This window comes from Cupressus sempervirens, chromosome 11, assembly GCF_028749045.1.
Source record: "Cupressus sempervirens isolate cs-2001-9-10 chromosome 11, ASM2874904v1, whole genome shotgun sequence".
Lineage (NCBI taxonomy): Eukaryota > Viridiplantae > Streptophyta > Pinopsida > Cupressales > Cupressaceae > Cupressus > Cupressus sempervirens.
In genome coordinates, this window is record NC_143128.1 from 628674616 (window position 1) to 628818794 (window position 144179).

The following is a 144179-nucleotide window of genomic DNA, read 5'->3' on the forward strand; positions in this document are numbered from 1 at the left end:
TTGCATGAACAACAATTATTGAAGAAATGATTCTCCTGAATCATGCAAGTGTCACAACCTGAGTTGAATCCAACTCAGATTGAGAAATCCATGTAGCATCTTCAATTAGTCTATTCTTCCACTTCATCAAATATTCATAGTAATCTTTTCCACTTATTCTCTTTCCAATTCTATGATATAAAATCTATTCAACTTCTTCAATCTGCTTCTTAGGGTAATCATCAGGTACAATAACCTCATCATCTAACTCATGCTACTTATATTAATTAGCAATATTAAATATAGGAGATATATCCATGTCATTAGGTAACTCAACTTCATAAGCATTACCACTATCAAACTTCTTTAGGATCTTACAAGGTCCAAACTTCTTCATTTTTAGCTTATTGTATGTTCCAACAAAAAATCTTCCTTTCTTTAAATGAACCATTACCTCATCACCAACTTTAAAAATATGATGTCTTCTGGATTTATCAGCATTCTTCTTATACTTCTGATTACTTGTTCCAACCTCAACTTCACTTCCTTATACTAAGACTCCATAAAATCAACAAATTTTTCTCTTGTAGCACTTTTCTTTTCTTCACTAGCAACGTCTCTCAAATCTGATATACCTCTAGGATGCATTCTAGTAACAATCTCAAAAGGTGTTTTCCTTGTACTCCTATTCATAGAGTTATTATATGCAAATTTAGCTTATGCCAATACCTTCTCCAAATTACTTGACTTATTCCCTACTAAACATCTTAGCAAATTGCCTAAGTTTCTATTCACAACCTCTGTCTATCCATCTGTTTGTGGATGGAATATAGAACTAAACTTTAGCTTAGTACCCATCTTCTTCCACAAAGTCTTCCAAAAATAACCAACAAACCTAATATCTTTATTATAAATAATACTTCTTGGTAATCCATGCAATCTCACAATCTCTTTAAAGAAAAGTTCAACAACATGCTCAACATCTGATGTCTTCTTACATGGTATGAAATGAGCCATCTTAAAAATTTATCCACTACAAAAAATATGGAATCATACCCTTTCACTATCTTAGACAATCCAAGAATAAAATCCATACTGATGTCAGTCCAAGGTTTCTCAGGAATAGTAATAGGTGTATACAAACTAGTATTTTTACTCATTCCTTTTGTGACTTGACAAACTCCACAACTCTTTACAAATTTCTAAACATCCTTATACATTTGTGACCAATAATACTTCTCTTTTAGCAAACTCAATGTCTTATCAATTCTAAAATGTCCAACCAATTCACCAGTATGCTTTTCTTTAATCAGATTTAACCTCATAGAGCTTCTAGGAATATACAACTGAATACCTTTGAACAACATACCTTCATGAATGAAATACTCATCATACTTATGTGATCTATCAGATTTGGTGCTATGCACTCTTTCCATGCCTCATAAAAATTAGGACCAGCATTATAGAATTCTTTCATTTCATCAAAACAAAGAACTTCAACCTTCACTTCAATCAACAAAGAAAATCTTCTACTCAATGCATTAGCAACTTTGTTAGTAACTCCACTCTTTTGCTTGATCACAAATGTAAAACTTTACAAGTACTCAACCCACTTCATATATCTCTAATTCAATTTATGTTGACTTCCCAAATATTGTAAAGCTTTATTATCAATATACAACACAAACTCCTTAGGAATCAAATAATGTCTCCACTTCTTCAATGCTTGAACAATGGCATAATTTTTTTGATCATACATAGAATACTTCCTTTTAGCATCATTCAACTTTTCACTAAAGAAAGCAACATGCTTACCTTCTTAACTTAATACAACTCCTATTGCATTATCACTTGCATCACATTCAACTTGAAATACTTTTTTAAAATTAGGCAAAGCCAATATAGGTAATTCAAAAACCTTTTGTTTCAAAGTCTCAAAACTTTTATCAACTCTAAGTGTCCACTTGAATTCCTTTTTATCTCCACTCATTGTCTCAGTGATAGCATTACAAATAGAACTAAAATTGTTTATAAACTTTCTATAAAAACTAGCCAAACCATGAAATGATCTTACTTCACCCACATTCTTAGGTGTAGGCCATTCCAAAATTGCTTTATCCTTCTCAGGATCCATCTTCAAGCCATCAACTAAAATCACAAATCTTAAATACACAATCTCCTCTTGCATAAAAGAACACTGTTTTAGATTAATCAACAACTTTTCCTTTTTCAACCTTTAATATGCTTAAGATGTTCTTCCTTAGTCTTATTGAGTATCAAAATATCATCCAAATAAATAATCACAAACTTACCCAAAAATCTTTTTAGAACTTCATTCATCAACCTCATGAAAGTATTGGGTGCATTAGTCAAACCAAAAGGCATAACCAACCACTCATAAAAACAATTTTATTTCTTGAAAGTAGTCTTCTGCTCATCACTTTCTTTAATTCTAATATGATGGTAGCCACTCTTTAAATCAATCTTGGTAAAATACTTTGCTCCACTTAAAAAATCCATTATGTCATTCATCCTTGACATAGGAAACCTATATTTCACTATTATCTTGTTAATTGCTCTTGAATAAGTACACATTCTCCATTCTCCATTCCTTTTAGGTGCTAGTATAGTAGGTACAACACATGGACTCAAGCTTTCTTTGATCAAACCTTTCAGCAACAACTCATGCACTTGTCTATTAATTTTTTCATTCTTTGTAGGTGTCAATCTATATGGTGCTTTGTTTGGCAAACTAGCTCCAAGAATCAGATCCATAGAATGACTTATACTTCTCACTGGAGGTAAACCATTAGGAATATCATCAGTAATAATCTCCTTATATTCATTCAACAATTCAGCAATTTCTACTATCACTCGGTCATTACTAGCTTCTACTGCTCGGTCATTACTACCAACACTCGATCCTCTAGGAACTTTGGCAAAACAAACTTGATTCTTGTTTATTTCCTGTTCAAATTATTTCCCATTAACTATGCAAAGTTTATTGTAGTACAATTGACCTCATCTAGACTTTAAATCAAAGGTAATAATATTTGTTTCTTCCCATTTGCCCAAAGGGTATATTGATTCAATCTTCCATCATGTACAACATATCTATCATATTGCCAAGCTTTACCCAACAAAATATGACAACAATCCATGGGCATAATATCACACAAAATTTCATCAAAGTAATGTCTAATCTTAGACTTTACAAGGCATTTCTCACTTACCAATATCTTATGCTCATCTTTGATCCATGAAACATGATAAGGTTTGGGATGTTTCAGCCTCTGCAACTACAACTTGGTAATCAGCTCTTTTGATGCTATATTTGTAGAATTCCACTGTCAATAATCACTTTGCAGCATTTTCTAGCCATCTTACACCTTGTCTTGAAAAGACTTTTCAAAACAGGTTCCTCATCACTTCCCTTATTACGTAAGGTTCTTCTCAACATCAAATTTTCTCTAGCCCAAGGTTCACTTGGTGAACCCTCATCATCTCCTTAAATTACAACATTCATGTTACCTTGCTTACTTTCAGAGGATATACATTCAAAAGATCTATGTCCCTCATTACCACATCTGAAATCATTACCACGAAATCCAACTCTAGAACAAGAATTACCTCTTCTTCAATAAGAATTAGTACCTCCTTAGTAAGAATTACTACTTTTCCATTTGGTCTTGCCTTTGTCATCATTTTTCCATTCAGATTTTCCTTTATCCTATAAAAAACTTTTAGATCTGCCACCTTCACTATAAGATCTACCTCTGCCTCTCTGGAATCTACCACCTCTACCCCTTTGTCTTTGCTCATGCTTCTTTGTCAAGATCTCCTCACCTTTCAAGGCATATTGATATGCTTCTTCTATACTTTCCAACTTGTCAAAACTCATTTCATCTTGTATTCCAGATCTCAATCCATTAATGTATCTTACAATTTTCTCAACATCATCATCCACCTGTCCAGATCTGATGTGTAATCTATAGAATTCCTCGGTATATTCTTTCACAGTCATGTACTTTTGTTTCAAATTTTGCATCTTTCTCAACAAGCTAACTTGTTAATCAATAAGGAGGAATTTGTTCTTTATCTTGTTGACCATCTTTGGCCAAGTTTTGATCTTCTCCTTTCCTCTCCTTTGTCTATCAGTTTGCAAGTGCTCCCACCATAGTGATGCATGACCTTTCAATGTAGTGATTGTAATCTTCACCTTTCTATTATTAGGAGTGTTTTCATAGCATGTATGTGCAAGATCATAGTCAACCAAACTATGCCCTTAAGTGGCAATAAAAAATTAGAAAATCAAGGTTGTGCCAACTTGATGTGGAATTTTCTACTTGTTATTAACTTTATATCAAAAATTTGAGAGAAACAAATCTCTAGAAAATTGAATCTAGTTTCTAAACTACTAGGACTTATCTTAGAAAAATAAAAATTGATTGGTCAAAATTTTGAATTTTAATGCAATATTACAAAAATTTCAGAACAAAAATAAGTAGACATATGTCTGACCACCTTAATCAAAATCAAATGATAATATTCTTTTAATAATATTCTAGATATAAGTAGTGGACTCATGCCTGGATATGACACATATTTTTGGGTATTTTTATTCTAAATAAATAATAATTAATTAATTTTTGACTTTACTATTTTTGGAATAAAAAAGATCTTGTGTCTGACTAACTTAACTAATTCAAAACTTCGTAAAATTCAATTTTTCAATTGTTTTCCTTATAGTAGAAGAAAAATAGAATGTGATGCATCTTTTGGACTTAAAAAACATTGTATCATTTGAAAGTTATAGTTGTTTTTCAAGTAGTGTGTTAGTCAGCACTTTATACATAACTCCATTAGAAAAAAAGTAATAATTACTTACTAAACTCATACTAGAAAGATAAGAACATTCCTAAGAAACCCTTTTCATTTCATCAAATTTTTGTAAAAAAAATTCATCAGCTACATGTTTGAAGTAAAACTCACATAAAAATAGGCCAAAAGCATATTTTTAAGATTTTTTAAAGTTGACCATATAGGTTTGGTATCAAAAAATATAGTAGACATTATAAAGATATTAATTGTTTTCATTTAGTATCAGGTTGGGTAGGAAAAAAGTTGGAATAGATTTTAAAACGGTTTGAGATATTTCAGAACTACAAATTTTTCTAATCACCACTTTTTGGCACACCATGATCTTGCACATGCCCTACTCAAAGAAATTCTCCATATCAGAGATCCAATCCAACACAACATTGGTATCCAATTTTCCATCATAAGGAACAACTTCTACAATAGGCTTTGAATTTTCCCTACACAACACTGGCAATAATCTTTCCTCATCTTGATCTTCTTCAGGTTCTAGATTATAGTTTGGTTCTACTACTTCATCATCAATTACATCATCAAGATGTGTTCCTCTCCTCTGGGTTGTCTCCACAACATCTAATCTAGATGCAATTTCTCTCAACTCATCTAATATAACATCATAAGCATTTCTTCTACCACGAACCATCTTTACAAATTAGGTTCCTACAAGATGGTAACCCTCTGCAAGTTATAGGTCAAATCCATAGATTGGCCAGCCTACAACCAAATCCAAATTAGGGTTCTACATAATCCAATCTCCATAAGGATGAACCTTAAAATCTGATACCAATTGATGCAGGAAAAGGATAAATAACTAGGGCCAAAGGCTCACCCAGCTATCCAAACCACCCTGCAAGAGTTAACACAATGAAAGAAAACACAAGAAACAACAACCAAATGAGGAAGAAGAGAGAAATACTTTTATTGATTCATCAAAACATCTTAATACATGCCTAGTTGTAAGGCCTTCTGGGTTACAACCAATTACAAATACATTCACATTCAAAGATCCAACTGTGAATTGGCTCTTTTAGTTCTACTCTACAATCTATTCCCCCAAATACTCACCTAACTCTAAGCATAAACACTCTATATATACTTTCCAAAATGGCTTATAGATTATTCTAGAACATTAAGTAAGAGGAAGGCCAAACCAACAATGCTCTAGACACATCCCAAGAAAAGATCTTAACATAAATGTCATGATCAAAAATAAATCCTACAAGTCAGCTCATAGAAATCACATCCAAATGCTGACACTTAGCATACACTAGGTAACTTGGCACATAAAGGAAAACTAGCATTTGGTAGCAACTATAAATTAGCACCTCGACATCAACTGGAAACTAGCAACTTGGCACCAACTGGAAACTGGCAACTCAACATCAATTGGAAACTGGCAACTCAACATCAATTGGAAACTAGCAACGCAACACCATCTAGAAATTGGCAACTTGACATCAACTGGAAACTAGCAACTCGACACCAACTAGAAACTAGCAACTTGGCATCAACTAAAAATTGGAAACTTGACAATAACTGAAAATTGGCAACTCGGCATCAATTAGAAACTGGCACTCGACATCAACTAGAAGAATTAACAAAAGTGTAGGATTACAAGGAAATCCAAGATGCTCCTACATCATTTTCATATTAAATAAATGGTTAATGTGAAATACCTTATTTGAAGTGGAGGGCTTTTCATACAAGTTTTCTAGGGTTTCCATCAACTCTTCCATCACATTTTCTTTTTTAATATTAAATGCTACTGATGGTGCCAAGCATAATCAAATTCTTCCAAATGCCTTTCTGTCTAAAAGATCCCTGTTGTCATTTGTCATAGATCCTTGATTCTTGGTTTTTCCTTCCAACAACTTCCATAAATCTTTTTGATAAAGATAGTCTTCCATTTGCATCGTCCATCATTAAAAGTTCTACCCATTCAAACTTTTCAACCATTAGCTCACCCTTGTCTTCCATCACTCCCACTCAACCATGAGACTCCCACTCAACTGTAAGACTTTCCTATAGAGGACAACTGAAAAACAACATCACTCTAATAAAACTTGTTAGGATAAAACCATAGAAAATAATAATAATTACATGAAAATATAAATAATAATAGAAAATAATAGATTCAACAGAAGAGAAAACAAGACACCAAGATTTAAGGAGGTTCACCCAATCCTTGGGCTACATCCACCAAACAACAAGTCCAGTATTATTATGATCCAGTGATTACAACCTCATTACAATCCATAATCCCTTGTAGCTCAATACCACTATAAGAAGCAATTTTTGCATCACCCACAATGAAACAATGCCTAACCCTAAGCCCTTTTATACAAGTTTTTTTTTCTTCTATACGGTTAAAAATTAGTTACAACATGTCAACCATAAAATGTTGATATAGCAGCCCCAAAAAAAATTTCAGATAAGGAATTAGGGAGTATGTATAGTACTTCCCTGATCAGTCACTGCAATCTAACAACTAGAATAAGAATAGGATATTCTTATTCCACATTTTTTAAGGAATTCTGCTATGCTCATTTTGGGACTAAATTAGAATAGAAAAATTTGAATTCTAATTTTGTATTTTGCAAACAAATGTCAGATTGGTGAATGCAAGAATTTAGATTTTCCTATTCCATCCTAATTTTTAGAACCAAACAAGGCCTAAAAGACTTGTTGAAAATGTTTGGTTTGGAAAGTTGCAAACCTGTTGGTATCCCTATGATAATTGGTCACAAGTTATCCAAACAAAATGAAACACCTGCAATAGAGAAAAAGAAGTATAGATCAATGATTGGAGTTTTGCAGTATCTGAGTCACATGAGACCAGATATAGAAAATGTAGTTGGAATCATAGCAAGATTTTAAGCTAATCACAAGGATTGTCATTTTGTAGAAGTTAAGAGAATATTCATATATCTGAAAGGTACTTCTGATTATGGAATTTGGTATGACAGATCAAATGATTTCACTTTTTGTGCATTTACTAACTTAGAATGGGTAGGCAGTATAGATGATAGAAAGAGCACTAGTGGTGGATCATTCTTTCTTGGAGGAAGATTAGTTTCTTGGCTGAGAAAGAAGAAAAATTGTATCTCATAGAGTATAGAAGAGAAAGAGTATGTTGTAGAAAAAAATAACTATAACCAAGTTATGTGGATGATTTTTTTTTAAAGGATATCAAAATTGAGATTGAAGAACCTATTATTGTTTACTATGATAACACAAGTATAATGAATATGTCTAAGAATCATATATTGCATTCAAAGACAAAGCATATATCAATGAAGTATCATGTTTTGAGAGAGAAAGTAGTAGAAAAGGAGATCAAATCTGAGTGAGTACTAAAGATTAGATTGTAGATATCTTCACAATGCCTTTTCCTAAAGATAATTTTCAGTAATTAAGAGGTATGCTTGGGGTTATTCCCTTGCCTACTTCTAAGTAGATGATGTAGAGAGTGCATTAGTCTAGTGGTATATAGCACTATTATTTGACTAGACTGAATGTTGACACTTCCTATATGGGGGAGTATCTAGTAAGGACTCTTGGTATTTGGTATTAAATAGTGTCTTTGGACACTCAAGCTAGTTGATGACTTGGAGTAGTTGATGTAACATTTGGTATGTAACAACCGGTTGTAATATTAAGACCAAGATTGAGAGCTTTGACATTGATGTCAATGGAGGAGAGTATATGGATGAACAACATCTCCTAAGGCATAGGGGAGAGTATGGATGAGAAGAACTCCTAAGTTATGGGTGAGTGATATTTCTTTAGAGAGATTTAGAAAGATTCATGTAAGAAAGTAGGAAGCTGGTCAGTAGTAATAGAAAAACATTGTTTGATATTTTTGGAACTTGGATGTTTTTCATATATGTTGTCATCAATGCCAAAGGGGGAAATTCTTAGCATGAATGCTAATGATACTACTTTGGGGGAGTATCCTAAGAATTGGAGAGTATTGATATGTTGAATCCATGACTATATTTGTCATTGATGTCAACATAGCTTTGTTTTTGTAAAGACTAGAAAAGTAGCAGACATAGATCATGATAGTATGGATAATGGTCTGATTGTCTAGCTATGTTCAATTATGGACATATACAACATAGTGTCCTGATGATGTGGTTAAGTGCCCACAAGCTAAGTTAAAGATGTGCTGAAGTTATACTTGATTTATAGAGAGTAGTTTAGAGAAAAAGTATTGGGAAAGCAATTCTTGATTTTTTTGTATATCCTTGATAGGAGATAAAATGAAAAGATGCATAGTCAAGCAGTGATGAAGGATAGTCTATTAGTGATGTTAGTGAGTACACAAGCTTTGGTATCACATGTGTGAAGTTTTGTATATAATGTGAGCTGATAGTGCTATTGTAATCGTAATTAATTCAATTATCTTATTTTAATTAGTTAAGAAAAGCCTCAAGGCTAACTCAAGGAATTATTATAATGATATGGTATAAAGGAAAGATGTTTTACTTGGTTTTTTATATGTATGGAAGTGTTGTGATCATGGAAAAAAGTGTGTTGTATGAAAAGGAGTAGAGTATTTTCTTTTTGCATGTAAGCAATCCAAGGGATTATTGCATGTGTAGTTCATGTTCTACTTACAAGATTTGAAGGAGTAGAGATTTGGTTGACATGATAGAGGAAGAGGAACAAAAAATATAGTACTAATTCTATTATTTAGCAATGAATAAGATAGAGATCATTTGAACAATGGGTTCATTGGTCTTTCCCTTGAAGTTGTATGGGTAGTAGGTCTAGTTGTCTTTCACAACTCCTAAAAGATTGACACAACTCCTTACAAATTTGGAATCTCCTAACAAGGATTCAAAGTCTCTTAACAGGGACTCATATGTATTGAATTTATTCATAGACTCCTAACAAGGTCCATCCTCTAACAAGGAATATTTATATTAGTACATCATCTTGTGGGTACCATACCCACCAGAGTTTTCCCTCTGATCAAGGGTTTCCCTAGTTAACATATCTACTTTTATTCTGTATGAGTATCTTATTATGGCTTTAGTTGATATTTATCTTATGGTTAAGATTGTTTAAGGTTGATAATTGTGTTATTAGTTGGATAACTAATTGACCACTCCCCTCTAACTTATATCAGTGGACTATATATTCTAATAGTTCATGCTCTTTTGAGGTGAAAAAAATTCGTTTTAGGTCACCATTTTGAGGCATTTCATAATCCCCACAATATTTAGAGAATGTTGAATTAGCCCAACCTTAATGTCATAAAGAAATATTTGTAAGAATTTTCCTCTTATGTATGTATTTGATCTTCAGTTGATTCAGGAAAAATAGAATCCAATTGATGATCATTTTAGTAGAATAAAGGGTGATATTTTGTACGTACTCACATTTTTTCATTTTACGATTGAGACACTATAGGGAATTTCATTAGATACTTGATACCTAAAGGTCAAATATAGTATATATTCGAGGAGATCTTCATAGGATAGATTTTCTATTTATTCCTTAGAGATGAATGGTCTATTATGAGATCAAAGTTGTATATATATGCCTTCTTAAAATAACCTTCATATTTTAATTTTTATAAGGCTCATTCTCTACCTTAAAAATAACATATAGGCATTGAGAAGATGCATTCAAATCTTAATCACATATATCATTCTAGGATAATGTTCTATATCATAAAAAATGTATCAAGAATCTTGGATTGTTATAGGTTCAAGGGAGAACATCAACATCTAGGAAAATTTCCCCATCTATATTTCACTCTAGATTACAAATGTGATATAATTAAAGGGAATTTTATTGCAATTTTTCCTATCACTTTTTAGCAACATGATGCTATCATGACAATCATAAATATTTAGAAAAATATAGGACATGTTCCTCCCACCAAATCTTCCTACATAACATCTTGAGTACACGGATATTTTTTTATTGTATAATATCACATGCATGGTATTCCTTGTACCATTTCTAAATGTGACCTAGTATCCACTTTTGTATTATTAAAGTTTCTACATTATGCTATGAGGGTTTGGTTGAAATTTAATTTATGTTAAGACTCGACTAAGAGAGTGAACCATGTTTTGAAGTATATTATATCTATGTATTTCGTGCATGGTTGGAATAAATAGGATAATTATTTGTATTTGGTATATTTTTCCTATACTAGTTGATATCAAACTTATGTTGAAATAATTCCCTTTAGGGATATGTATGTACATACTTTCTATACTCCTTTGAGTTGGGATTGATTGAAGTACAAAAGGTATTGGATATTGTTCATGATATGGAGTAGTAGGAAGATTAAATATGATATCATCTAGTGGGTACACATCATCAATAAAAGAAATATGTAGATTCCTTTGCGGTGAAACGATAATCAGCTATTAGAGATTAAGTGCTTTTAAGAGCGCATCCATGAAAGTTTTTGATTTTATCTATGGAAATAGATATAAGTTTGAATGTTAATTAGTTGACAAAATTGAGAACTTTGAGAGATACACTTATTTTATTATCACTCTACTTTACCACCCACCCTAACTTGAATTCCTAATTTTTAGTGCATTTCAGTACATAGATGATATATTATAGATGTGACACACATTCTTTATTAGAATTCATTATAGGTAGAAGATGGAAAATTTTCTTTACAACCCATATGACATAAGAATGAGTAGATTCAAGAGGATTGAGTCCAACTTAAACCTATGAATATCCCCTAATTAGAGTTACACATAGAAGAAACATTCAAATTAAATCAAGAAAAGAGAACTAGAGACTAGATTCTACACAACCATACTGATGTAATAATTTAACTTTCATAAAATAAGTCTAAACATACCAGACTATGAGGCCTTCTGGGTTGCAACCATATTAGAATTATAAAATCAGTGTCCAAGGTCGCATCTTATTTTATTCTATAGAATATTCTAATGATCTATATTTCTAATGATGTGGAATTTTTTTTTTGTACATCAACCTAAGCTCCTTATATAGCTAGCTAAGCCACAAGTCCACAAGACAAGAAATCAATTACATTATAGGTCCAACCTTGGAAGAGCAAACCAAAACTATAGAAAATTTGAACAAAAATTGATGCTATGTTATATTTAGGTCCACACATGACCCAAAAACATGTACCTAACTTAGAAAGATCCCATTTCATCATACTAAACCACACAAGATGAACAACTCCATGTTTTACACAAAACTAGCTGAAAATTGATACCCAAGGAAAACAACAATATATCCCAATTCTAGATGAATTAAGATTTAGTCTCTTACATATAGGTAGTATTTAGGTCCTCTTCTGCGGATGTAGCTGATCTGTCTTCTGGTGTCTTGGGGGCAGCCACCTCTATTCCTCCATCTATGGTTGTTGTTCCTTCTCTTGTTCCTACTGCAAACTCCACTTGTGTTATTTTTCCCTTGGCTTTAGGGGTTTCTGGGTCTCATTATAGCTTAGCCAATTCTTAGTGCCAACTAGCTACTAATTTGGTGGGGGTTGGAAGGTCCTCAATTAAAGTGCCCTCCATTTTTGTTTCATCTAGATCGGCCTTTCCTATGTCCTCTTCCTTGGATGCAGACTTTCCTATTGCAGCCTCTTCCCTAGTCTCAAGGATTTTTGGTGGCTCTGATGTTGCTAATTTTTGGTGGCAGAAGGTTGTGGGTTTGGTGGAGGAGTGTAGTAAAAGGTTAAAAGATCAAGCCATCCACAACATCTTTTGACATGGCATTATGTTCTCACAAGAAGGGATCTAAAGGCAAGGCATGATTTTGGTCTGTTGTTCTTTTTTTGTCCCCTGGATTTTGGAATATCATTCTTTGTAGTGCATAATGGTTGGGGATTTCTTCCCCTCTTATCTTTGGGTTTCAGGAGCCTAGTCAAAACCTATGTTGGTGACTTTTTTTCTGCCACTTTGGTTACCTTTTGTTTGGTGATCTATTGTACTGGCCTTTTGTTTGGCCTTTGTCCTTTGGCTGGGCTTTATCTGCTTATTTTCAGCCATTTGTTCTGTTTCAACTTGGGTTTCAAGATCCCTGTAAAACTTGTTTATCTAATCAAAAACTATGAGAAGAATGATTCATTAAGGATCAATTTATATAGGATGCACAAATAGAACATGGAAAAATACTTATGCGCTCATAGGAGAAGGTTGAAAAATATGTCTCAAACACATCCTTAACCTTTCAAACTATAAATCATGGAATATTTTATTATTATTTTCTTTGATTCAATATTTCTTAAAGCCTCAAGATGCTCCTACATTAGATGCCCAAAGTTAATAAGAATTGATGTCCTAATCAAGAATTTCTATTGACCCCAGTGGGATCAAACATGTACACTTTAGTTTGTGTTATCCATGAACTATCCTCAAATGGTTTATGCTTCCAATGAACAAGATATTCCAAATATTATTTCCTTCTAGTGCTTTTACTGATCCTATTATCCAAAATTCTTTCAATTTCTTTAGTTTGTTTCTTAGGATAATCTATTTTATTGAATGTTTCATAATCTAATTTATTGTACTTATATATGTTTGAAATGTTGAACATAGGTGAAATATTCATATCATGTGTTAATTTAATCACAAAAGCACTAGCATTTTCAAACTTATTCAAAATTTTACAAGGCTCAAACTTCTTCATTTTTAGCTTGCTGTAAGTTCCAACAGGAAATCTATTCTTCCTAAAGTAAACGATTACTTCATCACCAACTTTAAAATATTTATGTATTCTATTCTGATCCATTCATTCCTTATATACTAGATTACTATTTTTGAAGTTATCTTTGACTTCCTAATGTAATTTCTTCATGAAATCAACAAATTCTTCAGCCCCAACACTCTTGTTTGTTTGCATGCTCAAGTCTATCAATTCTATAGTTCCCTTATTATAAAATCTAGTAACAATCCCAAATGGTGTTTTCTTAGTACTTATATTCACAAAATTATTATATGAAAAATCTACTTGTGATAATACTAAATTCCAATTAGCAGGCTTATCTCCATTCAAACATCTCAATAAGTTACCTAAACTTTTGTTCAAAAATTTAGTTTATCCTTCTATTTGAGGGTAAAATGTAGAACTAAAGATCAAATCAATATTCAAATTCTTCAAAAATGTCTTCCAAAAACAACCCATAAATTTAGTATCTTTGTTTGAAACAATAGTTTTAGGCAAGCCATGCAATCTTACTACTTCCTTGAAGAATAAATTAGCTACATGTAATGCATCATATATTTTCCTACAAGGTATGAAATGAGCCATCTTTAAAACTCTATCAACCAAAAAAAAGATAGAATCATTACCCCTTTGAGTTCTAGGTAAATCAAGAACAAAGTCCACGCTAATATCTTCCCAAAGTTTATTCGAAACTAGTAAAGGTGATTACAAACATTAATTTTGACTAGTTCCTTTTGTTGTTTGACAAATTTTGCAACTTCTAACAATTTCCTGCACACCCTTATAAATCTATGCACAAAAGTATCTATTTGAAATAAATTTTATTGTCTTCTCAATCCCAAAATCTCTAGCAAATCCACCACTATCTTTCTCCTTCATTATGTTTTCTCTCATAGATCCTTGAGGTATGCATAACTAGATTCCCTTAAATAACATGTCTTCTTGAATGAAATACTCACTCATTTTGCTGAGAAAGAAGATTGTTGAAGTATAGAAATGAAGGATATTGATTAAATCTATCATGGAACAATTATTATTTTGTCATTGATGTCAAACCTATTACTTGCTAGTGAGACAATTGCTAATTTGGTCTGAAATCTTTGAGTTGGATGATTAATGAAGATAATTTGAAAGAAAGGACAACAAGAGTACCTAGAGAAAGGTTGAGTTATATGGTGTATACAAGGATCACTAAGACCAAGTAAGACATTGATTATATAGTTTATTGTTTATCTACTTGAGGCTGTAATGGAGGGATACCTAAAAAAACACAAGAAGAAGACTAAGTAAAGAAATGTGTTTGCCAAGCCTAAATGAGTAAATTCATTAGGTGTCAAGAAAACTAAATTAGTAGTGAATGAGTAAAATATAGTATGTGCTAAGCATCAAAGAATGACAATAGTGATCAAGAAAAGAATTAGTTAATGTTGAGCAACCTTTTGTTGACTGAGCATCAAAAGATAGTGTTTTCTAAGCAAACAATATGTAATTGTCAAGTGATAGTAAAATGAGTTTGATCGAAGATTTGATGAATTTGAGCTGACATAATTTATTTTTTGAATTATGTGAAGCATGTTGAATATGAGTATGATGAGTTGGTGTCATATAATTTAAGAAATAACATTTTGAGGTGAATTCAAAGAGGATTGTACGAGAAGTTACTAGAGGGAACTAAATGAAAAAGTGGGTAGATTCAATTAATCTTACCTAAACCTAAGAGATAATAGGCCAGAAACCATGAGGTCAAGAGTGTGAACTAGAGAAAAATAAGGAGTTTGCAGGTATTTTTATTAGAAACAATAGTCCACCAAGATAACTGGGTGGGGGGGGGGGGGGGGGGGGGGGTAAATTAGTTATCAAATCAGTTATCCAACAATTAAAATATATATCTTCTTTAACCAAACTTAACCATTCAACCAAAGTAAACAAAAAACATAATAAGATGCACGTAGATAATTACACTAGATATGTTAACTAGGGAAACCCTTGATCAAAGAGAAAACCCTAGTGAGAATGATGCCCACAAGATGATGTACTAATATAAATATTCCTTGTTAGATGATGGACCCTATTAGGAGTCTATTACAACATTTAGTACAATGAGTCCCTATTAGGATAATTTGAATCCTTGTTAAAAGATGATAACCTTGTTAGAATTTGTGCAAACCTGTTAGGAGTTGTAGTAAATTGTATGCAAGAAGAGCTCACTACCCAAGGATGCAATTTCAACTGCAAGAAGAGCTCACCGCTCAATCATGCAATCTACTGTTATGTTCTTCTTTCATTTGTTCTATCAACCAAACCAATCACTATCAGACCATTTAGATTAGGTCACAAACCTTAGATCACTCAAAAAGACTTCGGCAATGAATTTTCCTTCACTTCTGCTCTGCTCTGCTCAACTTTGCATTATGCTCTCTTTGTTGCTTACAATTACTTCTTCACTGCATCCATTCATATATTATGATAAAGGAAAATTTCCTTCCTTTATATCAAGTCCATAATAAAATTCCCTATGTCAATTGTTAGACCTTCTCAATTACTTATTATAGGACGAAATTAAGAACAAGTTACGCTTAGCGATAACATTAATCTTCTGCCTTGCAACTTGAATAACTTTTTGTACACATGATATCTTGACAAGGGAGCTTACCCTGCATCATCAACATGTCTTTTACATATCCTAAACCTTTATTCTTAGAATAAAAAATCTTCTAAGAGATATAACAAGTTTACCAGAACATGCCTCTAGAAACTCTATCTCATAATAGACATCACCAAAACTTACATAACTTCTTCCAAACTTATCATTTATTCTTCCAACATTAATTTCATATACTAGATACTCAAATGTAACTCCCATAACCTTGGTTAGTTAGAATACTTAACTAGACGTCCATACCAACTTGATCTTTTTGCAGTTCTTCTGTCAGATACTATAGAAAACTGCTATGTTGACATCAATGACAAACTTAGTCATGAATGTAACATATCATCATAGTAACATATCTACAATACTCCCCCATAAGAACATCATTAGCATTCATGCTTCCAACCAATCTTCTAACAATCTCCCTCTTTGGCATTGATGGAAACATAGATGAAAAACATTTAGTTCCAAGAATACCAACAAAAGACTATCAATCTTTCTTTTCACATCCTCCTCATCAATCATTCTCCCAATTGATATATACTCTCCCTAATCAATATACTTAAATTTGATTTTTATCAAACTATCATTCCATGTTGAACATCTCCCTCATTATGTTTTTCATGCAATACTTCTCCCCCATTGACATCAATGTCAAGGGTTTCATCAACTAACATCTTTGCATCAAAATTTCTAACAACTCATTCTTACTAGCTCAAGAATCCAAAAAAACTAATCAAAAAAACATCAACAAGAGTTCTAGATGGCTCTTTCCATCACAGATACTCTCACATATAGGAAGCATTGGCATTTAGTCCAAACAGTAATGGTGCTTTGTTACACTATACTGATGCACTCTTCCATCTTCTACTTTAAAATAGGGAGGGGCCTAACCCTAAGCATACCTCACAAATACTCAAAAGTCTCTTTAATAGAAATTTACTTAGTCTTCAAATGCAACATTGGATTCTTAGACATATTTACCATGCTTGTGTTATAACAATGTATGACAATGGGCTCACTAATTTCTATCCTTATATCCTTTAGTATCTACTTCATTCAAATAACTTGATTGCAATTTTTTGCTACTATAAATATTTTTCTTCTCCTATACTTTGTGATGTACAATCCTACTTCTTGCTAAACCAAGAAACCATTCTTCCTCCAAGAAAGAAGGCTCCACCACTGGTGCTCTTTCTATCATCCATATTGCCTGTCTAATTAGAATTAGTATAAGCACTTAGAGTAAAATCATTAGATCTATCGTACCACAATATGAGCTCTGATGTTCCCTTCATATATCTAAATATCATTTTTACTATTACATAATGTGCTTCTCTGGGATCAACTAGGAATCATGCAACAATTCAACCTACATTAGCTATATCTTTCATTATGTGAGTCAAATATTACAAGCCTACAACCACAGATTTGTACTTCTTTTACTCAATAATAGGTGTCTCATCCTTTGTAGGTGTCCAGTTACCATAGGTGTTTCAATGGGTTTACAATTTTCCAAACCAAACCTTTTTAGTAAATCCTTTAGGAACTTAATCTAAAAATAAAAATTCCTTCTTTATTTTGCACAATCTACAATCCTAGAAAATATTCCATTTCTCCTATCACACTCATCTCAAATTATTTCTTCATTTCTTCTACAAACTTCTCACTTTCTTCATCATTTCCTCCAAATATGATGTCATCAACAAATATTACCAAAACCATCAAATCATCATCAATTTCTTTCCAATATAGATTACTATCTACCATACCATTGTTATATTCAAGCTTTGTCAAATGCTTTTCCAACCTTGCATACCAGGCTCTGGGTGCTTTCTTCAAGCCATATAGTGCTTTCTTCAGTTTACATACGATGTCTTTGTCATCTATCAAAGGACATCCTTTAGGCTATTCAATGTATACATTTTCTTCAAGTTCTTCATTCATAAATGTTGACTTGACATCCATCTAATATAATTTGAATTTCTTCTATGCTGCATAGGCTAAGAATAATCTTATTGCTTCTATTATGGCCATTAGAGCATACGTCTAATCATAGTCTATTCCTTCTTGCTGTGAGTAACCTTTACATGTACCAATCTTGCTTTGTTCCTTACAACTTCTCCTTGTTCATTCATCTTGTTCATAAATACCTATTTTGTTCCTATCACATTCTTGTCTACTTTTCTAGGGACAAATTCCCATGTCTCATTTTCTACTATCAGATCCAATTCCTCTTTCATAGCATGTTTCCAATAATAATCTTTACATGCTTCATTTGCATTCTTTGGTTCAACTTGAGATATCAAAAATATTTCTTCATTGAGTCTTCTTCTTGACATCACACCTTTATCCTTGCTTCTAATGATCTACTCAGATGGGTTAATCTTTATCATATTCTTTCTTGAAGTAGGAGTTGCTATCTCAACTCTTGGCTCTAATGAAGGTTCCAAGCTTTGTTCCTACTTTGTCTCTCCTTAATTCTAAAAATCATTATTAGTCTCAAGAAATACTTCATCATTCCTTGGCTTAGAAACAACATCATCATCTGAATTGTAATCAACTATTCTCTCATGTATCCTAAATTTCTTATCAATTCTCACATTTTTACTTTCCATAATAGTCACTAAAGCTATCTCTTCTTTTACTTCTTCTTTATTAACCAATCTAGGCTCATTATCATAGTTATTCAATACTCTTTCCATACTTGCTTTAAATTCTTCAACTTGATCAAAAATCAAACTCTTTCTAGTTTTCCTTATTCTCTTAAGACATTTGCATGAAAAATGACCAAACTATTCACATGTCAAACAAACAAAAATCTTCATACCTTCTAGTTTTCTCTTTGTACGTAGATGAATACCTTCCTCTATCTTCATGTCTTCTTTGGATTTAGATCTATCTTTACTTGAACTTCTTTTCTTCTATATACAAAGAAAAGATACTAGATCTGAAGACTCAATACTATGCTCTTTACATAAATCTAATAATTCACCAAAAATTTCCACCATTCGGGTGTTGAAATTTCCTTTGCCAGACTTAGGACTATCTTTCCTAAACATGCTTTCCATGGACCTCCCAAATTTGTTAAACTTTATCTTGAAGAACCTGATGCTCTGATACCAATTGTTAGAAACAATGGTCCACCAAGATAACTGAGAGGGAGGGGGGGTGAATTAGTTATCAAATCAATTATCCAACAATTAAAATATATATCTTCTTTGACCAAACATAACCATTCAACCAAAGTAAACAACCATAAATAGATGTACATAGACAATTACACTATATATGTTAACTAGGGAAACCCTTGATCAGAGAGAAAACCATAGTGGGAATGATGCCCACAAGATGATGTACTAATATAAATATTCCTTGTTAGATGGTGGACCCTATTAGGAGTATATTACAAAATTTAGTACAATGAGTCCCTGTTACAAGATTCCAACTGTATTAGGAGTTGTAGTACAACATATGCAAGAAAAGCCCACTACCCAAACATGCAATTTCAACTACAAGAAGAGCTCACTTCTCAATCATGCAATTTAATGTTTTGTTCTTTTTTCCTTTGCTCTATCAATTGAACCAATCACTACTAGACCTTCTAGACTAACTCACGAACCTTAGATCCAAATATCAAACCTCAAATCACTCAAAAAAACCTTAGTAATGAAGTTTCCTTAACCTCCGCTCTACTCTATTGAACTTTGCATTTTGCTCTCTCTGCTACTTACAATTACTTCTTTAATTTATCCACTCATGTATTATGATAAAGGAAAATTTCCTTCATTTTTATTGAGTCCATGATAAAATTCCTTGAGTCATCTATCAAACCTTCTCAATTACTTATTATAGGACCACATTAAGAACATGTTACACGTAGGGGTAACATTAATCTTCCTCCTTACAACTTGAATAACTTTTCATACACATAATATTCTAACAAGTGAGCTTACCCATGTCATCATCAACATATCTTCTTCACATCCTCAACCTTGATTCTCAAAATAATAACTCTACTAAGAGATATAAAAAATTTACCAAAACATACCTTTATAAACTCTATCTCACAACAAACATCACCAAAAATTACATAAATTCTTCCAAACTTATCATTTCTTCTTTTGATGTTAACTTCATATACTACATACTCAAATATAACTTCCATAACCTCAGCTAGTTAGAATACTCAACTAGTCATGCATACCATTTTTTTTTATTTTTTTGTTCTTCTATTAGATACCACAAGAAAATTGCTATGTTGACATCAATGACAAACTCAGTCATGAATGTAACATATCATCATAGTAACATATCTACAATACTCCTCAATAGGAATATTATCAGAATTCATGCTTCCAACCAATCTTCTAATAGTTTCTTCATATGATGGCTAAAGGAATGGATCTAAAGTTGACATACTAAGCAAGAAGGCTTAAGAAGCTCGAGGCTTGAAGAGTGAACAATCTTTTAGAGTCAAAGGTGATAAATGCCAAGTAGAATGGAGGACTAAATATGAGATCTATAATCTACAAGTGAGTTGTTTTATTATCAGATCAAGTCCTATTGTTACTTTCTAACAACTCCTATTGTTACTAGATAAATCCTTTGGATTAATGTTTACCTAGCAGTCATGAGTAAATCCTTTAACCAAGTGACATTTTAATGGAATGTTCTAAAGTCATCTAACAAGGCTTACTCCTAATAAAGTGATTAAAATCCTTTAACTAGGTCACATTTAATAGTGTGTATTATAACCTTTAGCATGGTTGGCTCCTCATAGTGCTCACTTTAGAAGAGTGAAAATTGGTAGCATAATACTAGTGTTTTTTCACAAATTGGGTTTCCACATTAAATCCTTGTGTCAAATTATGTGAATGATTTTGTGTTTACTTATGTTTACAATTCTGTAAAATTATTTTGACCTAGGACAATAATATGCAAAAGTTTAAGATACGGGATGATCTAATGAATGTATGCAAAGATATATGCTAAGTATTGAAAAGTCTTATTTGCACATTTGGAACTTGGATAACTGATTCACCCATCTCTCAATTATTCTAAATATTCTAATACACTTTATGTTCTTTACATGCTTTCCAATGTTCTAAAAAATTAAGAAAAAATTAAGATCAGTCTCATATAAATGCTTCTAATCATCAAAACCAAGTACCTCAACTCTCATCTCTATCAACAAATTTCTTCTTTTGCTCAAGGAATCAACAATTTTATTAAACTTTCCACTTTTATGCTTTAATGAAAAGTCTTATTTGTGAATTTGGAAATTTGATAAATGATTCACCGACCTCTCAATTATTCTAAATATTCCAATAGACTTTTTGTTTTTTACAAGCCTTCCAATGTTCTACAAAATTAAGACAAAATTAAGATAAGTCTCATATAAATGCTTCTAATCATCAAAACCAAGTACCTCAACTCTCATCTCTATTAACAAATTTCTTCCTCTGCTCAAGGTATCAACAATTTTGTTCAACTTTCCACTTTTATACTTTAACGAAAAGGATAAATTATACAAAAAACTCAACCAATTTCATATGTCTCTGATTCAACTTATGTTGACTTCTCAAATATTACAAAGATTTATGGTCAGTATACAACACAAAATCATTAGGCATCAAATAATGTCTCCATTCACTAGTACAAAAACAACAATATATTACTAAATAAATTACTAAAATTTTTAGATATGTGACTAATTTTGATCACGTGACCAATGGTAGTTTATTGTCAAGCATTTATCTCCCAACCAAATTTATGGCCAAACTATTTTAATCATTGATTAGGTCATTGATTTAGTCATTTATTGTTGTTACTTGGTAGTTTATAGGGTAGTTTATTTGGTAATTTTGGTAGTTTATCTAGTAGTTTATTTGGTAATATATTTGGTAGTTTTTTGGGTAGTATATATGGTAGTATATTTGGTAATTGATTTGGTAGTATATTTAGTAGTATTTTGGGTAGTATATATGGTAGTATATTTGGTAGTTTATTTAATCTTTAATTTAGTCATATTAGGGCACGATGGAATTGAACCGTCATCCTCCTACTTATAAAGTAGGTGCTCTTCCATTGAGCTAGTACCCTTTAAAGAATAACATAAAAAATTAATAAAGTTGTTTTCCTAACATTAGATCTACCATGATCATGGTCACTATAACATGATATACTCTTCTTAAAGAATACAAATTTTAGTTATTATGAAAAACAACAATCTAAATCTATATCAATGATAATTCAACAATTTTAAATTCTTTTGTTCAAACATTTTAAAATTATATTTCATGTCAATCACACTTCTCTAAAATCTTGTAGTGGTAGACTCCTCTAAAATATAATTTGGAGCACTTTGGCCACACACAAGTATTGTTTCTTGTGCTACATTCTTAGATAAAGATACAAATGATTATGCAATTTATGTCAAGCAAATAGACCTTTGCATTAAATAAAAACATCAAACCCCATTAAAAAATCACATCTATTAAAATCTACGAAACAAAATCAATTGAAAAACTCACTCTTTAACATATGGAGGTGCCAAAGGATCATATATTTCCTCTTCCTTATGCTCAGGTGGGTGCTAGAAGTGTTCGTTACACCTGATATTGACATTTATTGAACCTTAGTCTACAAAAACCATAAAAATAGGAATTTGATAAAAATAAGGCACATGATTTTTTTTATCAATGATCTATTATTAGGTTATTCAAAGTAATAGGGAAAGTGGTAATTCATAAATATAACAATGAACTAAATAATATATTTATGAAAAATTTCTTTAAAAGCCTATAACCAAATAAAATAATGAACTAGTAAAGTTTGGTAGGCAATGCATATGCTTCACCTACTGTTAACTCCAATTATATGATAAGCCTCAGAACCATACATTGATGGATCTTAAGATGGAAGATCATAACCATAAACTTCATCTCCTTGACCATAATGTAATGTCCTATTTTTAGAGCTAGATTTGAATGATAATAGAGCTTAAATACAAAGTTAAACTAACTAACTAATTTTATATATATATATATATATATATATATATATATATATATATATATATATATATATATATATATATATATATATATATATATATATAATCATAACGGGGGTGCAAGTGCCAAATTTCCTACCTCTAGTGTTGTGGGGACTTGTAATGGAATAACAAATGTCCATATTTATATTTGATTCTTCCCAATGAACGTAGCTTTTGGAGGGTTGCATGCTCAAGCTTGAAAATTAAAAAGGTTAAGAAAATGTCTAAAAATGAACCATGAGAGCAATACATGTAAATTCTAGTCACAACAACCAAATGTATAATAGTTTAAGTGGCTGTGTAGGTCTTGAAATTTTGATAGTCAACAATTTTTAAAAGTTAATTAATGAATGAATTGTTTTTACTATTCAAAATGAGTAAAAGATAAAATGAACAAAGTTCTAGTTTTCAGTACATCTGACCATTTCATCTAAAGATCCTCCCCTCCGTGGTTCAAAGTTTTTATATAGCATAATAATAGTGTACTCTATAATCATCATGGTTTCAACACACCCACATAAAAAGTGAGAGACAAATAAACATATAAGAAAAATATGTCATTGTCCTCTGGATGAGCATTTACTTATAAATCGTGACAAATTTTTATAGCGAAAGCTATGTAAGAAATCACTTCCTACAAGTAAAACTAAATAACTAGTAATCACATATTGTGATATGTTAACAACATCTTAACATCAAAATAAATATGGCCCCCCTCAATCTTCATCTCCTCCTTCCTCATCCACATTAGTTTTGTAGAGATTACTACCTTGTGTTTTGACTACCATAGATGTTTTTACTAATTTTACTTATAAACCATGACAAGTTTTTATAGCAAAAGCTATGTAAGAAATCACTTCCTACAAGTAAAACTAAATAGCTAGTAATCACATATAGTGATACGTTAACAACAACTTAACATCAAAAGAAATATGGCCCCCCTCAATCTTCATCTCCTCCTTCCTCATCCACATTAGGTTTGTAGAGATTACTACCTTGTGTTTTGACTACCATGGATGTTTTCACTACTTAGCTAAGAGTTTGGACAACCACTTCTTCATAGATAGATTCTTCAATATTCTTCTGTTTCCTTTGGCAAGGCTTTGATAGGCATAGATTTAGAGTGTGTATAAGAACAACTTCCTAGTGAAGATCGACTCTTCCTCTAAAAAGTTTCATAACTGAGAAAAAGGGATGCTATATCCAAAGTTGGATAGCATCTAAAATTATAGAGATGGGGAAGATAAGCTTTTTATCAATGGAGAAAACCCCAATGAAAAAGTAATAGATCCCCATTCTATGTAATGTAATGGCATGTTTTATGCTTTTACAACTATTTCAATAGAAATAGCTCATTTTGGGCATGCAATATTTTAAAACCCAACATCACCTTCCCAAATCTCAAGAAAGGCTTCTTTTAGGTTGTGAATGCTTTCAAGTGCATTGTCTGCTCCCTCTATGAGGTTTGAAGCTCCAACCTATTAAAATTTTACAGCCAAAGTAGAGCTTATGTTAGATCAATCAATCAATGATGATATCACAATTAGGCTCAAAAAGGTATTCAATTGCATTCAATTATAAACAACAAATATATTGTAGCATCGAAATGGTGTTCAATCATAAATAAGGAACCATCTATAGTGCAACTTATATGAATCTTTTTGCAATGAGAATATAATAGTCTTAGACTATTAACACTACATACAAGTGCATAGAAGTTGTCTACATTGCAGTTAAAGAAGTGGTGTCCAATCATCAACAACATATACATTGTTGCCAATGAAATGGTGTCTAATCATGAACCACTAGTATATAATCAATACAAAAATTGTTTATAAGATTGCAATGAATCAATCGGTGATGAAACTACACTTCAGGTCAAATAGTGTTCGATCGTAAACAAGTATTCACCCATTAAATGATGTCCAGTTATAAAAGACTAGTATATTGTAGCCATCAAAATGGTCTCAAATTATAGACAACCAGTATATTGTAGCCAACAAAATGGTGTCCAATTATGAACCGTCAATTGATTGTAATATTATATTCATGCTTTTGGGTAAGATTGTGTGTGATTTTATCAACATCAATGTTTTGAATCATATTTAATTATCCATCATCAAAGTTTCAAAACATTCCTGGCTCTCTCATCCTAATGATAGTTCATTCAATTTATTATACAAAATGTAGACAGTAATAAACTCACACACAATATTACCCAGAAAAATGAATGCAATATCCCAAATTGTGAAAATCTATTATTGTCAATGAAATGGTTTCTAGTTATAAATAACCATCGTGTAACAACCAATGCAAGAGTTTTATGAGTAAAAAACCCAATCCCAAATAAATGATTTATGCACCCACTACAATGCACCAGTTGTTAAAGCCCTTCCCACATGGTCTTACCAATATAGTATCCAGTCTTGTACACTTCCCTGGTGCTATATTCCTAGTACTGTCATCAAAAAATATCAGCAGAGGAAACAATTCACGTTCAGAAAATAATAGAGCATGTAAAAAATGTAATAATATGAATTGAAAGAAAAATTAGTCCTTTTAGATTTCTATGATTCATTTGAAATGTAAATTATTGTTTTGGGATTTGATTCTATATAGTTTTCTATCATCAATATATCAAATCACACCTTGTGATCCATCGTCAGAATGATAGGATGCAAGAATGGGAAAGTAAAATATGATGATAGATCACAAAGTGTGATTGGAAACATTGATTCTAAAAATACACAATCAAATCCTGAAAAAATAATTTACATGAATGAAAATAGTAATAAAAAAAGTTATTGGATTAATATAGTTCTCTGTGGATCAGCATTTGCAACTTGAATAGCACACTCCATAGCATTTATTAATGGCTTGCAAATAATAGGTATTTTTGGGATAAAAGCAATAGGTGCATCCCAGCTATTGTTCTTTTCTACAACTTTTGGGTGAGAATTAAGAGTCTCAAAACATATGAAACCTTCAAAACAATCTTCTAACTCGAGTCTACTGAGCACCTTGGTATCATGAATTTTGTCACCGTTTGTGAAAATCAGTTTCATTTGAATAGTTATAGTACATTTTTAACACCATTTTTGACAATTTCAAGATACATTTGCAAGAAATAAGATAATATTTTTTTCTAGTATTATAATCAAATTGACAATATGTATAAACAGTTAATATTACTCATAGTTCCAAAAAAGAATAATTTTTAGTTAAACACAAGAACTTACAATTTTCCTCTAGGCATGCTTAACAACAAGCTCTTCAGTATTAGATCTAGCTTAAGATTATCATATGGCAATCTTCCATGGACAAAACTATGAAAAGAGAAAGGAAAAAATCTTGTTAAACATTTTGAACCAAAAGTGGTTTTGGGAAAGGTAAAAACCTATAGCACAACAGTAACTTGTTAGACTTTCATGTGGGAGGTCTTTAATTTGGGTCTATTCTAGATTAACATATAAAAAATAATTAATTTGAAAAAATAATAATAATTAATCGAAGCTTCAGTCCATTACCTACCAAGACAACATTAAACAACATGAAACCACAACATGAGAGTTACCAGGCACAACATTTTAGAGCATACCTGTGATATTCATCATAGTCAAATTCATTGACCACAACCTGCAAGGATTCAACAACAAGAGGAAGAAAAGTTATTTATGACACCCATTGACAAATTTATCACAATTAAACATTGCAGAGATGTATTAAACAAAAAATTGTAAGGAAAACTAACCCTGAGTCCAGCCATAGTTGTGCCATAGTTATACATTTCTCTATAAAACTTTGTGACTTTGTTCTCATCAACTCCAAGTTTTTGAACAACATAATCTATTGCACCATTAGTCATATCTCAGATAAAGAAAAACTTAAGAGAACTCAAAATTGTGCATACATATAACCCCTAAACTTGAGAAAATCAAGGTGAACAAAAGAAATAAAAAGTTCAAAGACCATATTTTGAATTACCTCCAATATTCTTGGTGCATGCAGCTGCAAGTCCTGAACTTACAGGGTATAATGTGTCATCAAGATCTGGAAGTTTGTTTCCTTTTTATAGTTTCTTCTTTGTTTTCTGTGAGTTTAACTATTGGGTCATAGCTTTCAAGATATTTGCAATTTTTGATGTTTTCCTTATATGCATTAAATGATTGATATTGGAAACTATGCTTCTAAAATTTTTTTATTAGAGGAGAAATAAAAACTTGTTTTGTTAAATTCAGTACATGAATATATTTTTGGGAAAAAACAAAGAATTATTTGTACTTGTGAGACAATATTGTTCTGAGGACTCCTTAGCAAAATTCTGCAAAGTCTTAGAGTGTTGCAAAGTCCACACATGTAAATTTGGGGCAGCGAATGAATTAGTTTCAGAAAATGTCACACAATGACTTCTTTTTACTTTAAAAAATTTGGGAAAAAAGATAATGCAATAAAATCTAGTTCGTAGGTTGTAATCTATGTTCTAGTTAAATGTTGAAGACTATTTTTTTAAAATGGGATATATGTAAAATTATGTAGAACTAGTTGAAGGGAATTTGTAAGTTGCCAAATATACGCCTACGTTTCCAATGATGATGCTCTGAATTTTCTATCACCCTCACAAGACATTGAAATATCTAGACACTGACACAAAAAGCATGTTAGTTTTTCAATTTAAAAATGATATAGATTATAATATAATGACATACAATACTTATTAGTTGTAGATATTATAGATTAGATTAAATTTATGAATCAAAATAGTAAATGAAATATGACTATTGAATTGATATTATAAAGATCCATATATATATATATATATATATATATATATATATATAGAGAGAGAGAGAGAGAACCTAAAATTTGAAAGAAAAAAATACAAACATTTTTCTTGCACTTTTAAGTTATCAAATCACTACCAATTGCTAAATTTAACTGCTTCATCTTATGTGGTTAAAGGCTTCTCCAACTCTCTAAATAGACAAGGAAAAAGAAATAGAGAGTACCTCAAAAAAACAATGCAATAAGGAAAAACTATAATTGTCATTATAATCTTAATTATATTTACTTATATTAAATCACAACATAAACACAATCTATAGTATGTTTGAAACCAGAAGATGCTAAACTCACATACCCACACAAAACCTAACATAAGGCTTAAGGAGAAATTAAAACAAGAACAAGAAGCGAATTGTCTTCATTTTTAATAAACATGAAAATACCAAAAAAGACCAGTGATAAGATGTGTTAAGTTTGATAAACACATCATTTCCTTCATAGTTGACATCGAGTGAATGGTTTTTTCTGCCAAAACAATGGTATCTCATCTCTGGTGCTTTCTCATGTGTCATTTAATAATTCTATCAATTTTATGGCAGTGCATAGGGGAATGTTTTGTGCTTGAATATAATGCTTCCAATTGGAGTTGTTTACATTGTATGTATTCTATTCTTTCTCTGTGAAAATCTTTAGCTCTTTCATTGTCCTTGGAGGATTGTACTCTTAAACTCAAAAAATTTTGATTACAACAATCAGAGCATGTCTAAAATGTCATATGAGGTATGATTTTTTTTCTATATATAAGTTTATAACTTTAAAGGACTTGGACACATGTTGATTTCTACATTTCAAAATGTTTTTTTTATATACCACTTGATTGAGCAAAAAGTTGTTAGTCATAACTTAGAAAATATGCACTTATCAGGGACAAAAAAGTAATCATAAGCCCAAAAGAACTACAATGTAGTGCTTACTATGAATCTGCATTGGTGTATAGTTTTTAGTAGTAATCACTTTAGTGAAAATAAATGAACAAAAAACATAATATGACTAGATCAGATGGCCTGTAAACTATGTATGAATTTTTCTTAGATCAGTGATCTTTAATTGAAAGTGAACAACTAATTTAGTACTTTTAGTTTTAATTGTCCCAATTGGAAGATGATAGAAAATATGAAGAGAATTTTAGAACACTTAGTTATGACAAGAGCACTAAGAAAGCCTAATAGAGCGATGAAATACTAATGAAAAATATTGAACATCAAAGACAACCTTAATCAGCTAATAGTTGCATGGTATTCAATGAACTCATTTTCTTACTTAGACAGGTAGCTATGTACAAAAATTTCATAGCCAGGTAGGCAATCCCTCAACTTAAACAACTAGAATTGTTGTGGACTTCATTGTCACCAAGAGTTATACTTTTGGTTGATATAGATGTTGTAGTCATATTAAATATGGGTGTTGTTTAAATGGTGCTATGTTCTATTCCTTTTTTTAGTTGCTCATCAAAGTGGCATTTGAGTTCTAGCAACAGATGGTTTCCTTGTCTGGGCAACATTTAGAACTCAGGAAATCAATTAACCTTGTTGCTTAAAGCACTTTAGAAGGTTAACAAGTAAGGAAATCCATATATACATACTGACCTATGAAATCTTGATGGAAATGGTCTGGAATCACAACATCATTAACATAATTTATTTTCTTTGTTACTACTAGTTAATTCAATATCTTTGACAAACTATGCTTAAACATATTATGGGACATCTTGTATTTGGATTTGGCCTAGTTTACTTTTTGATTTGATAGCCCAGCTAGAAAACATCCATGGCATTGAGAATACTATATTTTCTCCAATAATGTACTTCCAAAATAATAAAATATTAAAAAACAATTTTGTACAGACAAATTGAAACATCTCAAAGACTTCTAAATAAGCATATGCTCTTTTATAGGTAGCTAACAAGTCCACATACAGAATACACATTCAGCTCCACTATTATGTCATCCTAGCCAATGGGTTAGAATGACAACTATTAATTTTATTTCTGTAGGTAGTGAGATTTTACAGCTAGTTAACTCTTATGTTTACCCTTTCACTAGTTCTTCTTTTTCTTCATAGAAAGCCAACATCATTGACTTCAGAGATTGAGTAATTTTCATGTCTAAAATTTGCAATGTCAAGAAAGCTTTTTCATGAAGTCCTAGAGAAAGTCAATAATAAATTCAGAGTGCTTAGAGGTTTTAGAGAAAGGCAACCACCAGAGAAAAGTTAAGCAACTTTCAGCTTCTCGGAAGCTTGTTGAACCTAGTTTAAACTCAAATAATGCTTTTTTTTCTAATAAAAAAATACTTGAAAAAATTTCATCTATTTTGTCTGTAACAGTTGATCAAACTGTGGTCAAAAGCTTGTTAATTAATAAGTCATATCTACATCCAAACATTAAATCCTTTGTTCAAAATATAAGTTTATCTAAGCCAGAAAATCTTTCCAGTACAATGCAGCCTCGAGAAAATACTTCAGAGTTGGAAAATCATGAGAAGCTTCAAGCTTCTTCTCTAAGAATGCCTTTGAATTCTATGATAGGTAATGGTTCTAACCATAGTCCATCTTATGAAGGTGTCCCAATTTATGTGTACCCTCTTATTGAAAAGAAAAATGGGAGTGAAATTTAAATCTAATGTCTTCAATAGGATCATCCTTTAATGAAGAGATAAACAAGAATGTTGTAGGTTCGCAAGGTGCAATTTTTATTATGATGACAAATTTTTCTGGAGCACAAGTTGTTGGTTTTGTTGTTTCCTTACAGTGGACTTTGGGTGCTGGTCACTCATCAATGCCCACAATAGAGATAATACAAAGATTTGTTAGTATGGGAGGTTCTTTTCCTCCCAAATTTGTTAGTGGTTTTATTTTGAGTGGTAGCTTTTCTCTAAAATATTGTGTGTTTTGATCAAAATGGGTGTTGAAGGGAATTGAGCTTTGGAAAGAAAAGCATTTAGCTTGGACCTCTGAAAGGACCATTCATAAACTTAGTTTGTCCACTATAGTACAAAAAAAGAGTAAAATATGAGAAAGAAAAGAATAGTGCCAGGTATAACCATAGTTCTCCTTGATTACCACAGGCCCATAGCAAATTCTTAGTTAATGAATTCCCCTGTTCTGCATTAATTTCCCCTATTGTGCTTGAAATTTTACTCTCTAGTCTGCTTTCAATTTTCTACTATGCCGAAAATCTCATATGGAAATTATGAACTCTAACTTTCGCATCCTGATTTTGTTAGCAATTGTGTTATGTGATAAAAAATTGTAGAGGTAATGGTGCAAAACACATTTGACTGCCTTCTTACTATATTCTTAGAAAAATCATTGTAGGATCTTGTAAAATGAGTTGCAATTAGTAGACTCCATAGATTTCATTATCCCAAGAAAAAGTGTGGATCTTAATATGGAGTTCATTAATTCTGACTAAAGTAATCTTAATATGGAGTCTAAAATGGGGAGAATAATTTACTTGATAAGCGAAAATCTTGCTCCAACATTCTATGATGCCCTGTGTAGATTTGTTTGAGCTACACCAATGCACTAGAATCTGTAGCTCTTCACAGCCATTTGAAATGTGTTTTAGATATTTGGAATGAATAACCAAGCTATGGTGTCCTGACTCATAAGGGAAGAAGAATAATTTCCTTTCATACAATTTAGACTCGGATGATTTTTTCCTAGTCTTCTTTTGTTAATACTTTGAGATCGGGGCTTTCCAGTTGAAGATTGATGCAGAAATGGGGAGACTATGTCCTAGCCCGTGCCCTAACATATTTGTTTTAACTTTCTCTGTGAACCCTCACTTATGCCTGTGCCCTAGAATATTTGTTTTAACTCTCTATAAGCCCTCACTTCTGTTAATGTTGTATGTACCAATGGTATTTTTTTATCCCTATAGCATGTTTTGGGATTAGTGAGTGAACTACGACAACTAATGTATAGGCGAGGAACATCTAAGGGAATATTTGAAATCGAGAATTAATGTTGGTTCCAATTCTTTACTTCACAAAGGGGATCCGAGAAGAACAATTACGAAGCATGCACTTGCAACTAAAAACCCTGGAGCATGCAGTGTCAAGCACTTTGTTTTAGCCTAAAATTCATCTGGTGTCTTCCGTCCTTATTGCCTTACATGAAATAGGGTATAGAATACTCTTAATTATCATATCATGTTCTTTTTATTTTATCTTTTGGTTTTTGGTTTTTTATATTAGTAGGTGAATGAAGAGCTTTTAAATGTAAGGTTTTGATTTTTGGACATGTCACTTCAAAACACTTCTCATATCTATTATGTTTATGCACCAATATTCCCTCATTCAAAAATTATCATACTTGTGGTTCATTTCTACTAGTACATGCGTTTTCAATTTTTAAAGCTAGTAGAAATTTTTATTTAAAGAGATATCTATGACAAAACTATTAATGGACCCCTATCTTTTATATATATATATATATATATATATATATATATATATATATAATAGGTATTTGCATTTATATGTGTCTTTTCATATACTCAAAAAATGACAAGTAACTAAGAAATTTCCTCATGGCGATTTATGCAAACTAGAAAAATAAATATACCTTAATCTAGATAGAAATGTTCACATAATTCATATTCAATTGCAATGATATAACAAAACTGCAATGGTCAACTTAAATATAGTATGGAAACTGTATCAACTAATATTTTAGACAACTCAAGAGGGAATATAAAAAGTTGTATGTGTTTTCAAAAGAGATATTTAATTCTCATAAAAGAAATCTTAGTTCAACCTCTATAGCATTGAGTAAGCTTTACAAGGTCCATGCTCATGTTCCCATGGCTTTTTGAAGTTTTGGAGAGACTCCATTATGGACTTTACTTGAGCAGTTAGCTAAAATAGTCTATGTTTTTCATTAAGGAAAATAATTGGGTATGGAGAGGGCCAGGGAAGTAACGATTAAAACTGTTGGAAACAATTACATCACTAAATTTTTATTGTAGAGGGAGATGTGCATGTTTATATGTGATTATAGGTTTTTCTTATAAGGTGAGGTTCTTTATTAAGTACTTGTTTTGTGAAATTTCATATTCTAATATTAGAGTCGTAATCTTTTATAATAAAAATATCCTATACAAATAGATCTATTATTCACAATACTATAATTAAAATTTAATAAATTCTTCTAATTTCTTTCCTATGCACAATTAACTATAAAAATATTTACAAAATTCACTCTCATGAAATCTCTTATGTGCATCCATTTGCATTCACTTAATGCTTGATATAGTCATGTGATATCATTTTCATATAAGGAGAAAATTATGTCATGAACTTATTTTTGAATGCTAAACTCAATTTTAAATGTGTATTCATACTGAAATAGTTATATAGTTAATTATTCTTTAATTTGTATATTCGGTAAGACTAGAAAAGTACTCCTTTTCCAAAGGGTTGACCTAAGATAATGTTTTCCTTAGATACCTATCAATCTTCTAAGGCATTTGTATGTATCATTATCCTTTGGAGTAGTGAAAAGTGTTGGTTCAGCAAATTTGAATAATAAGAAATTAAAATCAATTGGTGATCTAAAGGCACAAGCTTTTGTGGATAAAGGGAAAAGTTTTTTTACCAAACTCTAGAATAAAAAAACCCATGAGATCAATGGCATTCAAAAAGTAAAGAAATCCAAATCTTCATAAATATCAAGGTAAATACCATTTTCTCTTACATTTGATTTCCATAATTAACATTCAATATTTTGTTGATTACATCATATTCATGCTCCTCACAACCTATTTATCTAAATTATAAATAAATATTCTATTAATCATTTTTAAATGATAGTATATATTTTTAGAATATAAATTAGCTAAAAATGTAATTTAGATAAAATGTTTGAAGCAAATATTTTCATAATATAATGAATGTTTACAAAAATAAGTCCATTCTAAGAATTTAAGAGGCGACTAAAATATCTGTTTATCAAATTTTAAATAAGTATTTCAACATTATAATCATTATCCTTTATAATTATTAATAGACTTCCACATTTATAAAATTAATCAAAGTAAAATTATTGTTTTTTTTAATAAATTCGTAGATTTTTTTTAATGAATTCTCATAGGTTTTACATGTAATATGAATATTGTAAGTATTTAAATTATGTTTATTAAACTTTTCTCTTATATTATTAATAAATTTAAATTAAATCATTAATATTTATTATTTTTAATATTAAACTATTTTATTTTAATGCTTATAATTTATTAACTAATGATCCTCACTATTTACCAAATACTAAAATATTTTAATGATAATAATATAATGTTATTTTTATAAAGAGGGTCGATTATTACAAAACGTTAATGTAATTATAAGCAATTATATGTTAAGATTATAAAATACTTAATTGACAATTTATTTTTTTGATAAGCAAAGATAGACTTCGAGTTTTCTTTTGAGTGTGTGGAAGGTTTTTATTATCTTTATAAGAACATAGATATATTTCAAGAAGTTTGAGTGTGGATTGGCATAATTTTGGGTTCACTTTTAGTTCAATATCAGTTGAGAGCACATTTAAGGAAGTTAAATGTATTGATAGGATCAAAACTTAAAACTTTATTGGTGAATAATAAAAGTTCTAAAAAAGTTAAAGAATGTATTAACATGATAAATAATTTATTGATCATTCATTTACTCTTTCGTTTGAGTGATTAATTATTAGTGACCAATTATTTAGTCATTTATCTAATCATTTCTTTAGTCACTTATCACTTTCTAACCTTGTGATTTTATCTGATGATCAAGTTAGTCATTCATTTAGTCACTTATACATATAAATTGTAAGCCATATCTAGAATTTGATTACTTTTAGTCATGTGACTAAATTTTTTAGTCTTGTGACTAAATGTTTTAGTCATGTAGTCATTTATTTGCAAAAATTCTACTAGTGATTTCTTTAAAGCCTAAAGAATAGTATAGAATTCTTGATCATAAAATAAATATTTTCTCTTAGCATTGTTCAACTTATCACTAAAGAAAGCTATAGGTCTCCCTTCTTGACTCAAACCAACTCCTATGTCACTTCCACTAGCATAACATTCAACTTGAAAAACTTAACTAAATTTAGACGAGGCAAGTATAGGAAATTTTGCAATCTTTTGTTTCTAGTTTCAAAACTTCTTTGTGCTCTAGCTATTCATTTGAAATCTTGTTTTATCTCCTATCATATCTTTAGTCATTGCATTACAAATAGAACTAAAAATTCTAATAAACTTCCTATAAAAAGTTGCCAATCCATGAAATGATCTTACATCTCCAACATTCTCTAGTGTAGGCCAATCAACAATAAATCTCACCTTTTCAAGTTCCATCTTTAGTCCATTAGCAAAAATTAAAAAACCAAGGTATACAATTTGTTCGTTCATGAAGGAAAATTTCTTAAAATTAATGAACTTCTCTTCCTTCAATTTTTGCAATAGTTGTTTAATATGTTGAAGATGATCTTTCTTACTCTTACTAAATATCAAAATTTCATCAAGATATACAATCACAAATTTACCTAAAAATTTCTTCAAAACTTCATTCATCAACCTCATGAAAGTATTAGGTGCATTAGTTAAGAAAAGGGCATAACCAACTCATCATACTAACCTTCATTATCCTTAAAAATAGTTTACCATTCATCTCCTTCTTTAATTCTAATATGATGATAACCACTTTTCAAATCAATCTTTTTTAAATACTTTTCTCTACTCAAACTATCCATTATGTCATCCATCCTAGGCAATGAAAATATGTACTTCACAATTATCTTGTTTATAGTTCTTGTATCAATGAATATTCTCTATTCTCCATTCTTTTTAAGTGCTGACACATAATATACTCCACAAGGACTCAAACTTTATCTAATTTAGCATTTCTCAAGAAACTCTTGCACTTGTCTATTTAGCTCAATCTTTCCATTAGATGTCAATCTATGTGGTGCTTTATTATGCAAACTAGCTCTAGGTATCAAATCCATACAATGACTTATACTTCTCGTAGGAGGAAAACCATCAGGTACACTATTTAAAATGATGTCATGAAATTAAATCAATGAAGATTTAATCACAAGTGCATGTTTCAATTCATCTTTTTTCTCAGTGCTTCTTGGCATCAAAGCATAACAAACATTTTGTTCTTTTATTTCCTTTGTAAACTTATTAGCCTCTACCAAACATACTCTGACTATAGTACAGTGACTTTTATCAAACTTTTCTACCAAAGGCAACAATATTTGTTTCCTACCATTAGAAAAAATAATATATTGATTCAATTTACCATCATCCAAAGCTTGTCTATCATACTACCAAGGTTTATCCAAGAGAATATGACAACAATCCATAGGAATAATATTGCACAAGACTTCATCATGACAATTTCCAATTTTGAATTTGACAAGGCATTGTTCACTTACAAGTAATTAATGGTCCTTCTAGATTCAAGTAACATGGTAAGGCTTAGGATATTTGAATCTTTGCAAATATAAGTTATTAACCATCTCTTTGGATACCAAATTATATGAATTTCCACTATCAATGATTACTTTGCAATATTTTCTAGTGATCTTAAATATGGTTTTGAACAAACTTCTCCTCAAAATAGGTTCCTCATCAGCTTCTTCATTCCACAAGATCCTTCTTATCACCAAGTTCTCATGATTTTTAGGTTCCTTAGGTGTTTCAACAACTTCTTCATAGGCTAAAGTATTTCTACTATTACCTCCAATTTTCTTTCCAGAGTTAGTACTTTCAAACGCCTTATGTCCTTCTTCATCACATTTGTCACAAGTACCTCTAAAAAAAAAAATTCTTCTCTTTTTTCTACTATTATTATTCCTAGATTAACTAGTATAGCTACCTCTAGAGTAAAGACCTCTTTTATCAGGTTCATCTTTCCATCCTTTATCTTGCATTGTACTGCCAAATCTACTTCTTTGAAATATGCCACCTCTTCCTCTCTTCCTTTGACCATGTCTATTTGAAAACCTTTCTTCATGCTCCAAAGAAAATTGATATGCCTCTTCCACACTATCCATATTAACATATTATCTCATCTTGAATTGATGCTCTTAGACCATTTAGGTATCTAGCCACTTTCTCATCTTCATCATCAACATGTCTAGATCTGATATATAGCTTGTGGAACTCCTCAATATAATCCTTTAGAGTCATGTCCTTTTGTCACAAATTTTGTATTTTTCTTAGTAAACTAACCTAGTAGTCTACTAGGAGGAACTTCTTCATCTTTCTAAGCATCTTCATCCATGTTTTGATCTTTTTTTCCCTCTCATTTGTCTATCAATTTTCAAATGATCCCACCAAAGAGATGGATGACCTTTCAACTTTGTGAATGAAATATTAACCTATTATTATCTTGAGTACCTTCATACTCAAAATATTTATCCATCCCAGAGATCCAATCCAAGAATGAATTAGTCTCATGTCTTTCACCATAGGGAGAAACTTCTACAATAGATCTAGAATTAGGTTTAGACAAAACTCTCAAAAGTCTTTCCTCATCTTGTTTAGCTTTAGGTATATGTTAAAGCTTAGGTTCTACCACTTTTTCATTACTAAAGTCTTCAAGATCTACACCTCTTCTCTGGGATGTCTCTATAGCTTCAAGAATGGTTACAATCTACCACAACATGTCCATAATAACAATATCAAAATTTCCTCTACCATGTACCATCTTGACAGTAGTTCTCACAAGACCATAATCTTCTACATTTTATAGGTCACATTTATGATATACCACCCTATAATGAATCCAATAAGGTTCTCCATGATCCAATCTACAAGAAAAAAGTCTACTTTGGTTCCACTTGATGTAGAGATGGGAAGATTCAAGAGGGCTAAGTCCAACTTAAACCTATGAACATCCCCTTAATAGAGTTACACACAAAACAAACATAAAAGTTAAATTAATAAAAGAGAACTAGATAAAATATTCTACCAAACAATATTGATATAATCAATTAATTTTCATAAAAGAAATCCAAACATGTATGACTACAAGGTCTTCTAGGTTGGGGCAATATATATTGAGTTATGGAATTAGAGTCCAAGCTCACATCTTATCTTATTCTATCGGATCCTATGATGATATATATTTCTAATGATGTGGAATTATTTTTTGTAGATTAACCTAAGCTCCTTATATAGCTAGCTAAGTCACAAGCCAGCTAGTCAAGCAATTGATTACATTATAGGTCCAACCTTGGAAGAGTAAATAAAAACTATAGAAAATATGAACAAAACTAATTTATAAGTTATATTTATGTCCACACATGACCCAGGAACATTTCCTTAACTTATCAAGATCCAATTTCATCATATAAAACCACACAAGATAAAAGCTCCATGTTTTATGCAAAACTAGCTGAAAATTGATACCTAAGGAAAATGGTGATAACTCGCAACTCTAGGTGAATTAATAATTGTGATCTTAGAAGAAGGTATTATTTTAGGTCCTCTTTAATGCCATAACTTATAAAAGTCTTATTAATTAAGGATCAATGACATAGAATGCACAAATAGCACGTGGAAAAATAAATTTACAACTCCAATAGCAAGGTAAAATGACTCTAACTTCAACATGATCCATCCAATACTTATGCACTCATAGGAGAAGGTTAATAAACATGTCTCAATCAAATTACTAATTTCACAAACCATAATTTTCATGAAATAATTTATTATTATTATTATTTTTCTATAATGTATTTTTTCTTAAATCCCCAAGATACTCCTACATCACCATATATACTATAGTATCAAATATTGATTCTTGTGTTAATACTAAGAAACATTTGAGAGTGGTGGGGGTTAGGTAGAGCTGGGGGACGAATTAGTGTTGTTAATTTTTTAAAATAGTTTCACTAGAAGTCTACTTAGTATAAACTATGCAAATAAAATAACTATATAGTAAAAAATTAATTATATCAAACATCAACAAATCAAATAATTTGATGTAAATGATTTTCACATGGAAAGCTCTTGGTTATTGTGAAATACCATAGCAGTGATTGTGACCCATAAATATTCACTACCATAGTAATACAATTGCCATGTTAGGATATGTTTACATCCACACGGTCAGGGTTTTACCTAGTTGATAGTGTTAAGCTAGCTTGTTAGAGTCTTTATGATGAATATCAATTATATCTAGCTATTTATTGGGTTTAGAGCTCCTAAGAATCACTTGCTTGAAGGATTTCCTTCTTCAAAACTAATACAATACTATGCATCCCTATTAAGAGTGACCTAGTTAAATTAGTTTTCTTCCCAACCTATTTAAAGCAATATGTGTAGTTTGATATAATTATTAAACTTATTTCATGATATATCCTTTATGTTCCTAATCAATTCTCTACTCTAGACACAATTAAATATAATTACATTTCATAAAGTTCACATCATAACTCTTTGTCACATATTTTCTCTTGTTGGGTATTAATTTATTATTAGTTTTATAATGTTCTTTAAGGCTTGGTAATAGTCCTAAATATATTTTCAATGGTTAGACTCAAACTAAATTCAAATCATAAGAGGGAGAAGCAATACATTGAATTTGTTTTTCCTTCATGTTAGACTCTTTACACTTTCCAACTCACTTTACCTAACTCAAATACAAACAATTCCAATTTATTCAATCTTTATAGTCAGTCAACTATTCTTCATTTTGTAACCTATAATAGTTATGAAATGTTGACTTTTATAAATACCTGGCACATATTTCATAAAAAAAATCTTTCAACATATCTTACCAACATATCCTAGAATGTTAGAAGAGAGGTGATGTAGTACAGGGAAGAAGAGTCCCTAATGGAGATATCCTGACACCCATCAAATAACCATACAATAAAATATAAAAATAACATAGAGATTCAGATCCAAAATAAGACCAATTCTCATAATAGAACCATTAGATTTACATACACCATGCTTGTCTATAAGACTTTCTAGCTTACAACCAAATACAATAGTAATTACAATAACAAGTCTGCAAGAACTTGTAAAATTCAAGCACTAGATAGTCCAAACTCACAATCTTCTAGAAAAACCCAAGAAGAACCTTAACTTGTTCTTGCAAGCCACTAGGAAACCTTCTTGATTTCCCAAGCCCATAGTTCCTACTAGATATACTAAATTCTCTTCTCTCAGCTACTCCATGTTGAACTCCATCAAGAATGAATGATCTTCTACCATCCTAAGACAAGAAAAGAACTTCCAATAATAATAAAACAAGCCACGAGTCAACCTAAGAAGTTACATAAAATAAAAACTCATATTAAATACACCCTCAATCACAAGTTGGCATGGAACTAACATTAAATACATGAAATAACTAAATACTTAGGAGAAGCCCCAAGTTATAATGTATAACTAACTCATAAGATAAAATAAGTGTATGCACTCTTAGACACAAGTCCATGTTCCATCTAATGATCTAAATTCAAGAGTGAACATGCCAACTTCCTTAGATCAAAGCTCACAAGTACAATCTCCAAAGGTCTACCAATAAATCAAGAAGATGTTTCTAGCAGCCACCAAAAAGGCTCTAACTCCAACATGGTTACTCAAATCATTATGTGCACTAATGACAAGGATTTCCAATGTATCTAGAACACATCTCCAACTACCCAAACCATAAGTCCAAAAATCTGATCTCAAAGCCCTTGCATATAGGATTATCGATCTCTTTAGGATGCTCCTACATCAAACAACCTAGGTGTAAAGAAAAGATGTTCTAAATATCTAGAAGAAAATCATTTAGGGTTCAATACATAAAAAAATGAACTAGTATTTCACATACATATCCTCCATCACATCAACTTGTACACTCTTTCCTTTGTTCCACTTATTCAAATCTTTTCCTGCAACTCTCCTCTTTACATCTATCTTTGGTGTACCATAGGTCTATTTTCCATGTTTATCTCTAACCCTTTGAGAATACTTTAACTCAACTCAACCATCAAAACTCAAGTTCCCACTGCCAAATTTTTCATTCTATAAAAGAATCAAGAAATGCTTCATTCCACCCTTCTCAACAATATAATTATTCTCAACACAATCATGCACTAGTCTACAATCATATTGCCAATGTATACTAAGTATCATGTGACAACTACTCATGTCTACAGTATCACACAATACTTGATCAACCTATTGTCCAACCTAAAAATCAACAAGAGATTGTTCCCTTACTTCCAAAGAATGCCCACCTTGTAAGAAACCAATCTCGTAAGGATAAGAATATCTCACTCTCTTCAAACCCAATTTTTGAACCATCTCCTGAGGAACTAGGTTATCAGTACTACCACCATCTATAATCACATTCTAGAATTTACTTTGTGACTTGCAATGAGTCCTAAAAAATTTCTTCCTTTCATAAGGTTCCTTTGAACAATGTTTTATGCCCGTCATTGTATTTATGAAATGGTCTTATATTCTTCCACATGGTTAACCCATATTACCTTTGTATGTTAGGGAATTTAATCCTCTTTTAAATGCTTATGCTTTTTATTTTATCCCTTTCAATTTCTTTAATTAATTTTTTGATTCTATTGAATTTCTCTTTATATCTAAGTGTATTAATAAATCACTCATATAGAATTTATTACATACACAAATAATTAAATATATAACTATGTATCCATATATATTTATATAGGTATATAAATGTTCACCCATATGCATATATAAATATACCAAATAAATAATATAAATAAAATGCATGAAAATATAAATATCTAGATCATGAATAAATAATTCTAAACACTAGCATCCATTGATCAAACCATCAAAAGAAATAATAAAAACATAACCCCTAGATTAGATGACTAACCTCCTATAAGATTTCTAAGGATATAAGTATTCTTATATGGATGATGGTTCCATATCCCTTTTATAAACAACTAGTTTATATGCCAAGTAGATTACACACACACACACACACACACACACACACACACACACACACATCCAATAGGAGTGATTACGACTACCTCCCCTCATCTAGAAGATATGCCAAGTAGATTACACACACCCACACATACATATACATAAATCACAATCGGTTAGTGGGCTTAGATAAAAACTAAATCATAAAAACAAATTAAAAGAAGCCATAAATATGTCCAACCAAGATAAGAAAGAATTTTATTGAATTATAATTCTAGGAAATCTATAAAGGATGATCTAAGGTAAAAATTAAATAATAAACCATATACTCAGTTTCCTAATAATAGTATATAAATCATGATCAAATATTTAATGCAAATCAAGTTGTAGACCTTTTGAGAAAGCTCTAAGTAGAGTTGCAAGGATGTTTATGATAAGGATAGAAATATTTATAAATATTTTATATCATAAGATTCTATTTGATTGTATTTCCCTTAGTAGTTTTCCTAGTGGATAGGCATCATTATTCTTGAATATCCTCATAGTGCTAGTTGAATTATAATTGGGAAAATAATAAACTTTTGAGAAATTCTATTGTAGATCTTCCATATTTAATACTTCACATTTGATCTTTTCACTTTTCTTTGGTTGTTCCATTAATCTTTGCCTAATTATTTTTATTCCACAAACAATATTTTGCTAAATGTATTATGGATTCTATATTAATATTTTCATACTCTTATTCAATTCTTAGTTTTAATAAAGAAAAAAATTATTTTTGTAGGAATTGTCAAATAAATTATTTAATGACATAATGAGATTGATCAAAGAAGGACAAGACATATTGATGTAAGTTGGATTGCTTACTAGTCCTTTCCTTCTCCAAGGACTCACTAGGCTCTCTTATAGCCTATTAGTGAACCCATTTGTCACCCTAAACCCAAGAAGATGTCTATCCTATCATCCCACACTTCACCATCTAGCTACACTAATGAAGTTACAACTTGCACTCATCTTAAGGACATTCCCACATATCCCTCAAGATCACAACTATACCGAAAATGGACCTTTTTCCTTCAACATGGAGTAAGGAATTCAATTTTATGGTCTTTAGCCTTCTCCAAACCTTTTCAACCCAAAATCAATAGGTCTTCTTATCGATTCCCTCAAACTTGACAAAACTGTCCTAATTAGACCTCATAGAATTAGGCCTCCAAAATAGGTTTTTGGGCCAAAAACCCATCCTTCTCTTAACAAGGTGTCAAAATAATCTCCATTGTTGACACCATTTTGGAAATCCTACAAGATTTTGTGGGTCTCAGGTACTCAACCTATCCATACAAGTCCTTCCTATATAGGTGCCCAAAAATAAGGCTTTTGAGTCTTTCTTAGACTAGTACATTTTGACTCATTTTTCGATGAAGATTGGCTAAATTTTTAACTCATGTTAGTCAAATTATCAACCAATTGCTTTGTTGCTATTTTCATCATCAAAAATTTTACCAAACCATGCAGGTGTCAGAAATGTGTTGATGGATTTGGTCAAAATTGGCCTCTCTTGATAGTAAGACCATTGGTCAAAATTTTGACCAAGTTTCATTGATATGTCAACCGAACCATCAACCAAGATTGATGCATTGGTCAAAATGTCAACAAATTTTTGGTGGAAATTTTGACCAACATTTTTTGTTTCAAAAAAAATTAAATATCACTATAGCATATAGCTATTGGATTCATCATTGTGTGGATAAGACTCATTATCATATGGTAATGAGAAATAGAATTGAATTATCACTATAACTTATAACGATATATGTCATCAGCGAGTGGAGGATATATCTCACTTGATGAAACTCATATGACACACGAAACTACTTATCACTCTAGAAATAGTGATAAACATATTACCCATCACTATATCATTTTCTACCTTTGTCATCCAGTGATGATCATTATACCCTATAGCGATAAGCCCTGGCATCACCCATCACTATTTCATTTTCTTTCTTGACCATTTGTTGATGATCACTATACCCTATAGCAATAAGCCCTGACATCACCCATCACAATATCATTTTCTACATTCACCCTCCATCAATGATCGCTATACCTTATAGTGATAAGTACATCGCCCATCGCTATATCATTTTTCACCTTTGCCATCCACCAATGATTGTTATACCCTATACTGATAAGCACATTTCCCATCACTATATCATTTTTTTCCTTCACCATCCATCGATGATCGCTATACCCTATAGCAATAAGTCTTCGCATCACCCATAACTATATCATTTTTTGTCTTCATCATCCACCAATGATTGTTGTACCCTATAGTGATAAGCCCTAACATCACCCATCACTATATCATTTTCTTTCTTTTTCGTCCACTAATAATCATTATACCTTATAGAGATAAGCACATCACCCATCACTATATCATTTTTTTCCTTTACCATCCATTAACGATCACTATACCCTATAGCAATAAGTACATTGCCCATTGCTATATCATTTTCTGCCTTCACCATTCATCAATGAGCACTATACCCTATAGCGATAAGTATATCGGCCATCACTATATCATTTTTTGTCTTCTACATGTAGTGATGACTGATATTATTGTAGCTTACAGCAATAGGGCAATTTCTTGCTTATTTTATAAAACTACCTACTGAGCCTATATGGGAACAAAACTACACCATGATCTTTGACCTACAAATGTCAAATGAGAAGAAATGTATTTATTTGATAGCAGACTCATTCGATATAGCTCATATGACTCAAAAAACTACATTGTGTTTTTGTGCACAAGAGGATGCCCAAAACTGTGGCAAAAAAAAGAAAAACTTATTCCATGAAAGATATCTTAGATCAAGTAGCTGGGATGGAATAAATGGTGACAAAAATTTCAACATGAGTCTAATGGGGAAATGTAGACTACTTAAATGTGGACACTAGTATGGGATTATAAGTTTATTGCTTCTTGTTACCTTACATTTAATGATCATCTTGTTCAACCTTTGTACACTTTGTTTGGACACTAATATTTTCCCTCAATTAGCCCTGATGTTAAAAGATTTTTAAGACCTTGGGACAATGAGTTTGGAGAGGAAATAAAACACAATTAGGGAGATGGTATGTATATGATTACTTCACTTTTATCAAAGTATTTGGGTTTTAAGGAAGGCCATATGGATTACCAGCATTAGTACTTGATAGAATTTCATATCTAGAAATTGTAAGGCATATGTCAAAACCTAGTAAACATTTCAGGGGTAAGCAAAGAAAGAAAACTTTCCTTACAACAACTTTATTTTTTGGAGACTTTACTATTTCTGTAACTAAGTCATATGACAAGATTGGAGAGAAATTACATAATGAATATCACATGTACACCATGGATTCCTAGAGTCATTATGATCTAGAAGGATACATTCATGCCTGTGGGAACTCATAGAAATTAGGTGATTATGTTCACCAAGGCATTGAATATGAGGAAGGTTTCAAGAATTTGGAGTGGGAAGAAGTACTAAAAAAGATTCACAAAAAAATAGGGAACTCGAAGAACAAATGGAAAAATTTAGAGAATAGTTGAAAGAGGACATTCAAAAGATTCTAGATTCCCTTGTTCCAATTTCAAGAAATATAGTCAAGCCAATACTTTATCCCTTAGTGTATGATGTGCAAATCCTTGACAAGATAAATGTCAGGAAGGATGAAATACTTTTGGAGTCAAGAAATTTGGTAAATGATGATTCTTTTATCAAACCAAGGAGTTTATGGTTGTTTTGTATAAATGTAGAGGCAAATTATTTAGATAGAAGATCCAAAATATCTCTCCTAAGAATGAACAAGAACTAATGACCAATTTGATGGAAAATATCAAAAGGAAAGTTGAGCATATGAATATAGAAAGATGAAGGCAACTGTGAATTAAGCAAGGGTGATGGTTTTGCCTAGTTGGGATCTGAGTGCATCATACATTTTTGATAGTTTAATTAAATCTAGTAAATAGGATATGAAAATTGATGTATAGGGAGTCAAATATGTCATAATTGGTTCAATATTTTTGGAGAATGATAATTCAGTGTTGTTGTGGGTCTTATTTCAACCATAGAAAAGGCCAAAAATTATTAATGTTGACCAGGATTTTGGTCATTTGATGACAATGAAAGTAGGGGTGATAGACCCTAACAAGGTTGTAGGTATGCAAGTCAACATCGCATTTTTTTTCTTATTTTAATTATAACTTTTAAAGGTTTGTTATGAGAAATAGCTAATTGGCTTGAAGTGTGATAAGTGTTTTCAACATGAGTATGCAAAATAGTTTTAATCCTTAACCAAAAAAATCTAGTGTTATAATCATTGGCCCCAGATGGCTCCTCTACAGTCATTGAGAAATAAAATGACCAATATGCTATATCATTTCCCTTAGACAACTTCCACAATAGAGGATGATGATCTTGTAAGCTCTATGGAGACAAGACAACTTGCTATTAGATAAGTTAATTTTATTAATGGAGTGTCAAGTTACTTGCCTAGTTTCTCTACAAGACCATATACATCTTCATTAAGCAACATGCACATACTACTATAACCTTTAATAAACAAATAAAATTTAGGAATTTACTGCATTGGACATTTTTGTCTTCTTTTGACATGCACCACCATTCGCTAGCTTGCAATCTTTTGCATCATTCTTCTCATTTGTACTCCCTCTTCTCTTGCAACCCCTACCAACACCTCTTACCTTAGGCTCAGGAAATTTTACATCATTGTTCTCATTTTAGCCTTTCTTGTTCATGATAGAATTAGAAGACTAGTATGTGACAACTATAAAAATTCTTCTAAAATAAGAAAAATAAAATAAAAAATGAAAAATCTTCACCTCATCTTCCAATATAGATATTGGTAAATCAATATCTTCTTCAACCTTGGTAGTGACAACATGAACCATTTTCAAAATTTTCACGACGAAATAGAAATTAAACCCAAAAAAATGAAAAGAAGGCAAAATTACACCCATCAAAATATTGGGTTTTTACTTTGGTTATGTAATAAACCAAAAAAATCAATGCACATGTAGCCTTTCAACTATGATTAATCATGAAATATTGGAAAAGTGGTATCACCTTTGAGGAAATATTAGCAATTCAACCTTATCAATTCGAAGAGATATATTGGTAATTCAACCTCTTCTATGTACCTTTCTAGCTCTTAAGCCATATGCTAGATCAAGTAACATTCGCATAACATTGGGATCTCCATTATGGTGTGATTCTTTAACCAATGATGCAACACCATCCCATGTTAATGAGAAACCATTTTTTTGAGATTTTTTAACTATACCATCATCCAATCAAGGATTTTTGCAATATACAAATGTAGTGCATCTCACTCATGACCAACTATAAAGAAAATAACTAACTAGTTAGAAACAACTTATATTAATGATGGATAAGAATTAATTAACTACAATAGCATCTTATAATTAAAGTTCCTTTATCAAAATGTACTTTATTAAAGTTCCTAATACCTTTATTAATATACATGAGTGCAAATATTCCTCCTTAGCTACTTAGACTTTGTTGGGCTTGGCACTTTTCATGTTTATTTGTCATTGGTCTAAACTTGGACATAATATGAAGTGTTTGACCTAATAGAAAGAAATTAATAAAAACCTATTAATTAAGAATAGCTCAAATAAAAAAGAGTTAATTATTTTCAAAGATTTGTTGAAAAGATTCTGACTTATTTCAATACTAGATCCAACTACAAGATTCAAAATGAAGGCATCTAGGGTTGAGACTAAAACAACACTTGAATTTTGTTGAGTTTCTTTTTTCAACATGAATGTGTCCCAGTCATAGTTAGATGCATATCACAACAAATTTAAACACTCAATATGTGTCTAGTTACAAAGATGTAGGAATAGTTCAAATTTTGGGCAACATAAAAGTAAGGACAAGGAGGGATTTAACATTCCAACCCATTTTTAAGTAACATATTTGCCTAACTAGACCCTCTATAAATGTAAAACATCTAAGAGATTTTTGTCCCCAATTTCCCATACTCCTTCCTTCTTCATTATCTACAATAGCATTTATGGAGGTATGAATCTAGAAATAACTATCTATAGTATATGGAATAGTTGAGTATGAAAAATGTGTGTTTCTATTGCAATACAAGACAGATTGAGAGTTTTTTTTTAGTAAGACATGGAATCAGAATTTAATGTTAAATAGTTTACAAAGTCTCTAATCAGATTGAGAGTTGAAATTGGTTTTTCATAGTAATAGTGAAAGAATAATTTGTTTGTTGAGAATTTTTGACCATTAGGTGTAGAAGAATTTGATGCCAAATTCTTTTCACAAGGAATGAGATGCTAGGAAAGCTAATTATTAATTAAATGAGCATGTGAACATGTATTTAGGTAGAAACCAAATTAAAAATAATAAAACATGGATAAAAGTATTGGAAATCATGGAACAAATTTTTCAATACAACCCTACTTTTCTCAATGATTATTTTCTTCGAATAAAAAATCAAAACTATTACAAAGAAAGAATAAAACTACTATATTTGTACTTATCTAATGTAGATCTTGTACTTTCACCAACTATAAATAAATGAAAGAATCAAATAGAGTAAAATTCATACTGATATGCTCATTAAAATTTAATGTAGTGGTTGAATAGTACTATGTTTGTACTTTTTAATATGGATATTGTATTTATACTAGCTATAAATAAAATGAAACCCTAGTCAAAATAATCAAACAAATTTCTATTCATATTGAACTACTCACCATTATTGTCATTTGACTAGTGCCAACAACCACATCTTGCATGTAAAACTATTGTTTCAATGCTAGCCCTAATTCTAGTTCCAAGACCAAAAATGAGGCAAGTGGTAGAGTTGTTGAATGAAATTGATTAATTAATGAAGGTATCTTAGTTTGAACTTCACTTGGTTTCAAAAATACTTTAATATTTTCTACTTAACGAGGCCAACCATGCTAAGGTGGAAGCTCATCTGGCCTCACTATTGGAATTACAATAGGAAAGGTAATCTTCTAAGGAAGAGTTGGGGGGGGGGGGGGGGGGTGGGGGGGTGAATTAGTGCTTTAAAATTTGACCCTTAAAACATTAACCACACATCCATCTCATTAATTCAATAAGTTAATTGAAATACCATGTAAAACATGTACATCTAAATCATGTAACCAACTAAAAATTCACACATATATGACACTAGATATGATTACCTAGAAACCCTCCAATAAAAAGGTAAAACTAGGGTGGGGATGACTATTGTAGTAATAAAGTGTATCCAATGAAGGTTGCAATACTTGACCATGAGACATGATCTACCCTATGAAAGGTATGCCCTATTAAAGGCTTACAAAGACTATTAGGTCTGACCCTATTAAAGGATTTAAACACCCTATTAAAAGTGTGCCTTGTTAAAGGACTTCAACTCACAATAAAGTAAGCACCTTGTTAGAGGATTTCAATACAACCTGTTAGGACTACTCTATTAAGAGATTTAACTTATTCACCTGTTAGAATGTCTTAGCATTGATCCTATGGTTAACACTTTGTTTCTTGATGACAGATAACCTATAAACTGATGTATTCTTGATCCTTCTTGATCAAATGTCTCTATGTTGTTCACTATTTCCTTCCCCTATTCTCCTTTAACTAATTCTGCAATGCAATTTCAATCATAATACCTTGGTCACTATGAATGTCCTGGTTCGCACATGCAAAACTCTTCTTAATCATTCATTCATTCCCTTTCACGCTCATCAAAAGTTTAGGATTTTCCCTCCTTAAGAAGACCTTGCTAACTTAGGGTTAGGTATGAATGAATATATGTGATTCATCTATTTTTTCCACTCAAAACCTTCACTTTACCTAATTAGATGCATGTAATTCATAGGGATTCCAACTTAAGATTTGTCCTTATCACCAAAATATCATAATTCAATCTGTAAGTTGGCTCAAAAATGGTTTACATAGTATTTTTTTCCAAAACAAACAACTATGAAAAAACTATGTTACCTGGCATCTGAAGTCTCTGATGCTTGGCATATAGTAGTTTCAATATTGTGATTTGACATCAGAATGACTCAACATGCACTACTTTCTCAACTTCTAAATCACTCGGCATATACAATCTACTTGGCACTTGAGTGACTCAACACTCACTATTAATTTGACATGCACTATCTTATACTATCTTATACATGTTGTGCTTGGCATACACTACTTGTTTGGCATGAAATAAATAAATGACTTAAGTGTATAGACACTCACTAGTCAAAACCAATTTGAGATCAATAATCTCTCCCTTTGACATGAGTGTCAAGAAAACTTGGTCATGCATTTATATTTGTATTCTTACGAGCATAACATAAATCTTATTCAATTTAAAAATATCAAAATTTTGTAACTTATACCTCAAAATCTTATAACTCCCTTTAAGTTGTTAGATCTGGTTCTACACTCAAAATGTTACTCCTGCAGAGTAAATGTGTCTCAATTGACACTCTTTTACTTGCTTGTTGAGATTGCTATTCTTTGCTTGCTCCCCCATGCTCTTACACTTTCTTAGCTTAGCTCTCTTTCTCCCCCTTTTCTTAGCCTTTCTTTCTCCCCCTTTTTGACACTAATGTCAATGGGTTATACACTAATAGTGTTCTTTTTCAAGAAAGATTTATGGACCCCAAGAATAATCTTAAGAATGGCATCCCAATTATCACAAGCTACCTCCAAAGACTTAATTTGGATGGCTAGCTCAACAGCAAGGTGAACTAGACCATCTAATGTAGAAAGATTGGGATCTTTCTTCATAATAGTTTCTACATAGCCTAACTCCTTTTGCAAAATCTCCATGTGAGGAGTCAATGTAGTTCAGATGCTTATCAGTTTGGCCATTATGCTAGTTTCATTTGCAAATAATGTTGCTAATTGACTCTTGGTTTGCAATAAAGTCTTGAAATGTTTCTCTCTTTGAGATGGAGTCATCTATAAAATATTTTCAAATCATAACAAAAAAGGATGATTTGCACATACTTGTTTGACGGGAACTACATCCTATATTTTTTACAGTTAAAAAAGGGACTTCAAAATAAAATAAAATGAATAAATTCTTAGTCAAAAAAATAATAAAAATTATAGGCATAAAATTCATACAATTCTACACATTTCATCAGTTTACATCATCTTCATATTTTAAATGCAAATACCATTTTTTTTGCCATTAATGTTGAACTGTCACATTCTGATATCACTTTTCTTTATAAAAGGTGACATAGATTTGTGCTTTTACCCGTCTGCATCACTTACCTTTTCCACTATATTTTCCAATTTATTAATAAGTGTCTTTGTTTCATCTAGAGTAGGCAAACTAAATGCATCCAAGAAGATGTCTTTAATATCAAGAAAAGCTTTCTTCTACCTATACTCCCCATTGAGTAGTTCTTGACTTTGTGCTCGGCACTAGAATTGCAAAGGTATTGCATTTGTGCTCAGCCTCTAAAGAGTGTGACTAGAAGGAGTGCTAGATTCTAGTAAACTTACCAATGTTGGAATTGTTGCAAGCTCCTTCAGCTTGGGTGTCAACTCGGTCTCCTTAGTCTTGTCCTTTTTTGCCACATTACCTTGAATTTATGTTGGGGGTGTAGATGAATCTATCTAACCTATTTTACTCTATGTTTTAGTAGTGATTTGATTTTCCACTTTAACTTCTTCAATTGTATGAAAATTTTCTAGTGTAACTTCTAGTATTTTCTCTAAAGATTATACATTAGTAACTTGAGGGGTATTTTTAGGTGGTTCTTGTGTTTTCACCTCCTCCCTTGTTGTGTTAGTCACTAATTTCTGAATTTCATCTACACTCACCAATACAAGGTTGTCACATAGTTTAGCTTGTAGTGTAGATTGATCAAGTATCTTTTTCAAGTCTTCCTCTATTAGGGGATTGATGTTCTAAGTAGTGAGATCAGATACATCCTTCATTGTGATAGTTTTAGTATTTACACTTGATATTTGTTGAGGGCTGACATTTGGCAATTGTGTATCTTGTAAACTGTGTTCTTGTTGCTGCTCTTTCTAAGCTATTTCTTGGTTATCTATATTTATTTCAGTACCTCCCTCAACTATGGCTTCATTATTTGCATCTTCTTCATCTTTTTAAACCTTAATAGGCTCTTTTTCTCATGCTTTGACTGGAGCTAGCCCATATGTGACTTTCCAAATCTATTTTGTCTTCCTTATAATATCTTCTATGTTATTCTATAATATGTTGAATACTCTATATTTAGGAACAAATCTAACAACATATTTCTTTATGGCTCTAGCTATCTATGCCTTGCTAAGTTTAGGCATAACTTGGGTGAGGTAAGTTTCTCTAATTTTCCTTTAGTATCTAAATAATAGTGCCATTTTTGCTTAACTCTTTAATATAGGCATTTAGGTATGGAGTTGGCAATCTCTAGAGGAGCTTTCTTAAAAGTATCCATCACAGCATATATTGCCTCCTCTACTTGATTCTTTTCAACTTTTCCCATATATTCAAAATCAATGCGAGAAAATCCTAATAAATCTGCATTATTTCTAACACTCTCACATTGGTTGTCTAGATCTGAAGATGGATTATGACTCACCACTTGGAATTGGCTATTGTCATCAGATTTAGTTCTTTCCTCATCAGATTCATCTTCAACAATGTATTTTCTCATTGGTCTTTTCTATGCTCCTCTTTCCTACTTTGTAGGTTTGACTTTCTCTTTAGCCTTTTGTGCAGTGACACTTGCACTAGTTCTTGTGGTAGGTGCAGTAGTTTTGGGTTGGCTTGGTTTAGCAACCTTCTTGGGTCTTATCACTATTTGTGCCTTAGCCTTTCTCTTCTTTTGATTAGTAGGAATAGGCAGTTCCTCAGCTTCTTCTTCCTTGACACCTTCTGTAGTTTCTATTTCTTCCTCTTTTCCGTCTTCACTCTTTCCTTGTGTCAGTGCAAATGGTGCTTGAATTTGAGTGTCTTTTTCCTCTTCATCCTCTTCTAGCTCGACACCTTCACCAAATTTTTCTTTCAATTTCTTTATTAGTTTCTCCTTTTTTGTGATAGAGGTAGTCTTTAACTCCATAGTAATCTTAGACTTGGCCATCTGATAGTTACCAAATGCTTTGGTATCTTTTTCTATTTCTTCTACAAGTAATGTAGTTATTTCTATAGAGGCCTCATCTATATTAATTTCAAATCCTAATGGCCTCAACCATCTTACTCTTGGGGTTGTTACTTGTACAAATGTATGATCAACATCAACTAGGAAACAAACATCATCATAATGTTTTTCAACTAATGATATTGAAATCCTTAATCTCTTCTTAATGGATTGCTTGAAGCCCTTAAAGTAACTAGTCATTACTGACTAAAATTTTTCACCTAATTGTTCAATGAACTCTCCTATTTGAACTGTAATAGACCTATTTGTCTTCCATGCCACAGTGCCAAAAGTAGGAAATGTGTTCTGAACATAAAAGAATATACATATCAAAACAGGTCTGAATTTACATTGACACTCTTTGTTTTCCTTATTTCTCCAAGGTTATCAATCAATTATTGTAGTTGCAGCTTGGCAAGATCATATGTATGATCCTTCTTCACAATCTTATAACCCTTATCCACTACAATATAGGGTACACTGTTCAATCTACTTGATTGGTAAATCTTATGTGAAACTGCCCTTACTAAAAAATCTATTAGAGGATTAGTGGTGGTGTCCATGGCCATTTCCCTCTTATTCCACATAGCCCTTGTGTTCTTTTCAATAACTTATTTGGATTCACTCCTCATAATCTTTGGCTGATCTAGGGTTGGATACGTTGTTACCCTATGGATTATTTTCTTTGATATTTTGATTGGCTCATTATCTAACCACACTAAACTATCATGAACCCTACTCAAAATAATCTCAATCCATTTAGTTTTGAAAATATTAGGGAAATCTAGGGCATGAGTTAACCCATTCTTTTCTGCAATCTTGAATTCTTCCCTTAACACACCGTTTTCATGAATTTTTTCATATGCTTCTCTAATTTCCATGTCATCAATACTCCCAATCTTACAATTATAACATTTTTTGACATCCTATACCATTAAAACTTATGGTGGTATCATAGATAATGCACTGGAGCAATCTTGTTTGTATGCTATGTCTAGTATGGCTTTGAAAATAGGTTGTTTAATTTTGTTTCTAACCAAATGAACATTCCAAACCTCTTTTTTCTCTACACCTTTTTCCTTTGAAGAACTTAATGCCATTTTACAAAACTAGGGTTTATGAAATTTGAAAGAGCATACATCAGCACACGATAAATACCTTGCAAAATCTAATGAAATGACATCAAATAGCTATTCAAATCTCCTACAAATTCTTTGATTGGAATTTCTTGATCACCTCTAGCTCTCCTTACTCTATCTCAATTTTGCATGATGTTAAATGAGCAGAAATTGATCAAATACCCTTTTGAAATACTTCAATTAATATTGAGTGCTTACACAGTTATAAGCTCAACATAAACTAATTTATGGATCACTCAACATGCACTAGAATTTCCATTCATTCACCAACCATTACAAGCTTGGTAATGACTATGATTTCACTCAGTACTCATAGGAAATTTTTCATGCTCGGTAGTAACATAAAAAACTTAAAGATTTTTCTTTGATTCCTAATAACACCTTGCATCTTTATTCATGTTGATGTAATCTTTTTAGAACTAAATTCTTTGGAACTAATGTATGATATAAATTTTAAATATTAGTCCCACATACCTCTTGATTTCTTAATTTGATGAGGTGTGATCACCTAGCCCATTGGGTAAAGTGATCCCTTCTCCACTTGATGTGCTATGATCCCCCATTTTCTTCCATTTCTTGTTCATTTCATTTTTGATATTTTCAATATCTACCTTGTCTTTGCCTTTACTGAAGTCACAAGTTGGTGCCTTTGACCTTGTTGGACAATATCGATCAATGTGACCAATCTTCAAACAACTAAAACATGTGGTTTGACTCAACCACCTTTTGTAGTCACTTCTAAAGTGTGTTCTAATACAATTCTCAGGAACATGTCCATACTCTTAACAATAGTGACAACTATACCTTGTATTATAATCTTAGTTATAAGAGCTGCCATTATTTTTTTACCATTGGTTTCTTGTTTGATGACCACATGAGTTTGGATCTACACTCAAAAGCTCTATTTCCATACCTCTGATAGCTATAACAATTTCCTTCAAATCTTTGAGTATGCATGGTCTTAGTTCTACATTCATGTGCTTGATGACCTTTTTTGTTGCACTTGTGATAGTAACCTATGCTCTTTTTCTTAACATTCTAATTTATAGTCTTGCTCCTACATACATTTCTATTGTGTCCTTTCTTTCTACAATTATGATAGGTAGGTTTGGAATTCTTACCTTTGTTACTCCTTTCTTCAACACTTTTGGATTACTCTCCTTCTTCGGTACTTTTGTATCCCAATCCAGATGTTTTATTGTTGGACCTAGGGGATCTCAATGATTGCTCAAAGTATTTGATGGATTCACTAGGTTTATTCAAAATTTTAGAAAATTCCTTTTCCCTTTTTAGGTCATTACTTAATTTCTCATTTTGCAACTTCAATGTTGTTATCTCAATGTCCTTGACATTCAATTCATAGTTGACATTCATCATTTGACTCAAACGATCCAATTACATGTTAGTAAGCTTAGTTAGCTCTGATGATTTCTCTTCTATTCTACTGGTTAAAAATCTTTTGTCGTCTTCAATCATGGTTTTTTCTTCCATAGTTTTCTTTTTTTTTTTAGTCACCTCACATAGTAGTATGGCTTCTGATTCTTTCTCTAACTTGCAATTTCTGATTTCTTTAGCTTGGGCTCTATTCTTTTCCATTAGATCTACAACTATTGTATCAAATTCATTAGGTTCTCCATTAGAAAATAACTTAGTAATGCCTATCTCTCTATATTCTATGTCATTCTCCTGAATAGTAATTTCCTTCCTTCTCTTTAAAGATTTCTTTAAGTCTTCTCTTTCTTCATTCAACTGATGTAGAATGAGTTGTGTTTCAATCTCCTGGTTCTCAAAAATCTTTCCCAACTTGTAGACTTCCATTTCCAAGATCTTTCTTCAAAGTTTCAAAGCTTCTCTTTTAGAGAACAAAGTCTTGATACCAATTGTTGGAATTACAATAGGAAAGGTAAACTTCTAGGGAGGGGCAGGGGGGGGCAAGGAGGGAGGGGGGGAGTGAATCAATGCTTTAAACTTTGTTCCATAAAACATTCACCACACATCCATCTCATACATTCAATAAGTAAATTAAAATACCATGTAAAATATATACATCTAAATTGTGTAAACAAGTAAGCATTCACACATACATTAGACCAATTATGACTACCCAAAAACCCTCCAATAAGAAGGTAAAACTAGGGTGGGGATGATACCCATAAATCTTCACTATTGTAGTAATAAAATGTATCCAATGAAGGTTACAATGTTTGATCATGAGACATAATCTACCCTATGAAATGTCTACCCTATTAAAGGCTTACAAAGATTGTTAGGTCTTACCCTGTTAAAGGATTTCAACACCCTATTAAAATTGTGCCTTATTAAAGGACTTCAACTCACAATAAAGTAAGCACCTTGTTAGAGGATTTCAACATAGCCTATTAGGACTACTCTATTAAGAGATTTAACTCATTCACCTATTAGAATGTCTTGGCATTGATCCTGAGGTTAGCACTTTATTCCTTGATGATAGACCACCTCTAAATTGATGTATTCTTGATCCTTCTCGATCAAATGTCTCTCTAATGTTCATTATTTCCTTCCTCTATTCTCCAACTAATTATGTAATGCAATTTAAGTCATAATACCTTGGTCTCCATGAATGTCTTAGTTTATGCATGCAAACTATCCTTAATAATTCATTCATTCCTTTCATGCTCATAAGAAGATTAGGGTTTTTCCTCCTTAAGAAGACCTAGGTGACTTAGGGTTAGGTATGAATCAATGGCTGTGATTCATTCATTTTTCCACTTAAATGTTCCATTTACCTAATTGGATGGATGTAATTCATAGGGAAAGATTTGTCCTTATCACCAAAATACCATAATTCAATTTGTAAGTTGTCTCAAAAATGGTTTACATAATAGTTTGTGCCAACATAAAAAACTATGACAAAATTATTTTACTCAGTATCTAAAGTCTCTGATGCTCAACATATACTATTTTCAATACTATGACTCAAAATTTAAATGACTTGACATGCACTGCTTGTTCGGCTCCTGAATCACTCAACATTTACTATCTGCTTGGCACTTGAGTGACTGCACACTTGAGTGACTTGACATTCACTGCTGATTTGGCATGCACTATCATTTCCAGTTGTGCTTGGCATATACTACTTGTTTAGCATGAACTAAGTAAATGACTTAAGTGTATAGACACTCACTAGTCAAAACCAATTTAAGATCAACACTCACCCACCATCCCCCTAATATCGATCTTAATTCCCCATTATCATCTAATTTAATACGTCATTCATTCATCCATTTATGAACTATAACTTTCAATCAATACGATCACATAACATTTATTAATATGATAGAAAACTCATTAATACACAATATTAATCAAGACTTCATTAACACATAATAATATTCATTAAAATGACATAAAACTAAATATTAATATGTAACATTCATAGATAATTTCTTAAAACAACATTCTTTCATTATCCAACAAATTTTATAAAACAAGGTTTATCAAAGAGTAGTTTTTTAAAACTATTTCTTCTTTTTGTTTCTCTTAGCTTTCTTAAGGTAAAGGCTGATAGGAGCATCAATATCTTCCTCATCCTCCTCCTCTTGTGGCACATTTAATGTCAAATTATGATGTCTCCTCCTATTTTGAGGAGCACGAGGCTATTGCACTAATCGTGGCTATGTTGCAATAACAAGTAAATGGGTTAAATTGTCATACTCTTTTTCTTCTTTTTTTAGCTATTACAAGTATTTCATTAACTAGTAGAAAATAACATGCATTTTTATTACCTAACAATGCAAAATCATGTACAAATAAATTTTAGTCTACCACTACCTTAACATGTTGAGCACTTGCAACATGCTCCACTCCTTCAGCATGATGTTCAACATGCTCTAAAATATTCAAAAAAAGGTTACACATCAAATTGCAATTGAAGATGTTATATTCTATCCATAATTGTATTATTAATTTCAAATAAAAAATTAATACCTCCACCACTATGATGGACATCATGGCCTTCATCATGCATAGGTTTTGTGATAGGATTTGAAGGCTATAGTGCAATGTTATGTGCATTGTTATGCAGTCAAATTATTTTGGAAACTAACACCAAAAAGGAAATTTCTCAACTATTCAATTTGATTTCATTCCTATTTTACCAATTTACCTATGTCTCATTTGGTGCACTAGAATCTTAGGTATGGCTTTTAGATTCTTAGTGTAGGTATGCAACCACGACTTTTTAGCCTTCCTTCAAGGCAATTTTTCTATCTTCATCCGTGGGATCTACATTGAATTATGTGCCCTATATTTTTTGGTTAATATAATTAGTTTTGCATGTATGATTTGATTGATAAAATTGTTTGCAACATTATCTAATACAAATTTATATGAAATTCCATTACTGCTACTTACAAGTCGAGACTAAAGATTCATATAGTCACCAGAGCCAAGTTCATGCTAGCCAACCTTTTGTAGTCTCACTTTTGTATCCTTTGATGTGTCCTACAATTTATGAAAAGTTTGAAACATGTTAGATTATATATTTACAAAGATCACTAATTAATGTATGGTTATATTCTACTTAATACTATCATGACATACTTTCTTTTGCCCTTTTTTGGCTCATTTTCTTTACCATGTAGCATTTTCTCATTTCCATCTGCTATTATTTCATTCCACTCCATCAGTGGAATTATATGGGGATTGTCATACTTTGGGTTATCCTTTAGATCCCTTCTATATTGGTCCCTCACAATCTTTATATGTTTGGATTCTCTTTTGAGAAGTAGAGTAGTGTCCAAATTAATTTTTTAATTCAGGACACTGCTCATTCCACCTTTTAAAAAAAAATTGTTAGACCAATAAATTTAATATAGTAAAATAAATGGAAGAAAAGAAAAATAGTGTAGCAATGATATAAAACTACATACCTTTTACATATGGTAGCTCCAAATAACTTCAATGTTATTTCAAAAATATGATCAAAGACAATATCATTTCCTACAAAAACATCATGGGATTATTAGTCCAAAATGAGTTATGTATAAGTAAACTACAATTACACTATAAATAATAATAATTTTAAAGCACCTGGAAGCTTTCGTAATTTTAACCAAAACATAGTTTTCTTGTTCACCAACAATTTCCCCACAAATGAACTAGTATTAGTTACAGAGGTTGCTCTAAGAAATGGTTCAACTTTAGTAGTGCTAGTCTCTATTGTTCTATCAATGTAAGGTCTATCTATTAGTGCACAAAATAGGTCCATGAGTATAAAATCCACCTAACAAAAAAAATGCATGATTAACATATTACAAATTAAAGAAAAATAAGGTTTTTCCAATTGTGCTTCGCATATTCAAAGATGTTTGCAAGCTCCTTGTTGTAGACAATGCACTTGGCAATATTAGAGCGACGTCCAAAGGAGGCATCCATAGTTCATCCTAAACTAAAGAATACATTGTTAGCAAAGATATTTGTAATGGATAAAGATCAAATGAGATACTAGCTAGAAGCATTCGAAAATAAAAGTAAAGTGTTATAATGTTGATGAAAATAAATAATATTGCACTAGTAGGGTCACAATCTTTTGTTATTGCTCCTACTATTTCACATGTGGCCAATGAACTTCATGTACAAATTCTTTCATTTGGAGCAACATATCCAACTCTCTAATCATATTAGCATGGAATGATTGATTTCTATGGGAGAAATGGATAGCTTCTTATTGTGGAACTTGCATATACAAATGATATGTATGGAATGATGGTAGTTGCAACTATGATTGGTTTCTATGGAAGGAAAGACATAATTCTCACCTTGAATTTTTTGGTGCACTAGAGTTATTTTGCATATGCACACTAGGATTATCTTTTTATAATTGTAGTAGTTTATAAATTTGATGTAGGAATGTGGTGTGCAATTTTTGTATTCTTTCTTCTCATAGGAGTTATTTAATGGACTTTGGAGCATAAATCAAACTGTGATTTTCAAGGATGTCCAAAAGAGCAAGCCACAATTTTAGCAAAGACATTTGCAACATTATTTTTTTCATTTGCAATGGATAGAGATCAAAGTTAAGTGTTATAATGTTGTAAATAAAAAGTGTTACATGAAGGTTGTGTGCTACAACCCTCACCATATTGACCACATGGTCTCACAGTTGTCACAAAATCTTGTAAGAAGAATGCATAATATTTTAGATCATGATCCATAAGACACTATAAAATATAAACATTTATTGAAATTTTATTATTTCTTAAGATTAATTAATGCTTACCATCAAAGAATTGACTCTACTTATCAATTCTTCTGTTAGTAACTTTGTCTGCTTGGTAAGGATTCTCTCGAGGACAAGGTTAAGAATTTCATCATTGTATTTTATTATGAGTTTATGGGCCATTAATATGAGGTTAGAACTATAGATGATGTCATTTACAAATGACATCTATGTTTCATATCACATTTGATTTTCTATCATTTTCACTTTTCCCTATCAATAAGTATCAAGTTGTGACATCAATATCAATAAAATTCCATCAAAATAACTCCAAAACCATAAAGAAAAGAACATAATAATACAAAAAAATATTCTATATAATTTGCACAATTACACTAATTAATGTTTACCTTTACTAAAGAATGTGTGTGAGCTAGTACATCCCCACTTGTGCCTTATGGTGTATCCATGTCACCCTATGAAAAAGATTGGTAATTCTTAGCAATCAGTAGCAAAATAAAAGTAATAGACTTACCAAAAAAAATTATTAATAAAACAATAGATTTTATATTGGAGTCAATATTAATTAGAGGCAATTGGTTTAAATGGTATACTTACCTATTTGGTGATACTTGCAATCCATAAAATGAGAGACATACTAGGACTAAAGTTGATGTTGATGGTCATAGGTGTTAAATATGTACCTCATTTATCTTATGTTAGTCAAAAATTACTTGATATATATGCTATGTAAATCATATAGAAGACAAAAATTACATGATACATTCACTGAAATCATTGTATACTTTTAATTCCTTAGCTCTATTTTATGTGTGGTAGCTATGCAATATCATTGTATATACTCCATGACAATAGAGTTCAACACATAATAACTTAATTTTAAAAACATACAAGTCAAACAATTTTTTATAAATAAATCATGACCCATCATACTTGACATTGGTCATATGTTGACATACATTTCACTGATCATCATCTTCATCCATGTCATCATCATTATCACCATAATCATACTTGTTACTTTGATCATTGTCATCATCACCACCATCTTCATTGCCATCATCATCATCTTCATTGCCATTATCATAACCACATCATCATGACCATCATCGCCTTGATCATCACCATATTTATTAGCATGATCATTATTGTCATTATAATCACCATCATCATCAGCACTAGAATCATCATCAACTTCTCCTTCTTCTTCATTGTGTACAAGTCATTCATGATCATCATTTACTTCATCTTTTGATTCCTCAATATCTTCTTCTTCCATCACATTATACTTTACCAGCCTTCATCTTGAATCGTATCTAACATAGGGCTCATCTCCACTTGTCTCAAATGACCTTATATTAATCATTGTAAATCCACTATCAAGTAGAACCAAATAGAACTAATTTGAATGAATTAATGTTGTACTTAATTATATCATCCAAAATGCCATAGTATTGATTTTTAGATTGTTGATCAAAATTTTCTTAATCTACATGTTATGGCTCAAGATGTGCTTGATATTCCAGCCAATTAAACTTATATTGTCACAAGCTCAAAAAGTTGAGAACAAGGCCCAACATATTGAATATATAAGTATCCTTCCTCAACCTAAGTTGGTGTGGTGCAGGAAACCTATACCTATATCCTTTTTCAAGAATTGTATTTTCATTTTTTGTTGATTTAATATGGATGTGATGTGTTCACTCCATGAATTGTGTGTTGGTTTAATCCCTTTGTGTGGACAAGGATCTTTGTGGTCATCTTATAAATTGAAAGAGTCCTTAGTCCACTATGATGTTTTTTGTTGTTTTGTTTGTTTCAGAGTCTAATAATTGGAAAAAAGTTGGTTTTTCCTTAGATATTTATTTTCCACCATTCCTAAGGGTTTGGAATCGTTTCACATCAATTAGGAGTCAAATTGGAAAAAATCACAAAAATTGCTAATGCAATTTTTTGAAAGTTGTCATGAAAAGGCATTTTAACTTCCCAATGTTCATAAAAATAAAGAGTTTGTTTGAATTAGTCAAATGAAGATATTTAATGCATAAAAACATATTTCCATAAGAAGATCATTAAATTGTATGAACTATACCAACATTTTATGAAAGAAAAACCTATTTTCTAGAAGGCATTTATTCTATATCACACTATAATAATTGGTTGGAGAAAATAAAGTTTAAGTGATGTTGGAGTTGTGAGTCAGCTTTTAGTTTCATCTGGTCTTGACCAATTTGGTTTTATGTAGAGGAAGTTACATCATTTTGTGTGAACGTACGTCTGAAACCCTCAAATTCAAGGTTTGAAACATAGATGTGGCCCTAATTTGTAAGCTCAACATTGGAATTCAATTCCACTTGGTGAAATGAAAGTTAGGACACCATAATTCATAATTCCAAAAGGCTAGGATAAGGGAAGGTTGTTTGTTGGTTCTAATATGATGCCCAAGGCTAAATAATCCCATGTATATAGCCTGAAAATGAACCTTTTGAGTGCGGTAACAACATAGGGAGTCCAAATAAACTTTTGACATCACAAGTTCACAAAGTTGAGAACAAGGCCCAACATATTGAATATATAATTATCCTTCCTCAACCTAAGTTGGTATGGTTCAGGGAACCTATACCTATCTCCTTCTTCAAGAGTTGTCTTTTCAATTTTTATTGATGTAATATGGATGTGATGTATTGACACCATGCATTGTGTGTTGGTTTAATCCTTTTGTATAGACAAGGATCTTTGTGGTCGTATTATAAATCGAAAGAGTCCTTAGTCCACTATGGTGTGTTTTGTTGTTTTGTTTATTTTGGAGTCTAATAATTGAAAAAAAGTTGGTTTTGCCATACATATGTATTCTCCACCATTCCTAACATTTTGGAATCATTTCACATCAGTTAGGAGTCAAAATGAAAAAAGTTCTCATATTTGGCAAAAATCTCAAAAATTGCTAATGCAACTTTTTGAAAGTTGTCATGAAAAGGAATTTTAACTTTTCAGCATTCATAACAATAAAGAGTTGGTTTGAATTAGTCAATTGAAGATATTTAAGGAACACAACATATTTCCATAAGCAGATCATTAAATTGTATGAACTATAGCAACATTTTATTAAAGAAAAACCTATTTTCTGGAAGGTACTTATTCTATATGACACTATAAAAATTAGTTAAATAAAAATAAAGTTTATGTGATGTTGGAGTTATGAATCAGCTTTCACTTTCATATAGTCTTGATCAATTTGGTTTTCTATACAGGAAGTTACATAATTTTGTGTGAACGTAGGTTTGAAACCCTCAAATTCAAGGTTTCAAATAGAAATGTGGCCCTAATTTGCAAGCTCAACATTGGAATTCAATGCCACTTGGTGAAATGAAATTTAGGAAACCATAATTCATGATTCCAAAGGACGAGGATAGGGGAAGGTTTTTTTTTGGTTCTAATTTGATGCTTGATGCTTAATAAGCACATGTATTTAGCCTAAAAATGAACTTTTTGAGTGTGGTAACAACATAGGGAGGTTGTGGGTCCTAATATCCTGTTATATTAGATCAAAATAAGTCTATAGAAGGTTGTCAAACAATTGTATAAAGCCCTAGTCTAATTTGATCAATTAGGCTAAAGTGTTGTTTGCATGTTTTTTGTGTTGTAGGAGTAAGATTGGTACGTAGTGTTTGGGGTAGTAAAAGTAGAACATTTTAGTAGACTAAATACATCTCAAAAGTTCTTAACTCCAAAACCTTACCCTTGACTTAGAGGAAAACTACTAGGAAAAACCTAGTTTGCAAGAAGGCTAAAAGCCACAAAATTGTAGTTTATGTGTCCAAACTTAATAACATATTTTGATTGTTGATGTTTAGGATAAATACATCATTCGAACAAGTCTAGAGTGCCTTAGGACTTTAATCATCACCTTTTGAGCTATTGTGTCTTCAAAGGAAGGTAGACCCTAGGAGTAAGATGTAATCCTAGGAAAGGAAGAGTGAAAGATTGAATCAACATTGAACAACCTATCAATGTATTTTGGAAGATTTACTAAGGTCGCCCAAGTTTCTATTATGTGCACTCTACATCATAGTGAAATTAGACAACTTGAGAAGATGATTCCAAAGAAATGAATAGAATTATGTTTTGAACTTTTCCCCTTTCAGAAACATCCTCTAACAAGGTCATAGAGTCTCTATTCAACCCTTTTGAGTTGAGAAATCATACAAATTTTGGGTTTCTCTTTTACTCATTCCTATGAATTTTGGTTATATTTTTTATTAGATGTAGTGAAAGTTTCTTCTTTAGGCACAAAACACAACCATATGACCAAGTGCGCAAATACGACTAGAATACAAGTTATGCTCTGGGATTGAACCTTACCTATATATAAACTTCCATTAGATCTATATTTATTTATGTACTAGAGAAATGATTTCATAGAAGTCCAATGTTATCATGCATATTTGTGCAGCTATTTGTATGCTCATAGTGAAATAAGTTATGCTATGGAATTGAACCTTAGATTTATATAAACTTCCATTAGATTTGTATTTACTTGCATCATCTAAAATGTACTGGAGAAATTATTCATAGAAGTCCAATATTATCATGCATATTTTTGTAGCTATTTGTATGCTCATAGTGAAACCACAATGTCAACATGACTTTACAATATTGAAGTGACATAATACTTAAAAGAAATCCAAATAGGTCTACACACTCTACCTTTTGTCATATTGGTTTACCATGATGAAGGCTTTCCTTATTTTCTTCATAATTTTGGTTCACTTTTTCACTGAACCTTCTTAGCTAGGTTTTAGGAATCTCATACACCTACCCACTAGCCAAAAGTGACACCTACTTGTGACTTTTATTAAAACTTCTTGTGACCTTATATGCCCATAAATTGACATTTGTTGATGATGATAAAACACAAATAAAAACATGGTATTCAAGATATAAAGTTGTAACAGTGTGGGGAGAGAAATAAATTCTTGACTAGAGCAAGTTCTCAATCATGTGAATTACTTGAAAAATAATTGAATCCATTTAACAAAATTTCTAATGTTATAGAAAGAATAAGAATAAAATTTGACCTACATGAATAGACAAGAATATTAAGAAGAAATGTGTAGAAAATGTGTGAAGAAAAACATCTTCAAACTCACATCACTCAAAGACCTAGCTACAAATCACACATTCACATCTTCTCAATAGGAATAACACATTTGAATCCTACACTCATAGACCTCCAAAGTGCACATTCATGTCTTCTCCGTCAGGATCAATTAACATGGTCGAATCTCACATTCTTTGATATATGAACAATAATTCAAATCTAGAAACTATTCCCCTAGAATCAAAAGCCCTCCCCTATCTCCAATTTTAGTGTGTCAAAATTTAGACCTTCAAAACATGTAGACCATCAAATTAGTTTCTACCCAAAAATGCTCAAATTGTGAGACAAATCTCACCCTTCTTTTTCTTTTCTTTGTTTATTGGTCTGATTTGGTCAAAATTTTAACCAGATCAGGCTCATAAACAAAAAGTAAAATTGTAAAAGCCAAAAAAAGGCCTTGGTCAAAATTAAAGGTCAAAAATTTACCTCAAATGTAGTAGCGTTATCAGCATCTACAAGGGTTTCAGAAATACCCAAGAAAATCTTGTCATGGGAATGTATTCTCTCACATATAACTTCCTTACACATCCCTCCTCCTTCTTTATCTCTTAGATTGAAGTATCTAATACATTCAATCTACCAAATCCCACTTTCTAGCACTATGAGCACCTAGCCATGCACAAAACGCTCGCCTAGGGCATCACTTCTAGGAATAGCTGAAAAGATTTTCCAAGAATCTCCTTTTCTGTGTACATTGTACAAGGGCTCGACTTCCATATCCCAAAAAACCATAATGATTCCATGGGGAGGATTATTGGGGAGCCATTTTCCCAAAAAATGTCAAAGGAAAAACAACATATAACCTATATACAAGTGATTTTCTAACTATATATAGATGGACTCTAATAAAATTGAACTCTACGAAAAAAGGTACAATAACAATATGAACAACAAGAATAAAACACAAAACTGATCCCTTAAATCCATTGATTTGTACATGGAATGATAAAAACTATCAACTTTTGAATCTAGAGTTTGTGGATCCACTTGTAAAACTTTTCTTATTACAACTTCCAACCCTTGGAATGGGTTATTTTTGTGGTTATATATGTTTACCATCAAGTCTTAGATAGTTAGAGTAACCATCAAACTTTGATCCATGACATGTTCAATTCTTGCTCAAATGTTATCATGTAACTTTTCAAAGTTGCTAACAACTTTTGAATTTTTTGCAATTTTCAATTATGTATCAATTGAAACTTTCCAAGTAGGTCAAACATGGTAAATTTATGATGCCTCTGTTGGAAATATAAGAGGATTTAGTGAGAGGGGAGGGGTAGATCAATTACCACTAAAATAAATCCTAGTTACCTTAGATGCCAATACAAATCAACATATAAACTCTAATTAAACTATATTCTAGTATTACTCAACATGTACATAGGCACTCAGTTAACACTACCAAAATATTATAACTCAACACACACTGAGAATCAACGTTAACTTAGTAATAACTGATTATATTTATATTAATGTGATTAAACCTAATTGTAACTTAATTGCATACACATAAAAGAAATAACATGAACACAAGTGACACCAAGATTTAACGTGGAAACCTAATTTAGGAAAAACCACCAATTGCAACTAATTACTATTTTCATTCTTCTGAAGTGAGCCCTATTAGGACTCAACCCTATTTAAGGTTATAGAACACACTCTTAAGTGTAACCTTGTTAGAGGATTTAATCACCTTGTTAGGAGTGGCTTTTCTAGAGGTCTTTAGACACTTCAATCTAGAAATGTCACCTTATTAGAAGATTTAAAAATAGTTGTTAAGCCAACTCGATTAAGAGATTTAGATCACTGCTACAATGGTTAGAGAGTAACAATGAGATTACCTCATTTCTAATATAACTAAATTACTGATTACATATCTCAATTCTGGCTTGTATACTTGATCCTTTCTGATTGAATGTATCATTCCAACTCAATAAGGATATTCTTCTTATCCTTCTAATTCACTTCCTCTCTTCATCTTTTGATCTTCAATATCTTACACTCAAACTTATAATTGATAACTTGACCTTATACTTATATATTTACATATTTTCAAGTCTACTTAAATACATCTTAGAATAATTAATAGTCATCTCCTCAATTGACTAGAAGCAACAAACCAATCAATTAAACTCAATATGCCAAAAAAGGAAAATCCTTCGTTAGTTGACCCTGCTTGGTAGACACTAGCTCATAAATAATTTTCTTGTGTTAACAAAGTGAACTTAGTGAACACTTTATATTTACAATATTCCTTTGGTAACCAAGTGAGCTTAGTTAACAATGGCTTCATCCAATCATTTCCTTCATTAGCTGAGTGAGCTTGGTTAACGCTCGACTTCAACAATCTTTCCATTGATGACCAAGTAAACTTGGTAGACACTATCTTCTAAACTAGGCAAACTCTGGAATGCTTGGAAGATAAAAGAAACTATCTTCATTGTCTAAGTGAGCTTTGCATGCACTGTTTGACAATGATATGACATTTTGTGTAACATCAAAGACAATACACAATTAACCAATTGTTTTCAACAATATCCCTCTTTCGCATTGATGGCAACACAATATGTCATAATACAATGAAATTTTAGAGAAAGAATAAAGTAAGGAACATATCCCTTAGTTTCATTTTGATTCTCATCCATGAGAACTCCCTCTATTAGTGTGAACTCACTCTGCCTTTAGATTCTCCCTCTTTGATATCAATTCTAAATTTCTTCAAAATTTCTTCTATGATAGGACACCAAAATGTCCCTCGTTGGCATTTTATGCCAAGAAATTTTTTTAGAGAATATCAATATACCTTTTGTATTCACTCATATGAAATATTCTCTTTTTCAATATTGCATCAACTGGTTGATCTTCAACATGCTTTGGTTGATGCATCACTAAACTTTATTTAGCAAGTTTTAGGTAGGGGAATGACCCCTAACTTACAGGTCTTATATACAAAAATGCATCCTTAGGTAATGGCTTGGTAAATATATCTACAATTTTCTCTTTAGCATTTACACATTCCAATCTTACCTCTTTTTCTTGTACCAATTATCTCAAAAAGTGATATTTTATAGCAATGTGCTTGGTTTTGGTATTTATCATAGGATTCTTAGATATATCAATTATGCTAGTGTTATCATAGAATATGACCACTAGATCCTTGATTTCTATATTCATACTTGCCAATAGTTGCTTGAACCAAATAATATTGGAGCAATTAACTATTATTCCCACATATTCTAGTTTTGATGTAGACTGAGAGATGCATTTTTTCTTCTTTCTTGTCGAAGACACTAGTCTTTTACCAAGAATGAATGCTCCACCACTAGTGTTCTTCTTGTCATCAACACTTCTTGCCTAATCAGCATCTATGAAGGCTATCAATTCCAAATTGCCTCCTTTCTTATACCATAATCAATATTCTTCACTACCTTTTAAACATCTCATGATTCTTTTGATTTCCATCATGTGATTTTCCTATGGATTTGCTAAGAATCTTGTTACCGTATCAACTACTAATGAAATATCAGGCCTTATTTCCACTATATATTGCAATTTTCTAATCATTGATCTATATGTAGTCTAATCTACCTCCCTGGAAACATCATTTTTGGAAAGATTATGTCTAGTGGACATAGGTGCTCCAAGTGGTCTTGAATCTTCCATATCAAATTTCTTTAGTATCTCCTTGATATATTTGGATTAAGTATATAGATATCATTCTTCTTCTGCTAGATCTATAATCCAACAAAAAATTTAATCTCTCCAAACATGGACATCTTAAATTCTTTACTCATTTCTTCTTAAAATCCCTTACATAAGTTATCATTTCCTGTAAATAAAGTGTCATCCACAAAAATTTTTGCCAACACAATTTTCTTGTCTAGTCCTTCTTTAACATACAGACTATTGTTATATTTGTTCTTTGAAAACCAATCTTTATCAAGTAGTTGTGAAGTCTTTCATACCAAGCTCTGGGAGCTTTCTTGAGACCATACAATGCTTTGTGTAATTCATAGATCATATCTCCTTTGTTAAGATCTACAAAACTTTTTGGTTGTTCTATGTAAACTTCTTCTTCAAGAATTCCATTCAAGAGTGCAGATTTTACATCCATTTGATAAAATTTAAATCCTCTATATGTTCATATTTTATTAATGTTCTAACAACTTCTAATATTGCAATAAGATCAAAAGTTTTACCATAATCAATACCTTCTTCTTGAGAATAGCCTTTGCGTATTGACCTTGCTTCTCTTCTAGACACTTCTCCATCTTCATTCAACTTATTTTTGAAAGCCCATTTAGTACCAATTACATTCATATCCTTGGGTCTAGGAACAAAATTCCAAGTCTTATTCTTCTCTATCTATTCTATTTCATCATTCATAGCCTCAATACAACTTTCATTATCCAAGGCATCTTTCACTATTCTAGGTTCTAATTCAGCAAGCAAACATGTACCTTTTAATTTTTTTCTTGTCATTGTACCATCAAATTTGTATCCAATGATTTAATTAGGGGCATGATGCCTTCTAACATATCTTGCTAATATAAACACTTTGTATTTGGAGCTCATTCCTCTAATCTCATCATGGTCTTCTATATCAAGCTTGGGTCCCATTATATGTGACTCGGGTCCATCTAACTCAATTTTCTCTTGTAATAGCTCGATAGCTTCTAATTGTGGCTTAGGTCCTTTAGACTTTGACTTGGGTTACACTAGTTGCAATTTGGTAGCTCTTGAGGATTTTAAAGACTTAGGAGGTGAAGTCTCTTAGCTTCTTATTTGATTTGGTAATGTATCAAATTCATAATAAACAAATCTTCTGTAATCCTCAGGTTGCTTGTTGCTTTATTCTTCACTCTTTTCTACAAACTCATTAATTCTTAGATGTGAACTTTCAATGATTTTGAGTTGATTAATTCAAAAATTTATATGCTTTACTTCTACAGGAGTATCCTAGGAATATTCCTTCATCACCTTTTACATCAAATTTTCCTTTCCTAGATTCCTTCAAGATATAACATTTTATACCAAATACTTTCAAGTAATTTACATTAGGTTTGTAGCCATCCCATATTTCATAAGGATTTTTCTTTGAGTCTTTCTTTAGCTATACTCTGTTCAAGTTATGCACTATAGTATTGAATGCTTCCTACTAGTATCTGATTGCAACATTGTTTTATATCGTCAAGGTTCTTGCACAATCCATGATTGATCTATTCCTTCTTTTAGCTATACCATTTTGCTATGGTGTACTAGGATTTGATACTTATCTCTTAATTCATTTCTCAATGCATAATTCATTGAAATCATTGGAAATGAATTTACCACCTCTGTCTGATCTTATACACTTCATCTTCTTTCTAGATTCTTTCTCTACTCTTGTTGAATAGCACTTAAATTTTTGAAATGCTTCAGACTTTTCTTTTAGATACATTACAGTCATAATTCTAGAATAATCATCAACAAAAAGAATTAAATACTTATCTCCACTATAACTTTCTATTCCAATAAGTCTGCATAATTTTGTATGGAGTAGCTCCAAGACTTCTTTTGAATGATAGTCATTTCTTTTGAAGCTTGTCTTTCCCATTTTTCTAATTTAACAATTCTTGCATAGACCCATATTAGGTTTTCTCAGACTAGGGATACCTCTTACTCTTTTCTTCTTGCTTATCTTGATTAGATTTTCAAAGTTCACATGACATAACCTTTTATGCCATAACCATCTTTCTTCTGCATGAGAAATAAAATATGAACTTTCACTAAGATCTAGGTAGAATATGTTACCTTTTGTTTGATTTCTAGACCCAACAAAATTTCCTTTTCCATCTAGGAACTTGGCCTTCCCATTCATGAATTCTACCTTGAATCCAATGTTATTCAATTGTGCCATGCTTAGTAGATTATTCTTAATTCCTTCAACCCAATAAGAATTGTCATATTTAAATTTATTAATTAGTAAGATACAACCTTTTCTTCTTATGCAACATGGTTCATTGTTTCCAAACCTCACACTTCCACTATCATAGTGTTCTAATTTTTCAAACTTTTTTTTGTCACCATTCATATGATGAGAGTAGCCACTATCAATAATCAATTTATTATTTTTCCTAACATGAGAGATAAGTGTCATTTTATCTCTCTCATCATCAAATTCATCTTTTATATCAATATAAACCATTTCATCTTCTTCACTACTATCTAAATTTTTAGCCATAAAACAAGATTTCTTACATTTGTCCTTGTAGTCTTTAAAGTTCTTGAAATCCTTCTTGTCTTTCTATTTGTTGTGCTTCTTTTCATCTTTTTCTTCTTTGTTGGGACACCTTGCAAAAATGTGTCCAACTTCTTCACAAGAGAAGAAGATTAGAGGAATCTTACCTTTATACTTTCCTCTACCTTTGAAATATCTTCTTGCAAGCAGGGCTTCAAAAATTTCAAAATCACTGTTAGAACTTTCTTCCTCTTCTTCACTTTTTGATTGTTTAACCTTTGATTTTCCACCTTTCTTCTTAAGTGATACTTTGGCTTCAAATGTAAACTCCAATTTACTTGAATTAGGAGTATAATTATCATAGTTGTCTAGTTCAAATGCAGTCAATCTTCTAACTAAAGCATCAAAAGTTATTTAATTGTTTGGATCACATCTCATTTCTTGAATAGCAGACAATCTGATTGCATAGATGGGAAGAAGGTTTCTAAGTACATTTCTTACCACTATCACATCTTCAATGGTTCCTCCAAAGGCTTTTATAGCACTGACATTGGCTTTGATCATCTCAACATATTTTGTAAAATTTTCATCTGATCAAACTGACCTCTCAAGCTCTTTTCCTTAGCTCATTTCACATTATCGTCACCTCCATAGATATCCTTCAGTTTGGTCAACATTTCATGAGCAGTAGCACATCCTTTGACTTCATCAAATTTAGCATAGTCAAGGGCTAATGCAATGTCAATCATCACGATGTTATGATTTTTCTTTTTAGTAATCTGATTTATAGTTAGTGTTCTAGTAGGACCTTTGTAACCATTCTTTTGATACTTCAAACTTGAATCACTAATGCAAGAGCATCCTAACCATCATCTTATCACACTGATTCTATTGGTTGCTACTGAGTTATAGAAATTGTGGAGTGCTAGTAATTTTGTAGTTTAAGCCAAGTTGAGATTATCCCATGTCGAATTAACACCTAGGTTAGTGTGTTATCCCATTTTTACTCTATAGTGTGTACAAAGTTCAACAGTGTGTGCCAAGTGACTCTTCACATGCCGAGTAGTTCTTCTTATGTGGAGCATTCCTGTTGATCTTGAGTCTCAACATTTTGGATGTGTTTTCTACATTTTTGGTGTGAGCTGACTTGTAGGATTTATTTCAATCATGACATTTATGATAAGATCTTATCTTCAGATGTGTCTAGACCATTGTTGGGTCAGCCTTTATATTCTGTAATATTCTAGAATGTTCTATAAGCCATTTGGCAAGTATAAATAAGGTGTTCAGGCTTAGAATTGAGAAGCGATTTGAGTTTAGTGATTTTTGGAGTAATTGAAGGGCAAATTTTCTTGAGTCAATGGATAGAGCACTAAATGTGAAGCAATTTACCATAGGATTGTGGTGGAGTTGTGAGTTGTGAGAAGAGTTGGGGTTTTGGCTTGAGAACCAGAGAATAGCTTGGTAGACTTGAGGGTATAAGTGTGGATTCTTCTTGGTTTTCTTATCTAGTTGTGGATATAGACTAGCTAGGGTTTGGATTGGATCTTGTGGGAACTTACAAAATTATTACTGTAATTGCTATTGTATTTGGCCATAACCTGGAAGACCTTATAGATAGGCATATTGCATGTAAACAATTCTTTTATAAATAAAGAGTTGTGATTTGGTATCAGATCTTTCATTGTTGTTATCTTGTGTTGTTTTTCTATTGTGTGGTTATATTTCAGGGGCTAGGACATCTCCACTATGGATTTTCTTGCCTTGCACTACACCAGGTGGTATCAGAGTGAAGTTTATTCTTGAGCATGTAAATAGATCACAAAAGTTGTGGTAGTTTGCACTAAGACTTGGGTTGGAGAAGTAGATCTGAGAAGATCTTGATCTAGTGGTGGATTTGGTTGTAAGGTGGCAGATCGTGGTTCATACTTGTAATTATAGAGGGCTTGCAAAAAAATCGATGGATACAAAGATGGAAGACTAATCTTATTGAGGTATGATCACAAAGAGTTTGTGTATTTCAAATCTATGTTCCTAGACTTATGATTTGGTTCCTGGTTGTTTGTGTGAGGTGATAAGTTGTGATCTAGCTTGCAAACAATTTGGTTTTATCACAATCAGCATGGGAAGGATTTGTTGCAGAGGGTTTACAAAGATCTTGGAAGATGGCTCTGAGAGGATTGTACCCTAAGATGATTGTGAATCTTTATGATGTAGTAGAGAGGAGGTTTTCTAAGATGTCTACTCAATTTGAAGCTAGTTTGGTTGATCAAGCTAAGGAGGTGTTTGCTTGATTTAAAGCTAGCTTGGTTGATCAAGATTAGAATAGGATAAGGAAGGCATTCTATGGATGTTTTGGGATTTGGATTCTACCAATCTAGAAGAGAGTTGTCTGGCTAGCTAAGAGACTTGTTCGTGAGAGAAGATAGCATGGCAAGATCGAGGTGGAAGAGGTTGGTTTTGTTGATTAGTTTGTGGAGTTTGATACAAAACCTACATAGTAACTTGAGGTTGTTGTTGAAGATATTCCTATCCTTGTTGATGCTAGGATAGAGGTTGGTCTTCATGATCAATTGGTTGAGTCTAACATGGAAATTGTAGAGCACTTGGTCGTGGATGATCTGGTTGCTATTAGTGGTGACTTGTATGTTGCAGAGCATCTTGTTGTGAGCAATGAGACACTTGGTGTTGTGAGTTTGGCATATGTTGATGAAGATCCACATGTTACTATCATTAAGGAGTTTTTTTCTACTGGTATCGATTCACCAGTTGCTATTATGGATGAGGGTTTAGTAATGAAGCATTATGTTGACTTTGTTCCTAGGAGTGAACATACTGATTGGATGGTTGAGATTCTAGTGTTTGATAGAATGGTGTAGATGTGGATGATGTATAGATTGGTTTTCTTGTCCCAGTTGAAGTGGAAGCCTTTTGTGAAGATAAAGATTGTTGTTGATCTTTCTTTGAGCATCAAAGTGTGGGACATACTTTCCTATTTACTTGGGAGTCTGATGCAAAAGCATCTTGATCGTCGTATTATCTTGTTGATTTTGTTGGTTGCTGCTGAGTTACAACAATTGCTGAGTGCCAATAATTTTATAGTTTAAGCTAAGTTGAGGTTATCCCATATCATCTTAAGACTCAAGTTAGCATGTTATCTAATTTTTACTCTATGATGTGTATCGAGTGTTCCTATTAATGTTGAGTGTTAGCATTTTGGACATGTTTTCTACATTTTTGGTGCAAGCTGACTTGTGGGATTTATTTTAATTGCCACATTTGTGATAAGTTCTTTCCTTGGGATGTGTCTAGATCATTATTGGGTCAGCCTTTCTAGTTTTTAATGTTTTAGAATATTTTGTAAGCCATTTTGGCAAGTATAAATAGGGTGTTTAGGCTTAAAGTTGAGTAGCAATTTGAGTTCGACAATTTTGGGAGTATTTGAAGGGTGATTTTTCCCTTGTTTGTGGATAGAGTGTTGAATGTGAGGTAGTTTATAGAAGGATTGTGGTGGAGTTGTGAGTATTTGAAGGGTGAGTTTTCCCTTGTTTATGGATAGAGTGCCAAATGTGAGGCATTTTATAGAAGGATTGTGGTGGAATTGCAAGTTGTGAGTAGAGCTAGGGCTATGGCTTGAGAACCAGAGAATAGCTTGGTGGACCTAAGGGTACAAGTGTGGATTCTTCTTGGTGTTCTTATCAAGTTATGGATCTAGACTAGCTAGGGTTTGGATTGGATCTTGTGGAATCTTGTAGAACTATTATTGTAATTGCTATTGTATTTGGTCGTAACCTAGAAGGCATTACAACCAAGCATATTGCATGCAAATAGTTATTTTATAAATAAAGAGTTGTGATTTGGTATCAGATCTTGTATTTATATTATCTTGTGTTGTGTTTCCACTTTGTGGTTATATTCTAGGGGCTAGGACATCTCCTTTGGGTATTCTCTTGCCTTGCACTACACCAATCACTGATGGTTGCCAAGTGTAACTTCATCAATTTTTTCCATGGAACAAAGTTATCTCTGTTCAGCTTGGCAATCTCTCTTCTATAAGACATCCTAATATTTAGCTTAGGTCTTTGAAACCTTCTCTATAATCACCAAGAAGCTCTGACACAAATTGTTGGAAATACAAGAGGAGAAACTAAGAGGGGAGGGTTGAATCAGTTACCACTAAAATGAATCCCAGATCCCTTAGATGTCAATACAAATCAAAACATAAACTTTGATTAAATTGTATTCTGTTGTTACTCGGTATGTACATAGGCACTCGATTAACACTAGCAAAATGTTGTAACTCAGTAATAATTGATTATACTTATATTATTGTGATTAGTCTTAATTGTAACTTAATTGCATACACATAAAAGAAATAGCATGAACACAAGTGGCACCAATATTTAACGTGAAAAGCTAATTTGAGAAAAACCACCAATTGCAACTGGTTACTATTTTCATTCTTTTAAAGTGAGCCCTATTAGAAGTCAACCCTGTTAAAGGTTACAAAACACAATGTTAGGTTTGAACTTGTTAGAGGATTTAATCACCCTATTAAGAGTGGCATTGCTAGAGGTCTTTAGACACTTCAATCTAGAAATGCACCTTGTTAGAGGATTTAAAATAGTTGTTAAGCCAACTTAGTTAAGATATTTAGATCACCACTATAATGGTTAGAGAGTAAAAATGAGATAAACTAATTTTTGATACAACTAAATTTTTTATTAGAGATCTCAATTTTGGCTTGCATACTTGATCCTTTTTTATTCAATGTGTCTTTGCAGCTCAACAAGGATATTCTACTTATCCTTTTAATTCACTTTCTCTCTTAATCTTTTGATCTTCAATATCTCACACTCACACTTTCAATCCATAACTTGACCTTATACTTATATCCTTACATGTTGTCTATTTGGCTTGAATACATCTTAGAATAAATAATATTGATCTCCTCAGTCAACTAGAACCAACAAACCAATTAATTAAACTCAATATGCCAAAACAACAAAATCCTTGATTGACCAACCATGCTTGGTAGATACTAACTTAGAAATGATTTTCGTGTGTTTACCAAGTGAACTTTGTTAACAATTCATATCTAAAATTTCCATTGGTAAAAAAGTGAGATTGGTTATCATTAGTTCCATCCAATCATTTCGTTCATTGGCCTAGTGAGCTCAGTTAACACTCAACTTTTATTGTCTTTCCTTTGATGACAGAGTGAACTTGGTAGACATTATCTTCTAAACTAGGCAAACTTTGGGATGCTCAGCAAATAAAAGAAATTCTTTTCATCATCTAAGTGAGCTCGACATACACTACCTAATAATGACATGACATTTTGTGCCACATCAAAGATAATACACAATTAACCAATTGTTATCAACAACCTAGGCATGATTTATCCTTCACAACATCAATTCACATGTTTTTGACCAATTTTCCCTATTTGAAAACATTGGAAATAATTCACATCTTTTTAAAAAAAATTCTCCACTTTTTCACCACATCATAATGTAGGACCTCCAGTCCATGCCAAAAGGATTCAAAAACATTACAGAGGACAAGATAGGTTCAAAACCATACCTTCCTTAGACCTTTTAGGGTATAAGACACATAATCCCTAACAACCTAAACAAAAGAAACATAAAGAAAGAAAAACCAAGCAACCTAGAGTGGATTGAACCTAGTCAACTCCACCTAGGGAAAAACTTAACCATGAACTTCTAAGGTAAAAACACATCTAACTAACTTGGATAAGTTCAGTACAAGCCAAACTAAAAAAAACTAGGACTAGGATTAGGAGTTAGCCTAGGTGCTCCTTTACCATACTCCCCAAAACAAAACATGTTAATCAAAATTTGGATTAAGTAAGTTAGGGTCTATTCCCAACTTCTTGAAGTCCACTTTTTAACCCAATTTGCCTTTGCATCACCTATACCATGCCACTTGAAATGATGCTCCAAGTAGGTCTTGGTCCTAGTTTGCTTGTAAACTCTTGAGTCAACGACCTTATCTTCTCTTTTAGGTGGTGGAGTTAAGTTTAGGTCTTCTACTACTTGAGTGAATTTTTGAAGCCACTAAAAAACATCTAGGATAAGACCTTTGTACATCACTAGGTCAACAACATTGAAAATGCGTGATAGTCCAATGTCCTCAAGTAGTTCCTGTATATGAGCAATGTTAGTATGCTAATAGAAACCAAATTTAAATAAAGCTTCTACAAACTAAACAAAATTAACAAACTTCAAGATAGACTAAGATGAATTCTCAATTGAGAATATGAGCCATTAATGGACTCTCTCAATGAGAAGCTCTCTTGTTGAGTGGCTTTGTCTAAATAGATAGGATGTATGCTCAAGCTTATGCTTCAAAAAGGGCTTCAAATGGAGTTGGAATTTGGGTATGAGTGTATGATTTTGATGTAAAATGGCTTCTTAAAATGGCATTAGACTTTACTTCATGGACTGTGTTATTTTGCAAAGGGGAAGGATCCAATTTATAGGTAAGAGGCTTGAGGGATTGAGGGCTAAGATGCAAGGATGGGAAAAAGCTCATGGAGGGCTCAGATTGCATGAGAAGAGAGGACATGGATTGTGCTTCCTTACAGCCAATCAGGGAGTGACACATGTCACAGGGTGAGAGGATGGAGGAAAGGGGAAGGATGAGTCAACAAAGGAGGCTCAATGGGATAAAATCTTCATAAAGACCCTCATAATGGCTTGTAAGAGCAATAAAAGGGCTTGGAAGAGTCATTTATGGCCTAGTGGGCTTCATAAAGTTTTATGGTTGAGATATTTTGAGGGAGATGAGAGCAATTTTGACTTGGGTTTGATTAGGAGGGTTTTAAGCTTGCTTAGGATTGTACAAATGATTAGAGGATGGATTAGGATGGTTAAGGATTAGCTTAGGGATAGGCAAGTGGATGGCATTTAATGAGGGTGGGTGAAGGAGGGGATATTTGTTAACTTTGGCTTGGGTTAGTAAGTCTTAACCCATTTTTAAGGAATGTGACAAGGTTAGGAGGGGATTAGGATTAGGTTTAAAGACATCTTCTAGAAGAGTCTAGACTTTGGATGAGGATAAAGACTTTCTAGAATAGTCTAGAATTTCCTAGGATGAGGATGAAGACTTTCTAGAAGAGTCTAGAACTTCTTCGGATGTGGATAAATTAGATTTTTAGGAAATAAATAAAGTTTTATTTATTTAAAGGGTTTGGGTTGAGGAGATATTTATTAAAACTTTTTTAATAAACACGAGGATTAATATTTAATCTTAATTAAATATTTTGAGTTGGGATTAGGGGTAGGAAATGATGGGATTAGCCTTTAATCAAAATTAAAGAAGGATTAGAAGATTTTGGAAGAGGTTAGTGGTCTTAAGGAAATTGGCCAAGTTTTGGGCAAAAAATAAATTTTTTATTTATTTTGGGTTTTTTGGTTAATTTATTAATTAAACAATTAATAAATCAGGAAATAATGTTTAAATAAGACTTAAACATTTTTGGGAGGGATTCTTTAATTAAATATTTTTAATTAAGATAAAGGGATTTAATGGCATAAAAATAAATAAATTAATTAAAAAATTAATTAATTAATTAATGATGATGTCATCAAGAATTTTTGAGAAAATAAAAATATTTTATTTTCTAAAGGTTTTTAGGTGTCTACATTTTGCCCCTCTTTGATGTGATGCCGCAAGTGGCATGGCATCAAAGATAAGAAAATAAGATGCCCAAGGCTAGAGCAGAAGAGGAGAGAATGGACTGCAAGATGCCCCCTCAAGAAGGCAGCGGGGAGAGAAAGCGAGGCTTGACGACTTCTTGAAAAGTACAAGAATCTGAGATGAGCAAGAAGAATTAGATTGGAAAAGAGAAGGGGCTAAATTAGCTCAAACTCTCACTATGGGAGAATGATAAAGGAGAATCAGATGCACAAGAGGAAGCAAGCTTAAGACTTCAGGGATTGCAGAGGATGAAGGAGCAGAGCACTATAAAAAGAATCTAGGATGGGGAGATGGATGAGGGGATTAAAAAGCTGATGCAATAGGATTTCAAAGAGTTAGATTGGCGGAAGATGGGTTTCGGAGATCCCTAGGACTAGGATTGTGGATCTCGAAAGATGAGGCTTGGTGGATTGATTTGGATTGGTGGATCCCTAAGACTAGGATTGTGGATCCCTAAAGCTAAAGGTGAGGAGTGATTCAAAGAGATACTGATGCATAAGCTGGGGTAGGAGAGACGGATGTTGGATATGGATGGGGGATAATGGAGATGAAGGAAAACCATTGAAGCTTTTTGAGTGGGGGGATACTTCAAAGAGAAGTACCACCATGTAGTTGAGCACTAAATTTGATATAGGACTGTTGGTTAATTGCCAAGGTTACCAAGAACATCAAGGCCTTTTCACCAACTGTCTAGAGGACTGACGAATTGACTCAAAACAAACACGCAAGGATTGCCCCAGTATCACACATGAATCCTAGATGAAGCAGTGTGGAAATGACACTGGGTAACCTACAATCAGAAAAGAAAACAAGCAAAAGACGTGATCAAGACTTTACGCTCTGATTGCCCCATTCGCAGTATACCATGATATGGAAGATCGTGGCAACCTTGAGGAGGGAACAAGGAGATTGCTTGGAAAAGATATTTCAAGACCCAACAAGGAAGAGTCCAAATCAAAAGAAAGCGAAAATCCAAAAGAGAATTGTTTACCAATGAGATGGGTAGGACGAGGTACTAACAGACCAAGATCAGACATGAGGAAAGCTATATCTTGTAAGGACCTATTGGAGAGCACCTAAGCTGGTGAATTTGGATGAGTGATGCATCTAGCAAGCTGAACTAAGAAAGATAACACTTTGGTGACAGGAAATCTAGCTAAAGGATGCATTGGAATAGCTAACCAAGATGTGCGATGGGTGCAAGATGCTAATCAAGGACGAATTGACACAAATGCTGGATAGATACAATGGTACTAAGCTAAAGAGGATGTACAAGCTGATGGACCAAGATATGTTACAAATGTACAAGTTTGTTCATGTTTTGGTTTTTGTGAGATGGAAATGTTTGTGAAGGATGGGATGTCTATAATAGGTGATAGGTGGATAGGTAGATGGTTTGTGAAAAGCTTAAGTGAAAATGGGGTTTTGTGTGTGCACGTGATAGTATACAAGCTAGGATACAAGATTATTTACAGGCTGGAATATGGTACAAACTTTGGACAAGATTCAGATATACAAGGTATGGTACAAGATTTACAAGGTATAATACAAGCTTTGGTACAAGATTTTACAAGCTGAAGTACAAGATTTTACAAGCTATACAGGAGGTATTTACAAGCTCCATTAGATTTTGGATATTTGGTTGGAACACCAAGGGAACAAGCAGGTATTTTATGGGATGGTGGGTGAATGGATGAGGGATAGGATAGTGATAGATAATAGATTAGTCTTAGTACACAAGGCACCTGAATTACTAGGTGTTCACCAAGGTACCTATCCAAGGCGCTTGAATTGCCAAGTTTTCACCATTGGACGCTTATTTTTCTTTACTATATTTTTTTTTGTATTTTCAAAAGCTGGGTATACCAATGATCTTCAAGCATAGAACTTCTTGAGATGAATGATATTAGTAGGATCATTCAAGAGTTCCCCTTCTGGTGTAGATAGCTGATAGGCTCCGGAGCCAAAGGAAGCAGTGACAACATAAGGACCAAGCCATGTAGGTTCAAACTTGCCTTTATTTTCTCGATCTGCTTGGACTTTCATGTTTTCTTTGAGGACCATATCACCTAGCTGAAAGTGTCATGGAAGCACCTTCTTGTTGAAATTCCTTTTGAGATGAGTTTGATAGACTATGAGATGATCATAGGCTTGTTTTCGCTTCTCGTCTAAGAGATCTAGCTGGGTGAGACGAGCTACTCTGTATTCTTCATCTGATATTTGCCCTTGCAAAGATATGCACAAGGAGGGAAGTTCAACCTCTATAGGTAGTGCCACTTCGGCACCATAGACTAGGGAGTATGAAGTTGTGCCTCTGGATGTATGGAAGGAAGTTCGATAGGCCCATAGGGCTGGATTTATTTGTAGGTGCCAATCATGGTCGGAATCATTGACAACTTTCTTTAGGATTTTGAGGAGGGTTTTATTAGTTGCCTCTGCCTAGCCGTTACCTTGTGGGAAATATGGGCTCAAAAAGCGGTGATGGATGCGGAGGGAAGTGCATAATTCTTCCATGTTCATATTTTCAAAGTTACCTCCGTGGTCGGTGAAGATGGTGGATGGGATGCCGAAGTGGCAAACAATGTGGTACAAGATGAACTTGGAGACCTGAACTCCTGTAGCTGAGACTAGGGGGACTACTTCCACCCATTTAGTGAAATAGTCTGTAGCTATTATTATCCATTTATGTCCATCAGATGAGAGGGGTGTGATAGTTCCAACTAGATCAAGACCCCAACAAGCGAAAGGCCAAGGTGGTGCAATAGGCTGTAGATCCTGTGCTGGAGCGTGCACAAGATTTGCATGCTGCTAACATGGGAGACACTTTCTAACAAAGTCACAAGAGTCTTCTTCAATGGTAGGCCAATAGTAGCCTGCTCTAAGGATTTTTCGGGCTAGGACAATACCACTCATGTGGGCACCGCAAAGTCTAGAGTGTACTTCCTTTAACACCATTGCAGCCTCATTTTGGTCTAAATATCGAGAGAGAGTATCGTGATAACCCCAACGATATAGGGTATTGGCTATGATAACATAGCGGGATGATTTTCGGATGAGGTTCTGGCATTGGGTATGTGTGAGGTGAGGGGATATGATACCATCGTTAAAGTAAGTGTGAATCTCATGGTACCAAGGGGATTGGGGACCAACCAAGATACAAACACGGTTTGAATCCTCATTCACATAGGTAGGTGTGAGGAGCTGCTCCACTAAAAAATCATACTATGTAGCTTCTTGGGGAATTTCCAAGAGCGAGCCTATAGTAGCCATAGCATCTGCTACTTTGTTCTATATTCAAGGTACTTGTGTAAACTGAAGCCTTGTAAAATTCTAGGTTAGCTGATCAACTAGCTCTTTGTAGGGTAATAGCTTTTCATCTTTGGTTTGATATTCATTTAGGGCTTGCTTGATGATGAGCTAAGAATCGCCAAAGATTTGTAGCTCAGCAATGTTCCATTCTGCAGCTATCTTTAATCCTGCTATGAGAGCCTCATATTCAGCTATATTGTTGGTGCTAGGGAATTTTAGCTTGAAAGCTTTTGGAATGTAATCTCCTTGAGGTGGGACCAACAAGATTCCTGCCTCTGATCAGTGAGATGTGTATGAGCCGTCAAAATAAAGTTTCCATGGGGGTTGTTCTTCAATTAGATAGATATGCTCATCTGGAAATTCTGTGATCAACGGTAAGCATCTATTAGAGGTGCATCAGCTAGCTGATCTGCTATAGCTTTCCCTTTGATTTCCTTTCTGTCCACATACTGGATGTCAAATTCGCTAAGTACCATAACCCATTTGGCTAAACGGCCTGTAAGTGCTGTTCTGGAGAGCATATACTTGAGAGGGTCAATCTTGGAGACTAGTTGGATGGTATGACTTAGCATGTAATGGCGAAGCTTTTGAGTTGAGAAAATAACTGCCAAACAAGCTTTTTCTATAGGAGTGTAATTGAGTTCATAACCAACTAGGGTTCTACTGATGTAGTAGATGGCTCTTTCTCTACTGTAGTCATCGAGCTGTGCTAGAAGTGCCCCTAGAGCAATAGGTGTTGCTGATATGTACAAAATCAGGGGACGACCAGGAATTGGTGGAACCAAGATAGGGGGATTGATGAGATATTGCTTGAGATGGTCGAAGTTGCGCTGACATAAAGGATCCCACTTGAAGTTTTCATCCTTCTGCAGTAAATGTGAAAATGGTGTACACTTATCTGCAAGCTGGGAGATGAAGCGCTGAATAGATTGAAGCTTTCCCTGAAGAGAACGAAGCCGTCACAGTGTCTAGGGAGGAGGCATGTCTAAGATAGCCTTGACCTTCTTGGGGTCGATCTCTATAACTCATTTAGAAACTATAAAGCCTAGAAGCTTGCCAGATGTGACCCCAAAGACACATTTCTTGGGATTCAACATGAGATGATATTTGGCTAACCTATCAAAGCCTTTCTCCAGGTTAGCAAGATGATCCATGAAGGTATGAGACTTGACTAAGATATCATCCACATAATCTTGCAAAATGCTGTGGATGAGATCATGAAAAATGGTTGTCATAGCTCTTTGATAGGTAGCCCCAGCATTCTTTAGGCCAAAAGGCATCATGTTGTAGCAAAAGGTTCCCCAAGGGGTAGTGAATGTTGTCTTATGTTGATCCTCTTCTACAATCTTGATTTGATTATACCCAGAAAATCCATCAATGAGGGACAAAATTTCATGTCCAGCTATAAGATCTACAATCATATATATGTTGGGCAAGGGAAAATCATCTTTTGGACAAGCTTTGTTAAGATCTCTGAAATAAGTGCAGATTCTGATGTCACCAGAAGGCTTAGTGACGGGGACCATGTTGGAGATCCACTCTGAATAGTCGATAGGTCAAATAACCTTAGCAGCTAACATTCTTTCTAACTCAGCTTTGACCAGTAATGCCACCTTGGGGTGCATTTTTCTAAGCTTTTGTCTGATGGGCTTGATCTGTGGATTGACTGCAAGATGGTGAACTACAAGCTTTGGATCAAGCCCTGACATGTCCTGATATGACCATGCAAATTGGCCAATGTTCTCTCTTAAGACCTCAAAGAAGAGATTAGCTTGGTCTTATGATAAGGATGCAATAATGTGAACAAGCCTAGGGATCTCTGAAGAACTGATGCTGACTTCCCTAGTATCCTCAATTAGAATAGAAGATATCTCTGGTCGATTATCTTGAGGAGGTAATGCTAAATCCTCATGTTCTGCTTGTGGCTCTGGATGTTCTTGCTGAGGGGTTTTCTTCACTACCTTAGCTAGTCTCAAATTCACCTTAGTTCCAGTTTTGGGTTTATCGAAACTAGGTTGGGGATTTTCTCCAAAATACCCCTTGGGATCTAGCTTGTAGATGTAGGCAGAATCTGGCTTTGTTTTCTTGTGAGGTGTTTCAGCTCCCATGAATCTCAGAAGCACTTCCTTTGATGTGAACTCATCAATGTGTATGACACTTGGTTGGTCCCAATCTATGAGTTGTGGATGGGCAAGTGGTAGGTCAATGAGGTGGATGGATAGTTCTTGGAGAACAGAATCTCCGAGGGAGATTTGGTCTAGGATATCATCATAGGCTCTCTTTTCAACTTCCTCAGGAATGTCTTCAATTTTGACAAGGTCGCGGTGAATGTTCAAAAAAGCGTGACCGTCTGTATTGGTGCCCTCAGTTGTGGGTATGCCAAAGCCAAGACCTGACTTCGATTCCCACTTGTGTGCATCGATGGGGCACTGCATGCCTCTTTCTTCTGGTCCTATATGGAAAAGATTTTGCAAAGTCCTAATTTTCTCATCTAAACTTTATGACAGACTCCTTTCAGCAACCTTTCCTTGTTCAAATGGACCATCATAAGATCTCTAACATTGAAGTGTACCTCTCTCTTGTTGTCATCCATTTTATGTGTGAGTTCTCAATATTCTCAATTCGAGCCTTCCTCACTCTTTCATGGACTTTGGTCATAGACTAAACAAAGTCCTCAACATAACCACTTCCTTGTCCACCATTCTTCATTTCTCTTAGTTCAAACAAAACTATAAGATATAACCCATAGACAATTTTAAAAACACTCTTAGCTGTGAACCTATTGATTGTATCATTATATGCATCCTCTGCTTTCCCAATGAGTTGATACCAAACCTATATGTATTCCTTAGTAAGACACCTTAGAAAGTTTCCAAGACTCTTGTTTACCACCTCAATTTGGCCATCAATCTAAGGGTGATATGTAGAGCCAAAAGAGAGATAGGTGTCTAACCTTTTCTATAAGGTTTCCCACAATTTTCCCATGTATTGGTGTCCCTATTTGAAATAATTCTCAAAGGAAAGCCATGGATTCTTACGACTTTAAAGAACAAGTGTGCAATATGGAAGGCATCATGTACTGTCTTGTAATGGATAAAGTGTGTCATTTTACTAAATCTATCCACAACAAAATAAATGATATTAAATCCTTGCTTGGCCCTTTGTAACCCTACAACAAAGTCCAAATCTTAAACATTCCCATGGTTGGCTAGAAATTGTAGGGGTTGATAGAGACCTACATTGCCTTTTGACATACCACACAACACTCCACTTATGGTTTGATATTCCTATTCATTTTAAACTAAAAGTAGAACCTAGCAACTAGTTCTTGTGTCTTAATGACTCCAAAGTGACCATGACATGCTCCATTATGTTTTTCTTGAATTAAATTCTCCCTCATTGATCCCCTAGGAATATATGGTTGACTCCCTTTAAAAAACAAGTCATTTGTCAAAGCTTAGTCAGAAAACTCACAATAGAAATTATTGTTGTATTCCTTACATACCTTGTAAATCTCTTCAAAATCTTCATCATTAGTATACAGGTCCTTGAAGCTATTAATCCCAATACTCTATAACTAAACTGCTTGCACTATTAGGAGTCTCCTTCTTAGTGCATCAACAATCTTATTCTACACCCTTTTCTTGTGTTTGATGTTAAAATTTTAATCTTGTAGGTATTCCACCCATTTTATGTGCTTTCTACTAATTTTTTCTTGGGGGTTGAGGAAGGTGAGGGCTTGATTATCATAATAGATCACAAAATATTTTAAAATCAAGTAATGTCTCCACTTCTTCAAAGCTTGGACTAGAGTATAAAAATCTAGGTCATAGGAATAGTACTTCCTCTTTGCATCATTTAGCTTCTCACTTTGAGAAGCCACTGGCCAACCTTCTTTAGACTGGCCCAATTGCCACATTGCTAGCATCACAATTTGCAATGAATAGCTTGTCAAAACTAGGTAGAATAACTATTGGTTAAGCAGCTATCCTCTTTTTTAGTGTCTCAAACACACCATTTTCTTAACGAGTCCAATAAAACCTTGTCTTCATTCCACCTTTAATAGTGTTTAACATAGGATTACAAATAGCTCTAAAATGGCTAATGAATATCCTATAGTATTGGACCAAGCCAAGAAAACTTCTCACCTTAGTTGTAACTTTACAAATAGGCCAATTTCGGATGGCATCCACCTTTTTAGGATCTATTTTGAGATTCCATTGAGACAAAACAAGCCCAAAGCACACCAGCTCCTACTTCATGAAGTCACACTTCTCCAAATTTATCATCAGATTTTCCTTATGTAATTTATTGAAAATAATTTTTTAAATTTTTGATATGCTCCTCTTTAGTTTTACTAAAAATCAAAATTTCATCTAAATAAACAATAACAAACTTACCAATGTAATCCTTCAATACCTCATTCATAAGCCTCATAAAGTTAGATTGGGCATTTGATAAGGCAAATGGCATTAGAAGCTATTCATACAAACCTTTTGTGGTCTTGAAGGTTGTTTTCCATTCATCCCTTTCCCTTATCCTAATTTGGTAATAGCCACTTTTTAAATCTATCTTGGTAAAGTAGCTCTCTTCCCCTAAATAGTCCATTAGGTCTTCAATCCTAGGTATTGGGAACCTATACCTAATGGTAATCCTATTTATGGCTCTTAAATTAGTACAAAGTCTCAAAGTTCCCCTCCTATTTAGGTGCTAAAATAGTAGGCACATCAAAATTCCCTATACTTTTCCTAATTATTCCTTGGTGTAAGAGTTCTTGGATTTTCTTGGAAATCTCTTCATTTTGTTGAGGGGTCATTTTATAGGCAGCTTTATTAGGAAGGGTGGCTCATGGAATGAACTCAACTTGATCACTAACAGGTCTTTTGGGAGGTAGGGTAGCAGGTTGTCCATCACTAACAATATACTTGTATTCTTTAAGCATTTCTTGCACTTCTTTGGGTTGCTTTGTTTCCTTTCCTGCCTTATCAACAAAATCTTAAACCCTTCCTCTTTGCCTCTCTCCAAGGACTTTATGAACCCTTTAACACCAACCATAAGAACATTAGGATTTTGAGACTTCACTTCTCCCTCTTATATTAAGGATTGAGTATTGAATGTCACACCATCTTTTTGGAAGGAGTCTGCATTGTTGTTTCCATCATGCATTACTTTTCTATCAAATTTCCATGGATTTCCTAATAGGAGATGGGATTGATACATAGGTAGGATGTCACACAACACCTTGTCTTTAGACCTTCATATTGATAACTCCACCCATGGTTGTTCATACACCAAATTGTGTTGCCCCTTGTTTAAGCATGTGACATTACAGGTGTTGAGCTATCTTAGCAAGTTTAGTTTTTAAGCTTCCTCCTCTAACACAATGTTATTTGTGGAACCTATGATGACCTTACCCACTTTTCCCATTATCTTGCACTTCACTCTAAATAGAGCTCTTCTTTTCCTTGGTTCTTACTTTATGGATTCCTTAATCAAGGTCCTTCTTATCATTATATTTTCCCCTTCTTTTGATTCTAAGGATAATTCAGATGGTTTACTATTGTTACCAGACTCTTCTTGCACATAATTGATTCTTTTCTCACTCCCTTGGGAAGTGTGACCCTTCTTAGGGAATCTATATGTAGGGTGTCCCATTTGGTTGCAACTATAGCACTTCATGGTTGCAAAATAGGATCCTCTACCCTGGTTGTTAGTTCTTCCTCTACCATAACTACATCTATTTGAGTTCTCTTCTTTTTTATCAATCAAGTTAGTTGCACCTTGTGTTCTTGAATCTAAGCCTCAACCGCCATATCTTCTTTGATGTCTACCATCTCAGCCTATATTCCTACCTCTAAAGTTGGAGTCTAATTTTTTATTTTAATTTTTTTCCATGTAAAGAGCCAATTGGAAACAATTATGGACCATTTTAGGTATGTATAGACTGATCTCTTCTTGTATGTTCTATTTCAAACCACCTATATACCTATCCAATTTTAGAGGAGTCTATTCTTGAAGTCTTGATTACAAACATAATTTTTGAAACTCCTTAGTGTAGGTTTGCACATCCATTTCTTTCTTCTTTAAGATTTTCCTTTCCTTGTGCAATTGAATCTCATAGTCTTCGAGCAGATATTGTTCCTTCACCTTGGTCATCATGGCTTTCTAATTTGCAATGGGTTTCTTACCTATATTTTCCCTCTCTTCTTAGATGTACTTCCACTATGTTAGGGCTGATCTTATTAGCCTATACTTGGCTACCTTAACCTTTTGTGCTTTAGTCACACCTTCATACTCAAAATGAATTTCCATCACCTCAATCCATTCCATCACAAGTTTAGTGTCCATTTTGCAACTAAACAAGGGAATCCCTTCTAGGGATTTTCCTCCCAATGCCATGATGACTTTTAGGAATGGTTCTTTAGTTAATGGAGGGTCTAGTTTAGGAATCTATAATCTTCTCCTTACCCTCACCACCAATTTCACCCTATTGGTCTTTATTCTTAGTTGTCTCAACAACTTCTTCTAATCTTGTTTTCATTTACTCTAGAGCTTCTTTGAAGATACTATTTATTTCTCTTTTTTCACCCACTTGTTTGGTCAACTTTGCATTAGTCATAATTTACATTTCCCCTATTGATTTTTTAGCCCGAAACATCTATCCACAAGCCCAATCTCAATTAGATACAAGTTGGATTGCATACTAGCCCTTCTCCAAGGACACACTAGGTTCTCTTCTAGCATTTTAGGGCTCTCCTTTGTCACCCTAAATGCAAGATAATGTCTATCCTATCCTCCCATACTTCACCATCTATGTACACTAGCTAAGTTACAAATTGCACTCATCCTAAGGACATTCCCACATATCCCTCAAGATCACAACTATAACAAAAACGGACCTTCTGCCATCAACATGGAGTTATGAACGTAGCTTGATGTTGTTTATCCTTCTCCCAATCTTCTCAACTCAAAATAAATAGGTCTTCTTATCAATTCTCTCAAACTTGACAAAATTGTCCTAACTAGACCTAGTAGAATTTGGCCTCAAAAATTGGCTTTTGGGCCACATCTCCAAACTTCTCTTAACAAGGTGTCAAACTAATCTCCATTGTGGATACCCTTTTGGAAATCTTACAAGATCTTTTTGGTCTCATGTCCTCAACTTGTCTATACACCTCCATCCTATATAGGTGGCTCAAATTAAGGGTTTTGAGTTTTTCTTATTAGCTCAACAAGGGTTTCATAAATACCCTACAAAATATTGTCATGGGAATGTCTTCTCTCACATATGGCTTCCTTACACATCCCTCCTCCTTCTTCATGTCTCATATCATTGAAGTATCTAATACATTCAATGTACCAAATCCCACTTGCTAGCATTATGAGCACCTAGCCATGCACCAAAGCCTCACCTAGGGTGTCACTTTAAAAAATAGATACCAATATTTTCTATGTACATTTTACAAAGGCTCCACTTTCATATCCCCAAAAAAGCTTCATGATTCAATGGTGAGGATTCATGGGGGATCTAGGACCTTCATCCTATGCCAAAAATATGCAAAAACATCATAGAGGACAAGATAGGTTCAAAATCATACCTTCCTCAAACCTGTTAGGGTATAAGATGCATAACCTTTAACAAGCTAGACACAAGCAACATAAACCAAGGAAAACCAAACCACCTAGAGTGGATTGAAACTAGTCAACTCCACTTAGTAGAAAACTCAACCATGACCATCTAAGGTCCAAACACATCTAACTAACTTGACTAAGGTCAATAAAAAATCAAAAACCAAAATCTAGGATAAGGAGTTACCCTAGGTGCTTGTGCGCCATTAATTTTTTACCTTCCCAATTCTATTTTTTTTCATCTAATCTTTTGTTCTTAGGTTTAGAATGATAATATATTCAATTTAATTGTAATTAATAAGAAATCAAATTTATACTTACATTTTCTATCTCAACATTGGTACTATTACTATAGCACAAATGGATCTCTCTCGGGCCTTTAAAACCATAATAGTTAAGTTTTAAGTGAATTTAAAATATTGGAACTAATCTTTTCAGCTTATTTTTTGCAAAAGAAATTTGATTTAGAGCATTGTTTTTGTCTACTTTTATAATTTCTATCATGATTAACAATATATCATTATTTTTTAATGCAAATTATAATCTACTTCTATGCTCTAAATTTATTTTCTTAAAATAATAAATTTCACAAAAGGATTCACCTATGCCTAGGTTAAAGGGAACCTCTTTCATTATCCCAAACCAACCCTATAAGAATACTAAGTACATATAATGCCTCTTTTTCTCTTACGTTAAGCAGGGACTCTACATGTGTACAATCTTTGTTTGTGCTTGGGATCGATTTGAGAGCAATTATTTTACCAAGATGATTTATTATATGCATTCTTATCATTCAAAATTGCTATGTATCTACCAATGTAGATTTTTCCAATAATAAGTTTAAGATTTAAAATCATCAAACATCTAGTTTATGTCACTATTGATGAAATAATTGCACTTTATTTGGTACAATCACCAATTTTAGTAGAATTTTTGTTCAAGTCAACATGGTGAACATGATGTTATTTTGGAGAAAAGTTGTGAGTGTGCCCTAGGTTAATTTTACAAAATCACATTCCTTAGTTAAATGAGGAAATAGTTCATGGACTTGATTGCATCCTCAAACTGTGGTTCTTAAATGAGGGAGATAGTTATTCATTCACATAATATCATGTGCTAAATTTGACATTCCAAGATGTTTATCCTCTAGTAGAAGAAAAACAGTGAACTAAAATTGTAGGGCTAAAAGGTGGTCAAATCTATTTATTATTTCAACTTATGTAATGATATTACCAAATCATATTGAATTAATATTATTAAATTATTATGTAAATTTTTTCTGGTGCTAAGGCTAATGAATGGTGTTTGCCAAGTTTGGTGATTATTGCATTATAAGGAAAATGGTCTACAATTTGAGTGTATTAAATATTATCATGCTTTCAGTTACATATTGCATAAAAGAAAGATGGAAGGCATAAGTTATTTGGGTAATTTTCTTGTTCAAAATATAACTATGCTATTTCATGATCATATTTGAGTAATTGTTATCAATACGACATATATTCAATGTCCAACTATTGCAACATCAAGTTGTGGTTTAAAATATCTCAAATAGACTTAACGGAAGGGAAAATAGATGTGTCTAGAATTTTTACGAAAAAAAATGTTCACTAATAGCATATATTAATTTTTTTCATATAAACAAGAAAAACCAAATAAAGGAACAATGAAAAATAATTTATGTATAATATTTGTAGACTCTAGAACTTGTGTGTCAATACATATAAGTTGCAAAAGATTTCTTTTTTGTGGATACCAAAGAATAAATTGTAACTTCTAAGATAAGCATAACGTAGTTCTTTTACAATCGCCCCATGCAACAATAATGAAGTGACTCATTAATTTGTTGAAAATTATTTTGTTATTCTATCTCCAATTCAACTTACAAAATGATTTGGCATTGATGATTTCTTAGGCAATGTGAAATTATGTGTATATTATTGATAGAGAGCATGTTTTTCTTACGATTAATCAATGAGAATCCTTTGTTTCCTATGTAATTGGCACAACAATCCCTTCTATTGTGAAGTAAAGTATTGAAGTGCGGTCACAATAGTCCAATAATTTACTCATATAGACATTTTTATAATATAGTAGACATATCTTTTAGGGTGATGAGAGTGAGTCGTTGAGACATCAACTGTATGTTTTCTACCCTCATAATAACATAATAGGATCATAATACTTGTTTAAATGACATAGAAAATTCACCATACTTTGAAGAGTAGGAAACTTGATTCATCTATATTAAATTGTATGGTCATTAGGGACTAACTGAAGTGATATTTGGTAACAACAAAAAATCAATTCATTTGATGAACATCCTTGACAAATTATGAGTGTGTAGTCTGCTAGATGTGGGTCTATGAGATACGACTTTGCTAATAGTGACTCTCTTACTAAGTTAGTCTTCTAGACCAGTCACCCATATTTTAACTGCTTTTCAATATCAAAAACAAATATTCAATTTATTATACATAAATTGATAAAAGAAATTTTATGATTAAAACTAAAAATAAAATGTATGTTATTATAAATTACAATGTTAAGCTATTAAATAACTTATCAAACATTCTCATCATTTGCTGTAAAAGACCATAAGAAAGAGCATCCAACTTCCCATAAACCTTACATCACAACTTTAACATTCTGCAGTTACAAGACTGATGTTGTCCACTTTCTTTAAAATTTCTCAAACAATATCACTGCTCGGTAGCATACCAAACTCTAGATATTAATGGATTCAAACTTTTTTTAGTGTAAGAATTAGAATTTCTTAATCAAGACTTAATATTTTATATTAATTATTCATCTTAATTTTATAAAATAAAATAACCACCATTAAATAAATTGATTAATAAGTAATTCATATGATTATGATTATATATGGAATGTAAAAATGGTGGATCACTTAATGTTCTCTTTCAATTCACTTGTTCAAACAACATCTTAATCCAATTTATTTAGTCTAATGAAAAATCGTTCGCAGGAATTTTTAAAAAGCAGATTTGATGTTCTAAACTGAATGATAGTTATACTATTGCTTATAAAGAAAGAAACAACTGCCGAAATTACCAACCATGTAGATTAGAAGGGAATCGACGTCGAAGAAACCACTTCATAAGGGAATATATCTGTGGAAGTTTCCAATTACGGCATGCAGATTACCCACACGTATATCTAGAATAGTAGAAAATAATTCCAAGTCACATCATGAAAGGGAATCCAGCAGAGCGTTCTTCAATCTAAGAATGAATGGAGCCGATGGAGAATGATGACTCCGCACAACAAAAGTTCATGCAACATTTAGTAAATCAAATAACTGAGACAACGAAAGAGAATTGGGCATAGCAAATGACAAAACATTCCAAGGAGAGTGTATGACTTGGAGGTGCTGACTTCATGATCGAGATCAACATTGGAAAATGCTTATGTAAAACTGATGTATATAATCACCTCTCGACGCTGTTACATATTATTCAATGAACTCGGCTCCTCCATATTTAAACTACGCCAAGTGAAAAAATAAGGGATATTCAGTCACTAAGGTTGAGGAGTAGAGGATAATCACAGGCTACGAAGGTCATAGACAATCACCCAATTGTATCTATAATACAATTACAACTATAGAAAATAATAAGACAAGACAAGAAGACAATATGATAGGGCTCAAACCATATTTAAAACCCGCTGGAAAGGGCTGACAAGTGTGCATAATGGAACGTCACCAAGAGATAAAAAGGCACCTTGGGATCAAAATCAGAATCAGGTTACATGAGAAAGAAGCACTGATGAAATCTTAACATGATTGCATATTGAATTTGAAGTACACCTATATATTTCATTTCTTTCCTTGAGAAATAGGAAGTCTGTTTTATTAGTTGTCCGTAATGAACATTTGGGAACCACTTCTCATCTATTCTGAGACTTCTTCACGCGAATTCATGGGTCTGTTGTTCCTTCGAGTTGAGCCTCTATTATGTCTGAAGGTTGGATTCGAGTGTCCTGTTGATGGTCTGTCTCATTAGATATGTCGTTCTTATGACCTAGATGCTTCTCATCATATTCCATCTGTATCCATTCAGCGTGCTTTGAGTGTACTGAGGAGGATCATGGTTATGCCTTGGAACCGTGAATATGATGGGCTGCATTGTAAGATTGGTTGTGGTATGCGACGGTTCATGTTTTGAAGGTACTGCAGGTTCAAGTGAGGCATCCATAGTTAATGTTGTAATAGTCATGTTTATTATTACAACGATGGATGTTGGAGTTCCTCTTCACAATTCTTCAGCTATACGAGTCTCCCGATTCGTCATTTGAGATTAAAGGAAGAGTACATAGTTGATTAATCTTGCACGCTAATACACAAGACGGTGGAAAATAAATATAGATCAAACATTATTTACATTGAGTGCACGTAAGGGTGTTAAAAATAATGTTTATTATAGTAGCTGGGCATTTAATGCACAGTCCAGAACTTTCTACTTGCTTCTTGGAGCCTCTCTCTTTGTGCAAAATGTGAATTTAAAATTATGTAGAAATCTCTAGAGTGCTTCCTTTCTTGAAGCTTCTCAAGAACCCTCTAGAAATATGTATGAGCTCTATAAATAGAGCATTCCTCTCAGCTGTAATAATAAGAAGAAACTTATAGCTCTTTGATATATTTGAGTTTTGCTGCTCTGTTTTTAAGCTCTGTTTTTATGCTCTGTTTTTATTCTTTGTGCTGCTGTTTTAATTCATCAAAGGGGATAATGAAAACACCGCTCAGTAACAAGACTAGAAGCGGATTTAACATCTATGTGGAGAGCTCTTTCTTATGTAGTTTGTGTCGGTGGACGATGCGCCTTCTTCAAGATGCTCCTGGTTGCTGAGAGGTTTCGAAAAGAAAATAGTTTATAACAGTACGTCATTTAAATTGGGACTCGGCTATCCTCCTCTCAAAATGTGTTGTTGATCAATTTTCAAAAGATTGAAAACATTATAGATTTTTTAAAAAATTTCAGCATTTGATCTTCATGATCTGCATAGTTTGTAGTAAAAAAAATAAAAACAATGGAAAAAAATTACTAGATTTTGGGAAAAAAAAAGTTTGACTTTTTTTTGTCTTTTGTACTATTTTGTTGGAGATTAAGATTCCTTCGACTCTCCAACAAGTACTAATTACTATCCTATACCTTTTATCCGCTATCCTATAGAGTGTAGCAAGGCTTGCAGAGGCATCATAGAGATAAAATGGAGGTCAAAGAAGTGTTTGACGTGTTAGTGAGCAATGAGTACTAACATACACGAGTCAATTAAGGGTTTTAGGCACCCTACCCATTAAGATAAAATGAATATGTTTCTTACTTTACTTATATATTAATAGATATATGGTAAGTTTTTCAGTAAAATATATATAATGGCTCAAGATAAACTTTTAGGATTATAAATCATAACATGGGATTTAATAAATAGATAGATTTTATGGGTTAATTGATGGCACAAAATAGCAATATAATCTATTATAACAGCATATGTCATTATAATATATCTATGGATATATAATATGCTTATGAAAATATATATATTATGATAGATATATTATTAACTATATTGAATATTATGAAAGTTTCAAAAATGAAAGTTATGTTAATAATAATTGATATCTTGTGACATCAATCAAATTTCTAATGTTCTTATAATCAAAATATAATTATTGAGAATAATTATTAAAGATAAATTTTTATAAGACCTATGTGCCTTGATATTTTCCTCTAAGAATGTTCTTATAGAAAAAAGAAAAGAAAAAAAAGGAGATTGAGATTAAGAGGGAGTCAGAAATTTGACATTTCATCAGTTGCAACCGTGAAGGAGAGAGAGAAAATAGAGTATATGGTTTTGTCAACCTTCAATAATCTCAATCATATTGATTCAGAGGGAGTAAACCATGTTGTGATGGAATCCATAGTGATCAAGAAGTTGTAAAAGTCAAGAGGACTAGAATTCATGCAACTATGTGATTTTAATGGGCCTACCCCTTATGTACATCATGAGAAAGTGGTGACTTCAATTCAACCATCTATGAGTGTTTCTTTCTTAAATGAAACTTGACATATGAGTTACATAGTCATTCAAGTGGCACAATCATACTCAATCAAGATATTGGTGTATTGTGGATGAGTTTTTGTTCTCTTCTACAATTAAGCTAAATGAATGTTCAGACTTTCAATTCATAAAAAAGAGAAAACTAGAACTTAGAAAGCATTTATCATATAAACAATATAAGAATAAGTGGAAATTTTATGTTGTGGGGGGAATAATAGTCAATCTTCCATTTCCCACTTTTAGAGGAGAGATGTTCCATTCTAAAATATTTAAGAAGAAAATTATGAATCTTAATATCGAGATAAGTATTCTTAGTTTTTTTCAATTTATCTCTCTTATACATACTATAAAGGTTATTTGGCTTTAAAAAATTCCTTTGTGGTTGAGGATGTTCTTATAGGAAAAGAAAGTTAGTACTTTACAAATGCTACTAGATATTTTGCAGACTCAATCTAATGATAGTAGTTGCAATGACCCTAATGATCAAGATGGATAAAATGAGACTCTCATCTTTGATGATTGAGTTTATGAGATTCTTCTGCATTAAGAGGGAGTATGACACTTCTTCGAAGGAAACACAGGAGCTTAGAAGATTGATTCTCAAAGGGAGTATAGAAATACATGTGGGTGACTACATGATGTTGATGAGCCTAATCCTACCTATATCATGAGGAGGTGATGATTTATCACTAGAAAAATATAAAATTGATATTAGATTCAGAGTGAGTTTGACAAACATTCCTAGGTGAAGAGAGTTTTGAGGATGTAACTAGAGGACATGACTTCTCATGATCGATGTTCAGAAGGAGAATTTTTGAGATGCAATCCTTTGTGGATGATATATCCTCTATGAGGAGAATTTCTAACAAGAATTATTTGCAATGTTCTCTCCTTTATGAGAGAGAAGTATGAGCTAAAAACCCTTTGTTCCACCCTCTAGTAGTAGCTATGGTGTATACACCCTTTGATTGTTCATGGTGGATATCATGTGAGTTACTACATGATGTTTTTGTAATTATGTCATGAAATATGGTGATCTTTGATTGATGCATATACCTAGAGAGGAGTTATTGAAAGGTGATGATCTTATCAATAATTGGACCTATAATCATAACAGACTACATTAAGTTGATGTCTCAGTCTATTAGAAATTATGATAACAAACAAAAGAAAACTATTGTAAGGTGATGATATTATAAATAGTAGATCTATCTCCTAACACTAAAATCTATTGGAGCAAGTGTTATATTGGTTCTTCAAGCTAGATTTTTTTGGACACCTTGATAACCAATTTATCATGGTTCTTCGGGCTGAATCTTTCTGGACACTATGAAGGTTGTTATGGTTCTCCAGGTTGGACATTTTCGGACACCATAATTTAAATATATTATAGACAACACTTAAGGTGGCATTTAAACTTATATTTAAGTAATATTAATTGCTTAATTTCCCTCCTTGCTAAAAGGAGACGTGTTGAGAAATTTAATCTCATTATGAATCATAGCAACTTTCATATATAATATATGTGTGTGGTGATGGACTTATGTTTGTATCCCTAAAAATTTCATTCGAGGAATATTATACTAAGAAAATATCTCTTCATACACTCAAGAACATAATATGTTCTATATCAATCCTTCTTAACTAAGAGGAAGTGTTAAGTTTGTAGTTACAGTTGAATTGATATGATTATGATTTTCATTATTGATGATAATATAAATATTCCTTTACACACACACACACACACACACACACACACACACACACACATATAATATATATCTTACATCTATTATTTATACATATAATAATGTATATATTATACATATGGTTAGTTATATTATTTTATACTAATTAATGATTTTTAAACCTTGCAGACATGTCTCCTTATCTCATACTTATGTGAGATCTAAATCTACATCTGGAACATATTTATAAAAATGGCAATATAATTTCCAAACATGATCCATTTTACTTAACATGGTGTCATCTTGATGTTTCTAATCACAACAATAAGCTTCTCTTGGGGATTGAATTTTATTTAATTGGGTCAATAATAAACTAATTATGAGAAATTCTCTTGTAGACCTTCCATATTTAATACTTCACATTTGATCATTTCACTTTTCTTTGGTTGTTCCATTCATCTCCACCCAATTTTTTTCTTCCACAAATAATCTTTGGCTAAATGTATTATGGATTCTACATTATTGTTTTCATATTCTTATTCAATTCTTAGTCTTAATAAATTCAAAAACTCTTTTTCATAGGAATTGTCAAAGAAACTCTTTAATGACATAATGAAATTGATCAATGAAGGACAAGACAAATTGATATAAGTTGGATTTCTTACTAGTTCTTTTCTTCTCCAGTGACTCACTAGGCTCTTTTCTAGGCTATTAGTGATTCACTTTATTAACCTAAACCCTAGAGGATGTCTATCCTATCCTCCCACACTTCACCATCTAGCTGCACCAATGAAATTACAACTTGCACTCATCCTAATGGCATTCCCACATATCCCTAAAGATCACAATTGTACCAAAAATGAATCTTCTACCTTCAAAATGGAGTAAGGGATGCAATTTTATGGTCTTTATCCTTCTCCTAAGCTTCTCAAATCAAAATCAATAGGTCTTCTTATTGATTCCCTCAAACATAACAAAATTGTTCTAATTAGACCTAGTACAATTTGGCCTCCAAAACTCCAAACTTCTCTTAAAAAGATATCAAGATAATCTCCATTGTTGATATCCTTTTGGAAATCATTAAATATTTTGTCAATCTTAGGTGCTCAACGTTTATGTACACCTTCTTCCTAAATAGGTGCCTAAAAAAAAGGCTTTTTGAATCTTTCTTATCGGCACCAAAAATGGTTTCATAAATACCCTTATAAATATAGTCATGGGAATGTATTCTCTCACATATGGCTTATTTACACATCCATCCTCCTTCTTAACTAAGAGGAAGTGTTAAGTTTGTAGTTACAGTCAGATTGATATGATTATGATTTTCATTATTGATGATAATATAAATATTCCTTTATGTGTGTGTGTGTGTGTGTGTGTGTGTGTGTGTGTGTGTGTGTGTGTGTGTGTGTGTGTGTGTGTGTGCGCACATAGATACACACACACACACACACACACACACACACAAATATATATATATATATACACACATATATAATATATATATTACATATATTATTTATGCATCTAATAATGTATATACTATACATATGCTAAGTTATATTATTTTATACTAACTAATGACATTTAAAACTTGCAAACATGTCTCTTCAAGAGACATGTCTCCTTATCTCATACTTATGTGAGATCTAAATCTACATCTGGATCATATCTACATCAATGACAATATAATTTCTAGACATGATCCATGTTACTTAACATTGTGTCATCTTTATGTTTCTAATCACAACAATAAGCTTCTCTTGGGGATTTAATTCTATTTAGTTGGGTCAATAATAAACTAATTATGAGAAATTCTCTTCTAGACCTTCCATATTTAATACCTCACTTTTGATAATTTCACTTTTCTTTGGTTGCTCCATTCATCTTCAACCAATTTTTTTCTTCCACAAATAATCTTTGGCTAAATGTATTATGGATTCTACATTATTGTTTTCATACTCTTACTCAATTCTTAGTTTTAATAAATAAAAAAATTATTTTTCATAGGAATTGTCAAAGAAACTCTTTAATGACATAATGAAATTGATCAATTAAGGACAAGACAATTTGATATAAGTTGGATTGCTTACTAGTCCTTCTCTTCTCCAATGACACGCTAGGCTCTCTTCTAGCCTATTAGTGATTCCTTTTATCACCCTATACCCAAGAGGATGTCTATTCTATCCTCCCACACTTCACCATCTAGCTGCACCAATGAAGTTACAACTTGCACTCATCCTAATGACATTCCCACATATCCCTGAAGATGACAATTGTACCAAAAATGGACCTTCTACCTTCAACATGGACTAAGGGATGCAATTTTATGGTCTTTATCCTTCTCCTAAGCTTCTCAAATCAAAATCAATAGGTCTTCTTATTGATTCCCTCAAACATAACAAAATTGTCCTAATTAGACCTAGTATAATTTGGCCTCCAAAACTCAAAAATTCTCTTGAAAAGGTATCAAGCTAATCTCCATTGTTGATATCCTTTTGGAAATCCTAAAATATTTTGTCAATCTCAAGTGCTCAACCTTTATGTAGACCTCCTTCCTAAATAGGTGCCAAAAAATAAGGCTTTTGAATCTTTCTTATCAGCATGAAAAATGGTTTCATAAATACCCTTAGAAATATTGTCATGGGAATGTATTCCCTCACATATGGCTTTTTTACACATCCAACATCCTTCTTTATCTCTTATATTTAAGTATCTAATGCATTCAATCTACCAAATCCCACTTGCTAGCACTGCAAGCACCTAGCCATGTATGAAAGGCTCGCCGAGGACATCTCTTTAAAAATAACTACCAAACTTTTCTAGGCATCTCCTTTGCTATGTACACCATACAAGGTCTCCACTTACATATCCCAAAAACCATGATGATTCCAAGTTGAGGATTCATGGGGGAGCCATTTTCCCAAAAAATGTCAAAGAAAAAATAATGTATAGCCTGGATACAAGTGATTTTCTAAGTATGCATAGATGGAATCTAAAAAAATAAAACTCTAGGAAAAAAAGTATAATAAAATAATGAAAAAAAAGAAGAAAAAACCAAAATGAGCCTTTCATTTCATTGATTCGTGCATATAATGATCAAAATTGTCAAATTCTAAATATAGATTTCATGGATGCACTTGCAAAACTTTTCTTATTACAACTGCCAACCCTTGGAATGCATTCATTTTGTGGTTTCATAAGATTACCAAAAGGTCTCGAAGAGTTAGAGTAATCATCAAGTTCTGACCTAGGACATGTTCAATTCTTGCTCAAATGTTGTCATATAAGCATTCAAAGTTGCTGACAACTTTTGCAATTTTTTGACATCTATCAATTACAACCTTCCAAGTAGGTCCAACATGGTCTATTTATGATGCCTAGGTATGATTTATCCTTGAGAGAATAAATTCACATTTTTTTTACCATTTTTCCCTATTTGACAACTTTGGCAACAATTGACATCTTTTTTAACATCTCTTACATCTTTTTGGCCAAATGATAATGTAGCAACTACAACCCATGCCAAAAGGATGTAAAAACATCATAGAGGATAAGGTAGGTTCAAAACCACACCTTCCTAAAAAAATTTAGGGTATAAGACCCATAACCCCTAACAACCTAAACACAAGCAACACAAAGGAAGGAAAACCTAAACCACCTAGAGTGGATTGAACCTAGTCACTTCCACTTAGCAATAAAATTAACTATGAACTTCTAAGGTCAAAGCACATCTAACTAACTTGGCTAAGTTTAGCATAGGCCAAAATAATAAAAACCTAGGACTTGGATTAGGAGTTACCCTAGGTGCTCCTACACCATACTCCCCCCAAAAAAATGTTAATCCACCTTTGGATTAAGTAAGTTGGGATCTATGCCTAGCTTCTTGAAGTCCACTTCTTTAACCTAATTTTCCTATGCATCACCAATACCATGCTACTTTATAAGATGCTCCAAGTAGGTCTTGGTCCTAGTTTGTTTGTAAGCTCTTGAGTCAAGTACCTTATCTTCTCTTTTAGGTGGTGGAGGAGTTAACTTTATGTCTTCTACTACTTGAGTGACTTTCTAAAGCCACTTAAAAACATCTAGGATAAGACCTTTGTAGATCACTAGGTCTGCAACAATTAAACTGGGTGGTAGTCCAATGTCCTTAGGTAGTTCCACCTTGTAGGAATTGTTTCCATATTTGGAAAAGATTTTGCAAAGTCCTAATTTTCTCATCTAAAGTTTATGAGGGACTCCTTTCAGCAACCTTTCCTTGTTCAAAAGAACCATCACAAGATCTCAAACCTTGAATTTTACATCTCTCCTACCGTCATCCATTTTATGTTTGAGTTTCTTAGTATTCTCATTTAGGGTATTACTCACTCTTTCATGGATTTCCCTCATAGAATGAACAAAGTCCACTATTCTTCATCTCTCTCAGTTCAAACACCCCTCTAGAATATAACCTATAGACAATTTTAAAAGTACTCTTACTAGTGGACCCATTGATTGTATGATTATATGCATTCTTTGCTTGCCCAATGAGTTGATCCCAAACCTGTCCATATTCCTTTGCAAGATAGCTCATCAAGTTTCCAAAAATCTTGTTTACCACCTCAATTTGGCCATTGATCTAAGGGTGATATGCAGTGCCAAAAGATAGATTGGTGCCTAATATTTTGCATAAAGTTTTCCAAAAAGGGCCCATGTATTTGGTGTCCTTGTCTAAAACAATGCTCAAAGGAAAGCATCACATATCATCCTAAAAGGGATAAATTGTGTCATTTAACTACATCTATCCACCACAACATAAATGATATCAAATATTTTTTTGGTCCTTGGTAACACTACAACAAATTTTCTTCTTAAAAACTCCCATGATCTACTAGGAATCAATAGGGTTTGATAGAGACCTACATTGGAAGATGTGCCTTTTCCCTTTTGATATACCACACAACACCCCACTCAACTTATTATCTAATATCCCTATTTATTTTAGGCCAAAATTAGAATCTAGCAACTAGTTCTTGTGTATTATTGACTCCAAAGTGACCATTAAGTGATCCATTATGTTTTTCTTGAATTAAATTCTGCCTCATTGATCTCCTAGGAATACATACTTGACTCCATTTAAAAAAAAAGTCATTTTGTAGAGTGTAGTAAAAAAAATCACTATAAAAATTATTATTTTATTCCTTACATGCCTTGTAAATCTCTACAAAATCTTCATCATTAGTATACAGGTCTTTAAAGCTATTAATCCCAATCCTCTGCAGCTAAAGCTCTTCCTCTATTAGACGTTTCCTACTTAGTACATCAACCACCTTATTATGAACCCCTTTCCTATTCTTGATGTTAAAATTGTAGGCTTGTAGGTATTCAACTCATTTCATGTGCTTGCTACTGAGTTTATCTTAGGATTTGATGAAGGTAAGGACTTGATTATTAGAATAGATCACAAACTCTTTTGGAATCAAGTAATGCCTCAACTTCCTCAAAGCTTAGACTAGATAATACCTAGTTCATATGAAGATTACTTCTTATTTGCATCATTTAACTTCTACCTATGAAAAGCCATTGGCCTCCTTTCTTGGCTTAGGATAGCCCCAATTGCTACATTGCTAGCATCACACTCCATTGTGAGTAGCTTGTTAAAACTAAGTAGAATAAGTGGAGGCTAAGTAGCTACCCTCTTTTTTAGTCTCTCAAACCCACCATTTCCTTAACAAGTCTAATGAAACCTTGTCTTCATTCCACCTTTGATAGTGTCTAACATTGGAGCACAAATAAAACTAAAATGTTTGATGAACTTTATATAGTATTGGGCAAATCCATGAAGACTTCCCACCTTAGTTGCAGCTTTTGGAATAGGCCAATTTAGGATGGAATCCACCTTTCTAGGATCCATCTTGAGATTCCTTTGAGACAAAAAAAACTCTCAAGGTAGACCAGCTCCTGCTTCATGAATTCACACTTCTCCAAATTTATCATGAGATTTTCCTCATGCAATGAAAAGAATTCTCCAATGTTTGATATGTTCCTCTTTAGTTTTACAAAAAATAAAAATGTCATCTAAAAAGACAATAAAGAACTTACCAATGTAATCCTTCAATATCTTATTCATAAGCCTCATAAAGTTAAATGGGGCATTTGATAATCCAATGGCATTACAAGCCATTCATAGAAATATTCTGTGGTCTTGAACATTGGTTTCATTCATTCCCTTCCCTTAGATCCTAGTTTGGTGATAGCCACATTTAAATCTATCTTGGTAAAGTAGCTTGCTTCACTTAAAAAGTCCATTAGGTCTTCAATCCTAGGTATTTGGAACCTATACCTAATGCTAGTCCTATTTATGGATCTTGAATCAATACAAAGTCTCCATGTTCCCCCCTATTTAGGTTCTAAAATAGTAGGCACAATATAAGCACTTATACTAAATTCCTAATTAGGCCTTGTTGTAACAGTTTTTGGATTTTCTTGGCAATTTCTTCATTTTGTTGAGGGGTCATTTCATAGGTAGCTTTGTTAGGAAGGGTGACTCCTAGCATGAAGTCAATTTGATAGCTAATAGGTCTCTTGGGAGGTATGGTAGCAAGTTGTCCATCACTAGCAATATCCTTTTATTCTTGAAGCATTTCTTACACTTCTTTGGGTAGCTTTATTTTCTTTCCTGCCTTATTAACAAATTTTTATTTAGGCTTTAACACTAGGGAAAACCTATCCCTTCACCTTCCTCCAAGGTACTTATGAACCCTTTATCACCAACCATAAGAAAATTAGGATTTGGAGACTTGACATCTCCTTCTATTAAGGACTAGATCTTGAATGCCACACCATCATTTTGGAAGGAGTACGCATTCTTGTCTCCATAAAGCATTACCTTCCTATAAAATTTCCATGGTATACCGAATAGGAGATGGAATTCATCCATAGGTAGGATGTCATAGAACACCTTATCTTTATACCTTGCTATTGAGAAATCCAACCATGGTTTTTCAATCGCCAAAATAAGTTGCCGCCTATTTAACCATGTGACTTTATAGGGGTTGCTATGGGGAATCTTTATCAACTTTAGTTTATTAGCTTCCTTGTCTGGCACAATGTTATCTATGGAACCTAAGTTTATGACGAGCTTACCCACTTTTCCCATCATCTTGCACTTCACCCTAAATAGAGCTCTTCTTTGGCTTGGTTCTTCCTTTACGGGTTTCTTAATCAAGGTACTTCTTATCATTAGATTTTCCCCTTTTCTTGATTCTAAGGATAGTTTAGATGTTTTACTATTGTTATTGGACTCTTGTTTCCCATAATTGATTCTTTTAAATTTATAGCTATGGTATCCCATCCGGTTGCAATTATAGCACTTCATGCTTGCAAAGTAGGATCATTTATCTTCGTTGTTACTTACTCCTCTCCCATTATAGTTATAGATTCTTCCTTTGCTATAAATACCTCTATTTTAGTTCCCTTCCTGTTGCTCTATAGACTTGGTTTCATCATGTGTTCTTGAATCTGAGCCTCTACCACAATAACTTCTTTAATGTCTACCATCTTTTCCTCTACTTCTGCCTCTGAAGTTGGAGTCTAATTTCTTCCTATTCTTTTCTTCCATCTATAGAGCCAAATGGAAACATTTATAGGCTGTTGTTGGTGTCCACAAATTGATCTCTTCTTGTATGTTCCACTTCAAACCACATAGATACCTAGACACTTATAGAGGATCCTCTTCTTAGGGTCAAAATATCAAACATAATTTTTGTAACTCCTCAATGTAGGTTGCTACATTCATTTCTTTCTTCTATAAGCTTTACATTTTTTTGTGCAATTGGATCTCATAGTCTTTAGGTAGATATTTCTCCTTCACCTTGGTCATCATGACTTTCAAATTTACAATGGGTTTGTTACCCATTTTCCCCCTCTCTTCTTAGAAATACTTCCACTAGGTTAGGGTTGATCCTCTTAGCCTAGACTTCACTACCTTAACCTTTTGTACTTTAGTCACACCTTCACACTCAAAATGATTTTCCATTCCCTCAATCCATTTCATCACAAATTTAGTGTCCATCTTTGCACTAAACAAGGGAGTCCCTTCTAGGGATTTCTCACCCAATGCCTTAATGAATTTTAGGAATTCTTATTTATTTAATGAAGGGTTTGGTTTAGGAAGGAGATCTTCCTCTTCAATCTTCTCCTTACCCTTACCACTACCCTCTCAGTCTTTCTTCTTGGCTGCTTCAACAACTTCTTCCAATCTTGTTTCCATTTCCTCTAGGGTTTCTTCAAGGATCCTATTTCTCTCCTTTTTTTCACACACTTATTTGGCCAATTATGTTTTGGTCATAATTTTTGAACATTTCCCCTACTTATTCCTCATCCTATAACATCTATCCACAAGCCAAATCACAATCTTCTCTGATAACAATCTAATGTAAGTTGGATTCCTTACTAGTCCTTTCCTTCTCCAAGGACTCACTAGGATATCTTCTAGCCTATTAGGGTTCTCGTTTTTCATCCTACACCCAAAAGGATGTGTATCCTATCCTCCCACACTTCACCATCTAGCTACACCAATGAAGTTACAACTTCCACTCATCCTAAGGACATTCCCACATATCCGTCAAGATCACAACTATACCAAAAATGGACCTTATGCCTTCAACATGGAGTAAGGACTGTAAGTTGGTGGTCTTTATCCTTGTCAAAACCTTTTTTAACTCAAAATCAATAGGTCTTCAGATTGATTCCCTCAAAATTGACAAAACTATCCTAATTAGACCCAACAGAATTAGGCCTCAAAAACTAGTTTTTGGGCCACAACTTCAAACTTCTCTTAACAAGGTGTCAAACTAATCTCCATTTTGGATAAAATTTTTCCATTCATACAAGATTTTGTGGGTCTCATATCCTCAACCTATCTATACACTTTGTTTCTATATAGGTGCCTGAAAATAAGGGTTTTGAGTCTTTCTTATTAGCATGAACAAGAGTTTCATAAATACCCTAGAAAATCTTGTCATGGGAATTTCTTCTCTCACATATGACTTCCTTAGACATCTCTCCTCCTTCTTCATCTCTAGATTGAATTATCTAATATACTCAATCTAGCAAACCCCACTCACTAGCACAATGAGCACCTAGCAATGCATGAAAGGCTCACCTAGGGCATGACTTTATAAAATAGATGCCATGTTATTTTAGGCCTCTCATTTTTTATGTAAATTTTACAAAGGCTCTACTTACATATCCCCAAAAAAGTATTATGATTCCATACTAAGGATTCATGGGGGAGCCATTTTCCCAAAAACTGTCAAAGCAAAAAACAACATACAACCTATATACAAGAAATTTTCTAACTATGTACAAATGGAATTTAATGAACATGAATTATAAGAAAAAAATTACTATAAAAATATGAAAAACAAGAAGAAAACACCAAAATGAGCCTTTCAATCCATTGATCCATACATGCAATGATCAAAATTGTCAACTTTTGAATCTAGATTTAGTGAATCCACTTATAAAAAAAATTCTTATTAAAACTTCTAGTGGTTGGAATGGGTTCATTTCTTGGGTTTATAAGATTACCAAGAGGTTTTAGATACTTAGAGTAACCATCAACCTCAGATCCATGATATGTTCAATTCTTGCTCAAATTTTTTCATGCAACATCATAATGTTGCTGACAACTTTTGCATTCTTTTGCAATTTTTGGACATCTATCACTAGGAATGTTCCAATTAGTTCCATCATGGTCCATTTATGATGCGTAGGAGTATTTATCCTTCAGAGCATCAATTTACATGTTTTTACCATTTTTCCCCATTTGACAACTTCAGAAACAATTGACATCTCTTTTTACATCTTTCTCAACTTTTTGTGCAAATGATGATGGAGGACCTCTAGCCCTACCAAAAAGATGCAAAAACATCACACAAGACTATTGGAAATATAAGGTAGATAGAGTTATTAAGAAGGGAGGGCTGAATTAGTGACCAATAAAACCTTATCTAACTTCAATTAATCCTTCATATAATATATTGATCTAATTGCATGCATGAAAGAATGAAAGAAAATAAACATTCATTGTAATTTGACACAAGATATGGTAACCTGAAAACCTAACAATTAGAAAGTAAAACTGGGGTGGGGATGATACCCATAAGCTTTAGTACTGTAGTATAAAGTTGGATTGTTGAGGCTTACAATTCATCACTTCTGATGATCTACCCTATTAGGAGCAATAAGGACTATGAGGTCCACCTTGTCAAAGGATTTACAAAATATACAATGAAGTATGCACTTAGCTAAGAGATTTATCAAAGACTGTTAAGTCTACCTTGTTAAAGTATTTGATTGATACACCTATTAGGATGAACCAGTGGCTAATCTTTGTTTTGCAACTTTGATTTGTTGGTTGAGTTTTGTTGAATTGTAATGATCACCTTGCTATATATATAAATCTTTTTTGTCCCATATACTACTTGTAGCCTTCCTTAATTTGCACTTCTACTCATCACATAATCTTCACATCTCTACATTTTTCATAATTGGATATATTAAAATGTATTACATATATACCAATCCAAATCATAGCTTATTGGTTTCGGCTACAAAACCAATTTCAACATAATGCACAAAGTCAGCCCAACTGCTATAACTTGGGCTTTGAAAACAAGCTCAATGATGTTATGATACTCAACTACCATTTTCAACACTTGGCATCATCTGACACTCGGTTCACAAAGAGGCTCAATTCATACTCATCACTTTAAAGTAGCTTAAACTCGGTCAGCACTGTATGACTCAGTGAACACCATGAAACTCAACATAAATTGAATCACTTAGTTGACACTCCATCGCTTAGTCAACACTGGATTCACATCGCTAAAACTACAAGCTTGTTAAGCACTAGATTGCATAGTTAACATTGTGTAACTTGGTTAACACTGTGGAGCCTGGTTAACAAAGTTTCCATTGAAAAACTTGGTAAACACTGCTACACTTGGTATGAACTTTACATAGATTCTAATGCTTAGTAGAAACATAACCAATTGACTATGTGTGAGTTACTAATAGACAAATTGATCTTAATGTCAACAAGGAGAAGATAAGTTCAAAACAATACCTTCCTCAAACGTTTTAGGGTATAAGACCAATCACCTTTAACAAAATTAAGCAAGCAAAACCAAACCGCATAAAGTGGATTGAACCTAGTCAACTCCACCTAGGAACAAACCTAACCATGACCTTCTAAGGTCCAAATAGATCTAACTAATTTTGATAAGGTCAATAGAAGCCAAAATAAAAAACCTAAAACTAGGATTAGGAGTTAGCCTAGGTGCTCGTACACTATCAATTTTTTGCCTTCCCAATTCTATTTTTTCCTCTAATTTTTGGTTCTAAGATTTAGAACCATACTATGTTCAATGTAATAGTAATTAATCAACAACAAAATCTATACTCACATTTCCTATTTAAACATTATTACTACTACTATAGCACAAATGGGTCTCTCTTAGGCCTTAAAAACCATAATAGTTAAGTTTTAAGTGAATTTAAAATATTGGAACTAATCCTTTCAGCTTATTTTCTATAAAAGGAATTTTATTTAGAGAAACTTTTTCTCTACTTTTATAATTTCTATTCATGATTAATGATATATCATTATTTCTTAATGCAAATTATATTCTACTTTTATGCTCTAAATTCAGTTTCTTAAAATAATAAATTTCATAGAAGAATTCACCTATGCCTAGGTTAAAGGGAACCTCTTTCATAATCCCAAACCAATCCTATAAGATACTACATACATATAATACCTCTTCTTTCCTTATGTTATGCAGAGACTCTACATGTGTGCAACCCTTGTTTGTACTTGGGATCGATTTGAGAGCAATTATTTTAGCAAGATGATTTATTATATACATTCTTATCATTTAGAAGTGATACATCTACCAATGTAGATGTTTCCAATAATAAGTTTAAGATTTAAAACCATCAAATATCTAGTTTATGTCACTATTGATGAAATAATTGCACATTATTTAGTACAAGCACCAATTTTAGTAGAGTTGTACTTAAAGTCAACATGGTGAACATGATGTTATTTTAGAGAAAAGTTCTGAGTGTGCCGTAGGTGAGTTTGACAAAATCACATTCCTTAGTTAAATGAGGAAATAGTACATGCACTTGCTGCATCCTCAATGCGTGGTTCTTAAATGAGGGAGATAATTATTCATCGATATAATATAGTGTCCTAAATTTGACATTCAAAGATGTTTATCCTCTAATAGAAGCAAAACCGTGAACTAAAATTGTAGGGCTAAAAGGTGGTCAAATCTATTTATTATTTCAACTTATGTAATCATATTACCAAATCATATTGAATTAATGTTATTAAATTATTATGTAATAGTTTGCTAGTGCTAAGGCTAATGAATGGTTCCTGCCAAGTCTGGCCATTATTGAATTATAAGGAAAATGGTCTACAATTTACAACATGTTCTATTGATGAGAATCCAACTGAGGCTCAAATTACCCGAAAATACGAATCCCTCTAAATCTTTCTCATCATTAGCTGAAATTGAAACGACAGTGCCATCAGAATTACAAGGAAGATCTATTACCAATGGAAATACTGTGGATGACCCACAATCTATGATATCATCTTCAGCTGGAATTTTCATGACAACTTTGGAGTAAACAGATTCATTGTTGTAATGAATGTCTACAACACAGACAAAATCGGATCGAGAAACTTCGTCATTTTCCTCAAAAAGATTGAAAATTTCTTGACAATCTTCTTGGGAAATATCGATGAGGGGAAAGCAATCTGCATAGAACTTGTTGAACCCACCCAAGGAATAAATCAATTGTTTAAGCTCATCGTTTCTTGTTGAAGGCCAAAGTGAAGAACAAGTATCCTCCCATAGGCCTTGTTCCTTGTTGCAATAGTGGTGCTGTCCACTCTCTTTAAGATTTCTCGAGCAATATCACTGCAAAGAGACATTCCTCTTACACTCAATATCCACTGCAAGTCAAATTTTTATGCCTGATTAGCTCTCTATAAATATAACATCTTTAATGAATACGGCGACGTGTGCATTACATCACTTGAGGAGAATCGTTTTGTCCATAGAGATCAGATTAATGTTTCACGGCGTGAACAGACAGTCGTCTTAAGAATTACGAGATCAGATTCCTTACGCAATATCTAACAGGGGCCAAAATGTATTCGACCGACAATCTTAGTATTCCCCACCGTGCATCTCTATCGTTCTGATATCATGAATGGGTTCAAGTTTTTGTCTATTTTAAAACTTAAGTTTTTTATTGTCAAAATTTAGAATTTGGACATTCGAACTTAGAATATCGCAGGTAAGTAAAAATAATGAAATATAGTTTTAGTTTACAAATTGAAATAATTCGAATAATATGGGTTGGGGCTAGTTTCATTGACACGAGCTTCATCTAATCTATCGTTACCAGTTGTATTAAAAAATTTGCTTCACATCAAACTATCACCCTTTTTTTTCTTCCTTTTCTCTTAAATTCTATTGATTAATATCAGATCACTTTATTTTTAGATTCAGGTACCGAACTGAATAATAATTAAAGAAGAGACAAGCGAAAACAATATCAGCGATAACGATTAGTGCGGAGTCGTCGTTGACTTGATAAATTGCTTAAATTTATAATCAAACAAATTTAAAAACTGTGTGGTGGTCTGTGCAATTAAAAAGATGTTTTTGTTTTTTGAAGTGGGCTCCTTCGAAACGTCATTTTCTAGAACCGTAATGAAGACGAGATAAGATCACTAGACTTTTTATTATTTGCAAGGAATTGCCACTTAAAAAATGTAATTAAGCTGGGCCAGGCGTAACAGGTTAGGTTAAGATGATAGCGAGTCAAGAAAAAAAATATCTTCAACAGGGAATTTTATACGCACACTTGAAGCATGATTTTACCCGAAATAAAAAGCAGAAACTTTGCATAAAATGGCAAAGGCATTTTTTAGTAAGTTATAAGATTTATTAGTGAAATTGACTTGTAAGATTTATTAGTGAAATTGACTTGTAAGATTTATTAGTGAAATTGACCAATTTGGCAAGTGTATAAATTGAGCCATGTTTTTTAGTTAGATGGCAAGGAGAGGGTTCTAGACGGGGGAAAAGTACAGCTTCAGGCCATTCAAGCATGTTAAATTCAACGATTTTTAGAACACGATCTGTGCTACATATTAAGAATTTGGTAGGATTATGTTTCTAGAAGTCAATGAATGTACAAAGGTCTAATATTATTTTGTAGCAAAGCAAGGTTTGTGTCTAAGTTGAATTGGGTTGCATTGTAGTTCAAGTCAAAAGAGGCATAATCAAGCTTTTAACTTAGTTGTATTATAATGTAACATGCTTATGTTTTCAAAATAGGAGTGAGCTATTTTAGGAGCATATTTTTGTAGGTTTGATAAATTTGATTGAAATAATAATATTTCTATAAGGCATACAACATGTACTTGTTAGTCCCTGCCTTAAGACAGGGAACTAATGTTTTCAGTTGGGGTTCATAATTAATTTTTATGACCACAGTAACTTTATTGCTGACGTTTCAAATTGATTTATTTTTAACTATTAATTCTTATTTTATGATTGGTTAACCCCCATTTTGCTAGGGGTGAAATTGATTTACCATCACAAGAAATTACCAAAAATTATATTCCAAAAACTTCCAGAATATTACAGCCTCACTAATTTTTTAGCAGGATAGATACCTAGCATGAACTCAGCGAGAGTTAGAGAAGGGACAATGCTTCTCTATATGTGATCCTTCATGCTTGGATGTATATGGCATCATGCTACCTATGCCTTCCTCTATTGTGTCACATCAATGGTGACTCACTGTCCTTGATCATTGCCTTCAATTATTTACTTTACCTTTCTATCTATGTGACCTTTAACTCTTTCCTTGGTCTCAAAAGTGTATGAGTTTACTAGTGATCATTTTGACTTCATTCTCATCCTCCTTTTCTTGCTAGTTGTTGACCAATGAAAACACCATTAGATGCTAAGGGTTAAGATTCACTAGTCTCAAATTTTCATACCATGTTGTTGATAAGTCCAACAAAAAATTACATATTTGAAAGAGAATGAATTTCCCCACCTTGACTTTATGAACATATTTGTTACTATAATTTATCCACATGTTCAACATTGTCATGGTGCACAATTGAAAGCTAAACATATTTGTGATTCCAAAACTTAATTTTCACTTTGTTGTATTTTTTCAATTGCAAATTTCTCTAAGAACTAAATATTTTGTACTCAGTTGAGTATTTAACATCAATACTATCATTTAAACCAAGTTTCAATATTTGTTCATGTAACTTACAAACATACAAAATTTGAGTTGAATGAGGTAGAGAGTATTGATCCAAATGATATAGTCATCATCAAGGAAGCTCATTTATATATAAGTGATGATAAAATTAATGATAAGAACTATGTAGCTTAGTTTTTGCAATATTTTTTGAGGATTTGGAAAACTGTGGTGTTAATACTTTACACCACACTAATTAGTCTAATGGTTCTGTACGAAAATACATTCTTCAATTCTAGTATATATAATACTTTTTGATGAATAGTGGATTTCCTAGTAATTAATATATTAAAGTTACATAGTTCTTGGTATATATAATATTAATCTTTATGTAAACTTATATTTGAACAATCAATTTGATAGCTTTTATAAATGATTACATGCACACATGTTTAACTTTATCCCAAGATAATTTAAGTCTAAAAAATCCTTTAATTGGCCATCCATGCAACATGATAGATGCAATTTTAGGTTTCTTTTGAACTTATTTGAAAGTGGACACTAAAAAGGAGAAAATAATGCAACATACGCATGTGGAAAATATACACTTCATTGACATTACTTAAAGGTACAAATGGTGTTCAATAAACAATGTGTAAGTACATTCTTGATTTTTTCCACAATTCTTTTTAAACTAATAGTTTTTTAAAAAATGTCAGTAACAACTTAGAGAAATTGAAGGAGATCGTTGAATGTTATTGAAGCCATCTTTTTAGTTGTGACACAACATACACAAAATATTACTTTTGTAAAATCTTTTATCTGAATTATTTTTCAAGATTTCATCCATTGCATTTTACCTTTATAATAATTATTCATCTAAAAAAATTTTACATTTCATTTCATATTTTACAATAGATATTGATTGATCTAATTCTTAAAGTTATCAAAAAGTTGGAAGTATTATAATTTTACATCAAGTGATGATAATAAGATGCCACAAGCCTCCATTAACTTAAGTTAAATAAAAATCATTCTTTTCTCATGAGTGTGTTGAGTATAATAAAATGAGTCAGTGTGAAAATATTTCACATGGATCATATATTTCACAATGACACATGAACTGGAGTTAATTAGAATGTATCCTTATTAAGATTATGATGATATATACATTTTTTATCCTGTATATCCAAATGATTCTGAATATTTTTTTGATTTAATTGAGATAGATGTGTGTGCATGTATGTGCTCCTTCATTTAATTTAAATTTAAATCACAAGTAATGTTAAAATATCATCTTATCCTATTTCAATAATTTATGAAATTCATTTGTATAGATGATATTTTATCAATGGTTTTCGATCTTGACAATACAGTTCGTGTAGATTATTATCTACTAAGATACATGAAAGAAAAATACAAGTTGTTAGAAGTAACTATAAATGGTGATCAAGAGTTATATCCAACTAGTTTAATCATTATTAAATATATCTATTATAAACAAAAGAAAGATTAAAAAAGGTATTAAATTTAATGAATGCATGGCTAGCCAAAGAGTTCTACATTACCAACACTTGTTTATAGAAAATATGTTGCAATTTGACACATTATGAAAAGGAGGACGTGACAGCCAAAGTTGTTTGTTTCCTATTGAGGAATATGAAATCATAAATGAAGATGAAAAATATGGCCAAACTTTAGTGATAAAGGTGGAACGTAGAAAGAGATGATCAATACTTTCAAAATTACCATGTTAGGTGTAGTAAACCTATTTCTAGACATTATTACATATCCATAAAAAATATTTGGTAGGTTTGTTACACCTAATTCCATTATTCCAAGATAATTAGTAGACATTTTCTCTAGAATAATTTTTCATGCATATTTTTTTTTTTCGATTGGTTGAATCTATTAGATAAATTTAATTGTAAAGATGTTTTGATAACTTTGCATTGAATATTTGATGTATTATAATTCCTTTGTATTTCTACTATTGTTTTAAGGCCTCTTCTATTATGCCTGATTTAACCAAAAAACAATAGAATGCTTGATAAACAATAGAGGGTTCAAAGGAATTAACTTTTCCAATATTTCAATTTGAATTTTTTTTATGGTACATTGAGTAGACAACACTTTTGAGATGTTGAAAAATTTTGATTTATTAGAAAAATTCTAAGCAAACAAATAAACAAAAGAGAACAATATCATTTCAAATCGAATCATTTATAACTAAAATAATGAGTGAATATGTTGTTTTTGCACACATTATTAAAACATGAATACATGAATAAAATTTCTTGAACTTACAAATATATGCTCGTGCTCTACTCAAGCTATGAAGACAAATGAATCAAATGACTTGTGGATTTTAATATTGTTTTATAGAATTTAAAACACAAGCATGTTGTAACACATTCACATTTTAATTCAATTAGCTTTATTGGTCAATATTAGTCCTTAGGCTTAGTACTAGTAAACATTAACATCAATCCTTACAATTTTATGTTTTACCTCTGCTCCTATCACACGATATTTTTTGTGAATCTCATGAAATTAATGAATTATGAAAATCCTTAATTACAAACTACAATTTGATGATGATATCAAGTAACTAAATTTTTGATTTTTTAAATTAGAAAACAAAACTATAGCATACTCAAATTCCAAATCTTGTTTGGCTTGAGATATAGTGTCACGAATTCAGTTTAGACATAAATCTAGGTTTGCTCCAAAATATTATTAGACCTTTGTGCATCCATTGACTTAATCATCTAAAAAAATGACAGCCACATTTCTACCTTGAATTCTTAATATATAGTCTAAATCTTGTTCTAAAAAAATATTTACTCAAAAACTAGAAAGTTCAATTTTGATAGCATTATCACAATTAAATGTGTTAAATTAGCCAATCAAACCGAAATTTTATAATACTCCTATAATTTATTTATTAAACTATTTTAACACCGATTACCATATTAAAAATTTCATTTTGTCATTTTATGGGATGCGGCTATCCTCCCTACAAATTGCACCATTGATTAAATTTCAAAAAAATGAACACACAATAATTTTATTTTGAAATTTTCAGCATTTGATCTTCATATATTTTGAGATAAAAAACAACAATTTTTTGAGAAAACTTCACTATGTTTTCATGTTTGACATTTTTTTTTTCTTTAATGCATTTCTCTTGGAGGTTAACCAACACCTATTTTTGTTGGCATACGTATGTAATTTCTACTACTGCTGACCACTCACCATCCAAGAATTATTATCTACCACCATATTCAATATGGAAGCTTCCCACCATCCTCCCTGTATACACTATTCTCTTCCACCTTTGACATGTGATTTTTGACTGCTTTACATTCTAGATCTTTCCTACCATACATGTGCAAAGTTCTGGATTTTTCTTAGACCTCTATAAATAGAGGTAGTTGTAATGGATGTAAGCAAAAGGCAAAGAAGCAATAATATAAAGATTTCTTATTTTGGTTTCAGTTTTCTCTATCTCTTCCAACCTTCATAGAAGTATCAGAGCATAAGCAGATTGTGGAGTTAGATCATAGGCAGATATTGGACTCATAGTCCAGGCAGATTGTGGAGCTAAAAAAAGAGATTCTTGCTACAAGAAAGACATATGAGATCAGTCTAGTAGTAAGGTATTGCATTTTATTTTTGAAGTTGAGGTGTGAGTGTGTGCTTATGAGTTGGATTTTATTTCAAGTGATTAGTTTTGTAAGAAGTTGGAGATCATTATTATTTTTGAGACAATCTTATTGATTCTGCTACTGTACTTAAGAATTCTAGTATTTTAAAAGATTTTATTGTTTTTTAAAGTATGGCATCAAGCATGAATCAATTTATGATTCCAATATTTTCTTGCAAGAATTATGATCATTGGACATTTAGAATGAAAACAATATTTTATTTCGAAGAGTTAGTGGAGATTGTAGTGAATGGCTTTGTAGAGCCATTGGATGAATCATTATTAACTGCATATCAAAAGGATGAACTCAAGGAAAATGGAAAAAAAGATATAAAGGCTTTTCAAATCATTCAACAAGGTTTGGATGACACTGTTCTTGCAAGGATTAATAGAGCTACAATAGCCAAGCAAGCATGGGAGATCATTGAAACAACATATCAAGGTATAAGCAAGGTAAAAGATCTAAATTGTAGTCATTAAGAAGAGATTTTGAAAACCTCCAAATGAAAGATACTGAATCAGTACAATAATTTTCAATTCAAGTTATGAATGTGGTTAATCAAATAAGGTTGAATGGTGATGAGCTAACAGATCAAAAAATTGTAGAAAAGATCTTAAGAATCTTGCCTATTAAATTTGATAATATTGTTGTGACAATTGAGGAATCTAAGGATTTGTCAAATTTATCTATAGATGAGTTGTTTGGATCATTACAAAACCATGAATACAAGTTGAATAGGCATGATAATACTTCACTAGAGAATGCCTTCAAAACACAAATGACATTTGGTAGAGGCAGAGGAAGAGGAAATCTAGGATTTAGAGGATGCGGAAGATAATGAAATAATTATCAAAGAGAGGAAAGACGTTTTGATCAAGGAGTAAGGAGAAATCAAAGTTTAAGCTCAAGGGGGGGCAATAACAATCAAGCATCAGAAAGGTATGATAAATCAAATGTCCAATGTTATTATTGCAAGAGGTTTGGTCACTTAGCAAATGAATGTCGAAAGAAGCAAACAGATGTAGGAAAACAAAATGTAAATTTTTTCTGAAAGTAGTCTAGGGACATTGTTCATTACATGTCATGTAGCTCAAGAGAGCTCAAGTGATATTTGGTTTCTAGATAGTGGTTGTAGCAATCATATGACAGGAAATAGAGATATATTTAAAAGTTTGGATACCTCAGTCAATTCAAAAGTAAAATTGGGCAATGAAAACATAGTGGAAGTAAGTGGAAAAAGGTACAATTGTTGTAATGAAAAATCTTGGTAGGAAATCTATTTCTGATGTGTATTTTGTACCTAGTTTAAAGCATAATCTTATAAGTGTGGGACAACTTACACAAAAAATTTATAAAGTTAATTTTGAAAATAACATCTGCACTATATTTGATATTTCTCCTAGCACCATGGTCATTACAAGGGTTGAAATGACAGACAATAGAATGTTTCCACTTCACATGAAAAGTGGAGTGATGGATGAGGGTGGAGTGAGTTTCAAGGAAACATGTCAAGATCAATCATAGATATGGCATTTGAGGTATGGTCATCTAAATTTCAAGGGATTGAGTTTATTGCAAAGAAAGGAAATGGTAAGAGGCTTACGCCCATTGAAGCACCAATCAGTTCATGTGAAAGTTACATCTTAGCTAAGAAACATAGGGAAATTTTTCCAAAAGAAATGTCATATAAAGCTTGGGAACCTTTAGAAATTGTGCATATTGATATATGTGGTCCTATGCAAGTGCCATCATTAGGGGGGAGCATTTATTTTCTAACATCCATTGATGACTTTAGTAGGAAGACATGGGTTTATTTTCTTAAATATAAATCTAAAACATTTTGTAAGTTTAAGGAGTTCAAGGCATTTGTTGAGAAACAAAGTAGTCTATCCATTAAGGTCTTAAGGTTAGATAGAGGGGGAGAATACATGTCAAATGAGTTTTTGGATTATTGCAGGCATCATGGAATAAAGAAGCAGTTCACTAGAAGTTATACACCTCAGTAGAATGGTGTTACCGAAAGAAAGAATTGAACAATAATGGAGATGGAAAGAAGCATGTTGAAAGGTAAGAATCTACCAAATGAATATTGGGCTGAAGTAGTAGCTTGTGTTGTTTATATCTTGAACATAAGTCCAACAAAGATTGTAAGAGAAAAGATAACACAAGAAGCATGGAGTGGTAAGCATCATTGTGTTTCCTATTTTAGAGTATTTGGTTGTATTGCATATACACATGTTCCTAAAGAAACAAGGAGTAAATTGGATGATAAGAGTGAAAGTGTATTTTTATTGGGTATGATGAACAATCTAAGGTAGATAAGTTGTTTAATCCTATAACTAGAAAAGTCATTATAAATAAAGATGTTGTGTTCAAAGAGGAAGAATCTTGGGATGACAATATAGACAAGACAATTATAGGCACAACTCCAATACTATATGATGACCAAGAAGGAAAAGACCAAGAGAATCAAGTAGATCAAACAAATGAGCAAGGGGGAACTCCTTCAAGAAGTACACATGGAGATAATACACAAATAGAAGATGAGCAAGGAGAATCTTCAAGTTTGCAAGTAAGTAATGACTCTAATCCTACACTTGCATCTTTGAGATCAAGGATTAAGAATAATAAAACTAAAAGTTTGCAAGAGATTTATGAACAAGGGGACAAAATAGATTTACAATCAAATTTTTCTTTATTTTCTCAAGATCCTATATATTTTGAAGATGCAATCAAGGAAAAACAATGGATTAATGCAACGAATGAAGAATTGGAATCTATTGATAAAAATGATACATGGGAGCTAGTTGATTTGCCTAAGAATAAAGAATGCATAGGTGTAAAATGGGTTTATAAAACTAAGTATAAGGGAAAAGGAAAAGTTGATAAATATAAGGCAAGATTAGTAGCTAAAGGGTTTGCACAAGAATATGGAGTTGATTATAATGAAACTTTTCCACTTGTAGCTAGACTAGATACTGTTAGAATGGTACTAGCTATTGCAGCTCAAAATAAATGGATGGTTTATCAAATGGATGTAAAATCAACTTTCTTAAATGAGTATATGGAAGAAGAAGTTTATGTGCAACAACCACTAGGTTATGAAATCAAAGGACATGAACACAAGGTTTATAGGTTGAAAAATGCACTCTATGGGTTGAAACAAGCACCAAGGGCATGGTATAGTAGAATTGATTCATATATGATTAAGAATGGATTTAATATAAGCACTAGTGAGTCAACACTATACACCAAAGTCAATAAGGAAGGTCAAATTTTGATTGTTTACTTGTATGTTGATGATTTGATCTTTACTGGTAATCTTTCCATTGATATGTTCAAATCAGCAATGAAGAAAGAATTTGAGATGACAGATTTGGGTTTGATGAAATATTTTCTTGGTATTCAAGTAACACAAAATGACAAGGGAATTTTCATTTGTCAAAATAAAAATGCACAAGATGTTATGAGATGGTTTAGAATAGTAAATTGTAGTCCAGTATCTACACCTATGACAATGGGCACAAAATTAAGTAGAGAAGACAATGAGAATGAATTTGATTCTACTCAATTCAGAAAGTTGGTTGGTAGTTTGATGTATTTCACAAAAACTAGGCCTGATATTATGTATGTAGTGAGTGTAATTTCTAGATTTATGGATTCACCTAAGAATTCACATTGGCAAGAAGGAAAGAGAATATTGAGATACATTGCAAGGACTCTGAATTATGGCATAATGTATTCTTCTTCATATGTTTTTCAGCTAGTTGGGTATATTGACAGTGATTTTGCAAGAAGTATTGATGATAGGATGAGCACATATGGATATGCATTTCATCTTGGAATAGGTATTGTGGCACGGGCATCAAAGAAGCAGCCTATCGTGACTATTTCTTCAACTGAAGTAGAATATGTAGCTAGTACATCAGCATCATGTCAAGCAGAATGGATGCGAAGAGTCTTGAAAGATCTAATGCATGAGCAAGATCAATCTACTACAATCTATTGTGAAAACAAGTCCACCATCGCACTATCAAAGAATCATGTTTTTCACAAGAGGACAAAGCACATTGATACTAGATATCATTTTATTCGAGAATTAGTCAATAATGGAGAAATCAGCTTGGAGTATTGCAGATCCAAAGATCAATTGGCAGATATATTTACAAAGAAATTATCACAAGAACAATTTGAATATTTAAGAGACCAAATGAATATTGTAAACTTTGATATAATTAATGGTAGAAATTAAGGAGGAGTGTTGGCATGCATACGTAATTTCTACTGCTGCCAACCACTCACAATCCAAGAATTATTATCAACCACCATATTTAATATGGAAGATTCCCACCATCCTCCTTGTATACACTGTTCTCTTCCACCTTTTACATGTGATTTTTGACTGCTTTACATTCCAGATCTTTCCTACCATACATGTGCAAAGTTCTGGATTTTTCTCAGACCTCTATAAATAGAGGCAGTTGTAATGAATGTAAACAAAAGACAAAGAAGCAATAATATAAAGATTTATTATTTTGGTTTCAGTTTTCTCTGTCTCTGCCCACCTTCAATTTTATGAACATCTAAACCAGAAAAAAACCAAGCGTATTGGAATTCTGCATGGAAGATATTTTGTTTGTTTGACTCCTGTCATTTTAACATAACGGTGACTCCTGACCTAGCTCTATTAATTTTTCAGTGATAACTCCGTCCATATATGAAAAGTCTATAACAGCTCGATCTTCTTATAAGCGAAAGGGTAACTGTCTTCATTGTCCTGTATTACGTTACTTAAGCACCGGGATTCAATAAAATAACGTTTGGAAGGAGCCTACTTAAGAAAAACAACTCTTTTTTCTTTGTTTTTTATATTCCACAGACCACTACGCACTTACAAGAATTGTTTGATTATAAATATAAGCAGATTGTGTAGTGGGTAGAACTAGTTTTCCTTGACGTCGACTTCCCACTAATCGTCATTGTTTATTTATATTGTTTCCGGTTAAACCACTCCTCTAATTGCTATCCACTTCACTACTGGAAATATGAAGTAAATATTTCTATACAATTAGTAACTTCAGAACAAAGAGATTAGATGGAGCTCGCGCCAATAAAGCCAGCCCTAGCCCATATTAATCAAAATATTTCAATTTCAAAGTAAAATTATGTTTTAGTACTTTTACATACATGGAATGTTCAATGTGATTCGAATGTCGAAATTCTTTTTTTTTTGGCAAAAACTAAAAATAAATTGCATTTTTAAAAGAACAAAAACTTGAACCCGTTGATGTTAATTCGATAGAGATGCATGGAGGGGACTAGTTAGATTGTCGATTGAATTCATTTTGGGTAAAATCAAAATATTCACCTAAAGAATCTGATTTGACAATTCATAAGACTGTCTGTTCACGCGGGGAAACATTAATCTGATAACTAGATTGTCTAATTCCATGGACAAAACGATTATCCTCAAGTGATGTAATGCACACGTGACCGTATTCATTAAAGATGTTATATTTATTAAGAGCTAATCAGGCATAGAAATTAGACTTGCAGTGGATATTGAGTGTAAGAGGAATGTCTCTGGGCAGCGATATTGTTAGAGAAATCTTAAAAAGAGTGGACGGCACCACTCTTGCAAGAGCAGAATGTTCCAGCTCTGATATGAGGTCGGTTGTAAAGGAACAAGGGCTATGGGAGGATGCGTGTTCTTCACTTTGGCCTTCAACAAAAATCGATGAGGTTAAACAATTGATTTATTCCCTCGGTGGGTTCAACAAGTTCTATGCAGATTGTTTTCCCCTCATCGATATCTCTCAAGAATATTGTCTCGATCCATTGGATGAAAATGATGAAGTTTCTCTCTCTGCTTTTGCCTCTGTTGTAGATATCCATTACAATAATAAATCAGTTTATTCCAAAGTTGTACTGAAAATTCCAGGTGAAGATGATATCATAGATTGCAGGTCATTTACAATGTCCCCATTGGTAATAGATCTTCCTTGTAATTCTGATGGCACTCTGATGGCACTCATACTTTCAGCTAATATGAGGCTCAGTTGGATTCTCCTCAACAGAAGAACAAAGGATGCTGTAAATCTCTCAAGTTGGAGGCCTCTGGAAGTACAGAAGCACAATTGGGGCTCTAATAATGAATTTACAATTAGGTTTGGATCCATTCTGCCTGCTCATGATAGTTTGCCTTTAAAATTAGCAGCATGTAATATTGTGGTTAAAGGCACAGTTTGTGTGGGTAAAGAGGATAGCTGTTTGCAGATGACTGGGGTTAGTCTGCAACTGGAGGACATGATGGGTTGTTAAGTGAACGGAAGAGATGGTGTTTTAGTTTTACAGAGAGCAGTTAAGTGGGGTAAGAGGAGTAAGAATTATGAACGAGTAATACAGAATTTTTATGATGTTTTGGAGATACAGAACAATTTGATAGAGGAAACTCTGGGAGGTAAATGTCAATTGAATCCCTTTTGCATGTTATTTTCAATTTGCTTAGTAATTATGTCTTGTACCACTTCATTGCATAGAATGCGATCTAAACTCTCAAACTGGGTAACATCTAAAGGGGATGTTTTCAGAGAGTTTCGCAAATTCTAATTGAATTGTAATGCCAAATTAGAGATGAAAATATAATCCTTTTTTCCTCTCAAATTTTGTTTTAAATTTTCAACCCAGTAACCAATTTTTAAATTTCACCGGGAGAGACTCAGATTTAGAAACGAATTAACCATCAAAGTCAGAGCGGTGACAACTGCTTAAGGTTCATTAGAAGATAAAAATAATAATAAATTCTTCAAGAAGATCAGTTTATTATTCAAGAGAGTGGGTTCCTGCCAAGCGTGAAGTGGGAATGCTATTTAAATAAATCAGAACAATATTTAAATTAATTTTATACCAAGTGGAATGGTATCGTCAGTGTCACCATCGTAAATCGTATTTAACTAGATTGGTTACAACTATGCAACTTGTAATAAGGAAAGAAATCGAGCACTATTATTTGGAACTGATTGACTGTAGATTGCTAGGTTGGAACAGTTGGGTTTTGTTCATATCTGTCGGCAACACATCTAGTGGAACGGTTACAGTAGTTCTTATAGGCAATTTGGTCCATCTCAAGATCTGAAATAGTAATTTAAACTTTCATCCTTTTTCTGTCTACTCAGTATTTAGAAGAATTGTGCTAGCTTACCAGTAATTAAGATGAACATTATAGAATTTTTTTATGTATACAAAAGGTCAAACTGTAATAAAATAGTTTTTTATTTTTTATCAACTGTTTCTACAATAAAGAAAATATATTTTTACATCTTTTCATCTAAACACTTAATTATATATTAATTTATTTATCGGACCAATCACTTTATATAATTAAAAATTTATTCATAATAATGAGACTTTTATTTTCAGCTTTAGATAAAATCCATTTTGTCCAAATTTATTATCACTTGGCATCTACAATGCAGATTACTTGATAGGCAATACCCATTTTCACCATCATTTTCTCTTTCCTATATGCCACTCTCACCAACGACTTGTCTGGTATGTCCTACCCTTGAGACTTAGGTGATCATGTGTAGTTAGCATTTCTTCTTGCAATTTGTAGACATTGATAATCATTAATATGTTTTGTTCCACCAATAATCTCTCCCTTTCAATTGTTGTATGTATATCATCTATGATTTTATTACCATGATGAGATATACTATATATTTCCAAATATTTAGAAAATCACATTGTTTTTATCTTAAAAGAAGCTAAAATAATGAGGTTGGCCCATAGTACAATATCATGGTAAGACCATTAACAACACAATCATAGAAAAAGATTACCAACAACCAACTCTACCAATAACATAAAAAAATAGTATGCTAAACAATGATCCTAACCCAACTATAAGCATACATATACACATAACAACTAGTAGCATGACTAAGACCACTAGTGGAAAGCATAATCCCACAAAATCAACATAATGTCTATCGATCTGCATACACTTACCAAAAAAAAACAAAAAAACTTACCACACATCTACCATCAAATCTACTATAGTATTTAAACATTAAAATTAAATAGTCTCTAAGGCCTAACAACTTGAAAAAAACACACAAGGCCTAAAAATTGGCCTTCGCTTTCCCTTTCTTGGTTAGCAGGATCTTAGCCAAGTCATCCGTGAAGAAGGCATTGAGCTTAGTAGAGTCCACTATCCCAAGAGTGTTCTCCTCATTCTCCGATTGTAAGAGTTGGAGAATAACAATTATACAATGAGTCACCTTGAGCAAAAATTTGGAAAGAGCGTGAAGCTCACATCCAAAGCATCAAATTATTCTTTAACGGTCACCATCTCCAACTTAAGATCTTTGAAACTACTAGCCAACTACTAGAAACCAGCACAGTTACCATTCCCAACCTCCATAGCTTTAACATCGAAACACATGGGATTGGTAGAAACCATCTTCTTGATTTTGTTGTCCATACACACAAGGGAAGTCGCCATCATTGCCAAGTCCTCCTTTTTCTTTCCTGGGGAAGACACTACACCAAAGGTAAAATTAAATGTGTTCATAGTGAGGCTAGCCGACTCATGGGTTGTGTCATGATTAACTCCTTTCTTCTTTTTTGCAATCATAATCTCCTCCAAGGCCAAACTAGTTTCTTCAATCCCCATTCCCTCTAAATCATCATCCTTCCCTCCTCTCTTCTTTGATATCTTCTCTTCTCCATGACTAGTTTCTGACTTCATTTCCTTATTAATCTCCTAGTCCCTACAAGATTTTTGTTTAAACTTAGCCATGTTTTGGCAAGTCTCCTAGACCTTCTACTACCCCCTTCATTTTCTTCCTCCAAATCAACCAGGTTAATTTTCTCATTCTTTTCAACTTTCAGCTTTTTGCAGGCCTTATTCTTTTTAGGGTTTAATGAGCGAGTGGATGATGGAGAGGGTTTTGAGTTGGAGGTGTAGAAAAACTATGACTATTTCTAGGTGATTAAGGCAAGCCCTACCTATTAATAATAGAGTGCTAGGAAGAGTGATGTAGTGAGAATCTGAGGGTATTGCTCCTAGACGTAATCTAGATCCCTTCAAATAACCATACAACTAAAACACAACACAAATGCAAGATTTGATTCCAAATCATAACTTTTTACTCATATAACAATTGTTTACATGCAATGTGCCTGATTGTAAGGCCTTTTGAGTTAGGGCCAAATACAAAAAAAACTCTACAAGATCTCTCAAGATCCAATCCCAAACACTAGATAGTCCGGATCCATACTCTAGTAGAAACCTCCAAGGAAGATCTCAACTTGTCCTCGCAAGGCCACCAAGAAATCTCCTTGTTTCTCAAGCCTCAACTACTAGCTCTTCAATTTTTTCTCCTCTTCCACATCCTCTTCTTCAAAATGGATGAATATTATATCTTAAGACTCCACAAGATCCCCTTACTTATACCCAACTAAGCCACAAGTCAGCCTAGTAAGCTACAAATTAAGTAAACCCTTACATTAAATACATGTTTAGCCACAAGTTGGCCTCAAACATTTATTAAATACCATATGCCTTAAAAGGCTTACAACACTTATTAAATACACCAAGAATAATTAACCATGACGAAAATAGGTCCACACAACCTCCAATGATCAATTATCCACATCATGATCTCAATCAACATGCAATAAATGCACCAAGTTGTCCAAAAAAATCCATAAGAACTCCATCCCACAAGCCACATTGCCAAACATCAGCAAAACCACAAGCATCGTCAAGCTCCCACAAGCATTGCCAAGAAGCATGGCCTATGTCAAGCAATAGTATAAGCCAAGCTCCTTGAGTGAGCGAGCCCCTTTAATGACCGAGCACCTCGGCCAACACTATACCCAATAACAAGCGAGCACCACTCCTTTGGTGACTGAGTCCACAACTCCAAGGTCAAACCACATGATCATGTAGGATTTCTAGCCGACCAAGGATGCTCATTCTTTAGACACCCTAGGTTTTAAAAGATGTTCTTAATAGTTGAAAGAGCATCTTCTAGGATTCGGCTAGTCAGCCCATAATAGAGGGTGCCACTTTTGTGGCACAAACAAAATTAGCATTATTAAAAAAAAACTTAATTGGGACTATTTGTGTCAACTCTATATGTTCATGCAAACATAGAAATTATGTTCCATGAACCCTATTTCATTATGTGTTCGCACAAAACATAATTTATGTGTTCATGCGAAACGTAATTTATGTGTTCACATGAACATATAATGAGAAAATGTTCGCAACTATATACGTAATTTTTAAAAATATGTTCATGCAAACATATAATATATGTTTTCATGAACATATGTTCACATGAATATATAATATATATTCATGTGAACACAATGTTCATGAGAACATGGGTTTTTAAAAGAAACTTCGTTCTTTTTTAGAAAAAATAAGAAAATGAGCTTTTGACCCCCAAAACTGGCATCAAATGACCTCCCACTATAAATCTAAATATGTCAAATTGTGCTGCTCGGAGTAAGCTTTCCAATGACTATAGTTTTAATAGGCATTATATTCATTAAGACTTTTTAAAATGGGTTTAACTCATTATAGGTTGATTAATGGTTGAACATCAACTAACTTTGACACTTTGGGAGAAGTTGTAACTTAGGTCAATTTTTTTTTGAAAAATATCTAAGAAATAGGTTACTAAGCTAGCTTTCTATTGAAAAATAAAATTTGATTTATGATATATTGAGTTGTAGTTATTCTTGTCAAAATGAATGTATGTCTAAATTATGACTGATGTCCCTTCAAAACTTCATAAACAATACAATATTCAACCAAATTGAATAAAACCAAATGGATCCTTTAGATATTGATGTTAAAAATCCAAAATTAGAAGAATTACCTTGTTATTGTTTTTATAAAAAAATAATGCTTGTCAAGCAGATTGTCACTCTTTGAAAATTTTGATTTTCATATGTATGACTTTTTAGGGGAGAAGAAAAATTTGACATAAATAAATTTATTTTTTTTAACAAAAAAATATGTTACAAAGTAGGAATGAAGTACTTGGAATTACTAGTTTACATCATCTTTAAATTATTCATAATTTTAGAGATATAGTCACTCAAATTTGAGATTTGTTTCAAAATTTCTGATTTCAGTGTCAAAATTGGTCAAAAAGTGGTACCATTGTTGTGGGAACACCCCAACACATAAATCCCAAATTGATTCTCTACATACATATCCTTGAAGTCCTCAACTTGCACACTCTTTCCCTTGATGATCTTCTTCTTCTTCTTCTTCACATCTATCCTTCGTGTTCCACACATTTTCTTTCCACATTGATCTTTAACCCTCTTAGAATCTGCCAACTCAACTCGGCTACCAATATTTGGGTTCCTTCTATCGAGCTCTTCATTTTGCAAAGAAATCAAGGAATGCTTCTTCCCACCTTTCACAATTGTAAACATATTCTTGTCACAATCATACACATCCCTACAATCATGCTACCAAGGTCTACCAAGCAACAAATTACATATGTTCATGTCCACACTATCACACAACACTTGATCCTTATACTACCCAAGTTTCTTCTACCAATCTCTTCATTCTACAAAGGAAGCAAAGAATGCTTCCTTCCACCTCTCACAATTGTAAACACATTCTTGACACAATCAAACACATCCTTACAATCATACTACCAAGGTCTACCAAGAAACAAATGACATTTTTTCGTGTCCACATTATCACACAACACTTGATCCTTATATTGCCAAATCTAGAAATCAACAAGGCACTTCTCCCTCACTTCCAAACCATGTTCACCTTGCAACCAGCCAATCGTATAAGGATAAGAATGTCTCACTCTATTCACACCAAGTTTTTGAACCATCTCCTCAGCAACAAGGTTATCTATACTACCACCATCCACAATCACATTGTAGACTTTACCACTAGACTTACAATGATTCCTAAACAAATTACACCTTCGACAAGAGTCTAGTGTCCTCTCACCTATCAATAATTGTTGAGCTATTAAGCTCTCTCCTTGCTCAGGTTTACTATCACAGTCTGCAACCTCATTCAAAATGCCAACTCTCCCATCACTAGCCTACTGGCAGACACTCATAACCTCTATGTCCCTCTACATGACATCTAAAACAAGTACCTTTAAACTCTCCTCTACATGTCCCTTCCTTGTAATCAACAAGTTTTGGTTCATCTTCTTCACTCGGCTTAGATTTTTTTGAGCTATCCCTCTTCTCCTTCCCTCTAGAATTACCTTGAAGTATCCTCTTCAACTTATCTTCTTCCTTTAGGGCATACTAATAAGCATCCTCAATTGAATCAATCTTCAACATACCAACCTCATCTTGGATATTTAATCTCAAACCATTAATGTGTTGAGCTACCTTCTCATTCAATAATTTTTTATGCTTAGACCCAATAGTCAATTTGTAGAACTCCTTAGTATAATCTTTCATAGACATATCTTTCTACTTCAAATTTTGCAATCATTCGAACAACTCAAGTTCACAACTAGCCAGAACAAACTTAGCCTTCAACTTACCATCAACCTCCATGTAGAAATCTTCATTTCACCTTCCTCCTCTCTATCCCTTATAGTTCTTTCACCAAAGAGAAACATGTCCTTTCAACTTAGTTTGTGCCAAACTTACTCTGAATGGATCCTCAATATTCTCAAGCTCAACAAAGTCTTCCAATTCACCAAGCCAATCAATCAAGTCTTTAGGATTCAAAGTGCTTGGAAATTAGAAACCTCCATCTTATGCTTCAACTTCAACTGAGATCTACGTCAAGCAAACTAACCAACTCTATTTCCCATAAGTCTCCCCACATAATCAGTTCCATCCTCACCACTCGATCTAGCAACTTCAAAGTCTTCAACAACTTCCTCATAACTATATTTAGTACTTGCATGTCAAGGTACACCACCAAAAGAACTCACAATTTCAGCAATCATGTCACACTTTATCAATGCCATCTTCTCTGAGAGCCTTGCTTCCACAACATCACAGAGATCATTAATTTCCCTAGGATTCAATCTTCTTGGAAGAATCTTCCAAGATCTTTTAAAAAACCAAAGAAAAAATTCCACAAATCTAGAAGATCAATCAACTTCACAAGATTAACCTTCACTTCTAGCCTTTACCCAAGTCCTAGTGCAAAATTCCTCTAGTTTGACGATTTGTCTACATGCTCAAAATTTTTTTCACTCTAATACCATTTGATGCAATGAGAATCTAATGGTACCCCTCCTAGAGATAACATGGATCCTTGCAAATAACCACATAGTGGAAACATAACACAAATGCAATATTTGATACCAAATCACAACTCTTTATTCTTATAACTATTTTTTACATGCAACGTGCCCAACTATAAGGCCTTACATGTTAGGGCCAAATACAATTGCAATTACAAAAATAGTTGTGTAGGATCCCTCAATTTCCAATCCCAAACACTAGCTAGTCCAAATCTACACTATGGTGGAAACTCTAAGGAAGATCTCAACTTGTGGTCACAAGCCCACTAAGCAATCTCCTTGTTTCCCAAGCCTCAATTACTAGCTCTTTAAAGTTTTCTTATCTTCCACATACTCTTCTCCAAGATGGATAAATATTATATCTTAAGACTCCACAAGACACCCTTACTTATACCCAACTAACCCACAAGTTGGCCTAGTAAGCTACAAATTAAATAAAACATCACATTAAATACATGTTGATCCATAAGTCTATCTCCAATAGATATTAAATTCCAAATGTCTTAAAAGGTTTACAACACTTATTAAATACATCAAGAACAATTAACAAAGACCAAAATAGGTCCATACAAACTCTAACGATCATTCCACATCATGATCTCAATTAACATGTACAATAAATACATCAAATCATTCGAACAAATCTCTAAGAACTCCATCCCACAAGCCACATTGTCAAGCATCAACAAAACCACAAGCATTTTCGAGCTCCCACAAGCATCTCTGAGCTCCTGCAAACATTGCCACACAACATGACCTATGCTGAGAAATAGTATAATTTGAGCTCCTTTAGTGACTGAGTCCCTTCAATGACTGAGCACCTTGGCCAACACTAGATACAATAATGACCGAGCACCACTCCTTTGGTGATTGAGTCCACAACTCCAAGGTCAAACCACACCATCCTATGGGATTGCTAGCCAACCAAGAATGCTCATGCATCAGAGAGGAAAGGGTGAGGTGAGAAATGTAAAGTCAGGGGATTAAACCTTGATCAATAACAATGGATTCAAGATCATGCAAGACAAAAAAGGGATAGAATTTTCATCATTGTGAATGAGGTGATTTAGCTAGGGGAAATGATAAAAATATGACTCCATATCTATCCTCTAAGATTAGATATTTCATGAGGATGGAGCATACCTCATTACATTGGTATGGGAGACTTTCTTTGCTGAACCTACCACAACACCTCACCAATTTTTCATTTTTCCTAAAGAATCTATTCATCCTGGTCTCATATGTGACCTTTGTGACTTTCTTCCATTTCTATTGATCCATAGAAAGACTATTTTCTTTTACAATTATCTCCTTATTAAAATGGAAATAAATATCATTAATGCTAACTCTCTTATCCACCCAAAAATCAATGAATTGAGCCAAAATGTTATCATCATACCCACCCATGGCTTCCATGAAAGAAACCACCTTGACTTAGGGTCATCCAAGTACATAATTTTTGAGAATAGTCCAAAATCTGAGAGGGCTCAATATCAACCATATCCCCCCATTTCTCATCCCTACTCAAAGGTCGCTAAAACCTTAAGATTCCTAATCTTGGGAATGCCTTGATTTGTTCTTAAAATCCATAAAGAAAAAATGAACTCAAATTGCTTTCCAAGAAATTAGAAGTCAAGCCATAGTAATATTTACAAGTTAGGCCTTTATAAAGCTCATTCCTATTGCAGTGGACAACTACATGTATACTTTCATCCTTACCTTTCCTAAACAACTACCTAAGCCTCTAGGAATTGTACTTTGAAAAGACATTTTAATGTTTCTTGATAATGTAATAAATATTCACCCTTTGGTTTATTCTAACATAATCTCCCAAAACCTGTACTACCTTATATCCTCTCTATTTTATTATTACCCCATCATACCTATTTTGAGGGCTAGTATTAGTAATAAAATAATAAATTTTTCCCATTTAATTGTTTGAAGTCAACCTTGGATTCATATCTAGCCTTAATAAAGTTACCACTAACAATAGCCAATAAAAACAATTTATTTTAAACTTACTCATTAGACACATTATATAAATATGTCTTCCTTCTTAATTAGCAAGTGAGTATCTATTGGGATTGCCTCCATTTCCATCCACCATTAGAATCCTTTGACCTATAACCCCAAGATTTCCATACCATATTACACAACTTTCCCTTCCCTATAAATGTTTTGTAGGTCATAGCTTTTGACCACCCAAGGGCAAATGTCCCCCAATATACGTCTTAGTGAACACTAAAGGTATAATTTCATTTAACTCGCTCCACCACTAGAAAATAATCTCCTTTAATGCTAACATGCATCGAACCATGGTGGCCAACCACATTTAGTCCCCCAAAAGGGTCATCGTTTGACCCACATTGTTGGAAACATAGCTCAGGTTTCCTATTAGGCTAAGAGTTGTCTACAAGTAGAATCTCTAATTACATATCCCCCTGTAGCTCCCCCATTCCTCTCCACAACATCAACATTAAGCTTCACTTTTGGGAGGTCCACCAACTTCTAGTTAGTATATCTTTTTCTAATTTTCTTAGTATTATCAAACCTATTAACTACCTACACAAGTTTCCACTGAATAGAAACCTTCTTCTCAACTAACCATAGGGGCTCCTATTACATTTTTCAATTAATGGTTTCTAGATTCTCTTTTAGAAATTTGACAAATAATGTCACTCACAATCTCGTCCTTCTTTTTCTCCCTAAATATCTAGTTGTTCTTCTCTTTCCAAATATCCTAGAAGACATGAGGAGGAACCATATTTTACAAAATCCCGAGAAAGGGATTCACAAAGGGACAATTCCATTTTGGGATATAAAGTATTGCAAATCAACTTGAAAGACCCACTCAACCTAGAACTTCCTCAAGATAGATTTCCAAACCTTATTAGTAAATTAGAAGTGGACAAAAATATGTTTTATGCTTTCCTCCTCTGCCTTGCATGAGTAGCATTTATTAGGGATTTGAAATTTTACCTTTTCCTCAGGTTGTCAATAGTAAGATTCTTCCCATGAAATGTTTCCCACCAAAAGAAATTTATATTAGGGATAAGATGACCATGTTATAATTCTTTTAGAATAACTGAGGGGGGGGGGGGGGGGGGGGGGTGGGGGGGTGGTTTGAATCAGTTATTCAAGGTCCAAATGCCCTAATAATACTTTTTCTACAAATCCTTAATGGTGCATTACTGAAATGATCATGCATGCAATTGGAAATTAAACAACTATAAAAAGGTAAACATGCATCACACCATAACACTAAGAATTTGATAACCTAGAAACTCTCCTAGAATAAGAAGGTAAAACTGGAATGGGGATGATACCCACAAAATAACTGTGCAATTGATTTCAACCACTTCTGTGGTCTACCCTATTAAAGCCCTGCCCTATTAAAGGCTACAACACATTGTTAAATGTGACCTTGTTAGCGAATTTCACCATACTGTTAGGAATGGGCCTATTTAGAGGACTTCGGAACATTCACTTGGAATGTCACCCTATTAAAGGATTTACAACATGGCTATTAAAACAATCTAAGTCCATAGGATTTATTTTAACTGTTACAATTGCTAGAGAGTAACAATAATTGCTTTTGATCAGATACAACTTACAACATGTCTTGCAGATTACAAATCACACTTCAGTTCAATCCTTTGCTTGGCTTTAATCACTTCAGATCTATCAACTTGTCATCTCAAGCTTCGTCACCTTGAGTCTTCTTACTCATCATACCAATGCAATCACATCTATGGTCACCTATCAAAGCAGAGTATCTGTACTCCCTTCCACCTTAGCACCTTCTTCAACACTTCATGCTAGACCATCTCTCTTTGCTTTGTGACCTTATGACTCCTTAAATAGAAATCTAGAATACCTTTCTCGCTCAATTCTCCCTCTCTAACTTTAGGGTTTCAATAGATTAGGTAAGATACAATGTATCTATCCCATATCTTGCTCTTATCTAGAAATTTCATCTAGAATCCAATTACATTCGTCAAAAACATTTTACATAGTGTTTTGTGCCACCAGCTCATCATTCTTATCTTCTATCTAATTTATAGAATTATAGATAACTACCATGTCGGCTCAGATCTGGCAAATCTTCGATTTTCAAAATAATGCAGCAACTCGGCATGATTGGTTTACTGATACTTGGTGTCTTCTGTGTTACTTGGCACTTGAATTATGCTCGGCACCTGATCTTCACTCGACACCTATTCCTTGCTCGGCACTTGAAGACTTACTCGGCACCTATTTCCTTTTTCTTACTCGACACATGACCTTTACTCAGCACCTGAGGACTTACTCAACACATACTAAAATTGAACTTTTCTTGGCTTCAACTGAGAATCTATTCGGCACTTGATCTTTAGCTAGGATTTAGTTAATCCTTACATCTTTGATATGTCTTGGTGTGTCGATCCTCTATGTCTTAGAGTATGCCATCAATACACTATTTCATCAATGGCTTAGTTGATCCTTATACTTCATTACAACATGATAACTTCAACCTTTCTCTAGGTACTCTAGTTACATCTTATTGATTGCCACCTCCTTGTCAATCAACCAACTTATAGTTTTTGGATCACTAAAGCAATTGTCATTCCTACAAGTAGCAAGTTTGACATCAATGAAAAAATAATGATTGAAAACATTCTTTACCAGTTCCATTACTCTTCATTCATGAGCTTGTCAATCATTTCCAACAATCTCCCTCTTTGGCATTGATGGCAAACCAAATAGATCACTTGATTAACTTAGTTACCACAAAAATTATATGCATTTTCAGCTACATTCTACTTCCTTCTTGACTGTTGCATCCTTTACTACTATGCTACATCCTTTAATACTGATCTCATTTATTTCCATATCTTTACCTTTCAGTTTCTCATAAATCTCCCTCTTTGATATATATATCTCCCTCTTACTTTGTATTGATGATCAGTTTTCTCCATATATCTCCCTCTTTGACATAAATGCCAAAGATGTAGCATCTTTAACATGCAAAATATAAGCTTTGCATCTCATGTTTCCCCCCTCTATCACCATACTTGTGACTAATTTGGAGTTCCTGCTTATGTTGTCATCCTCTGCATCATTCTTATGTTATTTCAATGATTTTTTCCTGTTGATGCAGGGCAGCTTGTTTGCTTTAAACTACTTGAGTTAGGGGCATTACCCCCAACTTGCCTCTTAGATATTCATAAGCATCCTTGGGCAATGGTTTGGTGTAGTTTGTTCCTTTGAGTGGATGTACTCCATCTTCACTTGTTTGTCTTCTACCAATTCTTTGACATAGTGATATTTGATTGTAATATGCTTGGTTTTTGCATGCATTACTAGATTCTTGGATATGTTTATAGCACTTGTATTATCACAATACAATATCACAGGTTTGGATACCTCTTCTTTCATTCCTTTCAATAAATGTGTGAGCCACACAATGTTAGTGCAATTGACTACTGCTACCACATATTCTGATTCTGCAATGGACTGAGATGTGCATGTTTGCTTCTTCCTAGTCCAAGTAACTAGTCTTTTACCTAAAAATAATGCTCCTCCACTTGTGCTTTTTCTGTCACCAATGTTGCCTCCCCAATCTACATCTGTGTATGCATTGAGCTCAAAATTTTCATTCTTTTTATAATACAGGCCAAAATCATCAATTCCTTCAAATCCTATTTGCACTGGATACTTGTGAAGTCTCTCATACCATGCTCTGGGTGCTTTTTTCAGACCATAGAGTGTTCTATGTAGTTTACAAACCATATCCCTGCTATTCTCATCAACAAATCCCTCTGGTTGTTCAATATAGACTTCCTCTTCCAATATACCATTCAAAAAAGCAGATTTTACATCCATCTGATAGACCTCAAAACCTTTATATGTAGCATATGCAAGTAAAGTTCTTACTCCTTCCATTCTCGCAACAGGGGCAAATGTTTCCCTATAGTCTAATCCTTCTTCTTGAGCATAACCCTTACATACTAGTCTGGATTTGTTTCTAGTAATCTCACCATTCTCATCTAGCTTGTTTCTGAATACCCACTTGGTGCCAATCACATTCTTGTCAACTGGTCTGGGAACCAAACTCCAGGTTTTGTTCTTCTTTATTTGATCAATCTCTTCTTCCATAGCTTTATACCAATCATCATCTTGTAATGCATCATACACTGTCTTAGGTTCAAATTTTCTTAACAAACATGATTCATTTCTTAGTTTATTCCTTGTCATTGGTCTTGCATCTTTGTCACCAATTATCTATTCAGCAAGGTGATGCCTCTTCACATATTTGGACAATCTTGGTTCTGTCCTTGTTTCCATGTTTGATCTTTCAGATTCAGGATCACTATGTACTTTGTTGTCAGGTAGTTCTACATCTTTGTCATATGTATTGACTTCAGAGTCAGAATGAGCATTTCCTTCATTTTGCAACTCGACTTCTGAATGCAGCTCAACATTCAATGGTTGTGAGTCGACTGAAACTGAAACTTGCTGTTGAATCCCAATTTGATTGGTAGTATCTTCATCAATAGGCATCCCTTCATAGGAATATACAAAGGTTTTGTAGTCATTCATTCTCTTTGGTTTTTCAAATTGGACATCTGCATGCTCATCAAAGTTTACATTTGCACTTTACATAATTTTTTTAGTGTTAGTATTTAAACACTTATACACTTTACTTCTAGTGGAGTAACCAAGGAATATGCCTTCATCACTTTTTGCATCAAATTTTCCATTCCTAGCATCTTTAAGGATAAAACATTTGCAACCAAATACTTTGAAATGTTTTACATTGGGTGAGTGACCATACCATAATTCAAAAGGTGTTGCATTAGTACCCTTCTTGATTTGTACTCAGTTTAGTGTATGAACAGCCATGCTTACAGCTTCTCTCCAATATTTTAGAGCAACAGTCTTTTCCATCATTAATATTCTAGCATAGTCAATCACAGATCTATTTCTTCTCTCAGCAATTCCATTTTGTGGGGGAGTTCTAGGGGCTGATGTTTGTCTCTTGATTGCTTTGTCTCTACAAAATATCTCAAATTCATTGGATGTGAATTCACCTCCTCTATCTGATCTTAGGCATTTCAAACTCTTTCCTCTTTCTTTTTCAACTCTAGCCACATACCTCTCAAACATTTGAAACACATCAATTTTTTTCTTTAAGAACATAACAGTCATCATCTTGGAATAGTCATCTACAAACAACATTATATATTTATCTCCTTTGTAACTATGTACTTCTATTGGACCACATAAGTCAGTATGGACTAACTCAAGTATTTCTTTAGATGTATAGTTTTTACTCTTGAAACTTGACTTGGTCATCTTTCCTAGCTGACATTGTTTGCACATGATATTTTTAGGTTTCTTCAGTTTAGGTAAACCTCTGACTTTCTTTATTTTACTAATATTGATTAGATTATCAAAGTTGACATGACATAGCCTTCTATGCCATAACCACACATCATCAAATTTTGCAACAAGACAAGAAACATTTTCCATATCAAGATAAAATAGATTACTTCTTGTTTGATCTCCTTTTCCTACCAATTTACCATCAGTATCATAGATTTTTGTAGTTTTGTTTCCAAATTCCACTTTGCACCCTACATTGCCTAATTGTGAGACACTTAAAAAATTGTAATTTAGTCCTTCAACATAGTATCCATTTTCACATGAAATTTTCTCTGTAAGCTTAATGGAACCTTTTCCTTTGATTTGACATGGAGCATCATTACCAAATCTAACACTATTTCCATCATAGTGAGTAAAGTTAACAAACTTACTTTTATCTCCTATCATGTGATGTGAGCATCCACTGTCTATGATCCATCTATCATTCTTGTTCATACATGTTATTAGTTCTATAGGTTCTTCTTCATTAGATTGGTCCTTCATGGCCACATAAACAACTTCATCATCATTATCATTAGAATCTTCTTCAACAATATAGCACTTCTTGCCTTTGTCTTTGTGATCTTTCTTATCATCTTCTCTTCTATGTTTGTACTTGTTTCCTTCCTTGTATTCCTTTTTCTGTGTACACCTTGTAGCAATATGTCCTACTTCATTGCAATTGAAATAAATGATAGGCAACTTACCTTTGAATTTTCCTTTGCCGTTGTGAAATCTTCTAGCTAGCAATGCTTCCAATTGTTCCACATCTTCCTCATCAGTTCTATTGTCACTGGATACATATTTCATCTTTCTTCCATTCTTTGATTTCACCTGATCAGCATCTTTCAATGATAGCTTGGATTTGAAAGCAGATTTAACATTCTCAGGTCTATAGTTGTCAAAGTTAGATAACTCAAATGTAGTGAGTCTACCCACTATTCCTTCTAAACTTAGATTGTTTCCTGGTATACATCTTAGCTCTTGTATAGCGGATACTCTAATAGCATATATAGGGAGCAAGGTTCTTAAGAACTTACTATTAACAATATCTTCATCCAATTGACCACTCAAACATCTTATTGTACTTACCACTTCCTTTATTCTAGAGGCATACTGAGCAACATTCTTACTTCCTTCCATTTTCATATCATCAAACTTTCCTCTAAGGCTTTCTCTTTTTTCTCTTTGGACATTCTTATCTCCTCCATAAATTTTTGATAGGGCTTTCCACATCTTGAATGCAGTGTCACATCCTTTGATATCATCAAATTTAGCATATTTGAGTGCAGAAACAATTTCCATCATTGTTTGATTGTGTTCCTATTTGTTTTTCAAATCTTCTGCAGTGAGAGTACCAACTGGATCAAGATGTTCATTAAAAATCAAATTTTGGGCATAATCTCCTATGGATCCAATATGTAGCTTCATCAAGCTTTTCCATTCAACAAGTTGTCTTTGTTGAGCTTGGGAACTTCTCTTTTAGGCATTTTGATATTTTCTGCTTCTAGTCCTTTTAAACTAAGTCAGCAGCAATGCTCTGATACCAATTGTTATAATTCTTTTAGAATAACTAAGAGGTGGGGGGGAGGGGGAATTAGAATAAATAAGAGGGGGGAGGGGGGGGGGTGAATTAGTTATTCAAGGTCCAAATGCCCTAATAATACTTTTTCTACAAATCCTTAATGGTGTATAACTGAAATGATCATGCATGCAAGTGGACATTAAACAACTATAAAAAGGTAAACATGCATCACACCATAACACTAAGAATTTGATAACCCAAAAAACCTCTTGGAATAAGAAGGTAAAATTGGAGTGGGGATGATACCCACAAAATAACTGCACAATTGATTTCAACCACTTTTGATGGTCTGCCCTGTTAAAGGCTACAACACATTGTTAAATGTGACCTTGTTAGAGGATTTCACCATACTATTAGGAATGGGCTTGTTTAAAGGACTTTGGAACATTCACTTGGAATGTCACCCTGTTAAAGGATTTACAACATGGCTATTAAACCAACCTAAGTCCATAGGATTTATTTTAACTATCTCAATTGCTAGAGAGTAACAATAATTGCTTTTGATCTAATACAACTTACAACATGTCTTGCAGATTACAGATCACAATTTAGTTGAATCCTTTGCTTGGCTTTAATCACTTCAGATCTATCAGCTTGTCATCTCAAGCTTCGTCACCTTGAGTCTTCTTACTCATCATACCAATGCAATCACATCTATGGTCACCTATCAAAGCAGAGTATCTGTACTCTCTTCCACCTTAGCACCTTCTTCAACACTTCATGCTAGACCATCTCTCTTTGCTTCGTGACCTTATGACTCCTTAAATAGAAATCTGGAATACCTTTCCCACTCGATTCTCCCTCTCCAACTTTAGGGTTTTAGTAGATTAGGTAAGATATAATGTATCTATCCCATATCTTTCTCTTATCTAGAAATTTCATCTAGAATCCAATTACATTTGTCAAAAAAATTTTACATAGTGTTATGTGCCACCAGCTCATCATTCTTATCTTCTATCTAATTTACAGAATTCTAGATAACTACCATGTCAGCTCAGATCTAGCGAATCTTCAATTTTCAAAATAATGCAGCAACTCGACATTATTGGTTTATTGATGCTTGATGTCTTCTATGTTACTCGACACTTGAATTATGCTCAACACTTGATCTTCACTCAACACTTGTTCCTTGCTCGGCACCTGAAGACTTACTCGGCACCTATTTCCTTTTTGTTACTCGGCACCTGAAGACTTACTCAGCACATACTAAAATTGAAGTTTGCTTAGCTTCAATTGATAATCTGTTTGGCACTTGATCTTTAACTGGGATTTAGTTAATCCTCACATCTTTGATATGTCTTGGTGTGTCCATCTTCTATGTCTTAGAGTATGCCATCAATACACTATTTCATCAATGGCTTAGCTGATCCTTATACTTCATTACAACATGATAACTTCAACCTTTTTCTAGGTACTCTAGTTACATCTTATTGATTTCCACCTCCTTGTCAATCAACCAACTTATAGTATGTGGATCACTAAAGCAATTGTCATTCCTACAAGTAGCAAGTTTGACATCAATGAAAAAACAATTTTTGAAAACATTCTTTACTAGTTCCATTACTCTTCATTCATGAGCTTGTCAATCATTTCCAACAGACCATTCCAAAAAAAATTGCAATATGGTGGGTTGGTATCATTATAAAAAATAAAATAGAATATGAAGAATGCACAGATAAGGAGCCATTTAGGTTACATTCCCACGAAAGCCTATCATCTTCCAAAATATGAGTGATCCTATAAAACTCAAGTATCTCTTTGAGTTCAATAGCTAATAGGGTCAAGTTATCTGGGTCTCCAACTAAAATGTTTCTTCACTTCATTTGTGAAGATATCTAGAACTAACCCTTTCCTTGAAGTTCCATTTTAACACTTCCTTCAGCTGATAGAATTTACTATGAGAAAAAGGTTTCCCTCCTTGCTAGTTATCTTAAAAAAACCTAACTCTATTCCCTCTTCTCACCAGCCACCTCAATCCTTTTATTAAGTATCTCACTATTTCTTATCACATTCTTCCAAATTTTTGATCCCTAGAGCTACTTAGTCTCTAAAAGGTAGTATACATTTAGAGAATTCTCAAGGTACTTAGCCTTCATTATATTGCACCAATGTTCCTAGTTTTTTAGAGAGGCTCTAGCCCACCTTAGCAAGAGATCTTTATTCAAATTGATTATCCTTCTCAGACCCAATCCCCCTTAATACTTAGGTGTACACACTATTTCCCAATTTTCTAAGTTGAGTCCATTCCATTGCTAACTACTTGTCTATAAAAAAATTCTTTGAATTTTCCCCATTCTCATTGCCATGACATTAGGGATCTTAAATGGAGACAAAAAGTATTCGACAACCCTCTAGAAGGAGGTCATAAGAAGTTGAAGCTTTCTAGCACTACTTAAAAGCTTACCTTTCCAATCAACAATATTTTTCTAAATTCTTTCCATTATGGTATTCCAAAATTGGTTACACACTTCCTTCATAGTCACTAGGAAACCAAGGTAAGTATCATGGAAACTAGTAGGCTGATAGAAATTAATGTTCTATATCTGGAACTAAAGATTTTGATCAGTATTAATGAAATATATTTTTCCTTCACTGAAGTTAATATGTTGACTTGAGCTCTCAACATAGTTTTCCAACAATTTTCTTTGGATTCTAGCTTCCACAACTAGAGCATACCTATGTATAATGGTGTCATCAAAAAATTGTTGAATGACTTCTAGGGGGATGGTGATAGTAGCCTTAACACCAATTAGAGTTCTTGAAATAACCAACTTACACAAGGACCTGCACAAGACCTTAGCCACCATGATAAATAGATAATGTGCAAATGAAACAAGTTGTGGTGCCAAAAAAATGACACCCATTTTATTTTTAAAAATTTCCTATAGTGTGCACATGCTATAATACACATGTGCTATAGTGCTTGCACACTATAGGAAATCACATAAAACCACTGTAACCTATGACCCATTCCATTTTCAGTCATTTCTTTTTTTGGTTTCCTTCTCTACTCCCAACAACGTGCACACATTTTATAGAAGGTGAAAGTTTTACTCTCTCCTCTCCTCAAAATGATTCCTCGTCACCAGAGATCAAGATTGAGTTCATTGAGTATGTCTTCTAACCTTTTTTGTTCATTGTTTTGTATGTTTTAGCATTGTTTTGTACGTTGATTTAAGTTTTTCTTCAAGTGTGTTTAGTATTTTAAAATGAAATTGGTTTCTAATAAGAAAATGTGAATAATCAACCACCAAATCCTACACTATCAACTAATCTAAATCACTAGCTTGATGAAAAAAATCCTCCACAAAAAAAAAAAAAATCCTCATGAGCAAGATCAAGAACCTCCATGACCTCCATTGATTGTAATAAATCCTCCTAGCACGAAGGATAATATAATGATTGAAATATAAAAATGGAAAGCTCAATTAGAAGAAATAATTGGTATGTTAAAAGCTTATGGAAAATCTAATCCTATGAGAGAATGATTGGCATCCTTCTCTTAGTCCATTGTGAGCCAAGTACCTTCTATTAGTAATCATTTGGAAATTATGTATGCTAAGAGAGAAGAAAAAATAGGATATTATGCCAACAAATAATCCTATGAAGATGTAAAAAATAAGAACATAACAAAAGATGACATATGCACAATGTTTAAAAAGCTAGGACAAGAAGATACTATTAGAACTACAAATAAAAGTTTCCTCATCCACTAGTGCCTCCTTGATGATATTCGAAATAACTTTTGGGCTAGATGGCACATAGTCTTTGATTCCCCTAGCTCCCTGTAATAATCAATATAGTTCCTAAGGAAATTTTATTGTGAATTTTTACTTTGGGAGATGTCCAATTATTTTGACATGTCAGATTCTCGAGGTAGAGGTGGGGAGTTGTCATTTAAGAGGTCAGGGCCACATTGTGACCCTAATGTAGTTAGGGCACCTATTGTCAAGCCACAAGGTGAGAATTTCATTATTCCTTTAGTTGTGAGGGAACATTTAGAGATGAATACTTAGGATCTCTCAATACTTTGACACAAACCTTCATTCATTATGCTAGTCCTTGAGTTGATTAGGAGCCTTCTTTTCATCATGGTCACATGTGAACATCATGTGGATTCTTATGCATGTTTGCAATCACATTGGAGGCACTATGGATGATGGGATAGTCATTGATGATTTGTTGAATGAGACATTTGGCATCGAAAAATAAGTAAATATTTACAATTATAGTAAACTAATTTGATCACATTTCATATGTAATGAATGAATGATAAATTATCATGTCTTGACATTGTTCAAAATTCAGGGTAAGAGTGTTGATGGCCCTAGCTAGATTCCCCAACCTCATTTTACATCCTAACGACCAGCCGATGGGTATATATTGATTTAATCATTTCAAATAATGCATCTATTTATTAAGTAATCATATGAAGGATTGAAATTTTTTTAATCCATGTGC

The 144179-nt window shown here is 32.9% G+C and overlaps 1 protein-coding gene and 1 pseudogene across 1 annotated transcript; one reads left to right on the forward strand and one right to left on the reverse strand.

Annotated features, from left to right (window-relative positions):
• Positions 1-24634: 24634 nt before the first annotated feature.
• LOC149531293 (phosphate metabolism protein 8-like) lies at positions 24635-112431 on the reverse strand. Its single transcript, XM_089808317.1, has 9 exons — positions 112389-112431; positions 110960-111253; positions 27246-27311; positions 27013-27107; positions 26860-26897; positions 26515-26587; positions 26079-26332; positions 25671-25737; positions 24635-24739 (listed from the first exon to the last, which is right to left on the reverse strand). Exons 1-9 carry the CDS (start codon positions 112429-112431, stop codon positions 24635-24637), a joined length of 1035 nt encoding a protein of 344 aa, XP_089664443.1.
• A 10589-nt stretch (positions 112432-123020) lies between these two features.
• On the forward strand, positions 123021-124052 carry LOC149531294 (putative F-box protein At2g36090; annotated as a pseudogene).
• The last annotated feature ends 20127 nt before the right edge of the window (positions 124053-144179 follow it).

Excerpts from the sequence above, each read along its gene's own strand:
- LOC149531293 (XM_089808317.1), bottom strand. The coding sequence starts at position 112,431 with ATGCCTTTGCCATTTTATGCAAAGTTTCTGCTTTTTATTTCGG. Across the intron at positions 111,254-112,388 it reads GTTTCTGCTTTTTATTTCGG|ATTGCTTTCCCCTCATCGAT; the intron begins GTAAAATCATGC and ends AGTTCTATGCAG. Across the intron at positions 27,108-27,245 it reads ATGCACCAAGAATATTGGAG|ATTATGTTGTTCAAAAACTT; the intron begins GTAATTCAAAAT and ends ATGGTGCAATAG.